This window comes from Triturus cristatus, chromosome 12 (genome assembly GCF_964204655.1).
Source record: "Triturus cristatus chromosome 12, aTriCri1.1, whole genome shotgun sequence".
Lineage (NCBI taxonomy): Eukaryota > Metazoa > Chordata > Amphibia > Caudata > Salamandridae > Triturus > Triturus cristatus.
This window is the reverse complement of record NC_140595.1, coordinates 401,575,814-401,683,977: the sequence shown is the minus strand read 5'-3', so window position 1 is coordinate 401,683,977 and position 108,164 is coordinate 401,575,814. Positions and strand designations below refer to the sequence as shown.

General features: G+C 39.6%; 1 protein-coding gene and 1 long non-coding RNA gene across 2 annotated transcripts; both read left to right on the top strand.

The window, feature by feature from the left end:
- Nucleotides 1-6,381: 6,381 nt before the first annotated feature.
- On the top strand, nt 6,382-22,584 carry LOC146776019 (uncharacterized). The gene is made up of 13 exons (XR_014972015.1): nt 6,382-6,473; nt 7,658-7,773; nt 9,033-9,154; nt 10,341-10,461; nt 11,646-11,767; nt 13,027-13,146; nt 14,331-14,446; nt 15,706-15,827; nt 17,087-17,207; nt 18,467-18,588; nt 19,775-19,896; nt 21,156-21,276; nt 22,463-22,584. It is a non-coding gene; the product is annotated as an uncharacterized LOC146776019 (long non-coding RNA).
- A 2,554-nt stretch (nt 22,585-25,138) lies between these two features.
- On the top strand, nt 25,139-98,091 carry LOC146776018 (uncharacterized). The gene is made up of 54 exons (XM_085637751.1): nt 25,139-25,260; nt 26,520-26,641; nt 27,828-27,949; nt 29,210-29,331; nt 30,518-30,639; nt 31,891-32,011; nt 33,194-33,315; nt 34,575-34,696; nt 35,883-36,005; nt 37,265-37,385; nt 38,646-38,766; nt 39,953-40,074; nt 41,334-41,455; nt 42,653-42,774; nt 44,034-44,155; nt 45,342-45,463; nt 46,723-46,844; nt 48,031-48,152; nt 49,339-49,461; nt 50,720-50,841; nt 52,102-52,222; nt 53,409-53,530; nt 54,790-54,911; nt 56,109-56,230; nt 57,417-57,538; nt 58,798-58,913; nt 60,173-60,293; nt 61,480-61,601; nt 62,799-62,920; nt 64,107-64,228; nt 65,488-65,603; nt 66,863-66,983; nt 68,170-68,292; nt 69,552-69,672; nt 70,933-71,053; nt 72,240-72,361; nt 73,621-73,742; nt 74,929-75,044; nt 76,304-76,425; nt 77,622-77,743; nt 79,004-79,125; nt 80,312-80,427; nt 81,687-81,808; nt 83,005-83,126; nt 84,387-84,508; nt 85,695-85,816; nt 87,077-87,197; nt 88,385-88,506; nt 89,694-89,815; nt 91,075-91,190; nt 92,449-92,570; nt 93,830-93,950; nt 96,591-96,711; nt 97,971-98,091. The coding sequence occupies exons 32-35, from the start codon at nt 66,873-66,875 to the stop codon at nt 70,944-70,946; spliced, it is 369 nt and encodes a 122-aa protein (XP_085493877.1). The 5' UTR covers nt 25,139-25,260; nt 26,520-26,641; nt 27,828-27,949; nt 29,210-29,331; nt 30,518-30,639; nt 31,891-32,011; nt 33,194-33,315; nt 34,575-34,696; nt 35,883-36,005; nt 37,265-37,385; nt 38,646-38,766; nt 39,953-40,074; nt 41,334-41,455; nt 42,653-42,774; nt 44,034-44,155; nt 45,342-45,463; nt 46,723-46,844; nt 48,031-48,152; nt 49,339-49,461; nt 50,720-50,841; nt 52,102-52,222; nt 53,409-53,530; nt 54,790-54,911; nt 56,109-56,230; nt 57,417-57,538; nt 58,798-58,913; nt 60,173-60,293; nt 61,480-61,601; nt 62,799-62,920; nt 64,107-64,228; nt 65,488-65,603; nt 66,863-66,872; the 3' UTR covers nt 70,947-71,053; nt 72,240-72,361; nt 73,621-73,742; nt 74,929-75,044; nt 76,304-76,425; nt 77,622-77,743; nt 79,004-79,125; nt 80,312-80,427; nt 81,687-81,808; nt 83,005-83,126; nt 84,387-84,508; nt 85,695-85,816; nt 87,077-87,197; nt 88,385-88,506; nt 89,694-89,815; nt 91,075-91,190; nt 92,449-92,570; nt 93,830-93,950; nt 96,591-96,711; nt 97,971-98,091.
- The last annotated feature ends 10,073 nt before the right edge of the window (nt 98,092-108,164 follow it).

Genomic DNA, 108,164 nt, shown 5'->3' with positions numbered 1-108,164 from the left:
CAATGTTCCATTTGAGGAAATTGCTGCCTTTGAGGCTGAAATGCACTATCTCACTTTAGAACGATAGTGCTACGTTCTGAAGGAAGGAAGCTTATGTAGCCTCTTCCCCTGCACTCTGTGTGTTGGACTCTGATACTCAAGATGGATTGTTGTTAATGATAATCTCCTTTTTTGTATCCATCTCCATCCCACTTTCAAAAAGGCTCCAGTGCATTGAGTGGTTCATAGTCTTTTACCATTCCCCGTCCTATTTGGCTTGTAGTCATGAATACAGATGTCTGATCTCTCATCCTCCTGTGTGGTCAGCTTCCACAAGGACAATTGGTCCAGTGCCGCTCTGACATCATAAAGCTAAAGCAAGATGTTGTCTGACATGAGGGACACTTTGTTGCCTAGCAAGCTTACATCATAAAGCGAAAGCAAGATGTTGTCTGACATGAAGGCCACTCGGTTACCTAGCAAGCAGTAGGATACATTTTTCTTGGTAATGAAATGAGTAGCAGGATAGACAGGATGCCCAACTGAAAACTAAGAATGGTAAGATGTAAGAAAGTATGGCATTTATTGAGACTTCTAAATGTGTATAAACGCAAGTTTGAGCACAGGAGTCTGACCTTCACTATTGCTGAACTGGTAGCAATTGGCTAAAATGAAGATGGTAATTATGCTATTCATAGTTTTTATTATTCCCATTAAGTGTAGCAAACCCCCCCTCTCAACTTATCAGCTGGCTTACTTGCTACTGGCATAACATATCCTAAACCAAATGAAGTGAGAAGGGTACGCTGCCACTTGGATGGCAAACAGATCTATTTACCTACGTCCTAATGTACGTGCTACAGTTGTTTAGAGACTGTTAGCAAATGAGACATGGGTGCAGAGAAGTATAGGAGGTTAAAAACACAAATTGAGATTTTATTTTCTAATGAGCTGTTGATTTTCACAATAATACAGTCTCCACAGTATTGATCTGTTTACCCTTTATAAAAATCAAGATTTTTTTTCTATTGCTTAATGTAAATGTGCTAACAGTGAACTTTTCCATCTGCAGATTATACTGAATGACCACCAGTGGCAGTGTTTGCCACCCGAGTTTCTCTGCATTGCCGAGACTGAAGAAAAAAAAAAAAAAGAAGTCTTCCGGCAAACGGCATCATTTTACCAATTTATATGGTAAGCAAAACTCACAATCATTCCTTTAAGCTTTAAAAAGACGTTCACAGCATCAGAATGTCCTCACTACCTTATAGTCGGAGTCTGTGCCTGAATACAATTTGTCAAGATGGAAGTAATATGAATCACGTTGTGTTGGTCATGATAGTTAATAAAAGACTGACTGCCTCCAACGCTACTAAAGCCTGCTTTTATATTCTGGTGCTAGCAATGTTCCATTTGAGGAAATTGCTGCCTTTGAGGCTGAAATGCACTATCTCACTTTAGAACGATAGTGCTACGTTCTGAAGGAAGGAAGCTTATGTAGCCTCTTCCCCTGCACTCTGTGTGTTGGACTCTGATACTCAAGATGGATTGTTGTTAATGATAATCTCCTTTTTTGTATCCATCTCCATCCCACTTTCAAAAAGGCTCCAGTGCATTGAGTGGTTCATAGTCTTTTACCATTCCCCCTCCTATTTGCCTTGTAGTCATGAATACAGATGTCTGATCTCTCATCCTCCTGTGTGGTCAGCTTCCACAAGGACAATAGGTCCAGTGCCGCTCTGACATCATAAAGCTAAAGCAAGATGTTGTCTGACATGAAGGCCACTCGGTTACCTAGCAAGCAGTAGGATACATTTTCTTGGTAATGAAATGAGTAGCAGGATAGACAGGATGCCCAACTGAAAACTAAGATGAAAGAAAGTATGGCATTTATTGAGACTTCTAAATGTGTATAAACGCAAGTTTGAGCACAGGAGTCTGACCTTCACTATTGCTGAACTGGTAGCAATTGGCTAAAATGAAGATGGTAATTATGCTATTCATAGTTTTTATTATTCCCATTAAGTGTAGCAAACCCCCCCTCTCAACTTATCAGCTGGCTTACTTGCTACTGGCATAACATATCCTAAACCAAATGAAGTGAGAAGGGTACGCTGCCACTTGGATGGCAAACAGATCTATTTACCTACGTCCTAATGTACGTGCTACAGTTGTTTAGAGACTGTTAGCAAATGAGACATGGGTGCAGAGAAGTATAGGAGGTTAAAAACACAAATTGAGATTTTATTTTCTAATGAGCTGTTGATTTTCACAATAATACAGTCTCCACAGTATTGATCTGTTTACCCTTTATAAAAATAAAGATTTTTTTTCTATTGCCTAATGTAAATGTGCTAACAGTGGACTTTTCCATCTGCAGATTATACTGAATGACCACCAGTGGCAGTGTTTGCCACCCGAGTTTCTCTGCATTGCCGAGACTGAAGAAAAAAAAAAAAAAGAAGTCTTCCGGCAAACGGCATCATTTTACCAATTTATATGGTAAGCAAAACTCACAATCATTCCTTTAAGCTTTAAAAAGACGTTCACAGCATCAGAATGTCCTCACTACCTTATAGTCGGAGTCTGTGCCTGAATACAATTTGTCAAGATGGAAGTAATATGAATCACGTTGTGTTGGTCATGATAGTTAATAAAAGACTGACTGCCTCCAATGCTACTAAAGCCTGCTTTTATATTCTGGTGCTAGCAATGTTCCATTTGAGGAAATTGCTGCCTTTGAGGCTGAAATGCACTATCTCACTTTAGAACGATAGTGCTACGTTCTGAAGGAAGGAAGCTTATGTAGCCTCTTCCCCTGCACTCTGTGTGTTGGACTCTGATACTCAAGATGGATTGTTGTTAATGATAATCTCCTTTTTTGTATCCATCTCCATCCCACTTTCAAAAAGGCTCCAGTGCATTGAGTGGTTCATAGTCTTTTACCATTCCCCGTCCTATTTGGCTTGTAGTCATGAATACAGATGTCTGATCTCTCATCCTCCTGTGTGGTCAGCTTCCACAAGGACAATAGGTCCAGTGCCGCTCTGACATCATAAAGCTAAAGCAAGATGTTGTCTGACATGAAGGCCACTCGGTTACCTAGCAAGCAGTAGGATACATTTTCTTGGTAATGAAATGAGTAGCAGGATAGACAGGATGCCCAACTGAAAACTAAGATGAAAGAAAGTATGGCATTTATTGAGACTTCTAAATGTGTATAAACGCAAGTTTGAGCACAGGAGTCTGACCTTCACTATTGCTGAACTGGTAGCAATTGGCTAAAATGAAGATGGTAATTATGCTATTCATAGTTTTTATTATTCCCATTAAGTGTAGCAAACCCCCCCTCTCAACTTATCAGCTGGCTTACTTGCTACTGGCATAACATATCCTAAACCAAATGAAGTGAGAAGGGTACGCTGCCACTTGGATGGCAAACAGATCTATTTACCTACGTCCTAATGTACGTGCTACAGTTGTTTAGAGACTGTTAGCAAATGAGACATGGGTGCAGAGAAGTATAGGAGGTTAAAAACACAAATTGAGATTTTATTTTCTAATGAGCTGTTGATTTTCACAATAATACAGTCTCCACAGTATTGATCTGTTTACCCTTTATAAAAATCAAGATTTTTTTTCTATTGCTTAATGTAAATGTGCTAACAGTGGACTTTTCCATCTGCAGATTATACTGTATGACCACCAGTGGCAGTGTTTGCCAACCGAGTTTCTCTGCATTGCCGAGACTGAAGAAAAAAAAAAAAAGAAGTCTTCCGGCAAACGGCATCATTTTACCAATTTATATGGTAAGCAAAACTCACAATCATTCCTTTAAGCTTTAAAAAGACGTTCACAGCATCAGAATGTCCTCACTACCTTATAGTCGGAGTCTGTGCCTGAATACAATTTGTCAAGATGGAAGTAATATGAATCACGTTGTGTTGGTCATGATAGTTCATAAAAGACTGACTGCCTCCAACGCTACTAAAGCCTGCTTTTATATTCTGGTGCTAGCAATGTTCCATTTGAGGAAATTGCTGCCTTTGAGGCTGAAATGCACTATCTCACTTTAGAACGATAGTGCTATGTTATGAAGGAAGGAAGCTTATGTAGCCTCTTCCCCTGCACTCTGTGTTGGACTCTGATACTCAAGATGGATTGTTGTTAATGATAATCTCCTTTTTTGTATCCATCTCCATCCCACTTTCAAAAAGGCTCCAGTGCATTGAGTGGTTCATAGTCTTTTACCATTCCCCGTCCTATTTGGCTTGTAGTCATGAATACAGATGTCTGATCTCTCATCCTCCTGTGTGGTCAGCTTCCACAAGGACAATAGGTCCAGTGCCGCTCTGACATCATAAAGCTAAAGCAAGATGTTGTCTGACATGAAGGCCACTCGGTTACCTAGCAAGCAGTAGGATACATTTTCTTGGTAATGAAATGAGTAGCAGGATAGACAGGATGCCCAACTGAAAACTAAGATGAAAGAAAGTATGGCATTTATTGAGACTTCTAAATGTGTATAAACGCAAGTTTGAGCACAGGAGTCTGACCTTCACTATTGCTGAACTGGTAGCAATTGGCTAAAATGAAGATGGTAATTATGCTATTCATAGTTTTTATTATTCCCATTAAGTGTAGCAAACCCCCCCTCTCAACTTATCAGCTGGCTTACTTGCTACTGGCATAACATATCCTAAACCAAATGAAGTGAGAAGGGTACGCTGCCACTTGGATGGCAAACAGATCTATTTACCTACGTCCTAATGTACGTGCTACAGTTGTTTAGAGACTGTTAGCAAATGAGACATGGGTGCAGAGAAGTATAGGAGGTTAAAAACACAAATTGAGATTTTATTTTCTAATGAGCTGTTGATTTTCACAATAATACAGTCTCCACAGTATTGATCTGTTTACCCTTTATAAAAATCAAGATTTTTTTTCTATTGCTTAATGTAAATGTGCTAACAGTGGACTTTTCCATCTGCAGATTATACTGTATGACCACCAGTGGCAGTGTTTGCCAACCGAGTTTCTCTGCATTGCCGAGACTGAAGAAAAAAAAAAAAAAGAAGTCTTCCGGCAAACGGCATCATTTTACCAATTTATATGGTAAGCAAAACTCACAATCATTCCTTTAAGCTTTAAAAAGACGTTCACAGCATCAGAATGTCCTCACTACCTTATAGTCGGAGTCTGTGCCTGAATACAATTTGTCAAGATGGAAGTAATATGAATCACGTTGTGTTGGTCATGATAGTTAATAAAAGACTGACTGCATCCAACGCTACTAAAGCCTGCTTTTATATTCTGGTGCTAGCAATGTTCCATTTGAGGAAATTGCTGCCTTTGAGGCTGAAATGCACTATCTCACTTTAGAACGATAGTGCTACGTTCTGAAGGAAGGAAGCTTATGTAGCCTCTTCCCCTGCACTCTGTGTGTTGGACTCTGATACTCAAGATGGATTGTTGTTAATGATAATCTCCTTTTTTGTATCCATCTCCATCCCACTTTCAAAAAGGCTCCAGTGCATTGAGTGGTTCATAGTCTTTTACCATTCCCCGTCCTATTTGGCTTGTAGTCATGAATACAGATGTCTGATCTCTCATCCTCCTGTGTGGTCAGCTTCCACAAGGACAATTGGTCCAGTGCCGCTCTGACATCATAAAGCTAAAGCAAGATGTTGTCTGACATGAGGGACACTTTGTTGCCTAGCAAGCTTACATCATAAAGCGAAAGCAAGATGTTGTCTGACATGAAGGCCACTCGGTTACCTAGCAAGCAGTAGGATACATTTTTCTTGGTAATGAAATGAGTAGCAGGATAGACAGGATGCCCAACTGAAAACTAAGAATGGTAAGATGTAAGAAAGTATGGCATTTATTGAGACTTCTAAATGTGTATAAACGCAAGTTTGAGCACAGGAGTCTGACCTTCACTATTGCTGAACTGGTAGCAATTGGCTAAAATGAAGATGGTAATTATGCTATTCATAGTTTTTATTATTCCCATTAAGTGTAGCAAACCCCCCCTCTCAACTTATCAGCTGGCTTACTTGCTACTGGCATAACATATCCTAAACCAAATGAAGTGAGAAGGGTACGCTGCCACTTGGATGGCAAACAGATCTATTTACCTACGTCCTAATGTACGTGCTACAGTTGTTTAGAGACTGTTAGCAAATGAGACATGGGTGCAGAGAAGTATAGGAGGTTAAAAACACAAATTGAGATTTTATTTTCTAATGAGCTGTTGATTTTCACAATAATACAGTCTCCACAGTATTGATCTGTTTACCCTTTATAAAAATCAAGATTTTTTTTCTATTGCCTAATGTAAATGTGCTAACAGTGGACTTTTCCATCTGCAGATTATACTGAATGACTACCAGTGGCAGTGTTTGCCAACCGAGTTTCTCTGCATTGCCGAGACTGAAGAAAAAAAAAAAAGAAGTCTTCCGGCAAACGGCATCATTTTACCAATTTATATGGTAAGCAAAACTCACAATCATTCCTTTAAGCTTTAAAAAGACGTTCACAGCATCAGAATGTCCTCACTACCTTATAGTCGGAGTCTGTGCCTGAATACAATTTGTCAAGATGGAAGTAATATGAATCACGTTGTGTTGGTCATGATAGTTAATAAAAGACTGACTGCCTCCAACGCTACTAAAGCCTGCTTTTATATTCTGGTGCTAGCAATGTTCCATTTGAGGAAATTGCTGCCTTTGAGGCTGAAATGCACTATCTCACTTTAGAACGATAGTGCTATGTTCTGAAGGAAGGAAGCTTATGTAGCCTCTTCCCCTGCACTCTGTGTTGGACTCTGATACTCAAGATGGATTGTTGTTAATGATAATCTCCTTTTTTGTATCCATCTCCATCCCACTTTCAAAAAGGCTCCAGTGCATTGAGTGGTTCATAGTCTTTTACCATTCCCCGTCCTATTTGGCTTGTAGTCATGAATACAGATGTCTGATCTCTCATCCTCCTGTGTGGTCAGCTTCCACAAGGACAATAGGTCCAGTGCCGCTCTGACATCATAAAGCTAAAGCAAGATGTTGTCTGACATGAAGGCCACTCGGTTACCTAGCAAGCAGTAGGATACATTTTCTTGGTAATGAAATGAGTAGCAGGATAGACAGGATGCCCAACTGAAAACTAAGATGAAAGAAAGTATGGCATTTATTGAGACTTCTAAATGTGTATAAACGCAAGTTTGAGCACAGGAGTCTGACCTTCACTATTGCTGAACTGGTAGCAATTGGCTAAAATGAAGATGGTAATTATGCTATTCATAGTTTTTATTATTCCCATTAAGTGTAGCAAACCCCCCCTCTCAACTTATCAGCTGTCTTACTTGCTACTGGCATAACATATCCTAAACCAAATGAAGTGAGAAGGGTACGCTGCCACTTGGATGGCAAACAGATCTATTTACCTACGTCCTAATGTACGTGCTACAGTTGTTTAGAGACTGTTAGCAAATGAGACATGGGTGCAGAGAAGTATAGGAGGTTAAAAACACAAATTGAGATTTTATTTTCTAATGAGCTGTTGATTTTCACAATAATACAGTCTCCACAGTATTGATCTGTTTACCCTTTATAAAAATAAAGATTTTTTTTCTATTGCCTAATGTAAATGTGCTAACAGTGGACTTTTCCATCTGCAGATTATACTGAATGACCACCAGTGGCAGTGTTTGCCAACCGAGTTTCTCTGCATTGCCGAGACTGAAGAAAAAAAAGAAGTCTTCCGGCAAACGGCATCATTTTACCAATTTATATGGTAAGCAAAACTCACAATCATTCCTTTAAGCTTTAAAAAGACGTTCACAGCATCAGAATGTCCTCACTACCTTATAGTCGGAGTCTGTGCCTGAATACAATTTGTCAAGATGGAAGTAATATGAATCACGTTGTGTTGGTCATGATAGTTAATAAAAGACTGACTGCCTCCAACGCTACTAAAGCCTGCTTTTATATTCTGGTGCTAGCAATGTTCCATTTGAGGAAATTGCTGCCTTTGAGGCTGAAATGCACTATCTCACTTTAGAACGATAGTGCTACGTTCTGAAGGAAGGAAGCTTATGTAGCCTCTTCCCCTGCACTCTGTGTGTTGGACTCTGATACTCAAGATGGATTGTTGTTAATGATGATCTCCTTTTTTGTATCCATCTCCATCCCACTTTCAAAAAGGCTCCAGTGCATTGAGTGGTTCATAGTCTTTTACCATTCCCCTTCCTATTTGCCTTGTAGTCATGAATACAGATGTCTGATCTCTCATCCTCCTGTGTGGTCAGCTTCCACAAGGACAATTGGTCCAGTGCCGCTCTGACCTCATAAAGCTAAAGCAAGATGTTGTCTGACATGAGGGACACTCTGTTGCCTAGCAAGCTTACATCATAAAGCGAAAGCAAGATGTTGTCTGAGATGAAGGCCACTCGGTTACCTAGCATGCAGTAGGATACATTTTTCTTGGTAATGAAATGAGTAGCAGGCTAGACAGGATGCCCAACTGAAAACTAAGAATGGTAAGATGTAAGAAAGTATGGCATTTATTGAGACTTCTAAATGTGTATAAACGCAAGTTTGAGCACAGGAGTCTGACCTTCACTATTGCTGAACTGGTAGCAATTGGCTAAAATGAAGATGGTAATTATGCTATTCATAGTTTTTATTATTCCCATTAAGTGTAGCAAACCCCCCCTCTCAACTTATCAGCTGTCTTACTTGCTACTGGCATAACATATCCTAAACCAAATGAAGTGAGAAGGGTACGCTGCCACTTGGATGGCAAACAGATCTATTTACCTACGTCCTAATGTACGTGCTACAGTTGTTTAGAGACTGTTAGCAAATGAGACATGGGTGCAGAGAAGTATAGGAGGTTAAAAACACAAATTGAGATTTTATTTTCTAATGAGCTGTTGATTTTCACAATAATACAGTCTCCACAGTATTGATCTGTTTACCCTTTATAAAAATCAAGATTTTTTTTCTATTGCTTAATGTAAATGTGCTAACAGTGGACTTTTCCATCTGCAGATTATACTGTATGACCACCAGTGGCAGTGTTTGCCAACCGAGTTTCTCTGCATTGCCGAGACTGAAGAAAAAAAAAAAAAAGAAGACTTCCGGCAAACGGCATCATTTTACCAATTTATATGGTAAGCAAAACTCACAATCATTCCTTTAAGCTTTAAAAAGACGTTCACAGCATCAGAATGTCCTCACTACCTTATAGTCGGAGTCTGTGCCTGAATACAATTTGTCAAGATGGAAGTAATATGAATCACGTTGTGTTGGTCATGATAGTTAATAAAAGACTGACTGCCTCCAATGCTACTAAAGCCTGCTTTTATATTCTGGTGCTAGCAATGTTCCATTTGAGGAAATTGCTGCCTTTGAGGCTGAAATGCACTATCTCACTTTAGAACGATAGTGCTACGTTCTGAAGGAAGGAAGCTTATGTAGCCTCTTCCCCTGCACTCTGTGTGTTGGACTCTGATACTCAAGATGGATTGTTGTTAATGATAATCTCCTTTTTTGTATCCATCTCCATCCCACTTTCAAAAAGGCTCCAGTGCATTGAGTGGTTCATAGTCTTTTACCATTCCCCGTCCTATTTGGCTTGTAGTCATGAATACAGATGTCTGATCTCTCATCCTCCTGTGTGGTCAGCTTCCACAAGGACAATAGGTCCAGTGCCGCTCTGACATCATAAAGCTAAAGCAAGATGTTGTCTGACATGAAGGCCACTCGGTTACCTAGCAAGCAGTAGGATACATTTTCTTGGTAATGAAATGAGTAGCAGGATAGACAGGATGCCCAACTGAAAACTAAGATGAAAGAAAGTATGGCATTTATTGAGACTTCTAAATGTGTATAAACGCAAGTTTGAGCACAGGAGTCTGACCTTCACTATTGCTGAACTGGTAGCAATTGGCTAAAATGAAGATGGTAATTATGCTATTCATAGTTTTTATTATTCCCATTAAGTGTAGCAAACCCCCCCTCTCAACTTATCAGCTGGCTTACTTGCTACTGGCATAACATATCCTAAACCAAATGAAGTGAGAAGGGTACGCTGCCACTTGGATGGCAAACAGATCTATTTACCTACGTCCTAATGTACGTGCTACAGTTGTTTAGAGACTGTTAGCAAATGAGACATGGGTGCAGAGAAGTATAGGAGGTTAAAAACACAAATTGAGATTTTATTTTCTAATGAGCTGTTGATTTTCACAATAATACAGTCTCCACAGTATTGATCTGTTTACCCTTTATAAAAATCAAGATTTTTTTTCTATTGCTTAATGTAAATGTGCTAACAGTGGACTTTTCCATCTGCAGATTATACTGTATGACCACCAGTGGCAGTGTTTGCCAACCGAGTTTCTCTGCATTGCCGAGACTGAAGAAAAAAAAAAAAAGAAGTCTTCCGGCAAACGGCATCATTTTACCAATTTATATGGTAAGCAAAACTCACAATCATTCCTTTAAGCTTTAAAAAGACGTTCACAGCATCAGAATGTCCTCACTACCTTATAGTCGGAGTCTGTGCCTGAATACAATTTGTCAAGATGGAAGTAATATGAATCACGTTGTGTTGGTCATGATAGTTCATAAAAGACTGACTGCCTCCAACGCTACTAAAGCCTGCTTTTATATTCTGGTGCTAGCAATGTTCCATTTGAGGAAATTGCTGCCTTTGAGGCTGAAATGCACTATCTCACTTTAGAACGATAGTGCTATGTTATGAAGGAAGGAAGCTTATGTAGCCTCTTCCCCTGCACTCTGTGTTGGACTCTGATACTCAAGATGGATTGTTGTTAATGATAATCTCCTTTTTTGTATCCATCTCCATCCCACTTTCAAAAAGGCTCCAGTGCATTGAGTGGTTCATAGTCTTTTACCATTCCCCGTCCTATTTGGCTTGTAGTCATGAATACAGATGTCTGATCTCTCATCCTCCTGTGTGGTCAGCTTCCACAAGGACAATAGGTCCAGTGCCGCTCTGACATCATAAAGCTAAAGCAAGATGTTGTCTGACATGAAGGCCACTCGGTTACCTAGCAAGCAGTAGGATACATTTTCTTGGTAATGAAATGAGTAGCAGGATAGACAGGATGCCCAACTGAAAACTAAGATGAAAGAAAGTATGGCATTTATTGAGACTTCTAAATGTGTATAAACGCAAGTTTGAGCACAGGAGTCTGACCTTCACTATTGCTGAACTGGTAGCAATTGGCTAAAATGAAGATGGTAATTATGCTATTCATAGTTTTTATTATTCCCATTAAGTGTAGCAAACCCCCCCTCTCAACTTATCAGCTGGCTTACTTGCTACTGGCATAACATATCCTAAACCAAATGAAGTGAGAAGGGTACGCTGCCACTTGGATGGCAAACAGATCTATTTACCTACGTCCTAATGTACGTGCTACAGTTGTTTAGAGACTGTTAGCAAATGAGACATGGGTGCAGAGAAGTATAGGAGGTTAAAAACACAAATTGAGATTTTATTTTCTAATGAGCTGTTGATTTTCACAATAATACAGTCTCCACAGTATTGATCTGTTTACCCTTTATAAAAATCAAGATTTTTTTTCTATTGCTTAATGTAAATGTGCTAACAGTGGACTTTTCCATCTGCAGATTATACTGTATGACCACCAGTGGCAGTGTTTGCCAACCGAGTTTCTCTGCATTGCCGAGACTGAAGAAAAAAAAAAAAAAGAAGTCTTCCGGCAAACGGCATCATTTTACCAATTTATATGGTAAGCAAAACTCACAATCATTCCTTTAAGCTTTAAAAAGACGTTCACAGCATCAGAATGTCCTCACTACCTTATAGTCGGAGTCTGTGCCTGAATACAATTTGTCAAGATGGAAGTAATATGAATCACGTTGTGTTGGTCATGATAGTTAATAAAAGACTGACTGCATCCAACGCTACTAAAGCCTGCTTTTATATTCTGGTGCTAGCAATGTTCCATTTGAGGAAATTGCTGCCTTTGAGGCTGAAATGCACTATCTCACTTTAGAACGATAGTGCTACGTTCTGAAGGAAGGAAGCTTATGTAGCCTCTTCCCCTGCACTCTGTGTGTTGGACTCTGATACTCAAGATGGATTGTTGTTAATGATAATCTCCTTTTTTGTATCCATCTCCATCCCACTTTCAAAAAGGCTCCAGTGCATTGAGTGGTTCATAGTCTTTTACCATTCCCCGTCCTATTTGGCTTGTAGTCATGAATACAGATGTCTGATCTCTCATCCTCCTGTGTGGTCAGCTTCCACAAGGACAATTGGTCCAGTGCCGCTCTGACATCATAAAGCTAAAGCAAGATGTTGTCTGACATGAGGGACACTTTGTTGCCTAGCAAGCTTACATCATAAAGCGAAAGCAAGATGTTGTCTGACATGAAGGCCACTCGGTTACCTAGCAAGCAGTAGGATACATTTTTCTTGGTAATGAAATGAGTAGCAGGATAGACAGGATGCCCAACTGAAAACTAAGAATGGTAAGATGTAAGAAAGTATGGCATTTATTGAGACTTCTAAATGTGTATAAACGCAAGTTTGAGCACAGGAGTCTGACCTTCACTATTGCTGAACTGGTAGCAATTGGCTAAAATGAAGATGGTAATTATGCTATTCATAGTTTTTATTATTCCCATTAAGTGTAGCAAACCCCCCCTCTCAACTTATCAGCTGGCTTACTTGCTACTGGCATAACATATCCTAAACCAAATGAAGTGAGAAGGGTACGCTGCCACTTGGATGGCAAACAGATCTATTTACCTACGTCCTAATGTACGTGCTACAGTTGTTTAGAGACTGTTAGCAAATGAGACATGGGTGCAGAGAAGTATAGGAGGTTAAAAACACAAATTGAGATTTTATTTTCTAATGAGCTGTTGATTTTCACAATAATACAGTCTCCACAGTATTGATCTGTTTACCCTTTATAAAAATCAAGATTTTTTTTCTATTGCCTAATGTAAATGTGCTAACAGTGGACTTTTCCATCTGCAGATTATACTGAATGACTACCAGTGGCAGTGTTTGCCAACCGAGTTTCTCTGCATTGCCGAGACTGAAGAAAAAAAAAAAAGAAGTCTTCCGGCAAACGGCATCATTTTACCAATTTATATGGTAAGCAAAACTCACAATCATTCCTTTAAGCTTTAAAAAGACGTTCACAGCATCAGAATGTCCTCACTACCTTATAGTCGGAGTCTGTGCCTGAATACAATTTGTCAAGATGGAAGTAATATGAATCACGTTGTGTTGGTCATGATAGTTAATAAAAGACTGACTGCCTCCAACGCTACTAAAGCCTGCTTTTATATTCTGGTGCTAGCAATGTTCCATTTGAGGAAATTGCTGCCTTTGAGGCTGAAATGCACTATCTCACTTTAGAACGATAGTGCTATGTTCTGAAGGAAGGAAGCTTATGTAGCCTCTTCCCCTGCACTCTGTGTTGGACTCTGATACTCAAGATGGATTGTTGTTAATGATAATCTCCTTTTTTGTATCCATCTCCATCCCACTTTCAAAAAGGCTCCAGTGCATTGAGTGGTTCATAGTCTTTTACCATTCCCCGTCCTATTTGGCTTGTAGTCATGAATACAGATGTCTGATCTCTCATCCTCCTGTGTGGTCAGCTTCCACAAGGACAATAGGTCCAGTGCCGCTCTGACATCATAAAGCTAAAGCAAGATGTTGTCTGACATGAAGGCCACTCGGTTACCTAGCAAGCAGTAGGATACATTTTCTTGGTAATGAAATGAGTAGCAGGATAGACAGGATGCCCAACTGAAAACTAAGATGAAAGAAAGTATGGCATTTATTGAGACTTCTAAATGTGTATAAACGCAAGTTTGAGCACAGGAGTCTGACCTTCACTATTGCTGAACTGGTAGCAATTGGCTAAAATGAAGATGGTAATTATGCTATTCATAGTTTTTATTATTCCCATTAAGTGTAGCAAACCCCCCCTCTCAACTTATCAGCTGTCTTACTTGCTACTGGCATAACATATCCTAAACCAAATGAAGTGAGAAGGGTACGCTGCCACTTGGATGGCAAACAGATCTATTTACCTACGTCCTAATGTACGTGCTACAGTTGTTTAGAGACTGTTAGCAAATGAGACATGGGTGCAGAGAAGTATAGGAGGTTAAAAACACAAATTGAGATTTTATTTTCTAATGAGCTGTTGATTTTCACAATAATACAGTCTCCACAGTATTGATCTGTTTACCCTTTATAAAAATAAAGATTTTTTTTCTATTGCCTAATGTAAATGTGCTAACAGTGGACTTTTCCATCTGCAGATTATACTGAATGACCACCAGTGGCAGTGTTTGCCAACCGAGTTTCTCTGCATTGCCGAGACTGAAGAAAAAAAAGAAGTCTTCCGGCAAACGGCATCATTTTACCAATTTATATGGTAAGCAAAACTCACAATCATTCCTTTAAGCTTTAAAAAGACGTTCACAGCATCAGAATGTCCTCACTACCTTATAGTCGGAGTCTGTGCCTGAATACAATTTGTCAAGATGGAAGTAATATGAATCACGTTGTGTTGGTCATGATAGTTAATAAAAGACTGACTGCCTCCAACGCTACTAAAGCCTGCTTTTATATTCTGGTGCTAGCAATGTTCCATTTGAGGAAATTGCTGCCTTTGAGGCTGAAATGCACTATCTCACTTTAGAACGATAGTGCTACGTTCTGAAGGAAGGAAGCTTATGTAGCCTCTTCCCCTGCACTCTGTGTGTTGGACTCTGATACTCAAGATGGATTGTTGTTAATGATGATCTCCTTTTTTGTATCCATCTCCATCCCACTTTCAAAAAGGCTCCAGTGCATTGAGTGGTTCATAGTCTTTTACCATTCCCCTTCCTATTTGCCTTGTAGTCATGAATACAGATGTCTGATCTCTCATCCTCCTGTGTGGTCAGCTTCCACAAGGACAATTGGTCCAGTGCCGCTCTGACCTCATAAAGCTAAAGCAAGATGTTGTCTGACATGAGGGACACTCTGTTGCCTAGCAAGCTTACATCATAAAGCGAAAGCAAGATGTTGTCTGAGATGAAGGCCACTCGGTTACCTAGCATGCAGTAGGATACATTTTTCTTGGTAATGAAATGAGTAGCAGGCTAGACAGGATGCCCAACTGAAAACTAAGAATGGTAAGATGTAAGAAAGTATGGCATTTATTGAGACTTCTAAATGTGTATAAACGCAAGTTTGAGCACAGGAGTCTGACCTTCACTATTGCTGAACTGGTAGCAATTGGCTAAAATGAAGATGGTAATTATGCTATTCATAGTTTTTATTATTCCCATTAAGTGTAGCAAACCCCCCCTCTCAACTTATCAGCTGTCTTACTTGCTACTGGCATAACATATCCTAAACCAAATGAAGTGAGAAGGGTACGCTGCCACTTGGATGGCAAACAGATCTATTTACCTACGTCCTAATGTACGTGCTACAGTTGTTTAGAGACTGTTAGCAAATGAGACATGGGTGCAGAGAAGTATAGGAGGTTAAAAACACAAATTGAGATTTTATTTTCTAATGAGCTGTTGATTTTCACAATAATACAGTCTCCACAGTATTGATCTGTTTACCCTTTATAAAAATCAAGATTTTTTTTCTATTGCTTAATGTAAATGTGCTAACAGTGGACTTTTCCATCTGCAGATTATACTGTATGACCACCAGTGGCAGTGTTTGCCAACCGAGTTTCTCTGCATTGCCGAGACTGAAGAAAAAAAAAAAAAAGAAGTCTTCCGGCAAACGGCATCATTTTACCAATTTATATGGTAAGCAAAACTCACAATCATTCCTTTAAGCTTTAAAAAGACGTTCACAGCATCAGAATGTCCTCACTACCTTATAGTCGGAGTCTGTGCCTGAATACAATTTGTCAAGATGGAAGTAATATGAATCACGTTGTGTTGGTCATGATAGTTAATAAAAGACTGACTGCCTCCAACGCTACTAAAGCCTGCTTTTATATTCTGGTGCTAGCAATGTTCCATTTGAGGAAATTGCTGCCTTTGAGGCTGAAATGCACTATCTCACTTTAGAACGATAGTGCTACGTTCTGAAGGAAGGAAGCTTATGTAGCCTCTTCCCCTGCACTCTGTGTGTTGGACTCTGATACTCAAGATGGATTGTTGTTAATGATAATCTCCTTTTTTGTATCCATCTCCATCCCACTTTCAAAAAGGCTCCAGTGCATTGAGTGGTTCATAGTCTTTTACCATTCCCCGTCCTATTTGGCTTGTAGTCATGAATACAGATGTCTGATCTCTCATCCTCCTGTGTGGTCAGCTTCCACAAGGACAATTGGTCCAGTGCCGCTCTGACATCATAAAGCTAAAGCAAGATGTTGTCTGACATGAGGGACACTTTGTTGCCTAGCAAGCTTACATCATAAAGCGAAAGCAAGATGTTGTCTGACATGAAGGCCACTCGGTTACCTAGCAAGCAGTAGGATACATTTTTCTTGGTAATGAAATGAGTAGCAGGATAGACAGGATGCCCAACTGAAAACTAAGAATGGTAAGATGTAAGAAAGTATGGCATTTATTGAGACTTCTAAATGTGTATAAACGCAAGTTTGAGCACAGGAGTCTGACCTTCACTATTGCTGAACTGGTAGCAATTGGCTAAAATGAAGATGGTAATTATGCTATTCATAGTTTTTATTATTCCCATTAAGTGTAGCAAACCCCCCCTCTCAACTTATCAGCTGGCTTACTTGCTACTGGCATAACATATCCTAAACCAAATGAAGTGAGAAGGGTACGCTGCCACTTGGATGGCAAACAGATCTATTTACCTACGTCCTAATGTACGTGCTACAGTTGTTTAGAGACTGTTAGCAAATGAGACATGGGTGCAGAGAAGTATAGGAGGTTAAAAACACAAATTGAGATTTTATTTTCTAATGAGCTGTTGATTTTCACAATAATACAGTCTCCACAGTATTGATCTGTTTACCCTTTATAAAAATCAAGATTTTTTTTCTATTGCTTAATGTAAATGTGCTAACAGTGGACTTTTCCATCTGCAGATTATACTGAATGACCACCAGTGGCAGTGTTTGCCAACCGAGTTTCTCTGCATTGCCGAGACTGAAGAAAAAAAAAAAAAGAAGTCTTCCGGCAAACGGCATCATTTTACCAATTTATATGGTAAGCAAAACTCACAATCATTCCTTTAAGCTTTAAAAAGACGTTCACAGCATCAGAATGTCCTCACTACCTTATAGTCGGAGTCTGTGCCTGAATACAATTTGTCAAGATGGAAGTAATATGAATCACGTTGTGTTGGTCATGATAGTTAATAAAAGACTGACTGCCTCCAATGCTACTAAAGCCTGCTTTTATATTCTGGTGCTAGCAATGTTCCATTTGAGGAAATTGCTGCCTTTGAGGCTGAAATGCACTATCTCACTTTAGAACGATAGTGCTACGTTCTGAAGGAAGGAAGCTTATGTAGCCTCTTCCCCTGCACTCTGTGTGTTGGACTCTGATACTCAAGATGGATTGTTGTTAATGATAATCTCCTTTTTTGTATCCATCTCCATCCCACTTTCAAAAAGGCTCCAGTGCATTGAGTGGTTCATAGTCTTTTACCATTCCCCCTCCTATTTGCCTTGTAGTCATGAATACAGATGTCTGATCTCTCATCCTCCTGTGTGGTCAGCTTCCACAAGGACAATTGGTCCAGTGCCGCTCTGACATCATAAAGCTAAAGCAAGATGTTGTCTGACATGAGGGACACTTTGTTGCCTAGCAAGCTTACATCATAAAGCGAAAGCAAGATGTTGTCTGACATGAAGGCCACTCGGTTACCTAGCAAGCAGTAGGATACATTTTTCTTGGTAATGAAATGAGTAGCAGGATAGACAGGATGCCCAACTGAAAACTAAGAATGGTAAGATGAAAGAAAGTATGGCATTTATTGAGACTTCTAAATGTGTATAAACGCAAGTTTGAGCACAGGAGTCTGACCTTCACTATTGCTGAACTGGTAGCAATTGGCTAAAATGAAGATGGTAATTATGCTATTCATAGTTTTTATTATTCCCATTAAGTGTAGCAAACCCCCCCTCTCAACTTATCAGCTGGCTTACTTGCTACTGGCATAACATATCCTAAACCAAATGAAGTGAGAAGGGTACGCTGCCACTTGGATGGCAAACAGATCTATTTACCTACGTCCTAATGTACGTGCTACAGTTGTTTAGAGACTGTTAGCAAATGAGACATGGGTGCAGAGAAGTATAGGAGGTTAAAAACACAAATTGAGATTTTATTTTCTAATGAGCTGTTGATTTTCACAATAATACAGTCTCCACAGTATTGATCTGTTTACCCTTTATAAAAATCAAGATTTTTTTTCTATTGCTTAATGTAAATGTGCTAACAGTGGACTTTTCCATCTGCAGATTATACTGAATGACCACCAGTGGCAGTGTTTGCCACCCGAGTTTCTCTGCATTGCCGAGACTGAAGAAAAAAAAAAAAAAGAAGTCTTCCGGCAAACGGCATCATTTTACCAATTTATATGGTAAGCAAAACTCACAATCATTCCTTTAAGCTTTAAAAAGACGTTCACAGCATCAGAATGTCCTCACTACCTTATAGTCGGAGTCTGTGCCTGAATACAATTTGTCAAGATGGAAGTAATATGAATCACGTTGTGTTGGTCATGATAGTTAATAAAAGACTGACTGCCTCCAACGCTACTAAAGCCTGCTTTTATATTCTGGTGCTAGCAATGTTCCATTTGAGGAAATTGCTGCCTTTGAGGCTGAAATGCACTATCTCACTTTAGAACGATAGTGCTACGTTCTGAAGGAAGGAAGCTTATGTAGCCTCTTCCCCTGCACTCTGTGTGTTGGACTCTGATACTCAAGATGGATTGTTGTTAATGATAATCTCCTTTTTTGTATCCATCTCCATCCCACTTTCAAAAAGGCTCCAGTGCATTGAGTGGTTCATAGTCTTTTACCATTCCCCCTCCTATTTGCCTTGTAGTCATGAATACAGATGTCTGATCTCTCATCCTCCTGTGTGGTCAGCTTCCACAAGGACAATAGGTCCAGTGCCGCTCTGACATCATAAAGCTAAAGCAAGATGTTGTCTGACATGAAGGCCACTCGGTTACCTAGCAAGCAGTAGGATACATTTTCTTGGTAATGAAATGAGTAGCAGGATAGACAGGATGCCCAACTGAAAACTAAGATGAAAGAAAGTATGGCATTTATTGAGACTTCTAAATGTGTATAAACGCAAGTTTGAGCACAGGAGTCTGACCTTCACTATTGCTGAACTGGTAGCAATTGGCTAAAATGAAGATGGTAATTATGCTATTCATAGTTTTTATTATTCCCATTAAGTGTAGCAAACCCCCCCTCTCAACTTATCAGCTGGCTTACTTGCTACTGGCATAACATATCCTAAACCAAATGAAGTGAGAAGGGTACGCTGCCACTTGGATGGCAAACAGATCTATTTACCTACGTCCTAATGTACGTGCTACAGTTGTTTAGAGACTGTTAGCAAATGAGACATGGGTGCAGAGAAGTATAGGAGGTTAAAAACACAAATTGAGATTTTATTTTCTAATGAGCTGTTGATTTTCACAATAATACAGTCTCCACAGTATTGATCTGTTTACCCTTTATAAAAATAAAGATTTTTTTTCTATTGCCTAATGTAAATGTGCTAACAGTGGACTTTTCCATCTGCAGATTATACTGAATGACCACCAGTGGCAGTGTTTGCCACCCGAGTTTCTCTGCATTGCCGAGACTGAAGAAAAAAAAAAAAAAGAAGTCTTCCGGCAAACGGCATCATTTTACCAATTTATATGGTAAGCAAAACTCACAATCATTCCTTTAAGCTTTAAAAAGACGTTCACAGCATCAGAATGTCCTCACTACCTTATAGTCGGAGTCTGTGCCTGAATACAATTTGTCAAGATGGAAGTAATATGAATCACGTTGTGTTGGTCATGATAGTTAATAAAAGACTGACTGCCTCCAATGCTACTAAAGCCTGCTTTTATATTCTGGTGCTAGCAATGTTCCATTTGAGGAAATTGCTGCCTTTGAGGCTGAAATGCACTATCTCACTTTAGAACGATAGTGCTACGTTCTGAAGGAAGGAAGCTTATGTAGCCTCTTCCCCTGCACTCTGTGTGTTGGACTCTGATACTCAAGATGGATTGTTGTTAATGATAATCTCCTTTTTTGTATCCATCTCCATCCCACTTTCAAAAAGGCTCCAGTGCATTGAGTGGTTCATAGTCTTTTACCATTCCCCGTCCTATTTGGCTTGTAGTCATGAATACAGATGTCTGATCTCTCATCCTCCTGTGTGGTCAGCTTCCACAAGGACAATTGGTCCAGTGCCGCTCTGACATCATAAAGCTAAAGCAAGATGTTGTCTGACATGAGGGACACTTTGTTGCCTAGCAAGCTTACATCATAAAGCGAAAGCAAGATGTTGTCTGACATGAAGGCCACTCGGTTACCTAGCAAGCAGTAGGATACATTTTTCTTGGTAATGAAATGAGTAGCAGGATAGACAGGATGCCCAACTGAAAACTAAGAATGGTAAGATGTAAGAAAGTATGGCATTTATTGAGACTTCTAAATGTGTATAAACGCAAGTTTGAGCACAGGAGTCTGACCTTCACTATTGCTGAACTGGTAGCAATTGGCTAAAATGAAGATGGTAATTATGCTATTCATAGTTTTTATTATTCCCATTAAGTGTAGCAAACCCCCCCTCTCAACTTATCAGCTGGCTTACTTGCTACTGGCATAACATATCCTAAACCAAATGAAGTGAGAAGGGTACGCTGCCACTTGGATGGCAAACAGATCTATTTACCTACGTCCTAATGTACGTGCTACAGTTGTTTAGAGACTGTTAGCAAATGAGACATGGGTGCAGAGAAGTATAGGAGGTTAAAAACACAAATTGAGATTTTATTTTCTAATGAGCTGTTGATTTTCACAATAATACAGTCTCCACAGTATTGATCTGTTTACCCTTTATAAAAATCAAGATTTTTTTTCTATTGCTTAATGTAAATGTGCTAACAGTGGACTTTTCCATCTGCAGATTATACTGAATGACCACCAGTGGCAGTGTTTGCCACCCGAGTTTCTCTGCATTGCCGAGACTGAAGAAAAAAAAAAAAAGAAGTCTTCCGGCAAACGGCATCATTTTACCAATTTATATGGTAAGCAAAACTCACAATCATTCCTTTAAGCTTTAAAAAGACGTTCACAGCATCAGAATGTCCTCACTACCTTATAGTCGGAGTCTGTGCCTGAATACAATTTGTCAAGATGGAAGTAATATGAATCACGTTGTGTTGGTCATGATAGTTAATAAAAGACTGACTGCCTCCAACGCTACTAAAGCCTGCTTTTATATTCTGGTGCTAGCAATGTTCCATTTGAGGAAATTGCTGCCTTTGAGGCTGAAATGCACTATCTCACTTTAGAACGATAGTGCTACGTTCTGAAGGAAGGAAGCTTATGTAGCCTCTTCCCCTGCACTCTGTGTGTTGGACTCTGATACTCAAGATGGATTGTTGTTAATGATAATCTCCTTTTTTGTATCCATCTCCATCCCACTTTCAAAAAGGCTCCAGTGCATTGAGTGGTTCATAGTCTTTTACCATTCCCCCTCCTATTTGCCTTGTAGTCATGAATACAGATGTCTGATCTCTCATCCTCCTGTGTGGTCAGCTTCCACAAGGACAATAGGTCCAGTGCCGCTCTGACATCATAAAGCTAAAGCAAGATGTTGTCTGACATGAAGGCCACTCGGTTACCTAGCAAGCAGTAGGATACATTTTCTTGGTAATGAAATGAGTAGCAGGATAGACAGGATGCCCAACTGAAAACTAAGATGAAAGAAAGTATGGCATTTATTGAGACTTCTAAATGTGTATAAACGCAAGTTTGAGCACAGGAGTCTGACCTTCACTATTGCTGAACTGGTAGCAATTGGCTAAAATGAAGATGGTAATTATGCTATTCATAGTTTTTATTATTCCCATTAAGTGTAGCAAACCCCCCCTCTCAACTTATCAGCTGGCTTACTTGCTACTGGCATAACATATCCTAAACCAAATGAAGTGAGAAGGGTACGCTGCCACTTGGATGGCAAACAGATCTATTTACCTACGTCCTAATGTACGTGCTACAGTTGTTTAGAGACTGTTAGCAAATGAGACATGGGTGCAGAGAAGTATAGGAGGTTAAAAACACAAATTGAGATTTTATTTTCTAATGAGCTGTTGATTTTCACAATAATACAGTCTCCACAGTATTGATCTGTTTACCCTTTATAAAAATAAAGATTTTTTTTCTATTGCCTAATGTAAATGTGCTAACAGTGGACTTTTCCATCTGCAGATTATACTGAATGACCACCAGTGGCAGTGTTTGCCACCCGAGTTTCTCTGCATTGCCGAGACTGAAGAAAAAAAAAAAAAAGAAGTCTTCCGGCAAACGGCATCATTTTACCAATTTATATGGTAAGCAAAACTCACAATCATTCCTTTAAGCTTTAAAAAGACGTTCACAGCATCAGAATGTCCTCACTACCTTATAGTCGGAGTCTGTGCCTGAATACAATTTGTCAAGATGGAAGTAATATGAATCACGTTGTGTTGGTCATGATAGTTAATAAAAGACTGACTGCCTCCAATGCTACTAAAGCCTGCTTTTATATTCTGGTGCTAGCAATGTTCCATTTGAGGAAATTGCTGCCTTTGAGGCTGAAATGCACTATCTCACTTTAGAACGATAGTGCTACGTTCTGAAGGAAGGAAGCTTATGTAGCCTCTTCCCCTGCACTCTGTGTGTTGGACTCTGATACTCAAGATGGATTGTTGTTAATGATAATCTCCTTTTTTGTATCCATCTCCATCCCACTTTCAAAAAGGCTCCAGTGCATTGAGTGGTTGATAGTCTTTTACCATTCCCCGTCCTATTTGGCTTGTAGTCATGAATACAGATGTCTGATCTCTCATCCTCCTGTGTGGTCAGCTTCCACAAGGACAATTGGTCCAGTGCCGCTCTGACATCATAAAGCTAAAGCAAGATGTTGTCTGACATGAGGGACACTTTGTTGCCTAGCAAGCTTACATCATAAAGCGAAAGCAAGATGTTGTCTGACATGAAGGCCACTCGGTTACCTAGCAAGCAGTAGGATACATTTTTCTTGGTAATGAAATGAGTAGCAGGATAGACAGGATGCCCAACTGAAAACTAAGATGAAAGAAAGTATGGCATTTATTGAGACTTCTAAATGTGTATAAACGCAACTTTGAGCACAGGAGTCTGACCTTCACTATTGCTGAACTGGTAGCAATTGGCTAAAATGAAGATGGTAATTATGCTATTCATAGTTTTTATTATTCCCATTAAGTGTAGCAAACCCCCCCCTCTCAACTTATCAGCTGGCTTACTTGCTACTGGCATAACATATCCTAAACCAAATGAAGTGAGAAGGGTACGCTGCCACTTGGATGGCAAACAGATCTATTTACCTACGTCCTAATGTACGTGCTACAGTTGTTTAGAGACTGTTAGCAAATGAGACATGGGTGCAGAGAAGTATAGGAGGTTAAAAACACAAATTGAGATTTTATTTTCTAATGAGCTGTTGATTTTCACAATAATACAATCTCCACAGTATTGATCTGTTTACCCTTTATAAAAATCAAGATTTTTTTTCTATTGCTTAATGTAAATGTGCTAACAGTGGACTTTTCCATCTGCAGATTATACTGAATGACCACCAGTGGCAGTGTTTGCCAACCGAGTTTCTCTGCATTGCCGAGACTGGAGAAAAAAAAAAAAAGAAGTCTTCCGGCAAACGGCAAAATTTTACCAATTTATATGGTAAGCAAAACTCACAATCATTCCTTTAAGCTTTAAAAAGACGTTCACAGCATCAGAATGTCCTCACTACCTTATAGTCGGAGTCTGTGCCTGAATACAATTTGTCAAGATGGAAGTAATATGAATCACGTTGTGTTGGTCATGATAGTTAATAAAAGACTGCCTCCAACGCTACTAAAGCCTGCTTTTATATTCTGGTGCTAGCAATGTTCCATTTGAGGAAATTGCTGCCTTTGAGGCTGAAATGCACTATCTCACTTTAGAACGATAGTGCTACGTTCTGAAGGAAGGAAGCTTATGTAGCCTCTTCCCCTGCACTCTGTGTGTTGGACTCTGATACTCAAGATGGATTGTTGTTAATGATAATCTCCTTTTTTGTATCCATCTCCATCCCACTTTCAAAAAGGCTCCAGTGCATTGAGTGGTTCATAGTCTTTTACCATTCCCCCTCCTATTTGCCTTGTAGTCATGAATACAGATGTCTGATCTCTCATCCTCCTGTGTGGTCAGCTTCCACAAGGACAATAGGTCCAGTGCCGCTCTGACATCATAAAGCTAAAGCAAGATGTTGTCTGACATGAAGGCCACTCGGTTACCTAGCAAGCAGTAGGATACATTTTCTTGGTAATGAAATGAGTAGCAGGATAGACAGGATGCCCAACTGAAAACTAAGATGAAAGAAAGTATGGCATTTATTGAGACTTCTAAATGTGTATAAACGCAAGTTTGAGCACAGGAGTCTGACCTTCACTATTGCTGAACTGGTAGCAATTGGCTAAAATGAAGATGGTAATTATGCTATTCATAGTTTTTATTATTCCCATTAAGTGTAGCAAACCCCCCCTCTCAACTTATCAGCTGGCTTACTTGCTACTGGCATAACATATCCTAAACCAAATGAAGTGAGAAGGGTACGCTGCCACTTGGATGGCAAACAGATCTATTTACCTACGTCCTAATGTACGTGCTACAGTTGTTTAGAGACTGTTAGCAAATGAGACATGGGTGCAGAGAAGTATAGGAGGTTAAAAACACAAATTTAGATTTTATTTTCTAATGAGCTGTTGCTTTTCACAATAATACAGTCTCCACAGTATTGATCTGTTTACCCTTTATAAAAATCAAGATTTTTTTTCTATTGCTTAATGTAAATGTGCTAACAGTGGACTTTTCCATCTGCAGATTATACTGTATGACCACCAGTGGCAGTGTTTGCCAACCGAGTTTCTCTGCATTGCCGAGACTGAAGAAAAAAAAAAAAAAGAAGTCTTCCGGCAAACGGCATCATTTTACCAATTTATATGGTAAGCAAAACTCACAATCATTCCTTTAAGCTTTAAAAAGACGTTCACAGCATCAGAATGTCCTCACTACCTTATAGTCGGAGTCTGTGCCTGAATACAATTTGTCAAGATGGAAGTAATATGAATCACGTTGTGTTGGTCATGATAGTTAATAAAAGACTGACTGCCTCCAATGCTACTAAAGCCTGCTTTTATATTCTGGTGCTAGCAATGTTCCATTTGAGGAAATTGCTGCCTTTGAGGCTGAAATGCACTATCTCACTTTAGAACGATAGTGCTACGTTCTGAAGGAAGGAAGCTTATGTAGCCTCTTCCCCTGCACTCTGTGTGTTGGACTCTGATACTCAAGATGGATTGTTGTTAATGATAATCTCCTTTTTTGTATCCATCTCCATCCCACTTTCAAAAAGGCTCCAGTGCATTGAGTGGTTCATAGTCTTTTACCATTCCCCGTCCTATTTGGCTTGTAGTCATGAATACAGATGTCTGATCTCTCATCCTCCTGTGTGGTCAGCTTCCACAAGGACAATTGGTCCAGTGCCGCTCTGACATCATAAAGCTAAAGCAAGATGTTGTCTGACATGAGGGACACTTTGTTGCCTAGCAAGCTTACATCATAAAGCGAAAGCAAGATGTTGTCTGACATGAAGGCCACTCGGTTACCTAGCAAGCAGTAGGATACATTTTTCTTGGTAATGAAATGAGTAGCAGGATAGACAGGATGCCCAACTGAAAACTAAGAATGGTAAGATGTAAGAAAGTATGGCATTTATTGAGACTTCTAAATGTGTATAAACGCAAGTTTGAGCACAGGAGTCTGACCTTCACTATTGCTGAACTGGTAGCAATTGGCTAAAATGAAGATGGTAATTATGCTATTCATAGTTTTTATTATTCCCATTAAGTGTAGCAAACCCCCCCTCTCAACTTATCAGCTGGCTTACTTGCTACTGGCATAACATATCCTAAACCAAATGAAGTGAGAAGGGTACGCTGCCACTTGGATGGCAAACAGATCTATTTACCTACGTCCTAATGTACGTGCTACAGTTGTTTAGAGACTGTTAGCAAATGAGACATGGGTGCAGAGAAGTATAGGAGGTTAAAAACACAAATTGAGATTTTATTTTCTAATGAGCTGTTGATTTTCACAATAATACAGTCTCCACAGTATTGATCTGTTTACCCTTTATAAAAATCAAGATTTTTTTTCTATTGCTTAATGTAAATGTGCTAACAGTGGACTTTTCCATCTGCAGATTATACTGAATGACCACCAGTGGCAGTGTTTGCCACCCGAGTTTCTCTGCATTGCCGAGACTGAAGAAAAAAAAAAAAAAGAAGTCTTCCGGCAAACGGCATCATTTTACCAATTTATATGGTAAGCAAAACTCACAATCATTCCTTTAAGCTTTAAAAAGACGTTCACAGCATCAGAATGTCCTCACTACCTTATAGTCGGAGTCTGTGCCTGAATACAATTTGTCAAGATGGAAGTAATATGAATCACGTTGTGTTGGTCATGATAGTTAATAAAAGACTGACTGCCTCCAACGCTACTAAAGCCTGCTTTTATATTCTGGTGCTAGCAATGTTCCATTTGAGGAAATTGCTGCCTTTGAGGCTGAAATGCACTATCTCACTTTAGAACGATAGTGCTACGTTCTGAAGGAAGGAAGCTTATGTAGCCTCTTCCCCTGCACTCTGTGTGTTGGACTCTGATACTCAAGATGGATTGTTGTTAATGATAATCTCCTTTTTTGTATCCATCTCCATCCCACTTTCAAAAAGGCTCCAGTGCATTGAGTGGTTCATAGTCTTTTACCATTCCCCCTCCTATTTGCCTTGTAGTCATGAATACAGATGTCTGATCTCTCATCCTCCTGTGTGGTCAGCTTCCACAAGGACAATAGGTCCAGTGCCGCTCTGACATCATAAAGCTAAAGCAAGATGTTGTCTGACATGAAGGCCACTCGGTTACCTAGCAAGCAGTAGGATACATTTTCTTGGTAATGAAATGAGTAGCAGGATAGACAGGATGCCCAACTGAAAACTAAGATGAAAGAAAGTATGGCATTTATTGAGACTTCTAAATGTGTATAAACGCAAGTTTGAGCACAGGAGTCTGACCTTCACTATTGCTGAACTGGTAGCAATTGGCTAAAATGAAGATGGTAATTATGCTATTCATAGTTTTTATTATTCCCATTAAGTGTAGCAAACCCCCCCTCTCAACTTATCAGCTGGCTTACTTGCTACTGGCATAACATATCCTAAACCAAATGAAGTGAGAAGGGTACGCTGCCACTTGGATGGCAAACAGATCTATTTACCTACGTCCTAATGTACGTGCTACAGTTGTTTAGAGACTGTTAGCAAATGAGACATGGGTGCAGAGAAGTATAGGAGGTTAAAAACACAAATTGAGATTTTATTTTCTAATGAGCTGTTGATTTTCACAATAATACAGTCTCCACAGTATTGATCTGTTTACCCTTTATAAAAATAAAGATTTTTTTTCTATTGCCTAATGTAAATGTGCTAACAGTGGACTTTTCCATCTGCAGATTATACTGAATGACCACCAGTGGCAGTGTTTGCCACCCGAGTTTCTCTGCATTGCCGAGACTGAAGAAAAAAAAAAAAAAGAAGTCTTCCGGCAAACGGCATCATTTTACCAATTTATATGGTAAGCAAAACTCACAATCATTCCTTTAAGCTTTAAAAAGACGTTCACAGCATCAGAATGTCCTCACTACCTTATAGTCGGAGTCTGTGCCTGAATACAATTTGTCAAGATGGAAGTAATATGAATCACGTTGTGTTGGTCATGATAGTTAATAAAAGACTGACTGCCTCCAATGCTACTAAAGCCTGCTTTTATATTCTGGTGCTAGCAATGTTCCATTTGAGGAAATTGCTGCCTTTGAGGCTGAAATGCACTATCTCACTTTAGAACGATAGTGCTACGTTCTGAAGGAAGGAAGCTTATGTAGCCTCTTCCCCTGCACTCTGTGTGTTGGACTCTGATACTCAAGATGGATTGTTGTTAATGATAATCTCCTTTTTTGTATCCATCTCCATCCCACTTTCAAAAAGGCTCCAGTGCATTGAGTGGTTCATAGTCTTTTACCATTCCCCGTCCTATTTGGCTTGTAGTCATGAATACAGATGTCTGATCTCTCATCCTCCTGTGTGGTCAGCTTCCACAAGGACAATTGGTCCAGTGCCGCTCTGACATCATAAAGCTAAAGCAAGATGTTGTCTGACATGAGGGACACTTTGTTGCCTAGCAAGCTTACATCATAAAGCGAAAGCAAGATGTTGTCTGACATGAAGGCCACTCGGTTACCTAGCAAGCAGTAGGATACATTTTTCTTGGTAATGAAATGAGTAGCAGGATAGACAGGATGCCCAACTGAAAACTAAGAATGGTAAGATGTAAGAAAGTATGGCATTTATTGAGACTTCTAAATGTGTATAAACGCAAGTTTGAGCACAGGAGTCTGACCTTCACTATTGCTGAACTGGTAGCAATTGGCTAAAATGAAGATGGTAATTATGCTATTCATAGTTTTTATTATTCCCATTAAGTGTAGCAAACCCCCCCCTCTCAACTTATCAGCTGGCTTACTTGCTACTGGCATAACATATCCTAAACCAAATGAAGTGAGAAGGGTACGCTGCCACTTGGATGGCAAACAGATCTATTTACCTACGTCCTAATGTACGTGCTACAGTTGTTTAGAGACTGTTAGCAAATGAGACATGGGTGCAGAGAAGTATAGGAGGTTAAAAACACAAATTGAGATTTTATTTTCTAATGAGCTGTTGATTTTCACAATAATACAGTCTCCACAGTATTGATCTGTTTACCCTTTATAAAAATCAAGATTTTTTTTCTATTGCTTAATGTAAATGTGCTAACAGTGGACTTTTCCATCTGCAGATTATACTGAATGACCACCAGTGGCAGTGTTTGCCACCCGAGTTTCTCTGCATTGCCGAGACTGAAGAAAAAAAAAAAAAAGAAGTCTTCCGGCAAACGGCATCATTTTACCAATTTATATGGTAAGCAAAACTCACAATCATTCCTTTAAGCTTTAAAAAGACGTTCACAGCATCAGAATGTCCTCACTACCTTATAGTCGGAGTCTGTGCCTGAATACAATTTGTCAAGATGGAAGTAATATGAATCACGTTGTGTTGGTCATGATAGTTAATAAAAGACTGACTGCCTCCAACGCTACTAAAGCCTGCTTTTATATTCTGGTGCTAGCAATGTTCCATTTGAGGAAATTGCTGCCTTTGAGGCTGAAATGCACTATCTCACTTTAGAACGATAGTGCTACGTTCTGAAGGAAGGAAGCTTATGTAGCCTCTTCCCCTGCACTCTGTGTGTTGGACTCTGATACTCAAGATGGATTGTTGTTAATGATAATCTCCTTTTTTGTATCCATCTCCATCCCACTTTCAAAAAGGCTCCAGTGCATTGAGTGGTTCATAGTCTTTTACCATTCCCCCTCCTATTTGCCTTGTAGTCATGAATACAGATGTCTGATCTCTCATCCTCCTGTGTGGTCAGCTTCCACAAGGACAATAGGTCCAGTGCCGCTCTGACATCATAAAGCTAAAGCAAGATGTTGTCTGACATGAAGGCCACTCGGTTACCTAGCAAGCAGTAGGATACATTTTCTTGGTAATGAAATGAGTAGCAGGATAGACAGGATGCCCAACTGAAAACTAAGATGAAAGAAAGTATGGCATTTATTGAGACTTCTAAATGTGTATAAACGCAAGTTTGAGCACAGGAGTCTGACCTTCACTATTGCTGAACTGGTAGCAATTGGCTAAAATGAAGATGGTAATTATGCTATTCATAGTTTTTATTATTCCCATTAAGTGTAGCAAACCCCCCCTCTCAACTTATCAGCTGGCTTACTTGCTACTGGCATAACATATCCTAAACCAAATGAAGTGAGAAGGGTACGCTGCCACTTGGATGGCAAACAGATCTATTTACCTACGTCCTAATGTACGTGCTACAGTTGTTTAGAGACTGTTAGCAAATGAGACATGGGTGCAGAGAAGTATAGGAGGTTAAAAACACAAATTGAGATTTTATTTTCTAATGAGCTGTTGATTTTCACAATAATACAGTCTCCACAGTATTGATCTGTTTACCCTTTATAAAAATAAAGATTTTTTTTCTATTGCCTAATGTAAATGTGCTAACAGTGGACTTTTCCATCTGCAGATTATACTGAATGACCACCAGTGGCAGTGTTTGCCACCCGAGTTTCTCTGCATTGCCGAGACTGAAGAAAAAAAAAAAAAAGAAGTCTTCCGGCAAACGGCATCATTTTACCAATTTATATGGTAAGCAAAACTCACAATCATTCCTTTAAGCTTTAAAAAGACGTTCACAGCATCAGAATGTCCTCACTACCTTATAGTCGGAGTCTGTGCCTGAATACAATTTGTCAAGATGGAAGTAATATGAATCACGTTGTGTTGGTCATGATAGTTAATAAAAGACTGACTGCCTCCAATGCTACTAAAGCCTGCTTTTATATTCTGGTGCTAGCAATGTTCCATTTGAGGAAATTGCTGCCTTTGAGGCTGAAATGCACTATCTCACTTTAGAACGATAGTGCTACGTTCTGAAGGAAGGAAGCTTATGTAGCCTCTTCCCCTGCACTCTGTGTGTTGGACTCTGATACTCAAGATGGATTGTTGTTAATGATAATCTCCTTTTTTGTATCCATCTCCATCCCACTTTCAAAAAGGCTCCAGTGCATTGAGTGGTTGATAGTCTTTTACCATTCCCCGTCCTATTTGGCTTGTAGTCATGAATACAGATGTCTGATCTCTCATCCTCCTGTGTGGTCAGCTTCCACAAGGACAATTGGTCCAGTGCCGCTCTGACATCATAAAGCTAAAGCAAGATGTTGTCTGACATGAGGGACACTTTGTTGCCTAGCAAGCTTACATCATAAAGCGAAAGCAAGATGTTGTCTGACATGAAGGCCACTCGGTTACCTAGCAAGCAGTAGGATACATTTTTCTTGGTAATGAAATGAGTAGCAGGATAGACAGGATGCCCAACTGAAAACTAAGATGAAAGAAAGTATGGCATTTATTGAGACTTCTAAATGTGTATAAACGCAACTTTGAGCACAGGAGTCTGACCTTCACTATTGCTGAACTGGTAGCAATTGGCTAAAATGAAGATGGTAATTATGCTATTCATAGTTTTTATTATTCCCATTAAGTGTAGCAAACCCCCCCCTCTCAACTTATCAGCTGGCTTACTTGCTACTGGCATAACATATCCTAAACCAAATGAAGTGAGAAGGGTACGCTGCCACTTGGATGGCAAACAGATCTATTTACCTACGTCCTAATGTACGTGCTACAGTTGTTTAGAGACTGTTAGCAAATGAGACATGGGTGCAGAGAAGTATAGGAGGTTAAAAACACAAATTGAGATTTTATTTTCTAATGAGCTGTTGATTTTCACAATAATACAATCTCCACAGTATTGATCTGTTTACCCTTTATAAAAATCAAGATTTTTTTTCTATTGCTTAATGTAAATGTGCTAACAGTGGACTTTTCCATCTGCAGATTATACTGAATGACCACCAGTGGCAGTGTTTGCCAACCGAGTTTCTCTGCATTGCCGAGACTGAAGAAAAAAAAAAAAAGAAGTCTTCCGGCAAACGGCATAATTTTACCAATTTATATGGTAAGCAAAACTCACAATCATTCCTTTAAGCTTTAAAAAGACGTTCACAGCATCAGAATGTCCTCACTACCTTATAGTCGGAGTCTGTGCCTGAATACAATTTGTCAAGATGGAAGTAATATGAATCACGTTGTGTTGGTCATGATAGTTAATAAAAGACTGCCTCCAACGCTACTAAAGCCTGCTTTTATATTCTGGTGCTAGCAATGTTCCATTTGAGGAAATTGCTGCCTTTGAGGCTGAAATGCACTATCTCACTTTAGAACGATAGTGCTACGTTCTGAAGGAAGGAAGCTTATGTAGCCTCTTCCCCTGCACTCTGTGTGTTGGACTCTGATACTCAAGATGGATTGTTGTTAATGATAATCTCCTTTTTTGTATCCATCTCCATCCCACTTTCAAAAAGGCTCCAGTGCATTGAGTGGTTCATAGTCTTTTACCATTCCCCCTCCTATTTGCCTTGTAGTCATGAATACAGATGTCTGATCTCTCATCCTCCTGTGTGGTCAGCTTCCACAAGGACAATAGGTCCAGTGCCGCTCTGACATCATAAAGCTAAAGCAAGATGTTGTCTGACATGAAGGCCACTCGGTTACCTAGCAAGCAGTAGGATACATTTTCTTGGTAATGAAATGAGTAGCAGGATAGACAGGATGCCCAACTGAAAACTAAGATGAAAGAAAGTATGGCATTTATTGAGACTTCTAAATGTGTATAAACGCAAGTTTGAGCACAGGAGTCTGACCTTCACTATTGCTGAACTGGTAGCAATTGGCTAAAATGAAGATGGTAATTATGCTATTCATAGTTTTTATTATTCCCATTAAGTGTAGCAAACCCCCCCTCTCAACTTATCAGCTGGCTTACTTGCTACTGGCATAACATATCCTAAACCAAATGAAGTGAGAAGGGTACGCTGCCACTTGGATGGCAAACAGATCTATTTACCTACGTCCTAATGTACGTGCTACAGTTGTTTAGAGACTGTTAGCAAATGAGACATGGGTGCAGAGAAGTATAGGAGGTTAAAAACACAAATTGAGATTTTATTTTCTAATGAGCTGTTGCTTTTCACAATAATACAGTCTCCACAGTATTGATCTGTTTACCCTTTATAAAAATCAAGATTTTTTTTCTATTGCTTAATGTAAATGTGCTAACAGTGGACTTTTCCATCTGCAGATTATACTGTATGACCACCAGTGGCAGTGTTTGCCAACCGAGTTTCTCTGCATTGCCGAGACTGAAGAAAAAAAAAAAAAAGAAGTCTTCCGGCAAACGGCATCATTTTACCAATTTATATGGTAAGCAAAACTCACAATCATTCCTTTAAGCTTTAAAAAGACGTTCACAGCATCAGAATGTCCTCACTACCTTATAGTCGGAGTCTGTGCCTGAATACAATTTGTCAAGATGGAAGTAATATGAATCACGTTGTGTTGGTCATGATAGTTAATAAAAGACTGACTGCCTCCAACGCTACTAAAGCCTGCTTTTATATTCTGGTGCTAGCAATGTTCCATTTGAGGAAATTGCTGCCTTTGAGGCTGAAATGCACTATCTCACTTTAGAACGATAGTGCTACGTTCTGAAGGAAGGAAGCTTATGTAGCCTCTTCCCCTGCACTCTGTGTGTTGGACTCTGATACTCAAGATGGATTGTTGTTAATGATAATCTCCTTTTTTGTATCCATCTCCATCCCACTTTCAAAAAGGCTCCAGTGCATTGAGTGGTTCATAGTCTTTTACCATTCCCCGTCCTATTTGGCTTGTAGTCATGAATACAGATGTCTGATCTCTCATCCTCCTGTGTGGTCAGCTTCCACAAGGACAATTGGTCCAGTGCCGCTCTGACATCATAAAGCTAAAGCAAGATGTTGTCTGACATGAGGGACACTTTGTTGCCTAGCAAGCTTACATCATAAAGCGAAAGCAAGATGTTGTCTGACATGAAGGCCACTCGGTTACCTAGCAAGCAGTAGGATACATTTTTCTTGGTAATGAAATGAGTAGCAGGATAGACAGGATGCCCAACTGAAAACTAAGAATGGTAAGATGTAAGAAAGTATGGCATTTATTGAGACTTCTAAATGTGTATAAACGCAAGTTTGAGCACAGGAGTCTGACCTTCACTATTGCTGAACTGGTAGCAATTGGCTAAAATGAAGATGGTAATTATGCTATTCATAGTTTTTATTATTCCCATTAAGTGTAGCAAACCCCCCCTCTCAACTTATCAGCTGGCTTACTTGCTACTGGCATAACATATCCTAAACCAAATGAAGTGAGAAGGGTACGCTGCCACTTGGATGGCAAACAGATCTATTTACCTACGTCCTAATGTACGTGCTACAGTTGTTTAGAGACTGTTAGCAAATGAGACATGGGTGCAGAGAAGTATAGGAGGTTAAAAACACAAATTGAGATTTTATTTTCTAATGAGCTGTTGATTTTCACAATAATACAGTCTCCACAGTATTGATCTGTTTACCCTTTATAAAAATCAAGATTTTTTTTCTATTGCTTAATGTAAATGTGCTAACAGTGGACTTTTCCATCTGCAGATTATACTGTATGACCACCAGTGGCAGTGTTTGCCAACCGAGTTTCTCTGCATTGCCGAGACTGAAGAAAAAAAAAAAAAAGAAGTCTTCCGGCAAACGGCATCATTTTACCAATTTATATGGTAAGCAAAACTCACAATCATTCCTTTAAGCTTTAAAAAGACGTTCACAGCATCAGAATGTCCTCACTACCTTATAGTCGGAGTCTGTGCCTGAATACAATTTGTCAAGATGGAAGTAATATGAATCACGTTGTGTTGGTCATGATAGTTAATAAAAGACTGACTGCCTCCAACGCTACTAAAGCCTGCTTTTATATTCTGGTGCTAGCAATGTTCCATTTGAGGAAATTGCTGCCTTTGAGGCTGAAATGCACTATCTCACTTTAGAACGATAGTGCTACGTTCTGAAGGAAGGAAGCTTATGTAGCCTCTTCCCCTGCACTCTGTGTGTTGGACTCTGATACTCAAGATGGATTGTTGTTAATGATAATCTCCTTTTTTGTATCCATCTCCATCCCACTTTCAAAAAGGCTCCAGTGCATTGAGTGGTTCATAGTCTTTTACCATTCCCCGTCCTATTTGGCTTGTAGTCATGAATACAGATGTCTGATCTCTCATCCTCCTGTGTGGTCAGCTTCCACAAGGACAATTGGTCCAGTGCCGCTCTGACATCATAAAGCTAAAGCAAGATGTTGTCTGACATGAAGGCCACTCGGTTACCTAGCAAGCAGTAGGATACATTTTCTTGGTAATGAAATGAGTAGCAGGATAGACAGGATGCCCAACTGAAAACTAAGATGAAAGAAAGTATGGCATTTATTGAGACTTCTAAATGTGTATAAACGCAAGTTTGAGCACAGGAGTCTGACCTTCACTATTGCTGAACTGGTAGCAATTGGCTAAAATGAAGATGGTAATTATGCTATTCATAGTTTTTATTATTCCCATTAAGTGTAGCAAACCCCCCCTCTCAACTTATCAGCTGGCTTACTTGCTACTGGCATAACATATCCTAAACCAAATGAAGTGAGAAGGGTACGCTGCCACTTGGATGGCAAACAGATCTATTTACCTACGTCCTAATGTACGTGCTACAGTTGTTTAGATACTGTTAGCAAATGAGACATGGGTGCAGAGAAGTATAGGAGGTTAAAAACACAAATTGAGATTTTATGTTCTAATGAGCTGTTGATTTTCACAATAATACAGTCTCCACAGTATTGATCTGTTTACCCTTTATAAAAATCAAGATTTTTTTTCTATTGCTTAATGTAAATGTGCTAACAGTGGACTTTTCCATCTGCAGATTATACTGAATGACCACCAGTGGCAGTGTTTGCCAACCGAGTTTCTCTGCATTGCCGAGACTGAAGAAAAAACAACAAAAAGAAGTCTTCCGGCAAACGGCATCATTTTACCAATTTATATGGTAAGCAAAACTCACAATCATTCCTTTAAGCTTTAAAAAGACGTTCACAGCATCAGAATGTCCTCACTACCTTATAGTCGGAGTCTGTGCCTGAATACAATTTGTCAAGATGGAAGTAATATGAATCACGTTGTGTTGGTCATGATAGTTAATAAAAGACTGACTGCCTCCAACGCTACTAAAGCCTGCTTTTATATTCTGGTGCTAGCAATGTTCCATTTGAGGAAATTGCTGCCTTTGAGGCTGAAATGCACTATCTCACTTTAGAACGATAGTGCTACGTTCTGAAGGAAGGAAGCTTATGTAGCCTCTTCCCCTGCACTCTGTGTGTTGGACTCTGATACTCAAGATGGATTGTTGTTAATGATAATCTCCTTTTTTGTATCCATCTCCATCCCACTTTCAAAAAGGCTCCAGTGCATTGAGTGGTTCATAGTCTTTTACCATTCCCCGTCCTATTTGGCTTGTAGTCATGAATACAGATGTCTGATCTCTCATCCTCCTGTGTGGTCAGCTTCCACAAGGACAATTGGTCCAGTGCCGCTCTGACATCATAAAGCTAAAGCAAGATGTTGTCTGACATGAGGGACACTTTGTTGCCTAGCAAGCTTACATCATAAAGCGAAAGCAAGATGTTGTCTGACATGAAGGCCACTCGGTTACCTAGCAAGCAGTAGGATACATTTTTCTTGGTAATGAAATGAGTAGCAGGATAGACAGGATGCCCAACTGAAAACTAAGAATGGTAAGATGTAAGAAAGTATGGCATTTATTGAGACTTCTAAATGTGTATAAACGCAAGTTTGAGCACAGGAGTCTGACCTTCACTATTGCTGAACTGGTAGCAATTGGCTAAAATGAAGATGGTAATTATGCTATTCATAGTTTTTATTATTCCCATTAAGTGTAGCAAACCCCCCCCTCTCAACTTATCAGCTGGCTTACTTGCTACTGGCATAACATATCCTAACCAAATGAAGTGAGAAGGGTACGCTGCCACTTGGATGGCAAACAGATCTATTTACCTACGTCCTAATGTACGTGCTACAGTTGTTTAGAGACTGTTAGCAAATGAGACATGGGTGCAGAGAAGTATAGGAGGTTAAAAACACAAATTGAGATTTTATTTTCTAATGAGCTGTTGATTTTCACAATAATACAGTCTCCACAGTATTGATCTGTTTACCCTTTATAAAAATCAAGATTGTTTTTCTATTGCTTAATGTAAATGTGCTAACAGTGGACTTTTCCATCTGCAGATTATACTGTATGACCACCAGTGGCAGTGTTTGCCAACCGAGTTTCTCTGCATTGCCGAGACTGAAGAAAAAAAAAAAAAGAAGTCTTCCGGCAAACGGCATCATTTTACCAATTTATATGGTAAGCAAAACTCACAATCATTCCTTTAAGCTTTAAAAAGACGTTCACAGCATCAGAATGTCCTCACTACCTTATAGTCGGAGTCTGTGCCTGAATACAATTTGTCAAGATGGAAGTAATATGAATCACGTTGTGTTGGTCATGATAGTTAATAAAAGACTGACTGCCTCCAATGCTACTAAAGCCTGCTTTTATATTCTGGTGCTAGCAATGTTCCATTTGAGGAAATTGCTGCCTTTGAGGCTGAAATGCACTATCTCACTTTAGAACGATAGTGCTACGTTCTGAAGGAAGGAAGCTTATGTAGCCTCTTCCCCTGCACTCTGTGTGTTGGACTCTGATACTCAAGATGGATTGTTGTTAATGATAATCTCCTTTTTTGTATCCATCTCCATCCCACTTTCAAAAAGGCTCCAGTGCATTGAGTGGTTCATAGTCTTTTACCATTCCCCGTCCTATTTGGCTTGTAGTCATGAATACAGATGTCTGATCTCTCATCCTCCTGTGTGGTCAGCTTCCACAAGGACAATTGGTCCAGTGCCGCTCTGACATCATAAAGCTAAAGCAAGATGTTGTCTGACATGAGGGACACTTTGTTGCCTAGCAAGCTTACATCATAAAGCGAAAGCAAGATGTTGTCTGACATGAAGGCCACTCGGTTACCTAGCAAGCAGTAGGATACATTTTTCTTGGTAATGAAATGAGTAGCAGGATAGACAGGATGCCCAACTGAAAACTAAGAATGGTAAGATGTAAGAAAGTATGGCATTTATTGAGACTTCTAAATGTGTATAAACGCAAGTTTGAGCACAGGAGTCTGACCTTCACTATTGCTGAACTGGTAGCAATTGGCTAAAATGAAGATGGTAATTATGCTATTCATAGTTTTTATTATTCCCATTAAGTGTAGCAAACCCCCCCCTCTCAACTTATCAGCTGGCTTACTTGCTACTGGCATAACATATCCTAAACCAAATGAAGTGAGAAGGGTACGCTGCCACTTGGATGGCAAACAGATCTATTTACCTACGTCCTAATGTACGTGCTACAGTTGTTTAGAGACTGTTAGCAAATGAGACATGGGTGCAGAGAAGTATAGGAGATTAAAAACACAAATTGAGATTTTATTTTCTAATGAGCTGTTGATTTTCACAATAATACAGTCTCCACAGTATTGATCTGTTTACCCTTTATAAAAATCAAGATTTTTTTTCTATTGCTTAATGTAAATGTGCTAACAGTGGACTTTTCCATCTGCAGATTATACTGAATGACCACCAGTGGCAGTGTTTGCCACCCGAGTTTCTCTGCATTGCCGAGACTGAAGAAAAAAAAAAAAAGAAGTCTTCCGGCAAACGGCATCATTTTACCAATTTATATGGTAAGCAAAACTCACAATCATTCCTTTAAGCTTTAAAAAGACGTTCACAGCATCAGAATGTCCTCACTACCTTATAGTCGGAGTCTGTGCCTGAATACAATTTGTCAAGATGGAAGTAATATGAATCACGTTGTGTTGGTCATGATAGTTAATAAAAGACTGACTGCCTCCAACGCTACTAAAGCCTGCTTTTATATTCTGGTGCTAGCAATGTTCCATTTGAGGAAATTGCTGCCTTTGAGGCTGAAATGCACTATCTCACTTTAGAACGATAGTGCTACGTTCTGAAGGAAGGAAGCTTATGTAGCCTCTTCCCCTGCACTCTGTGTGTTGGACTCTGATACTCAAGATGGATTGTTGTTAATAATAATCTCCTTTTTTGTATCCATCTCCATCCCACTTTCAAAAAGGCTCCAGTGCATTGAGTGGTTCATAGTCTTTTACCATTCCCCCTCCTATTTGCCTTGTAGTCATGAATACAGATGTCTGATCTCTCATCCTCCTGTGTGGTCAGCTTCCACAAGGACAATAGGTCCAGTGCCGCTCTGACATCATAAAGCTAAAGCAAGATGTTGTCTGACATGAAGGCCACTCGGTTACCTAGCAAGCAGTAGGATACATTTTCTTGGTAATTAAATGAGTAGCAGGATAGACAGGATGCCCAACTGAAAACTAAGATGAAAGAAAGTATGGCATTTATTGAGACTTCTAAATGTGTATAAACGCAAGTTTGAGCACAGGAGTCTGACCTTCACTATTGCTGAACTGGTAGCAATTGGCTAAAATGAAGATGGTAATTATGCTATTCATAGTTTTTATTATTCCCATTAAGTGTAGCAAACCCCCCCTCTCAACTTATCAGCTGGCTTACTTGCTACTGGCATAACATATCCTAAACCAAATGAAGTGAGATGGGTACGCTGCCACTTGGATGGCAAACAGATCTATTTACCTACGTCCTAATGTACGTGCTACAGTTGTTTAGAGACTGTTAGCAAATGAGACATGGGTGCAGAGAAGTATAGGAGGTTAAAAACACAAATTGAGATTTTATTTTCTAATGAGCTGTTGATTTTCACAATAATACAGTCTCCACAGTATTGATCTGTTTACCCTTTATAAAAATCAAGATTTTTTTTCTATTGCTTAATGTAAATGTGCTAACAGTGGACTTTTCCATCTGCAGATTATACTGAATGACCACCAGTGGCAGTGTTTGCCAACCGAGTTTCTCTGCATTGCCGAGACTGAAGAAAAAAAAAGAAAAGAAGTCTTCCGGCAAACGGCATCATTTTACCAATTTATATGGTAAGCAAAACTCACAATCATTCCTTTAAGCTTTAAAAAGACGTTCACAGCATCAGAATGTCCTCACTACCTTATAGTCGGAGTCTGTGCCTGAATACAATTTGTCAAGATGGAAGTAATATGAATCACGTTGTGTTGGTCATGATAGTTAATAAAAGACTGACTGCCTCCAACGCTACTAAAGCCTGCTTTTATATTCTGGTGCTAGCAATGTTCCATTTGAGGAAATTGCTGCCTTTGAGGCTGAAATGCACTATCTCACTTTAGAACGATAGTGCTACGTTCTGAAGGAAGGAAGCTTATGTAGCCTCTTCCCCTGCACTCTGTGTGTTGGACTCTGATACTCAAGATGGATTGTTGTTAAAGATAATCTCCTTTTTTGTATCCATCTCCATCCCACTTTCAAAAAGGCTCCAGTGCATTGAGTGGTTCATAGTCTTTTACCATTCCACCTCCTATTTGCCCTGTAGTCATGAATAGAGATGTCTGATCTCTCATCCTCCTGTGTGGTCAGCTTCCACAAGGACAATTGGTCCAGTGCCGCTCTGACCTCATAAAGCTAAAGCAAGATGTTGTCTGACATGAGGGACACTCTGTTGCCTAGCAAGCTTACATCATAAAGCGAAAGCAAGATGTTGTCTGACATGAAGGCCACTCGGTTACCTAGCAAGCAGTAGGATACATTTTTCTTGGTAATGAAATGAGTAGCAGGATAGACAGGATGCCCAACTGAAAACTAAGAATGGTAAGATGTAAGAAAGTATGGCATTTATTGAGACTTCTAAATGTGTATAAACGCAAGTTTGAGCACAGGAGTCTGACCTTCACTATTGCTGAACTGGTAGCAATTGGCTAAAATGAAGATGGTAATTATGCTATTCATAGTTTTTATTATTCCCATTAAGTGTAGCAAACCCCCCCTCTCAACTTATCAGCTGGCTTACTTGCTACTGGCATAACATATCCTAAACCAAATGAAGTGAGAAGAGTACGCTGCCACTTGGATGGCAAACAGATCTATTTACCTACGTCCTAATGTACGTGCTACAGTTGTTTAGAGACTGTTAGCAAATGAGACATGGGTGCAGAGAAGTATAGGAGGTTAAAAACACAAATTGAGATTTTATTTTCTAATGAGCTGTTGATTTTCACAATAATACAGTCTCCACAGTATTGATCTGTTTACCCTTTATAAAAATCAAGATTTTTTTTCTATTGCTTAATGTAAATGTGCTAACAGTGGACTTTTCCATCTGCAGATTATACTGAATGACCACCAGTGGCAGTGTTTGCCACCCGAGTTTCTCTGCATTGCCGAGACTGAAGAAAAAAAAAAAAAAGAAGTCTTCCGGCAAACGGCATCATTTTACCAATTTATATGGTAAGCAAAACTCACAATCATTCCTTTAAGCTTTAAAAAGACGTTCACAGCATCAGAATGTCCTCACTACCTTATAGTCGGAGTCTGTGCCTGAATACAATTTGTCAAGATGGAAGTAATATGAATCACGTTGTGTTGGTCATGATAGTTAATAAAAGACTGACTGCCTCCAACGCTACTAAAGCCTGCTTTTATATTCTGGTGCTAGCAATGTTCCATTTGAGGAAATTGCTGCCTTTGAGGCTGAAATGCACTATCTCACTTTAGAACGATAGTGCTACGTTCTGAAGGAAGGAAGCTTATGTAGCCTCTTCCCCTGCACTCTGTATGTTGGACTCTGATACTCAAGATGGATTGTTGTTAATGATAATCTCCTTTTTTGTATCCATCTCCATCCCACTTTCAAAAAGGCTCCAGTGCATTGAGTGGTTCATAGTCTTTTACCATTCCCCCTCCTATTTGCCTTGTAGTCATGAATACAGATGTCTGATCTCTCATCCTCCTGTGTGGTCAGCTTCCACAAGGACAATAGGTCCAGTGCCGCTCTGACATCATAAAGCGAAAGCAAGATGTTGTCTGACATGAAGGCCACTCGGTTACCTAGCAAGCAGTAGGATACATTTTTCTTGGTAATGAAATGAGTAGCAGGATAGACAGGATGCCCAACTGAAAACTAAGAATGGTAAGATGTAAGAAAGTATGGCATTTATTGAGACTTCTAAATGTGTATAAACGCAAGTTTGAGCACAGGAGTCTGACCTTCACTATTGCTGAACTGGTAGCAATTGGCTAAAATGAAGATGGTAATTATGCTATTCATAGTTTTTATTATTCCCATTAAGTGTAGCAAACCCCCCCCTCTCAACTTATCAGCTGGCTTACTTGCTACTGGCATAACATATCCTAAACCAAATGAAGTGAGAAGGGTACGCTGCCACTTGGATGGCAAACAGATCTATTTACCTACGTCCTAATGTACGTGCTACAGTTGTTTAGAGACTGTTAGCAAATGAGACATGGGTGCAGAGAAGTATAGGAGGTTAAAAACACAAATTGAGATTTTATTTTCTAATGAGCTGTTGATTTTCACAATAATACAGTCTCCACAGTATTGATCTGTTTACCCTTTATAAAAATCAAGATTTTTTTTCTATTGCTTAATGTAAATGTGCTAACAGTGGACTTTTCCATCTGCAGATTATACTGAATGACCACCAGTGGCAGTGGTTGCCACCCGAGTTTCTCTGCATTGCCGAGACTGAAGAAAAAAAAAAAAAAGAAGTCTTCCGGCAAACGGCATCATTTTACCAATTTATATGGTAAGCAAAACTCACAATCATTCCTTTAAGCTTTAAAAAGACGTTCACAGCATCAGAATGTCCTCACTACCTTATAGTCGGAGTCTGTGCCTGAATACAATTTGTCAAGATGGAAGTAATATGAATCACGTTGTGTTGGTCATGATAGTTAATAAAAGACTGACTGCCTCCAACGCTACTAAAGCCTGCTTTTATATTCTGGTGCTAGCAATGTTCCATTTGAGGAAATTGCTGCCTTTGAGGCTGAAATGCACTATCTCACTTTAGAACGATAGTGCTACGTTCTGAAGGAAGGAAGCTTATGTAGCCTCTTCCCCTGCACTCTGTGTGTTGGACTCTGATACTCAAGATGGATTGTTGTTAATGATAATCTCCTTTTTTGTATCCATCTCCATCCCACTTTCAAAAAGGCTCCAGTGCATTGAGTGGTTCATAGTCTTTTACCATTCCCCCTCCTATTTGCCTTGTAGTCATGAATACAGATGTCTGATCTCTCATCCTCCTGTGTGGTCAGCTTCCACAAGGACAATTGGTCCAGTGCCGCTCTGACATCATAAAGCTAAAGCAAGATGTTGTCTGACATGAGGGACACTTTGTTGCCTAGCAAGCTTACATCATAAAGCGAAAGCAAGATGTTGTCTGACATGAAGGCCACTCGGTTACCTAGCAAGCAGTAGGATACATTTTTCTTGGTAATGAAATGAGTAGCAGGATAGACAGGATGCCCAACTGAAAACTAAGAATGGTAAGATGTAAGAAAGTATGGCATTTATTGAGACTTCTAAATGTGTATAAACGCAAGTTTGAGCACAGGAGTCTGACCTTCACTATTGCTGAACTGGTAGCAATTGGCTAAAATGAAGATGGTAATTATGCTATTCATAGTTTTTATTATTCCCATTAAGTGTAGCAAACCCCCCCTCTCAACTTATCAGCTGGCTTACTTGCTACTGGCATAACATATCCTAAACCAAATGAAGTGAGAAGGGTACGCTGCCACTTGGATGGCAAACAGATCTATTTACCTACGTCCTAATGTACGTGCTACAGTTGTTTAGAGACTGTTAGCAAATGAGACATGGGTGCAGAGAAGTATAGGAGGTTAAAAACACAAATTGAGATTTTATTTTCTAATGAGCTGTTGATTTTCACAATAATACAGTCTCCACAGTATTGATCTGTTTACCCTTTATAAAAATCAAGATTTTTTTTCTATTGCTTAATGTAAATGTGCTAACAGTGGACTTTTCCATCTGCAGATTATACTGTATGACCACCAGTGGCAGTGTTTGCCAACCGAGTTTCTCTGCATTGCCGAGACTGAAGAAAAAAAAAAAAAAGAAGTCTTCCGGCAAACGGCATCATTTTACCAATTTATATGGTAAGCAAAACTCACAATCATTCCTTTAAGCTTTAAAAAGACGTTCACAGCATCAGAATGTCCTCACTACCTTATAGTCGGAGTCTGTGCCTGAATACAATTTGTCAAGATGGAAGTAATATGAATCACGTTGTGTTGGTCATGATAGTTAATAAAAGACTGACTGCCTCCAACGCTACTAAAGCCTGCTTTTATATTCTGGTGCTAGCAATGTTCCATTTGAGGAAATTGCTGCCTTTGAGGCTGAAATGCACTATCTCACTTTAGAACGATAGTGCTACGTTCTGAAGGAAGGAAGCTTATGTAGCCTCTTCCCCTGCACTCTGTGTGTTGGACTCTGATACTCAAGATGGATTGTTGTTAATGATAATCTCCTTTTTTGTATCCATCTCCATCCCACTTTCAAAAAGGCTCCAGTGCATTGAGTGGTTCATAGTCTTTTACCATTCCCCGTCCTATTTGGCTTGTAGTCATGAATACAGATGTCTGATCTCTCATCCTCCTGTGTGGTCAGCTTCCACAAGGACAATTGGTCCAGTGCCGCTCTGACATCATAAAGCTAAAGCAAGATGTTGTCTGACATGAAGGCCACTCGGTTACCTAGCAAGCAGTAGGATACATTTTCTTGGTAATGAAATGAGTAGCAGGATAGACAGGATGCCCAACTGAAAACTAAGATGAAAGAAAGTATGGCATTTATTGAGACTTCTAAATGTGTATAAACGCAAGTTTGAGCACAGGAGTCTGACCTTCACTATTGCTGAACTGGTAGCAATTGGCTAAAATGAAGATGGTAATTATGCTATTCATAGTTTTTATTATTCCCATTAAGTGTAGCAAACCCCCCCTCTCAACTTATCAGCTGGCTTACTTGCTACTGGCATAACATATCCTAAACCAAATGAAGTGAGAAGGGTACGCTGCCACTTGGATGGCAAACAGATCTATTTACCTACGTCCTAATGTACGTGCTACAGTTGTTTAGATACTGTTAGCAAATGAGACATGGGTGCAGAGAAGTATAGGAGGTTAAAAACACAAATTGAGATTTTATGTTCTAATGAGCTGTTGATTTTCACAATAATACAGTCTCCACAGTATTGATCTGTTTACCCTTTATAAAAATCAAGATTTTTTTTCTATTGCTTAATGTAAATGTGCTAACAGTGGACTTTTCCATCTGCAGATTATACTGAATGACCACCAGTGGCAGTGGTTGCCACCCGAGTTTCTCTGCATTGCCGAGACTGAAGAAAAAAAAAAAAAAGAAGTCTTCCGGCAAACGGCATCATTTTACCAATTTATATGGTAAGCAAAACTCACAATCATTCCTTTAAGCTTTAAAAAGACGTTCACAGCATCAGAATGTCCTCACTACCTTATAGTCGGAGTCTGTGCCTGAATACAATTTGTCAAGATGGAAGTAATATGAATCACGTTGTGTTGGTCATGATAGTTAATAAAAGACTGACTGCCTCCAACGCTACTAAAGCCTGCTTTTATATTCTGGTGCTAGCAATGTTCCATTTGAGGAAATTGCTGCCTTTGAGGCTGAAATGCACTATCTCACTTTAGAACGATAGTGCTACGTTCTGAAGGAAGGAAGCTTATGTAGCCTCTTCCCCTGCACTCTGTGTGTTGGACTCTGATACTCAAGATGGATTGTTGTTAATGATAATCTCCTTTTTTGTATCCATCTCCATCCCACTTTCAAAAAGGCTCCAGTGCATTGAGTGGTTCATAGTCTTTTACCATTCCCCCTCCTATTTGCCTTGTAGTCATGAATACAGATGTCTGATCTCTCATCCTCCTGTGTGGTCAGCTTCCACAAGGACAATTGGTCCAGTGCCGCTCTGACATCATAAAGCTAAAGCAAGATGTTGTCTGACATGAGGGACACTTTGTTGCCTAGCAAGCTTACATCATAAAGCGAAAGCAAGATGTTGTCTGACATGAAGGCCACTCGGTTACCTAGCAAGCAGTAGGATACATTTTTCTTGGTAATGAAATGAGTAGCAGGATAGACAGGATGCCCAACTGAAAACTAAGAATGGTAAGATGTAAGAAAGTATGGCATTTATTGAGACTTCTAAATGTGTATAAACGCAAGTTTGAGCACAGGAGTCTGACCTTCACTATTGCTGAACTGGTAGCAATTGGCTAAAATGAAGATGGTAATTATGCTATTCATAGTTTTTATTATTCCCATTAAGTGTAGCAAACCCCCCCTCTCAACTTATCAGCTGGCTTACTTGCTACTGGCATAACATATCCTAAACCAAATGAAGTGAGAAGGGTACGCTGCCACTTGGATGGCAAACAGATCTATTTACCTACGTCCTAATGTACGTGCTACAGTTGTTTAGAGACTGTTAGCAAATGAGACATGGGTGCAGAGAAGTATAGGAGGTTAAAAACACAAATTGAGATTTTATTTTCTAATGAGCTGTTGATTTTCACAATAATACAGTCTCCACAGTATTGATCTGTTTACCCTTTATAAAAATCAAGATTTTTTTTCTATTGCTTAATGTAAATGTGCTAACAGTGGACTTTTCCATCTGCAGATTATACTGTATGACCACCAGTGGCAGTGTTTGCCAACCGAGTTTCTCTGCATTGCCGAGACTGAAGAAAAAAAAAAAAAAGAAGTCTTCCGGCAAACGGCATCATTTTACCAATTTATATGGTAAGCAAAACTCACAATCATTCCTTTAAGCTTTAAAAAGACGTTCACAGCATCAGAATGTCCTCACTACCTTATAGTCGGAGTCTGTGCCTGAATACAATTTGTCAAGATGGAAGTAATATGAATCACGTTGTGTTGGTCATGATAGTTAATAAAAGACTGACTGCCTCCAACGCTACTAAAGCCTGCTTTTATATTCTGGTGCTAGCAATGTTCCATTTGAGGAAATTGCTGCCTTTGAGGCTGAAATGCACTATCTCACTTTAGAACGATAGTGCTACGTTCTGAAGGAAGGAAGCTTATGTAGCCTCTTCCCCTGCACTCTGTGTGTTGGACTCTGATACTCAAGATGGATTGTTGTTAATGATAATCTCCTTTTTTGTATCCATCTCCATCCCACTTTCAAAAAGGCTCCAGTGCATTGAGTGGTTCATAGTCTTTTACCATTCCCCGTCCTATTTGGCTTGTAGTCATGAATACAGATGTCTGATCTCTCATCCTCCTGTGTGGTCAGCTTCCACAAGGACAATTGGTCCAGTGCCGCTCTGACATCATAAAGCTAAAGCAAGATGTTGTCTGACATGAAGGCCACTCGGTTACCTAGCAAGCAGTAGGATACATTTTCTTGGTAATGAAATGAGTAGCAGGATAGACAGGATGCCCAACTGAAAACTAAGATGAAAGAAAGTATGGCATTTATTGAGACTTCTAAATGTGTATAAACGCAAGTTTGAGCACAGGAGTCTGACCTTCACTATTGCTGAACTGGTAGCAATTGGCTAAAATGAAGATGGTAATTATGCTATTCATAGTTTTTATTATTCCCATTAAGTGTAGCAAACCCCCCCTCTCAACTTATCAGCTGGCTTACTTGCTACTGGCATAACATATCCTAAACCAAATGAAGTGAGAAGGGTACGCTGCCACTTGGATGGCAAACAGATCTATTTACCTACGTCCTAATGTACGTGCTACAGTTGTTTAGAGACTGTTAGCAAATGAGACATGGGTGCAGAGAAGTATAGGAGGTTAAAAACACAAATTGAGATTTTATTTTCTAATGAGCTGTTGATTTTCACAATAATACAGTCTCCACAGTATTGATCTGTTTACCCTTTATAAAAATCAAGATTTTTTTTCTATTGCTTAATGTAAATGTGCTAACAGTGGACTTTTCCATCTGCAGATTATACTGTATGACCACCAGTGGCAGTGTTTGCCAACCGAGTTTCTCTGCATTGCCGAGACTGAAGAAAAAAAAAAAAAAGAAGTCTTCCGGCAAACGGCATCATTTTACCAATTTATATGGTAAGCAAAACTCACAATCATTCCTTTAAGCTTTAAAAAGACGTTCACAGCATCAGAATGTCCTCACTACCTTATAGTCGGAGTCTGTGCCTGAATACAATTTGTCAAGATGGAAGTAATATGAATCACGTTGTGTTGGTCATGATAGTTAATAAAAGACTGACTGCCTCCAACGCTACTAAAGCCTGCTTTTATATTCTGGTGCTAGCAATGTTCCATTTGAGGAAATTGCTGCCTTTGAGGCTGAAATGCACTATCTCACTTTAGAACGATAGTGCTACGTTCTGAAGGAAGGAAGCTTATGTAGCCTCTTCCCCTGCACTCTGTGTGTTGGACTCTGATACTCAAGATGGATTGTTGTTAATGATAATCTCCTTTTTTGTATCCATCTCCATCCCACTTTCAAAAAGGCTCCAGTGCATTGAGTGGTTCATAGTCTTTTACCATTCCCCGTCCTATTTGGCTTGTAGTCATGAATACAGATGTCTGATCTCTCATCCTCCTGTGTGGTCAGCTTCCACAAGGACAATTGGTCCAGTGCCGCTCTGACATCATAAAGCTAAAGCAAGATGTTGTCTGACATGAAGGCCACTCGGTTACCTAGCAAGCAGTAGGATACATTTTCTTGGTAATGAAATGAGTAGCAGGATAGACAGGATGCCCAACTGAAAACTAAGATGAAAGAAAGTATGGCATTTATTGAGACTTCTAAATGTGTATAAACGCAAGTTTGAGCACAGGAGTCTGACCTTCACTATTGCTGAACTGGTAGCAATTGGCTAAAATGAAGATGGTAATTATGCTATTCATAGTTTTTATTATTCCCATTAAGTGTAGCAAACCCCCCCTCTCAACTTATCAGCTGGCTTACTTGCTACTGGCATAACATATCCTAAACCAAATGAAGTGAGAAGGGTACGCTGCCACTTGGATGGCAAACAGATCTATTTACCTACGTCCTAATGTACGTGCTACAGTTGTTTAGATACTGTTAGCAAATGAGACATGGGTGCAGAGAAGTATAGGAGGTTAAAAACACAAATTGAGATTTTATGTTCTAATGAGCTGTTGATTTTCACAATAATACAGTCTCCACAGTATTGATCTGTTTACCCTTTATAAAAATCAAGATTTTTTTTCTATTGCTTAATGTAAATGTGCTAACAGTGGACTTTTCCATCTGCAGATTATACTGAATGACCACCAGTGGCAGTGTTTGCCAACCGAGTTTCTCTGCATTGCCGAGACTGAAGAAAAAACAACAAAAAGAAGTCTTCCGGCAAACGGCATCATTTTACCAATTTATATGGTAAGCAAAACTCACAATCATTCCTTTAAGCTTTAAAAAGACGTTCACAGCATCAGAATGTCCTCACTACCTTATAGTCGGAGTCTGTGCCTGAATACAATTTGTCAAGATGGAAGTAATATGAATCACGTTGTGTTGGTCATGATAGTTAATAAAAGACTGACTGCCTCCAACGCTACTAAAGCCTGCTTTTATATTCTGGTGCTAGCAATGTTCCATTTGAGGAAATTGCTGCCTTTGAGGCTGAAATGCACTATCTCACTTTAGAACGATAGTGCTACGTTCTGAAGGAAGGAAGCTTATGTAGCCTCTTCCCCTGCACTCTGTGTGTTGGACTCTGATACTCAAGATGGATTGTTGTTAATGATAATCTCCTTTTTTGTATCCATCTCCATCCCACTTTCAAAAAGGCTCCAGTGCATTGAGTGGTTCATAGTCTTTTACCATTCCCCGTCCTATTTGGCTTGTAGTCATGAATACAGATGTCTGATCTCTCATCCTCCTGTGTGGTCAGCTTCCACAAGGACAATTGGTCCAGTGCCGCTCTGACATCATAAAGCTAAAGCAAGATGTTGTCTGACATGAGGGACACTTTGTTGCCTAGCAAGCTTACATCATAAAGCGAAAGCAAGATGTTGTCTGACATGAAGGCCACTCGGTTACCTAGCAAGCAGTAGGATACATTTTTCTTGGTAATGAAATGAGTAGCAGGATAGACAGGATGCCCAACTGAAAACTAAGAATGGTAAGATGTAAGAAAGTATGGCATTTATTGAGACTTCTAAATGTGTATAAACGCAAGTTTGAGCACAGGAGTCTGACCTTCACTATTGCTGAACTGGTAGCAATTGGCTAAAATGAAGATGGTAATTATGCTATTCATAGTTTTTATTATTCCCATTAAGTGTAGCAAACCCCCCTCTCAACTTATCAGCTGGCTTACTTGCTACTGGCATAACATATCCTAAACCAAATGAAGTGAGAAGGGTACGCTGCCACTTGGATGGCAAACAGATCTATTTACCTACGTCCTAATGTACGTGCTACAGTTGTTTAGAGACTGTTAGCAAATGAGACATGGGTGCAGAGAAGTATAGGAGGTTAAAAACACAAATTGAGATTTTATTTTCTAATGAGCTGTTGATTTTCACAATAATACAGTCTCCACAGTATTGATCTGTTTACCCTTTATAAAAATCAAGATTTTTTTTCTATTGCTTAATGTAAATGTGCTAACAGTGGACTTTTCCATCTGCAGATTATACTGAATGACCACCAGTGGCAGTGGTTGCCACCCGAGTTTCTCTGCATTGCCGAGACTGAAGAAAAAAAAAAAAAAGAAGTCTTCCGGCAAACGGCATCATTTTACCAATTTATATGGTAAGCAAAACTCACAATCATTCCTTTAAGCTTTAAAAAGACGTTCACAGCATCAGAATGTCCTCACTACCTTATAGTCGGAGTCTGTGCCTGAATACAATTTGTCAAGATGGAAGTAATATGAATCACGTTGTGTTGGTCATGATAGTTAATAAAAGACTGACTGCCTCCAACGCTACTAAAGCCTGCTTTTATATTCTGGTGCTAGCAATGTTCCATTTGAGGAAATTGCTGCCTTTGAGGCTGAAATGCACTATCTCACTTTAGAACGATAGTGCTACGTTCTGAAGGAAGGAAGCTTATGTAGCCTCTTCCCCTGCACTCTGTGTGTTGGACTCTGATACTCAAGATGGATTGTTGTTAATGATAATCTCCTTTTTTGTATCCATCTCCATCCCACTTTCAAAAAGGCTCCAGTGCATTGAGTGGTTCATAGTCTTTTACCATTCCCCGTCCTATTTGGCTTGTAGTCATGAATACAGATGTCTGATCTCTCATCCTCCTGTGTGGTCAGCTTCCACAAGGACAATTGGTCCAGTGCCGCTCTGACATCATAAAGCTAAAGCAAGATGTTGTCTGACATGAGGGACACTTTGTTGCCTAGCAAGCTTACATCATAAAGCGAAAGCAAGATGTTGTCTGACATGAAGGCCACTCGGTTACCTAGCAAGCAGTAGGATACATTTTTCTTGGTAATGAAATGAGTAGCAGGATAGACAGGATGCCCAACTGAAAACTAAGAATGGTAAGATGTAAGAAAGTATGGCATTTATTGAGACTTCTAAATGTGTATAAACGCAAGTTTGAGCACAGGAGTCTGACCTTCACTATTGCTGAACTGGTAGCAATTGGCTAAAATGAAGATGGTAATTATGCTATTCATAGTTTTTATTATTCCCATTAAGTGTAGCAAACCCCCCCCTCTCAACTTATCAGCTGGCTTACTTGCTACTGGCATAACATATCCTAAACCAAATGAAGTGAGAAGGGTACGCTGCCACTTGGATGGCAAACAGATCTATTTACCTACGTCCTAATGTACGTGCTACAGTTGTTTAGAGACTGTTAGCAAATGAGACATGGGTGCAGAGAAGTATAGGAGGTTAAAAACACAAATTGAGATTTTATTTTCTAATGAGCTGTTGATTTTCACAATAATACAGTCTCCACAGTATTGATCTGTTTACCCTTTATAAAAATCAAGATTTTTTTTCTATTGCTTAATGTAAATGTGCTAACAGTGGACTTTTCCATCTGCAGATTATACTGAATGACCACCAGTGGCAGTGTTTGCCACCCGAGTTTCTCTGCATTGCCGAGACTGAAGAAAAAAAAAAAAAGAAGTCTTCCGGCAAACGGCATCATTTTACCAATTTATATGGTAAGCAAAACTCACAATCATTCCTTTAAGCTTTAAAAAGACGTTCACAGCATCAGAATGTCCTCACTACCTTATAGTCGGAGTCTGTGCCTGAATACAATTTGTCAAGATGGAAGTAATATGAATCACGTTGTGTTGGTCATGATAGTTAATAAAAGACTGACTGCCTCCAACGCTACTAAAGCCTGCTTTTATATTCTGGTGCTAGCAATGTTCCATTTGAGGAAATTGCTGCCTTTGAGGCTGAAATGCACTATCTCACTTTAGAACGATAGTGCTACGTTCTGAAGGAAGGAAGCTTATGTAGCCTCTTCCCCTGCACTCTGTGTGTTGGACTCTGATACTCAAGATGGATTGTTGTTAATAATAATCTCCTTTTTTGTATCCATCTCCATCCCACTTTCAAAAAGGCTCCAGTGCATTGAGTGGTTCATAGTCTTTTACCATTCCCCCTCCTATTTGCCTTGTAGTCATGAATACAGATGTCTGATCTCTCATCCTCCTGTGTGGTCAGCTTCCACAAGGACAATAGGTCCAGTGCCGCTCTGACATCATAAAGCTAAAGCAAGATGTTGTCTGACATGAAGGCCACTCGGTTACCTAGCAAGCAGTAGGATACATTTTCTTGGTAATTAAATGAGTAGCAGGATAGACAGGATGCCCAACTGAAAACTAAGATGAAAGAAAGTATGGCATTTATTGAGACTTCTAAATGTGTATAAACGCAAGTTTGAGCACAGGAGTCTGACCTTCACTATTGCTGAACTGGTAGCAATTGGCTAAAATGAAGATGGTAATTATGCTATTCATAGTTTTTATTATTCCCATTAAGTGTAGCAAACCCCCCCTCTCAACTTATCAGCTGGCTTACTTGCTACTGGCATAACATATCCTAAACCAAATGAAGTGAGATGGGTACGCTGCCACTTGGATGGCAAACAGATCTATTTACCTACGTCCTAATGTACGTGCTACAGTTGTTTAGAGACTGTTAGCAAATGAGACATGGGTGCAGAGAAGTATAGGAGGTTAAAAACACAAATTGAGATTTTATTTTCTAATGAGCTGTTGATTTTCACAATAATACAGTCTCCACAGTATTGATCTGTTTACCCTTTATAAAAATCAAGATTTTTTTTCTATTGCTTAATGTAAATGTGCTAACAGTGGACTTTTCCATCTGCAGATTATACTGAATGACCACCAGTGGCAGTGTTTGCCAACCGAGTTTCTCTGCATTGCCGAGACTGAAGAAAAAAAAAGAAAAGAAGTCTTCCGGCAAACGGCATCATTTTACCAATTTATATGGTAAGCAAAACTCACAATCATTCCTTTAAGCTTTAAAAAGACGTTCACAGCATCAGAATGTCCTCACTACCTTATAGTCGGAGTCTGTGCCTGAATACAATTTGTCAAGATGGAAGTAATATGAATCACGTTGTGTTGGTCATGATAGTTAATAAAAGACTGACTGCCTCCAACGCTACTAAAGCCTGCTTTTATATTCTGGTGCTAGCAATGTTCCATTTGAGGAAATTGCTGCCTTTGAGGCTGAAATGCACTATCTCACTTTAGAACGATAGTGCTACGTTCTGAAGGAAGGAAGCTTATGTAGCCTCTTCCCCTGCACTCTGTGTGTTGGACTCTGATACTCAAGATGGATTGTTGTTAAAGATAATCTCCTTTTTTGTATCCATCTCCATCCCACTTTCAAAAAGGCTCCAGTGCATTGAGTGGTTCATAGTCTTTTACCATTCCACCTCCTATTTGCCCTGTAGTCATGAATAGAGATGTCTGATCTCTCATCCTCCTGTGTGGTCAGCTTCCACAAGGACAATTGGTCCAGTGCCGCTCTGACCTCATAAAGCTAAAGCAAGATGTTGTCTGACATGAGGGACACTCTGTTGCCTAGCAAGCTTACATCATAAAGCGAAAGCAAGATGTTGTCTGACATGAAGGCCACTCGGTTACCTAGCAAGCAGTAGGATACATTTTTCTTGGTAATGAAATGAGTAGCAGGATAGACAGGATGCCCAACTGAAAACTAAGAATGGTAAGATGTAAGAAAGTATGGCATTTATTGAGACTTCTAAATGTGTATAAACGCAAGTTTGAGCACAGGAGTCTGACCTTCACTATTGCTGAACTGGTAGCAATTGGCTAAAATGAAGATGGTAATTATGCTATTCATAGTTTTTATTATTCCCATTAAGTGTAGCAAACCCCCCCTCTCAACTTATCAGCTGGCTTACTTGCTACTGGCATAACATATCCTAAACCAAATGAAGTGAGAAGAGTACGCTGCCACTTGGATGGCAAACAGATCTATTTACCTACGTCCTAATGTACGTGCTACAGTTGTTTAGAGACTGTTAGCAAATGAGACATGGGTGCAGAGAAGTATAGGAGGTTAAAAACACAAATTGAGATTTTATTTTCTAATGAGCTGTTGATTTTCACAATAATACAGTCTCCACAGTATTGATCTGTTTACCCTTTATAAAAATCAAGATTTTTTTTCTATTGCTTAATGTAAATGTGCTAACAGTGGACTTTTCCATCTGCAGATTATACTGAATGACCACCAGTGGCAGTGTTTGCCACCCGAGTTTCTCTGCATTGCCGAGACTGAAGAAAAAAAAAAAAAAGAAGTCTTCCGGCAAACGGCATCATTTTACCAATTTATATGGTAAGCAAAACTCACAATCATTCCTTTAAGCTTTAAAAAGACGTTCACAGCATCAGAATGTCCTCACTACCTTATAGTCGGAGTCTGTGCCTGAATACAATTTGTCAAGATGGAAGTAATATGAATCACGTTGTGTTGGTCATGATAGTTAATAAAAGACTGACTGCCTCCAACGCTACTAAAGCCTGCTTTTATATTCTGGTGCTAGCAATGTTCCATTTGAGGAAATTGCTGCCTTTGAGGCTGAAATGCACTATCTCACTTTACAACGATAGTGCTACGTTCTGAAGGAAGGAAGCTTATGTAGCCTCTTCCCCTGCACTCTGTATGTTGGACTCTGATACTCAAGATGGATTGTTGTTAATGATAATCTCCTTTTTTGTATCCATCTCCATCCCACTTTCAAAAAGGCTCCAGTGCATTGAGTGGTTCATAGTCTTTTACCATTCCCCCTCCTATTTGCCTTGTAGTCATGAATACAGATGTCTGATCTCTCATCCTCCTGTGTGGTCAGCTTCCACAAGGACAATAGGTCCAGTGCCGCTCTGACATCATAAAGCGAAAGCAAGATGTTGTCTGACATGAAGGCCACTCGGTTACCTAGCAAGCAGTAGGATACATTTTTCTTGGTAATGAAATGAGTAGCAGGATAGACAGGATGCCCAACTGAAAACTAAGAATGGTAAGATGTAAGAAAGTATGGCATTTATTGAGACTTCTAAATGTGTATAAACGCAAGTTTGAGCACAGGAGTCTGACCTTCACTATTGCTGAACTGGTAGCAATTGGCTAAAATGAAGATGGTAATTATGCTATTCATAGTTTTTATTATTCCCATTAAGTGTAGCAAACCCCCCCCTCTCAACTTATCAGCTGGCTTACTTGCTACTGGCATAACATATCCTAAACCAAATGAAGTGAGAAGGGTACGCTGCCACTTGGATGGCAAACAGATCTATTTACCTACGTCCTAATGTACGTGCTACAGTTGTTTAGAGACTGTTAGCAAATGAGACATGGGTGCAGAGAAGTATAGGAGGTTAAAAACACAAATTGAGATTTTATTTTCTAATGAGCTGTTGATTTTCACAATAATACAGTCTCCACAGTATTGATCTGTTTACCCTTTATAAAAATCAAGATTTTTTTTCTATTGCTTAATGTAAATGTGCTAACAGTGGACTTTTCCATCTGCAGATTATACTGAATGACCACCAGTGGCAGTGGTTGCCACCCGAGTTTCTCTGCATTGCCGAGACTGAAGAAAAAAAAAAAAAAGAAGTCTTCCGGCAAACGGCATCATTTTACCAATTTATATGGTAAGCAAAACTCACAATCATTCCTTTAAGCTTTAAAAAGACGTTCACAGCATCAGAATGTCCTCACTACCTTATAGTCGGAGTCTGTGCCTGAATACAATTTGTCAAGATGGAAGTAATATGAATCACGTTGTGTTGGTCATGATAGTTAATAAAAGACTGACTGCCTCCAACGCTACTAAAGCCTGCTTTTATATTCTGGTGCTAGCAATGTTCCATTTGAGGAAATTGCTGCCTTTGAGGCTGAAATGCACTATCTCACTTTAGAACGATAGTGCTACGTTCTGAAGGAAGGAAGCTTATGTAGCCTCTTCCCCTGCACTCTGTGTGTTGGACTCTGATACTCAAGATGGATTGTTGTTAATGATAATCTCCTTTTTTGTATCCATCTCCATCCCACTTTCAAAAAGGCTCCAGTGCATTGAGTGGTTCATAGTCTTTTACCATTCCCCCTCCTATTTGCCTTGTAGTCATGAATACAGATGTCTGATCTCTCATCCTCCTGTGTGGTCAGCTTCCACAAGGACAGTAGGTCCAGTGCCGCTCTGACATCATAAAGCTAAAGCAAGATGTTGTCTGACATGAAGGCCACTCGGTTACCTAGCAAGCAGTAGGATACATTTTCTTGGTAATTAAATGAGTAGCAGGATAGACAGGATGCCCAACTGAAAACTAAGATGAAAGAAAGTATGGCATTTATTGAGACTTCTAAATGTGTATAAACGCAAGTTTGAGCACAGGAGTCTGACCTTCACTATTGCTGAACTGGTAGCAATTGGCTAAAATGAAGATGGTAATTATGCTATTCATAGTTTTTATTATTCCCATTAAGTGTAGCAAACCCCCCCTCTCAACTTATCAGCTGTCTTACTTGCTACTGGCATAACATATCCTAAACCAAATGAAGTGAGATGGGTACGCTGCCACTTGGATGGCAAACAGATCTATTTACCTACGTCCTAATGTACGTGCTACAGTTGTTTAGAGACTGTTAGCAAATGAGACATGGGTGCAGAGAAGTATAGGAGGTTAAAAACACAAATTGAGATTTTATTTTCTAATGAGCTGTTGATTTTCACAATAATACAGTCTCCACAGTATTGATCTGTTTACCCTTTATAAAAATCAAGATTTTTTTTCTATTGCTTAATGTAAATGTGCTAACAGTGGACTTTTCCATCTGCAGATTATACTGAATGACCACCAGTGGCAGTGTTTGCCAACCGAGTTTCTCTGCATTGCCGAGACTGAAGAAAAAAAAAGAAAAGAAGTCTTCCGGCAAACGGCATCATTTTACCAATTTATATGGTAAGCAAAACTCACAATCATTCCTTTAAGCTTTAAAAAGACGTTCACAGCATCAGAATGTCCTCACTACCTTATAGTCGGAGTCTGTGCCTGAATACAATTTGTCAAGATGGAAGTAATATGAATCACGTTGTGTTGGTCATGATAGTTAATAAAAGACTGACTGCCTCCAACGCTACTAAAGCCTGCTTTTATATTCTGGTGCTAGCAATGTTCCATTTGAGGAAATTGCTGCCTTTGAGGCTGAAATGCACTATCTCACTTTAGAACGATAGTGCTACGTTCTGAAGGAAGGAAGCTTATGTAGCCTCTTCCCCTGCACTCTGTGTGTTGGACTCTGATACTCAAGATGGATTGTTGTTAAAGATAATCTCCTTTTTTGTATCCATCTCCATCCCACTTTCAAAAAGGCTCCAGTGCATTGAGTGGTTCATAGTCTTTTACCATTCCACCTCCTATTTGCCCTGTAGTCATGAATAGAGATGTCTGATCTCTCATCCTCCTGTGTGGTCAGCTTCCACAAGGACAATTGGTCCAGTGCCGCTCTGACCTCATAAAGCTAAAGCAAGATGTTGTCTGACATGAGGGACACTCTGTTGCCTAGCAAGCTTACATCATAAAGCGAAAGCAAGATGTTGTCTGACATGAAGGCCACTCGGTTACCTAGCAAGCAGTAGGATACATTTTTCTTGGTAATGAAATGAGTAGCAGGATAGACAGGATGCCCAACTGAAAACTAAGAATGGTAAGATGTAAGAAAGTATGGCATTTATTGAGACTTCTAAATGTGTATAAACGCAAGTTTGAGCACAGGAGTCTGACCTTCACTATTGCTGAACTGGTAGCAATTGGCTAAAATGAAGATGGTAATTATGCTATTCATAGTTTTTATTATTCCCATTAAGTGTAGCAAACCCCCCCTCTCAACTTATCAGCTGGCTTACTTGCTACTGGCATAACATATCCTAAACCAAATGAAGTGAGAAGGGTACGCTGCCACTTGGATGGCAAACAGATCTATTTACCTACGTCCTAATGTACGTGCTACAGTTGTTTAGAGACTGTTAGCAAATGAGACATGGGTGCAGAGAAGTATAGGAGGTTAAAAACACAAATTGAGATTTTATTTTCTAATGAGCTGTTGATTTTCACAATAATACAGTCTCCACAGTATTGATCTGTTTACCCTTTATAAAAATAAAGATTTTTTTTCTATTGCCTAATGTAAATGTGCTAACAGTGGACTTTTCCATCTGCAGATTATACTGAATGACCACCAGTGGCAGTGTTTGCCAACCGAGTTTCTCTGCATTGCCGAGACTGAAGAAAAAAAAGAAGTCTTCCGGCAAACGGCATCATTTTACCAATTTATATGGTAAGCAAAACTCACAATCATTCCTTTAAGCTTTAAAAAGACGTTCACAGCATCAGAATGTCCTCACTACCTTATAGTCGGAGTCTGTGCCTGAATACAATTTGTCAAGATGGAAGTAATATGAATCACGTTGTGTTGGTCATGATAGTTAATAAAAGACTGACTGCCTCCAACGCTACTAAAGCCTGCTTTTATATTCTGGTGCTAGCAATGTTCCATTTGAGGAAATTGCTGCCTTTGAGGCTGAAATGCACTATCTCACTTTAGAACGATAGTGCTACGTTCTGAAGGAAGGAAGCTTATGTAGCCTCTTCCCCTGCACTCTGTGTGTTGGACTCTGATACTCAAGATGGATTGTTGTTAAAGATAATCTCCTTTTTTGTATCCATCTCCATCCCACTTTCAAAAAGGCTCCAGTGCATTGAGTGGTTCATAGTCTTTTACCATTCCCCATCCTATTTGGCTTGTAGTCATGAATACAGATGTCTGATCTCTCATCCTCCTGTGTGGTCAGCTTCCACAAGGACAATTGGTCCAGTGCCGCTCTGACATCATAAAGCTAAAGCAAGATGTTGTCTGACATGAGGGACACTTTGTTGCCTAGCAAGCTTACATCATAAAGCGAAAGCAAGATGTTGTCTGACATGAAGGCCACTCGGTTACCTAGCAAGCAGTAGGATACATTTTTCTTGGTAATGAAATGAGTAGCAGGATAGACAGGATGCCCAACTGAAAACTAAGAATGGTAAGATGTAAGAAAGTATGGCATTTATTGAGACTTCTAAATGTGTATAAACGCAAGTTTGAGCACAGGAGTCTGACCTTCACTATTGCTGAACTGGTAGCAATTGGCTAAAATGAAGATGGTAATTATGCTATTCATAGTTTTTATTATTCCCATTAAGTGTAGCAAACCCCCCCTCTCAACTTATCAGCTGGCTTACTTGCTACTGGCATAACATATCCTAAACCAAATGAAGTGAGAAGGGTACGCTGCCACTTGGATGGCAAACAGATCTATTTACCTACGTCCTAATGTACGTGCTACAGTTGTTTAGAGACTGTTAGCAAATGAGACATGGGTGCAGAGAAGTATAGGAGGTTAAAAACACAAATTGAGATTTTATTTTCTAATGAGCTGTTGATTTTCACAATAATACAGTCTCCACAGTATTGATCTGTTTACCCTTTATAAAAATCAAGATTTTTTTTCTATTGCTTAATGGAAATGTGCTAACAGTGGACTTTTCCATCTGCAGATTATACTGAATGACCACCAGTGGCAGTGTTTGCCACCCGAGTTTCTCTGCATTGCCGAGACTGAAGAAAAAAAAAAAAAGAAGTCTTCCGGCAAACGGCATCATTTTACCAATTTATATGGTAAGCAAAACTCACAATCATTCCTTTAAGCTTTAAAAAGACGTTCACAGCATCAGAATGTCCTCACTACCTTATAGTCGGAGTCTGTGCCTGAATACAATTTGTCAAGATGGAAGTAATATGAATCACGTTGTGTTGGTCATGATAGTTAATAAAAGACTGACTGCCTCCAACGCTACTAAAGCCTGCTTTTATATTCTGGTGCTAGCAATGTTCCATTTGAGGAAATTGCTGCCTTTGAGGCTGAAATGCACTATCTCACTTTAGAACGATAGTGCTACGTTCTGAAGGAAGGAAGCTTATGTAGCCTCTTCCCCTGCACTCTGTGTGTTGGACTCTGATACTCAAGATGGATTGTTGTTAATGATAATCTCCTTTTTTGTATCCATCTCCATCCCACTTTCAAAAAGGCTCCAGTGCATTGAGTGGTTCATAGTCTTTTACCATTCCCCCTCCTATTTGCCTTGTAGTCATGAATACAGATGTCTGATCTCTCATCCTCCTGTGTGGTCAGCTTCCACAAGGACAATAGGTCCAGTGCCGCTCTGACATCATAAAGCTAAAGCAAGATGTTGTCTGACATGAAGGCCACTCGGTTACCTAGCAAGCAGTAGGATACATTTTCTTGGTAATGAAATGAGTAGCAGGATAGACAGGATGCCCAACTGAAAACTAAGATGAAAGAAAGTATGGCATTTATTGAGACTTCTAAATGTGTATAAACGCAAGTTTGAGCACAGGAGTCTGACCTTCACTATTGCTGAACTGGTAGCAATTGGCTAAAATGAAGATGGTAATTATGCTATTCATAGTTTTTATTATTCCCATTAAGTGTAGCAAACCCCCCCTCTCAACTTATCAGCTGGCTTACTTGCTACTGGCATAACATATCCTAAACCAAATGAAGTGAGAAGGGTACGCTGCCACTTGGATGGCAAACAGATCTATTTACCTACGTCCTAATGTACGTGCTACAGTTGTTTAGAGACTGTTAGCAAATGAGACATGGGTGCAGAGAAGTATAGGAGGTTAAAAACACAAATTGAGATTTTATTTTCTAATGAGCTGTTGATTTTCACAATAATACAGTCTCCACAGTATTGATCTGTTTACCCTTTATAAAAATCAAGATTTTTTTTCTATTGCTTAATGTAAATGTGCTAACAGTGGACTTTTCCATCTGCAGATTATACTGAATGACCACCAGTGGCAGTGTTTGCCACCCGAGTTTCTCTGCATTGCCGAGACTGAAGAAAAAAAAAAAAAAGAAGTCTTCCGGCAAACGGCATCATTTTACCAATTTATATGGTAAGCAAAACTCACAATCATTCCTTTAAGCTTTAAAAAGACGTTCACAGCATCAGAATGTCCTCACTACCTTATAGTCGGAGTCTGTGCCTGAATACAATTTGTCAAGATGGAAGTAATATGAATCACGTTGTGTTGGTCATGATAGTTAATAAAAGACTGACTGCCTCCAACGCTACTAAAGCCTGCTTTTATATTCTGGTGCTAGCAATGTTCCATTTGAGGAAATTGCTGCCTTTGAGGCTGAAATGCACTATCTCACTTTACAACGATAGTGCTACGTTCTGAAGGAAGGAAGCTTATGTAGCCTCTTCCCCTGCACTCTGTATGTTGGACTCTGATACTCAAGATGGATTGTTGTTAATGATAATCTCCTTTTTTGTATCCATCTCCATCCCACTTTCAAAAAGGCTCCAGTGCATTGAGTGGTTCATAGTCTTTTACCATTCCCCCTCCTATTTGCCTTGTAGTCATGAATACAGATGTCTGATCTCTCATCCTCCTGTGTGGTCAGCTTCCACAAGGACAATAGGTCCAGTGCCGCTCTGACATCATAAAGCGAAAGCAAGATGTTGTCTGACATGAAGGCCACTCGGTTACCTAGCAAGCAGTAGGATACATTTTTCTTGGTAATGAAATGAGTAGCAGGATAGACAGGATGCCCAACTGAAAACTAAGAATGGTAAGATGTAAGAAAGTATGGCATTTATTGAGACTTCTAAATGTGTATAAACGCAAGTTTGAGCACAGGAGTCTGACCTTCACTATTGCTGAACTGGTAGCAATTGGCTAAAATGAAGATGGTAATTATGCTATTCATAGTTTTTATTATTCCCATTAAGTGTAGCAAACCCCCCCCTCTCAACTTATCAGCTGGCTTACTTGCTACTGGCATAACATATCCTAAACCAAATGAAGTGAGAAGGGTACGCTGCCACTTGGATGGCAAACAGATCTATTTACCTACGTCCTAATGTACGTGCTACAGTTGTTTAGAGACTGTTAGCAAATGAGACATGGGTGCAGAGAAGTATAGGAGGTTAAAAACACAAATTGAGATTTTATTTTCTAATGAGCTGTTGATTTTCACAATAATACAGTCTCCACAGTATTGATCTGTTTACCCTTTATAAAAATCAAGATTTTTTTTCTATTGCTTAATGTAAATGTGCTAACAGTGGACTTTTCCATCTGCAGATTATACTGAATGACCACCAGTGGCAGTGGTTGCCACCCGAGTTTCTCTGCATTGCCGAGACTGAAGAAAAAAAAAAAAAAGAAGTCTTCCGGCAAACGGCATCATTTTACCAATTTATATGGTAAGCAAAACTCACAATCATTCCTTTAAGCTTTAAAAAGACGTTCACAGCATCAGAATGTCCTCACTACCTTATAGTCGGAGTCTGTGCCTGAATACAATTTGTCAAGATGGAAGTAATATGAATCACGTTGTGTTGGTCATGATAGTTAATAAAAGACTGACTGCCTCCAACGCTACTAAAGCCTGCTTTTATATTCTGGTGCTAGCAATGTTCCATTTGAGGAAATTGCTGCCTTTGAGGCTGAAATGCACTATCTCACTTTAGAACGATAGTGCTACGTTCTGAAGGAAGGAAGCTTATGTAGCCTCTTCCCCTGCACTCTGTGTGTTGGACTCTGATACTCAAGATGGATTGTTGTTAATGATAATCTCCTTTTTTGTATCCATCTCCATCCCACTTTCAAAAAGGCTCCAGTGCATTGAGTGGTTCATAGTCTTTTACCATTCCCCCTCCTATTTGCCTTGTAGTCATGAATACAGATGTCTGATCTCTCATCCTCCTGTGTGGTCAGCTTCCACAAGGACAGTAGGTCCAGTGCCGCTCTGACATCATAAAGCTAAAGCAAGATGTTGTCTGACATGAAGGCCACTCGGTTACCTAGCAAGCAGTAGGATACATTTTCTTGGTAATTAAATGAGTAGCAGGATAGACAGGATGCCCAACTGAAAACTAAGATGAAAGAAAGTATGGCATTTATTGAGACTTCTAAATGTGTATAAACGCAAGTTTGAGCACAGGAGTCTGACCTTCACTATTGCTGAACTGGTAGCAATTGGCTAAAATGAAGATGGTAATTATGCTATTCATAGTTTTTATTATTCCCATTAAGTGTAGCAAACCCCCCCTCTCAACTTATCAGCTGTCTTACTTGCTACTGGCATAACATATCCTAAACCAAATGAAGTGAGATGGGTACGCTGCCACTTGGATGGCAAACAGATCTATTTACCTACGTCCTAATGTACGTGCTACAGTTGTTTAGAGACTGTTAGCAAATGAGACATGGGTGCAGAGAAGTATAGGAGGTTAAAAACACAAATTGAGATTTTATTTTCTAATGAGCTGTTGATTTTCACAATAATACAGTCTCCACAGTATTGATCTGTTTACCCTTTATAAAAATCAAGATTTTTTTTCTATTGCTTAATGTAAATGTGCTAACAGTGGACTTTTCCATCTGCAGATTATACTGAATGACCACCAGTGGCAGTGTTTGCCAACCGAGTTTCTCTGCATTGCCGAGACTGAAGAAAAAAAAAGAAAAGAAGTCTTCCGGCAAACGGCATCATTTTACCAATTTATATGGTAAGCAAAACTCACAATCATTCCTTTAAGCTTTAAAAAGACGTTCACAGCATCAGAATGTCCTCACTACCTTATAGTCGGAGTCTGTGCCTGAATACAATTTGTCAAGATGGAAGTAATATGAATCACGTTGTGTTGGTCATGATAGTTAATAAAAGACTGACTGCCTCCAACGCTACTAAAGCCTGCTTTTATATTCTGGTGCTAGCAATGTTCCATTTGAGGAAATTGCTGCCTTTGAGGCTGAAATGCACTATCTCACTTTAGAACGATAGTGCTACGTTCTGAAGGAAGGAAGCTTATGTAGCCTCTTCCCCTGCACTCTGTGTGTTGGACTCTGATACTCAAGATGGATTGTTGTTAAAGATAATCTCCTTTTTTGTATCCATCTCCATCCCACTTTCAAAAAGGCTCCAGTGCATTGAGTGGTTCATAGTCTTTTACCATTCCACCTCCTATTTGCCCTGTAGTCATGAATAGAGATGTCTGATCTCTCATCCTCCTGTGTGGTCAGCTTCCACAAGGACAATTGGTCCAGTGCCGCTCTGACCTCATAAAGCTAAAGCAAGATGTTGTCTGACATGAGGGACACTCTGTTGCCTAGCAAGCTTACATCATAAAGCGAAAGCAAGATGTTGTCTGACATGAAGGCCACTCGGTTACCTAGCAAGCAGTAGGATACATTTTTCTTGGTAATGAAATGAGTAGCAGGATAGACAGGATGCCCAACTGAAAACTAAGAATGGTAAGATGTAAGAAAGTATGGCATTTATTGAGACTTCTAAATGTGTATAAACGCAAGTTTGAGCACAGGAGTCTGACCTTCACTATTGCTGAACTGGTAGCAATTGGCTAAAATGAAGATGGTAATTATGCTATTCATAGTTTTTATTATTCCCATTAAGTGTAGCAAACCCCCCCTCTCAACTTATCAGCTGGCTTACTTGCTACTGGCATAACATATCCTAAACCAAATGAAGTGAGAAGGGTACGCTGCCACTTGGATGGCAAACAGATCTATTTACCTACGTCCTAATGTACGTGCTACAGTTGTTTAGAGACTGTTAGCAAATGAGACATGGGTGCAGAGAAGTATAGGAGGTTAAAAACACAAATTGAGATTTTATTTTCTAATGAGCTGTTGATTTTCACAATAATACAGTCTCCACAGTATTGATCTGTTTACCCTTTATAAAAATAAAGATTTTTTTTCTATTGCCTAATGTAAATGTGCTAACAGTGGACTTTTCCATCTGCAGATTATACTGAATGACCACCAGTGGCAGTGTTTGCCAACCGAGTTTCTCTGCATTGCCGAGACTGAAGAAAAAAAAGAAGTCTTCCGGCAAACGGCATCATTTTACCAATTTATATGGTAAGCAAAACTCACAATCATTCCTTTAAGCTTTAAAAAGACGTTCACAGCATCAGAATGTCCTCACTACCTTATAGTCGGAGTCTGTGCCTGAATACAATTTGTCAAGATGGAAGTAATATGAATCACGTTGTGTTGGTCATGATAGTTAATAAAAGACTGACTGCCTCCAACGCTACTAAAGCCTGCTTTTATATTCTGGTGCTAGCAATGTTCCATTTGAGGAAATTGCTGCCTTTGAGGCTGAAATGCACTATCTCACTTTAGAACGATAGTGCTACGTTCTGAAGGAAGGAAGCTTATGTAGCCTCTTCCCCTGCACTCTGTGTGTTGGACTCTGATACTCAAGATGGATTGTTGTTAAAGATAATCTCCTTTTTTGTATCCATCTCCATCCCACTTTCAAAAAGGCTCCAGTGCATTGAGTGGTTCATAGTCTTTTACCATTCCCCATCCTATTTGGCTTGTAGTCATGAATACAGATGTCTGATCTCTCATCCTCCTGTGTGGTCAGCTTCCACAAGGACAATTGGTCCAGTGCCGCTCTGACATCATAAAGCTAAAGCAAGATGTTGTCTGACATGAGGGACACTTTGTTGCCTAGCAAGCTTACATCATAAAGCGAAAGCAAGATGTTGTCTGACATGAAGGCCACTCGGTTACCTAGCAAGCAGTAGGATACATTTTTCTTGGTAATGAAATGAGTAGCAGGATAGACAGGATGCCCAACTGAAAACTAAGAATGGTAAGATGTAAGAAAGTATGGCATTTATTGAGACTTCTAAATGTGTATAAACGCAAGTTTGAGCACAGGAGTCTGACCTTCACTATTGCTGAACTGGTAGCAATTGGCTAAAATGAAGATGGTAATTATGCTATTCATAGTTTTTATTATTCCCATTAAGTGTAGCAAACCCCCCCTCTCAACTTATCAGCTGGCTTACTTGCTACTGGCATAACATATCCTAAACCAAATGAAGTGAGAAGGGTACGCTGCCACTTGGATGGCAAACAGATCTATTTACCTACGTCCTAATGTACGTGCTACAGTTGTTTAGAGACTGTTAGCAAATGAGACATGGGTGCAGAGAAGTATAGGAGGTTAAAAACACAAATTGAGATTTTATTTTCTAATGAGCTGTTGATTTTCACAATAATACAGTCTCCACAGTATTGATCTGTTTACCCTTTATAAAAATCAAGATTTTTTTTCTATTGCTTAATGGAAATGTGCTAACAGTGGACTTTTCCATCTGCAGATTATACTGAATGACCACCAGTGGCAGTGTTTGCCACCCGAGTTTCTCTGCATTGCCGAGACTGAAGAAAAAAAAAAAAAGAAGTCTTCCGGCAAACGGCATCATTTTACCAATTTATATGGTAAGCAAAACTCACAATCATTCCTTTAAGCTTTAAAAAGACGTTCACAGCATCAGAATGTCCTCACTACCTTATAGTCGGAGTCTGTGCCTGAATACAATTTGTCAAGATGGAAGTAATATGAATCACGTTGTGTTGGTCATGATAGTTAATAAAAGACTGACTGCCTCCAACGCTACTAAAGCCTGCTTTTATATTCTGGTGCTAGCAATGTTCCATTTGAGGAAATTGCTGCCTTTGAGGCTGAAATGCACTATCTCACTTTAGAACGATAGTGCTACGTTCTGAAGGAAGGAAGCTTATGTAGCCTCTTCCCCTGCACTCTGTGTGTTGGACTCTGATACTCAAGATGGATTGTTGTTAATGATAATCTCCTTTTTTGTATCCATCTCCATCCCACTTTCAAAAAGGCTCCAGTGCATTGAGTGGTTCATAGTCTTTTACCATTCCCCCTCCTATTTGCCTTGTAGTCATGAATACAGATGTCTGATCTCTCATCCTCCTGTGTGGTCAGCTTCCACAAGGACAATAGGTCCAGTGCCGCTCTGACATCATAAAGCTAAAGCAAGATGTTGTCTGACATGAAGGCCACTCGGTTACCTAGCAAGCAGTAGGATACATTTTCTTGGTAATGAAATGAGTAGCAGGATAGACAGGATGCCCAACTGAAAACTAAGATGAAAGAAAGTATGGCATTTATTGAGACTTCTAAATGTGTATAAACGCAAGTTTGAGCACAGGAGTCTGACCTTCACTATTGCTGAACTGGTAGCAATTGGCTAAAATGAAGATGGTAATTATGCTATTCATAGTTTTTATTATTCCCATTAAGTGTAGCAAACCCCCCCTCTCAACTTATCAGCTGGCTTACTTGCTACTGGCATAACATATCCTAAACCAAATGAAGTGAGAAGGGTACGCTGCCACTTGGATGGCAAACAGATCTATTTACCTACGTCCTAATGTACGTGCTACAGTTGTTTAGAGACTGTTAGCAAATGAGACATGGGTGCAGAGAAGTATAGGAGGTTAAAAACACAAATTGAGATTTTATTTTCTAATGAGCTGTTGATTTTCACAATAATACAGTCTCCACAGTATTGATCTGTTTACCCTTTATAAAAATCAAGATTTTTTTTCTATTGCTTAATGTAAATGTGCTAACAGTGGACTTTTCCATCTGCAGATTATACTGAATGACCACCAGTGGCAGTGTTTGCCAACCGAGTTTCTCTGCATTGCCGAGACTGAAGAAAAAACAACAAAAAGAAGTCTTCCGGCAAACGGCATCATTTTACCAATTTATATGGTAAGCAAAACTCACAATCATTCCTTTAAGCTTTAAAAAGACGTTCACAGCATCAGAATGTCCTCACTACCTTATAGTCGGAGTCTGTGCCTGAATACAATTTGTCAAGATGGAAGTAATATGAATCACGTTGTGTTGGTCATGATAGTTAATAAAAGACTGACTGCCTCCAACGCTACTAAAGCCTGCTTTTATATTCTGGTGCTAGCAATGTTCCATTTGAGGAAATTGCTGCCTTTGAGGCTGAAATGCACTATCTCACTTTAGAACGATAGTGCTACGTTCTGAAGGAAGGAAGCTTATGTAGCCTCTTCCCCTGCACTCTGTGTGTTGGACTCTGATACTCAAGATGGATTGTTGTTAATGATAATCTCCTTTTTTGTATCCATCTCCATCCCACTTTCAAAAAGGCTCCAGTGCATTGAGTGGTTCATAGTCTTTTACCATTCCCCGTCCTATTTGGCTTGTAGTCATGAATACAGATGTCTGATCTCTCATCCTCCTGTGTGGTCAGCTTCCACAAGGACAATTGGTCCAGTGCCGCTCTGACATCATAAAGCTAAAGCAAGATGTTGTCTGACATGAGGGACACTTTGTTGCCTAGCAAGCTTACATCATAAAGCGAAAGCAAGATGTTGTCTGACATGAAGGCCACTCGGTTACCTAGCAAGCAGTAGGATACATTTTTCTTGGTAATGAAATGAGTAGCAGGATAGACAGGATGCCCAACTGAAAACTAAGAATGGTAAGATGTAAGAAAGTATGGCATTTATTGAGACTTCTAAATGTGTATAAACGCAAGTTTGAGCACAGGAGTCTGACCTTCACTATTGCTGAACTGGTAGCAATTGGCTAAAATGAAGATGGTAATTATGCTATTCATAGTTTTTATTATTCCCATTAAGTGTAGCAAACCCCCCCCTCTCAACTTATCAGCTGGCTTACTTGCTACTGGCATAACATATCCTAACCAAATGAAGTGAGAAGGGTACGCTGCCACTTGGATGGCAAACAGATCTATTTACCTACGTCCTAATGTACGTGCTACAGTTGTTTAGAGACTGTTAGCAAATGAGACATGGGTGCAGAGAAGTATAGGAGGTTAAAAACACAAATTGAGATTTTATTTTCTAATGAGCTGTTGATTTTCACAATAATACAGTCTCCACAGTATTGATCTGTTTACCCTTTATAAAAATCAAGATTGTTTTTCTATTGCTTAATGTAAATGTGCTAACAGTGGACTTTTCCATCTGCAGATTATACTGTATGACCACCAGTGGCAGTGTTTGCCAACCGAGTTTCTCTGCATTGCCGAGACTGAAGAAAAAAAAAAAAAGAAGTCTTCCGGCAAACGGCATCATTTTACCAATTTATATGGTAAGCAAAACTCACAATCATTCCTTTAAGCTTTAAAAAGACGTTCACAGCATCAGAATGTCCTCACTACCTTATAGTCGGAGTCTGTGCCTGAATACAATTTGTCAAGATGGAAGTAATATGAATCACGTTGTGTTGGTCATGATAGTTAATAAAAGACTGACTGCCTCCAATGCTACTAAAGCCTGCTTTTATATTCTGGTGCTAGCAATGTTCCATTTGAGGAAATTGCTGCCTTTGAGGCTGAAATGCACTATCTCACTTTAGAACGATAGTGCTACGTTCTGAAGGAAGGAAGCTTATGTAGCCTCTTCCCCTGCACTCTGTGTGTTGGACTCTGATACTCAAGATGGATTGTTGTTAATGATAATCTCCTTTTTTGTATCCATCTCCATCCCACTTTCAAAAAGGCTCCAGTGCATTGAGTGGTTCATAGTCTTTTACCATTCCCCGTCCTATTTGGCTTGTAGTCATGAATACAGATGTCTGATCTCTCATCCTCCTGTGTGGTCAGCTTCCACAAGGACAATTGGTCCAGTGCCGCTCTGACATCATAAAGCTAAAGCAAGATGTTGTCTGACATGAGGGACACTTTGTTGCCTAGCAAGCTTACATCATAAAGCGAAAGCAAGATGTTGTCTGACATGAAGGCCACTCGGTTACCTAGCAAGCAGTAGGATACATTTTTCTTGGTAATGAAATGAGTAGCAGGATAGACAGGATGCCCAACTGAAAACTAAGAATGGTAAGATGTAAGAAAGTATGGCATTTATTGAGACTTCTAAATGTGTATAAACGCAAGTTTGAGCACAGGAGTCTGACCTTCACTATTGCTGAACTGGTAGCAATTGGCTAAAATGAAGATGGTAATTATGCTATTCATAGTTTTTATTATACCCATTAAGTGTAGCAAACCCCCCCCTCTCAACTTATCAGCTGGCTTACTTGCTACTGGCATAACATATCCTAAACCAAATGAAGTGAGAAGGGTACGCTGCCACTTGGATGGCAAACAGATCTATTTACCTACGTCCTAATGTACGTGCTACAGTTGTTTAGAGACTGTTAGCAAATGAGACATGGGTGCAGAGAAGTATAGGAGGTTAAAAACACAAATTGAGATTTTATTTTCTAATGAGCTGTTGATTTTCACAATAATACAGTCTCCACAGTATTGATCTGTTTACCCTTTATAAAAATCAAGATTTTTTTTCTATTGCTTAATGTAAATGTGCTAACAGTGGACTTTTCCATCTGCAGATTATACTGAATGACCACCAGTGGCAGTGTTTGCCACCCGAGTTTCTCTGCATTGCCGAGACTGAAGAAAAAAAAAAAAAGAAGTCTTCCGGCAAACGGCATCATTTTACCAATTTATATGGTAAGCAAAACTCACAATCATTCCTTTAAGCTTTAAAAAGACGTTCACAGCATCAGAATGTCCTCACTACCTTATAGTCGGAGTCTGTGCCTGAATACAATTTGTCAAGATGGAAGTAATATGAATCACGTTGTGTTGGTCATGATAGTTAATAAAAGACTGACTGCCTCCAACGCTACTAAAGCCTGCTTTTATATTCTGGTGCTAGCAATGTTCCATTTGAGGAAATTGCTGCCTTTGAGGCTGAAATGCACTATCTCACTTTAGAACGATAGTGCTACGTTCTGAAGGAAGGAAGCTTATGTAGCCTCTTCCCCTGCACTCTGTGTGTTGGACTCTGATACTCAAGATGGATTGTTGTTAATAATAATCTCCTTTTTTGTATCCATCTCCATCCCACTTTCAAAAAGGCTCCAGTGCATTGAGTGGTTCATAGTCTTTTACCATTCCCCCTCCTATTTGCCTTGTAGTCATGAATACAGATGTCTGATCTCTCATCCTCCTGTGTGGTCAGCTTCCACAAGGACAATAGGTCCAGTGCCGCTCTGACATCATAAAGCTAAAGCAAGATGTTGTCTGACATGAAGGCCACTCGGTTACCTAGCAAGCAGTAGGATACATTTTCTTGGTAATTAAATGAGTAGCAGGATAGACAGGATGCCCAACTGAAAACTAAGATGAAAGAAAGTATGGCATTTATTGAGACTTCTAAATGTGTATAAACGCAAGTTTGAGCACAGGAGTCTGACCTTCACTATTGCTGAACTGGTAGCAATTGGCTAAAATGAAGATGGTAATTATGCTATTCATAGTTTTTATTATTCCCATTAAGTGTAGCAAACCCCCCCTCTCAACTTATCAGCTGGCTTACTTGCTACTGGCATAACATATCCTAAACCAAATGAAGTGAGATGGGTACGCTGCCACTTGGATGGCAAACAGATCTATTTACCTACGTCCTAATGTACGTGCTACAGTTGTTTAGAGACTGTTAGCAAATGAGACATGGGTGCAGAGAAGTTTAGGAGGTTAAAAACACAAATTGAGATTTTATTTTCTAATGAGCTGTTGATTTTCACAATAATACAGTCTCCACAGTATTGATCTGTTTACCCTTTATAAAAATCAAGATTTTTTTTCTATTGCTTAATGTAAATGTGCTAACAGTGGACTTTTCCATCTGCAGATTATACTGAATGACCACCAGTGGCAGTGTTTGCCAACCGAGTTTCTCTGCATTGCCGAGACTGAAGAAAAAAAAAGAAAAGAAGTCTTCCGGCAAACGGCATCATTTTACCAATTTATATGGTAAGCAAAACTCACAATCATTCCTTTAAGCTTTAAAAAGACGTTCACAGCATCAGAATGTCCTCACTACCTTATAGTCGGAGTCTGTGCCTGAATACAATTTGTCAAGATGGAAGTAATATGAATCACGTTGTGTTGGTCATGATAGTTAATAAAAGACTGACTGCCTCCAACGCTACTAAAGCCTGCTTTTATATTCTGGTGCTAGCAATGTTCCATTTGAGGAAATTGCTGCCTTTGAGGCTGAAATGCACTATCTCACTTTAGAACGATAGTGCTACGTTCTGAAGGAAGGAAGCTTATGTAGCCTCTTCCCCTGCACTCTGTGTGTTGGACTCTGATACTCAAGATGGATTGTTGTTAAAGATAATCTCCTTTTTTGTATCCATCTCCATCCCACTTTCAAAAAGGCTCCAGTGCATTGAGTGGTTCATAGTCTTTTACCATTCCACCTCCTATTTGCCCTGTAGTCATGAATAGAGATGTCTGATCTCTCATCCTCCTATGTGGTCAGCTTCCACAAGGACAATTGGTCCAGTGCCGCTCTGACCTCATAAAGCTAAAGCAAGATGTTGTCTGACATGAGGGACACTCTGTTGCCTAGCAAGCTTACATCATAAAGCGAAAGCAAGATGTTGTCTGACATGAAGGCCACTCGGTTACCTAGCAAGCAGTAGGATACATTTTTCTTGGTAATGAAATGAGTAGCAGGATAGACAGGATGCCCAACTGAAAACTAAGAATGGTAAGATGTAAGAAAGTATGGCATTTATTGAGACTTCTAAATGTGTATAAACGCAAGTTTGAGCACAGGAGTCTGACCTTCACTATTGCTGAACTGGTAGCAATTGGCTAAAATGAAGATGGTAATTATGCTATTCATAGTTTTTATTATTCCCATTAAGTGTAGCAAACCCCCCCTCTCAACTTATCAGCTGGCTTACTTGCTACTGGCATAACATATCCTAAACCAAATGAAGTGAGAAGGGTACGCTGCCACTTGGATGGCAAACAGATCTATTTACCTACGTCCTAATGTACGTGCTACAGTTGTTTAGAGACTGTTAGCAAATGAGACATGGGTGCAGAGAAGTATAGGAGGTTAAAAACACAAATCGAGATTTTATTTTCTAATGAGCTGTTGATTTTCACAATAATACAGTCTCCACAGTATTGATCTGTTTACCCTTTATAAAAATCAAGATTTTTTTTCTATTGCTTAATGTAAATGTGCTAACAGTGGACTTTTCCATCTGCAGATTATACTGTATGACCACCAGTGGCAGTGTTTGCCAACCGAGTTTCTCTGCATTGCCGAGACTGAAGAAAAAAAAAAAAAAGAAGTCTTCCGGCAAACGGCATCATTTTACCAATTTATATGGTAAGCAAAACTCACAATCATTCCTTTAAGCTTTAAAAAGACGTTCACAGCATCAGAATGTCCTCACTACCTTATAGTCGGAGTCTGTGCCTGAATACAATTTGTCAAGATGGAAGTAATATGAATCACGTTGTGTTGGTCATGATAGTTAATAAAAGACTGACTGCCTCCAATGCTACTAAAGCCTGCTTTTATATTCTGGTGCTAGCAATGTTCCATTTGAGGAAATTGCTGCCTTTGAGGCTGAAATGCACTATCTCACTTTAGAACGATAGTGCTACGTTCTGAAGGAAGGAAGCTTATGTAGCCTCTTCCCCTGCACTCTGTGTGTTGGACTCTGATACTCAAGATGGATTGTTGTTAATGATAATCTCCTTTTTTGTATCCATCTCCATCCCACTTTCAAAAAGGCTCCAGTGCATTGAGTGGTTCATAGTCTTTTACCATTCCCCGTCCTATTTGGCTTGTAGTCATGAATACAGATGTCTGATCTCTCATCCTCCTGTGTGGTCAGCTTCCACAAGGACAATTGGTCCAGTGCCGCTCTGACATCATAAAGCTAAAGCAAGATGTTGTCTGACATGAAGGCCACTCGGTTACCTAGCAAGCAGTAGGATACATTTTCTTGGTAATGCAATGAGTAGCAGGATAGACAGGATGCCCAACTGAAAACTAAGATGAAAGAAAGTATGGCATTTATTGAGACTTCTAAATGTGTATAAACGCAAGTTTGAGCACAGGAGTCTGACCTTCACTATTGCTGAACTGGTAGCAATTGGCTAAAATGAAGATGGTAATTATGCTATTCATAGTTTTTATTATTCCCATTAAGTGTAGCAAACCCCCCCTCTCAACTTATCAGCTGGCTTACTTGCTACTGGCATAACATATCCTAAACCAAATGAAGTGAGAAGGGTACGCTGCCACTTGGATGGCAAACAGATCTATTTACCTACGTCCTAATGTACGTGCTACAGTTGTTTAGAGACTGTTAGCAAATGAGACATGGGTGCAGAGAAGTATAGGAGGTTAAAAACACAAATTGAGATTTTATTTTCTAATGAGCTGTTGATTTTCACAATAATACAGTCTCCACAGTATTGATCTGTTTACCCTTTATAAAAATAAAGATTTTTTTTCTATTGCCTAATGTAAATGTGCTAACAGTGGACTTTTCCATCTGCAGATTATACTGAATGACCACCAGTGGCAGTGTTTGCCAACCGAGTTTCTCTGCATTGCCGAGACTGAAGAAAAAAAAGAAGTCTTCCGGCAAACGGCATCATTTTACCAATTTATATGGTAAGCAAAACTCACAATCATTCCTTTAAGCTTTAAAAAGACGTTCACAGCATCAGAATGTCCTCACTACCTTATAGTCGGAGTCTGTGCCTGAATACAATTTGTCAAGATGGAAGTAATATGAATCACGTTGTGTTGGTCATGATAGTTAATAAAAGACTGACTGCCTCCAATGCTACTAAAGCCTGCTTTTATATTCTGGTGCTAGCAATGTTCCATTTGAGGAAATTGCTGCCTTTGAGGCTGAAATGCACTATCTCACTTTAGAACGATAGTGCTACGTTCTGAAGGAAGGAAGCTTATGTAGCCTCTTCCCCTGCACTCTGTGTGTTGGACTCTGATACTCAAGATGGATTGTTGTTAATGATAATCTCCTTTTTTGTATCCATCTCCATCCCACTTTCAAAAAGGCTCCAGTGCATTGAGTGGTTCATAGTCTTTTACCATTCCCCGTCCTATTTGGCTTGTAGTCATGAATACAGATGTCTGATCTCTCATCCTCCTGTGTGGTCAGCTTCCACAAGGACAATTGGTCCAGTGCCGCTCTGACATCATAAAGCTAAAGCAAGATGTTGTCTGACATGAGGGACACTTTGTTGCCTAGCAAGCTTACATCATAAAGCGAAAGCAAGATGTTGTCTGACATGAAGGCCACTCGGTTACCTAGCAAGCAGTAGGATACATTTTTCTTGGTAATGAAATGAGTAGCAGGATAGACAGGATGCCCAACTGAAAACTAAGAATGGTAAGATGTAAGAAAGTATGGCATTTATTGAGACTTCTAAATGTGTATAAACGCAAGTTTGAGCACAGGAGTCTGACCTTCACTATTGCTTAACTGGTAGCAATTGGCTAAAATGAAGATGGTAATTATGCTATTCATAGTTTTTATTATTCCCATTAAGTGTAGCAAACCCCCCCTCTCAACTTATCAGCTGGCTTACTTGCTACTGGCATAACATATCCTAAACCAAATGAAGTGAGAAGAGTACGCTGCCACTTGGATGGCAAACAGATCTATTTACCTACGTCCTAATGTACGTGCTACAGTTGTTTAGAGACTGTTAGCAAATGAGACATGGGTGCAGAGAAGTATAGGAGGTTAAAAACACAAATTGAGATTTTATTTTCTAATGAGCTGTTGATTTTCACAATAATACAGTCTCCACAGTATTGATCTGTTTACCCTTTATAAAAATCAAGATTTTTTTTCTATTGCTTAATGTAAATGTGCTAACAGTGGACTTTTCCATCTGCAGATTATACTGAATGACCACCAGTGGCAGTGTTTGCCACCCGAGTTTCTCTGCATTGCCGAGACTGAAGAAAAAAAAAAAAAAGAAGTCTTCCGGCAAACGGCATCATTTTACCAATTTATATGGTAAGCAAAACTCACAATCATTCCTTTAAGCTTTAAAAAGACGTTCACAGCATCAGAATGTCCTCACTACCTTATAGTCGGAGTCTGTGCCTGAATACAATTTGTCAAGATGGAAGTAATATGAATCACGTTGTGTTGGTCATGATAGTTAATAAAAGACTGACTGCCTCCAACGCTACTAAAGCCTGCTTTTATATTCTGGTGCTAGCAATGTTCCATTTGAGGAAATTGCTGCCTTTGAGGCTGAAATGCACTATCTCACTTTAGAACGATAGTGCTACGTTCTGAAGGAAGGAAGCTTATGTAGCCTCTTCCCCTGCACTCTGTATGTTGGACTCTGATACTCAAGATGGATTGTTGTTAATGATAATCTCCTTTTTTGTATCCATCTCCATCCCACTTTCAAAAAGGCTCCAGTGCATTGAGTGGTTCATAGTCTTTTACCATTCCCCCTCCTATTTGCCTTGTAGTCATGAATACAGATGTCTGATCTCTCATCCTCCTGTGTGGTCAGCTTCCACAAGGACAATAGGTCCAGTGCCGCTCTGACATCATAAAGCGAAAGCAAGATGTTGTCTGACATGAAGGCCACTCGGTTACCTAGCAAGCAGTAGGATACATTTTCTTGGTAATGAAATGAGTAGCAGGATAGACAGGATGCCCAACTGAAAACTAAGAATGGTAAGATGTAAGAAAGTATGGCATTTATTGAGACTTCTAAATGTGTATAAACGCAAGTTTGAGCACAGGAGTCTGACCTTCACTATTGCTGAACTGGTAGCAATTGGCTAAAATGAAGATGGTAATTATGCTATTCATAGTTTTTATTATTCCCATTAAGTGTAGCAAACCCCCCCCTCTCAACTTATCAGCTGGCTTACTTGCTACTGGCATAACATATCCTAACCAAATGAAGTGAGAAGGGTACGCTGCCACTTGGATGGCAAACAGATCTATTTACCTACGTCCTAATGTACGTGCTACAGTTGTTTAGAGACTGTTAGCAAATGAGACATGGGTGCAGAGAAGTATAGGAGGTTAAAAACACAAATTGAGATTTTATTTTCTAATGAGCTGTTGATTTTCACAATAATACAGTCTCCACAGTATTGATCTGTTTACCCTTTATAAAAAATCAAGATTGTTTTTCTATTGCTTAATGTAAATGTGCTAACAGTGGACTTTTCCATCTGCAGATTATACTGTATGACCACCAGTGGCAGTGTTTGCCAACCGAGTTTCTCTGCATTGCCGAGACTGAAGAAAAAAAAAAAAAAGAAGTCTTCCGGCAAACGGCATCATTTTACCAATTTATATGGTAAGCACAACTCACAATCATTCCTTTAAGCTTTAAAAAGACGTTCACAGCATCAGAATGTCCTCACTACCTTATAGTCGGAGTCTGTGCCTGAATACAATTTGTCAAGATGGAAGTAATATGAATCACGTTGTGTTGGTCATGATAGTTAATAAAAGACTGACTGCCTCCAATGCTACTAAAGCCTGCTTTTATATTCTGGTGCTAGCAATGTTCCATTTGAGGAAATTGCTGCCTTTGAGGCTGAAATGCACTATCTCACTTTAGAACGATAGTGCTACGTTCTGAAGGAAGGAAGCTTATGTAGCCTCTTCCCCTGCACTCTGTGTGTTGGACTCTGATACTCAAGATGGATTGTTGTTAATGATAATCTCCTTTTTTGTATCCATCTCCATCCCACTTTCAAAAAGGCTCCAGTGCATTGAGTGGTTCATAGTCTTTTACCATTCCCCGTCCTATTTGGCTTGTAGTCATGAATACAGATGTCTGATCTCTCATCCTCCTGTGTGGTCAGCTTCCACAAGGACAATTGGTCCAGTGCCGCTCTGACATCATAAAGCTAAAGCAAGATGTTGTCTGACATGAGGGACACTTTGTTGCCTAGCAAGCTTACATCATAAAGCGAAAGCAAGATGTTGTCTGACATGAAGGCCACTCGGTTACCTAGCAAGCAGTAGGATACATTTTTCTTGGTAATGAAATGAGTAGCAGGATAGACAGGATGCCCAACTGAAAACTAAGAATGGTAAGATGTAAGAAAGTATGGCATTTATTGAGACTTCTAAATGTGTATAAACGCAAGTTTGAGCACAGGAGTCTGACCTTCACTATTGCTGAACTGGTAGCAATTGGCTAAAATGAAGATGGTAATTATGCTATTCATAGTTTTTATTATTCCCATTAAGTGTAGCAAACCCCCCCCTCTCAACTTATCAGCTGGCTTACTTGCTACTGGCATAACATATCCTAAACCAAATGAAGTGAGAAGGGTACGCTGCCACTTGGATGGCAAACAGATCTATTTACCTACGTCCTAATGTACGTGCTACAGTTGTTTAGAGACTGTTAGCAAATGAGACATGGGTGCAGAGAAGTATAGGAGGTTAAAAACACAAATTGAGATTTTATTTTCTAATGAGCTGTTGATTTTCACAATAATACAGTCTCCACAGTATTGATCTGTTTACCCTTTATAAAAATCAAGATTTTTTTTCTATTGCTTAATGTAAATGTGCTAACAGTGGACTTTTCCATCTGCAGATTATACTGAATGACCACCAGTGGCAGTGGTTGCCACCCGAGTTTCTCTGCATTGCCGAGACTGAAGAAAAAAAAAAAAAAGAAGTCTTCCGGCAAACGGCATCATTTTACCAATTTATATGGTAAGCAAAACTCACAATCATTCCTTTAAGCTTTAAAAAGACGTTCACAGCATCAGAATGTCCTCACTACCTTATAGTCGGAGTCTGTGCCTGAATACAATTTGTCAAGATGGAAGTAATATGAATCACGTTGTGTTGGTCATGATAGTTAATAAAAGACTGACTGCCTCCAACGCTACTAAAGCCTGCTTTTATATTCTGGTGCTAGCAATGTTCCATTTGAGGAAATTGCTGCCTTTGAGGCTGAAATGCACTATCTCACTTTAGAACGATAGTGCTACGTTCTGAAGGAAGGAAGCTTATGTAGCCTCTTCCCCTGCACTCTGTGTGTTGGACTCTGATACTCAAGATGGATTGTTGTTAATGATAATCTCCTTTTTTGTATCCATCTCCATCCCACTTTCAAAAAGGCTCCAGTGCATTGAGTGGTTCATAGTCTTTTACCATTCCCCCTCCTATTTGCCTTGTAGTCATGAATACAGATGTCTGATCTCTCATCCTCCTGTGTGGTCAGCTTCCACAAGGACAGTAGGTCCAGTGCCGCTCTGACATCATAAAGCTAAAGCAAGATGTTGTCTGACATGAAGGCCACTCGGTTACCTAGCAAGCAGTAGGATACATTTTCTTGGTAATTAAATGAGTAGCAGGATAGACAGGATGCCCAACTGAAAACTAAGATGAAAGAAAGTATGGCATTTATTGAGACTTCTAAATGTGTATAAACGCAAGTTTGAGCACAGGAGTCTGACCTTCACTATTGCTGAACTGGTAGCAATTGGCTAAAATGAAGATGGTAATTATGCTATTCATAGTTTTTATTATTCCCATTAAGTGTAGCAAACCCCCCCTCTCAACTTATCAGCTGTCTTACTTGCTACTGGCATAACATATCCTAAACCAAATGAAGTGAGAAGGGTACGCTGCCACTTGGATGGCAAACAGATCTATTTACCTACGTCCTAATGTACGTGCTACAGTTGTTTAGAGACTGTTAGCAAATGAGACATGGGTGCAGAGAAGTATAGGAGGTTAAAAACACAAATTGAGATTTTATTTTCTAATGAGCTGTTGATTTTCACAATAATACAGTCTCCACAGTATTGATCTGTTTACCCTTTATAAAAATAAAGATTTTTTTTCTATTGCCTAATGTAAATGTGCTAACAGTGGACTTTTCCATCTGCAGATTATACTGAATGACCACCAGTGGCAGTGTTTGCCAACCGAGTTTCTCTGCATTGCCGAGACTGAAGAAAAAAAAGAAGTCTTCCGGCAAACGGCATCATTTTACCAATTTATATGGTAAGCAAAACTCACAATCATTCCTTTAAGCTTTAAAAAGACGTTCACAGCATCAGAATGTCCTCACTACCTTATAGTCGGAGTCTGTGCCTGAATACAATTTGTCAAGATGGAAGTAATATGAATCACGTTGTGTTGGTCATGATAGTTAATAAAAGACTGACTGCCTCCAATGCTACTAAAGCCTGCTTTTATATTCTGGTGCTAGCAATGTTCCATTTGAGGAAATTGCTGCCTTTGAGGCTGAAATGCACTATCTCACTTTAGAACGATAGTGCTACGTTCTGAAGGAAGGAAGCTTATGTAGCCTCTTCCCCTGCACTCTGTGTGTTGGACTCTGATACTCAAGATGGATTGTTGTTAATGATAATCTCCTTTTTTGTATCCATCTCCATCCCACTTTCAAAAAGGCTCCAGTGCATTGAGTGGTTCATAGTCTTTTACCATTCCCCGTCCTATTTGGCTTGTAGTCATGAATACAGATGTCTGATCTCTCATCCTCCTGTGTGGTCAGCTTCCACAAGGACAATTGGTCCAGTGCCGCTCTGACATCATAAAGCTAAAGCAAGATGTTGTCTGACATGAGGGACACTTTGTTGCCTAGCAAGCTTACATCATAAAGCGAAAGCAAGATGTTGTCTGACATGAAGGCCACTCGGTTACCTAGCAAGCAGTAGGATACATTTTTCTTGGTAATGAAATGAGTAGCAGGATAGACAGGATGCCCAACTGAAAACTAAGAATGGTAAGATGTAAGAAAGTATGGCATTTATTGAGACTTCTAAATGTGTATAAACGCAAGTTTGAGCACAGGAGTCTGACCTTCACTATTGCTTAACTGGTAGCAATTGGCTAAAATGAAGATGGTAATTATGCTATTCATAGTTTTTATTATTCCCATTAAGTGTAGCAAACCCCCCCTCTCAACTTATCAGCTGGCTTACTTGCTACTGGCATAACATATCCTAAACCAAATGAAGTGAGAAGAGTACGCTGCCACTTGGATGGCAAACAGATCTATTTACCTACGTCCTAATGTACGTGCTACAGTTGTTTAGAGACTGTTAGCAAATGAGACATGGGTGCAGAGAAGTATAGGAGGTTAAAAACACAAATTGAGATTTTATTTTCTAATGAGCTGTTGATTTTCACAATAATACAGTCTCCACAGTATTGATCTGTTTACCCTTTATAAAAATCAAGATTTTTTTTCTATTGCTTAATGTAAATGTGCTAACAGTGGACTTTTCCATCTGCAGATTATACTGAATGACCACCAGTGGCAGTGTTTGCCACCCGAGTTTCTCTGCATTGCCGAGACTGAAGAAAAAAAAAAAAAAGAAGTCTTCCGGCAAACGGCATCATTTTACCAATTTATATGGTAAGCAAAACTCACAATCATTCCTTTAAGCTTTAAAAAGACGTTCACAGCATCAGAATGTCCTCACTACCTTATAGTCGGAGTCTGTGCCTGAATACAATTTGTCAAGATGGAAGTAATATGAATCACGTTGTGTTGGTCATGATAGTTAATAAAAGACTGACTGCCTCCAACGCTACTAAAGCCTGCTTTTATATTCTGGTGCTAGCAATGTTCCATTTGAGGAAATTGCTGCCTTTGAGGCTGAAATGCACTATCTCACTTTAGAACGATAGTGCTACGTTCTGAAGGAAGGAAGCTTATGTAGCCTCTTCCCCTGCACTCTGTATGTTGGACTCTGATACTCAAGATGGATTGTTGTTAATGATAATCTCCTTTTTTGTATCCATCTCCATCCCACTTTCAAAAAGGCTCCAGTGCATTGAGTGGTTCATAGTCTTTTACCATTCCCCCTCCTATTTGCCTTGTAGTCATGAATACAGATGTCTGATCTCTCATCCTCCTGTGTGGTCAGCTTCCACAAGGACAATAGGTCCAGTGCCGCTCTGACATCATAAAGCGAAAGCAAGATGTTGTCTGACATGAAGGCCACTCGGTTACCTAGCAAGCAGTAGGATACATTTTCTTGGTAATGAAATGAGTAGCAGGATAGACAGGATGCCCAACTGAAAACTAAGAATGGTAAGATGTAAGAAAGTATGGCATTTATTGAGACTTCTAAATGTGTATAAACGCAAGTTTGAGCACAGGAGTCTGACCTTCACTATTGCTGAACTGGTAGCAATTGGCTAAAATGAAGATGGTAATTATGCTATTCATAGTTTTTATTATTCCCATTAAGTGTAGCAAACCCCCCCCTCTCAACTTATCAGCTGGCTTACTTGCTACTGGCATAACATATCCTAACCAAATGAAGTGAGAAGGGTACGCTGCCACTTGGATGGCAAACAGATCTATTTACCTACGTCCTAATGTACGTGCTACAGTTGTTTAGAGACTGTTAGCAAATGAGACATGGGTGCAGAGAAGTATAGGAGGTTAAAAACACAAATTGAGATTTTATTTTCTAATGAGCTGTTGATTTTCACAATAATACAGTCTCCACAGTATTGATCTGTTTACCCTTTATAAAAAATCAAGATTGTTTTTCTATTGCTTAATGTAAATGTGCTAACAGTGGACTTTTCCATCTGCAGATTATACTGTATGACCACCAGTGGCAGTGTTTGCCAACCGAGTTTCTCTGCATTGCCGAGACTGAAGAAAAAAAAAAAAAAGAAGTCTTCCGGCAAACGGCATCATTTTACCAATTTATATGGTAAGCACAACTCACAATCATTCCTTTAAGCTTTAAAAAGACGTTCACAGCATCAGAATGTCCTCACTACCTTATAGTCGGAGTCTGTGCCTGAATACAATTTGTCAAGATGGAAGTAATATGAATCACGTTGTGTTGGTCATGATAGTTAATAAAAGACTGACTGCCTCCAATGCTACTAAAGCCTGCTTTTATATTCTGGTGCTAGCAATGTTCCATTTGAGGAAATTGCTGCCTTTGAGGCTGAAATGCACTATCTCACTTTAGAACGATAGTGCTACGTTCTGAAGGAAGGAAGCTTATGTAGCCTCTTCCCCTGCACTCTGTGTGTTGGACTCTGATACTCAAGATGGATTGTTGTTAATGATAATCTCCTTTTTTGTATCCATCTCCATCCCACTTTCAAAAAGGCTCCAGTGCATTGAGTGGTTCATAGTCTTTTACCATTCCCCGTCCTATTTGGCTTGTAGTCATGAATACAGATGTCTGATCTCTCATCCTCCTGTGTGGTCAGCTTCCACAAGGACAATTGGTCCAGTGCCGCTCTGACATCATAAAGCTAAAGCAAGATGTTGTCTGACATGAGGGACACTTTGTTGCCTAGCAAGCTTACATCATAAAGCGAAAGCAAGATGTTGTCTGACATGAAGGCCACTCGGTTACCTAGCAAGCAGTAGGATACATTTTTCTTGGTAATGAAATGAGTAGCAGGATAGACAGGATGCCCAACTGAAAACTAAGAATGGTAAGATGTAAGAAAGTATGGCATTTATTGAGACTTCTAAATGTGTATAAACGCAAGTTTGAGCACAGGAGTCTGACCTTCACTATTGCTGAACTGGTAGCAATTGGCTAAAATGAAGATGGTAATTATGCTATTCATAGTTTTTATTATTCCCATTAAGTGTAGCAAACCCCCCCCTCTCAACTTATCAGCTGGCTTACTTGCTACTGGCATAACATATCCTAAACCAAATGAAGTGAGAAGGGTACGCTGCCACTTGGATGGCAAACAGATCTATTTACCTACGTCCTAATGTACGTGCTACAGTTGTTTAGAGACTGTTAGCAAATGAGACATGGGTGCAGAGAAGTATAGGAGGTTAAAAACACAAATTGAGATTTTATTTTCTAATGAGCTGTTGATTTTCACAATAATACAGTCTCCACAGTATTGATCTGTTTACCCTTTATAAAAATCAAGATTTTTTTTCTATTGCTTAATGTAAATGTGCTAACAGTGGACTTTTCCATCTGCAGATTATACTGAATGACCACCAGTGGCAGTGGTTGCCACCCGAGTTTCTCTGCATTGCCGAGACTGAAGAAAAAAAAAAAAAAGAAGTCTTCCGGCAAACGGCATCATTTTACCAATTTATATGGTAAGCAAAACTCACAATCATTCCTTTAAGCTTTAAAAAGACGTTCACAGCATCAGAATGTCCTCACTACCTTATAGTCGGAGTCTGTGCCTGAATACAATTTGTCAAGATGGAAGTAATATGAATCACGTTGTGTTGGTCATGATAGTTAATAAAAGACTGACTGCCTCCAACGCTACTAAAGCCTGCTTTTATATTCTGGTGCTAGCAATGTTCCATTTGAGGAAATTGCTGCCTTTGAGGCTGAAATGCACTATCTCACTTTAGAACGATAGTGCTACGTTCTGAAGGAAGGAAGCTTATGTAGCCTCTTCCCCTGCACTCTGTGTGTTGGACTCTGATACTCAAGATGGATTGTTGTTAATGATAATCTCCTTTTTTGTATCCATCTCCATCCCACTTTCAAAAAGGCTCCAGTGCATTGAGTGGTTCATAGTCTTTTACCATTCCCCCTCCTATTTGCCTTGTAGTCATGAATACAGATGTCTGATCTCTCATCCTCCTGTGTGGTCAGCTTCCACAAGGACAGTAGGTCCAGTGCCGCTCTGACATCATAAAGCTAAAGCAAGATGTTGTCTGACATGAAGGCCACTCGGTTACCTAGCAAGCAGTAGGATACATTTTCTTGGTAATTAAATGAGTAGCAGGATAGACAGGATGCCCAACTGAAAACTAAGATGAAAGAAAGTATGGCATTTATTGAGACTTCTAAATGTGTATAAACGCAAGTTTGAGCACAGGAGTCTGACCTTCACTATTGCTGAACTGGTAGCAATTGGCTAAAATGAAGATGGTAATTATGCTATTCATAGTTTTTATTATTCCCATTAAGTGTAGCAAACCCCCCCTCTCAACTTATCAGCTGTCTTACTTGCTACTGGCATAACATATCCTAAACCAAATGAAGTGAGATGGGTACGCTGCCACTTGGATGGCAAACAGATCTATTTACCTACGTCCTAATGTACGTGCTACAGTTGTTTAGAGACTGTTAGCAAATGAGACATGGGTGCAGAGAAGTATAGGAGGTTAAAAACACAAATTGAGATTTTATTTTCTAATGAGCTGTTGATTTTCACAATAATACAGTCTCCACAGTATTGATCTGTTTACCCTTTATAAAAATCAAGATTTTTTTTCTATTGCTTAATGTAAATGTGCTAACAGTGGACTTTTCCATCTGCAGATTATACTGAATGACCACCAGTGGCAGTGTTTGCCAACCGAGTTTCTCTGCATTGCCGAGACTGAAGAAAAAAAAAGAAAAGAAGTCTTCCGGCAAACGGCATCATTTTACCAATTTATATGGTAAGCAAAACTCACAATCATTCCTTTAAGCTTTAAAAAGACGTTCACAGCATCAGAATGTCCTCACTACCTTATAGTCGGAGTCTGTGCCTGAATACAATTTGTCAAGATGGAAGTAATATGAATCACGTTGTGTTGGTCATGATAGTTAATAAAAGACTGACTGCCTCCAACGCTACTAAAGCCTGCTTTTATATTCTGGTGCTAGCAATGTTCCATTTGAGGAAATTGCTGCCTTTGAGGCTGAAATGCACTATCTCACTTTAGAACGATAGTGCTACGTTCTGAAGGAAGGAAGCTTATGTAGCCTCTTCCCCTGCACTCTGTGTGTTGGACTCTGATACTCAAGATGGATTGTTGTTAAAGATAATCTCCTTTTTTGTATCCATCTCCATCCCACTTTCAAAAAGGCTCCAGTGCATTGAGTGGTTCATAGTCTTTTACCATTCCACCTCCTATTTGCCCTGTAGTCATGAATAGAGATGTCTGATCTCTCATCCTCCTGTGTGGTCAGCTTCCACAAGGACAATTGGTCCAGTGCCGCTCTGACCTCATAAAGCTAAAGCAAGATGTTGTCTGACATGAGGGACACTCTGTTGCCTAGCAAGCTTACATCATAAAGCGAAAGCAAGATGTTGTCTGACATGAAGGCCACTCGGTTACCTAGCAAGCAGTAGGATACATTTTTCTTGGTAATGAAATGAGTAGCAGGATAGACAGGATGCCCAACTGAAAACTAAGAATGGTAAGATGTAAGAAAGTATGGCATTTATTGAGACTTCTAAATGTGTATAAACGCAAGTTTGAGCACAGGAGTCTGACCTTCACTATTGCTGAACTGGTAGCAATTGGCTAAAATGAAGATGGTAATTATGCTATTCATAGTTTTTATTATTCCCATTAAGTGTAGCAAACCCCCCCTCTCAACTTATCAGCTGGCTTACTTGCTACTGGCATAACATATCCTAAACCAAATGAAGTGAGAAGGGTACGCTGCCACTTGGATGGCAAACAGATCTATTTACCTACGTCCTAATGTACGTGCTACAGTTGTTTAGAGACTGTTAGCAAATGAGACATGGGTGCAGAGAAGTATAGGAGGTTAAAAACACAAATTGAGATTTTATTTTCTAATGAGCTGTTGATTTTCACAATAATACAGTCTCCACAGTATTGATCTGTTTACCCTTTATAAAAATCAAGATTTTTTTTTCTATTGCTTAATGTAAATGTGCTAACAGTGGACTTTTCCATCTGCAGATTATACTGAATGACCACCAGTGGCAGTGTTTGCCACCCGAGTTTCTCTGCATTGCCGAGACTGAAGAAAAAAAAAAAAAGAAGTCTTCCGGCAAACGGCATCATTTTACCAATTTATATGGTAAGCAAAACTCACAATCATTCCTTTAAGCTTTAAAAAGACGTTCACAGCATCAGAATGTCCTCACTACCTTATAGTCGGAGTCTGTGCCTGAATACAATTTGTCAAGATGGAAGTAATATGAATCACGTTGTGTTGGTCATGATAGTTAATAAAAGACTGACTGCCTCCAACGCTACTAAAGCCTGCTTTTATATTCTGGTGCTAGCAATGTTCCATTTGAGGAAATTGCTGCCTTTGAGGCTGAAATGCACTATCTCACTTTAGAACGATAGTGCTACGTTCTGAAGGAAGGAAGCTTATGTAGCCTCTTCCCCTGCACTCTGTGTGTTGGACTCTGATACTCAAGATGGATTGTTGTTAATGATAATCTCCTTTTTTGTATCCATCTCCATCCCACTTTCAAAAAGGCTCCAGTGCATTGAGTGGTTCATAGTCTTTTACCATTCCCCCTCCTATTTGGCTTGTAGTCATGAATACAGATGTCTGATCTCTCATCCTCCTGTGTGGTCAGCTTCCACAAGGACAATAGGTCCAGTGCCGCTCTGACATCATAAAGCTAAAGCAAGATGTTGTCTGACATGAAGGCCACTCGGTTACCTAGCAAGCAGTAGGATACATTTTCTTGGTAATGAAATGAGTAGCAGGATAGACAGGATGCCCAACTGAAAACTAAGATGAAAGAAAGTATGGCATTTATTGAGACTTCTAAATGTGTATAAACGCAAGTTTGAGCACAGGAGTCTGACCTTCACTATTGCTGAACTGGTAGCAATTGGCTAAAATGAAGATGGTAATTATGCTATTCATAGTTTTTATTATTCCCATTAAGTGTAGCAAACCCCCCCTCTCAACTTATCAGCTGGCTTACTTGCTACTGGCATAACATATCCTAAACCAAATGAAGTGAGAAGGGTACGCTGCCACTTGGATGGCAAACAGATCTATTTACCTACGTCCTAATGTACGTGCTACAGTTGTTTAGAGACTGTTAGCAAATGAGACATGGGTGCAGAGAAGTATAGGAGGTTAAAAACACAAATTGAGATTTTATTTTCTAATGAGCTGTTGATTTTCACAATAATACAGTCTCCACAGTATTGATCTGTTTACCCTTTATAAAAATCAAGATTTTTTTTTCTATTGCTTAATGTAAATGTGCTAACAGTGGACTTTTCCATCTGCAGATTATACTGTATGACCACCAGTGGCAGTGTTTGCCAACCGAGTTTCTCTGCATTGCCGAGACTGAAGAAAAAAAAAAAAAAGAAGTCTTCCGGCAAACGGCATCATTTTACCAATTTATATGGTAAGCAAAACTCACAATCATTCCTTTAAGCTTTAAAAAGACGTTCACAGCATCAGAATGTCCTCACTACCTTATAGTCGGAGTCTGTGCCTGAATACAATTTGTCAAGATGGAAGTAATATGAATCACGTTGTGTTGGTCATGATAGTTAATAAAAGACTGACTGCCTCCAACGCTACTAAAGCCTGCTTTTATATTCTGGTGCTAGCAATGTTCCATTTGAGGAAATTGCTGCCTTTGAGGCTGAAATGCACTATCTCACTTTAGAACGATAGTGCTACGTTCTGAAGGAAGGAAGCTTATGTAGCCTCTTCCCCTGCACTCTGTGTGTTGGACTCTGATACTCAAGATGGATTGTTGTTAATGATAATCTCCTTTTTTGTATCCATCTCCATCCCACTTTCAAAAAGGCTCCAGTGCATTGAGTGGTTCATAGTCTTTTACCATTCCCCGTCCTATTTGGCTTGTAGTCATGAATACAGATGTCTGATCTCTCATCCTCCTGTGTGGTCAGCTTCCACAAGGACAATAGGTCCAGTGCCGCTCTGACATCATAAAGCTAAAGCAAGATGTTGTCTGACATGAAGGCCACTCGGTTACCTAGCAAGCAGTAGGATACATTTTCTTGGTAATGAAATGAGTAGCAGGATAGACAGGATGCCCAACTGAAAACTAAGATGAAAGAAAGTATGGCATTTATTGAGACTTCTAAATGTGTATAAACGCAAGTTTGAGCACAGGAGTCTGACCTTCACTATTGCTGAACTGGTAGCAATTGGCTAAAATGAAGATGGTCATTATGCTATTCATAGTTTTTATTATTCCCATTAAGTGTAGCAAACCCCCCCTCTCAACTTATCAGCTGGCTTACTTGCTACTGGCATAACATATCCTAAACCAAATGAAGTGAGAAGGGTACGCTGCCACTTGGATGGCAAACAGATCTATTTACCTACGTCCTAATGTACGTGCTACAGTTGTTTAGAGACTGTTAGCAAATGAGACATGGGTGCAGAGAAGTATAGGAGGTTAAAAACACAAATTGAGATTTTATTTTCTAATGAGCTGTTGATTTTCACAATAATACAGTCTCCACAGTATTGATCTGTTTACCCTTTATAAAAATCAAGATTTTTTTTTCTATTGCTTAATGTAAATGTGCTAACAGTGGACTTTTCCATCTGCAGATTATACTGTATGACCACCAGTGGCAGTGTTTGCCAACCGAGTTTCTCTGCATTGCCGAGACTGAAGAAAAAAAAAAAAAAGAAGTCTTCCGGCAAACGGCATCATTTTACCAATTTATATGGTAAGCAAAACTCACAATCATTCCTTTAAGCTTTAAAAAGACGTTCACAGCATCAGAATGTCCTCACTACCTTATAGTCGGAGTCTGTGCCTGAATACAATTTGTCAAGATGGAAGTAATATGAATCACGTTGTGTTGGTCATGATAGTTAATAAAAGACTGACTGCCTCCAATGCTACTAAAGCCTGCTTTTATATTCTGGTGCTAGCAATGTTCCATTTGAGGAAATTGCTGCCTTTGAGGCTGAAATGCACTATCTCACTTTAGAACGATAGTGCTACGTTCTGAAGGAAGGAAGCTTATGTAGCCTCTTCCCCTGCACTCTGTGTGTTGGACTCTGATACTCAAGATGGATTGTTGTTAATGATAATCTCCTTTTTTGTATCCATCTCCATCCCACTTTCAAAAAGGCTCCAGTGCATTGAGTGGTTCATAGTCTTTTACCATTCCCCGTCCTATTTGGCTTGTAGTCATGAATACAGATGTCTGATCTCTCATCCTCCTGTGTGGTCAGCTTCCACAAGGACAATTGGTCCAGTGCCGCTCTGACATCATAAAGCTAAAGCAAGATGTTGTCTGACATGAGGGACACTTTGTTGCCTAGCAAGCTTACATCATAAAGCGAAAGCAAGATGTTGTCTGACATGAAGGCCACTCGGTTACCTAGCAAGCAGTAGGATACATTTTTCTTGGTAATGAAATGAGTAGCAGGATAGACAGGATGCCCAACTGAAAACTAAGAATGGTAAGATGTAAGAAAGTATGGCATTTATTGAGACTTCTAAATGTGTATAAACGCAAGTTTGAGCACAGGAGTCTGACCTTCACTATTGCTGAACTGGTAGCAATTGGCTAAAATGAAGATGGTAATTATGCTATTCATAGTTTTTATTATTCCCATTAAGTGTAGCAAACCCCCCCTCTCAACTTATCAGCTGGCTTACTTGCTACTGGCATAACATATCCTAAACCAAATGAAGTGAGAAGGGTACGCTGCCACTTGGATGGCAAACAGATCTATTTACCTACGTCCTAATGTACGTGCTACAGTTGTTTAGAGACTGTTAGCAAATGAGACATGGGTGCAGAGAAGTATAGGAGGTTAAAAACACAAATTGAGATTTTATTTTCTAATGAGCTGTTGATTTTCACAATAATACAGTCTCCACAGTATTGATCTGTTTACCCTTTATAAAAATAAAGATTTTTTTTCTATTGCCTAATGTAAATGTGCTAACAGTGGACTTTTCCATCTGCAGATTATACTGAATGACCACCAGTGGCAGTGTTTGCCAACCGAGTTTCTCTGCATTGCCGAGACTGAAGAAAAAAAAGAAGTCTTCCGGCAAACTGCATCATTTTACCAATTTATATGGTAAGCAAAACTCACAATCATTCCTTTAAGCTTTAAAAAGACGTTCACAGCATCAGAATGTCCTCACTACCTTATAGTCGGAGTCTGTGCCTGAATACAATTTGTCAAGATGGAAGTAATATGAATCACGTTGTGTTGGTCATGATAGTTAATAAAAGACTGACTGCCTCCAATGCTACTAAAGCCTGCTTTTATATTCTGGTGCTAGCAATGTTCCATTTGAGGAAATTGCTGCCTTTGAGGCTGAAATGCACTATCTCACTTTAGAACGATAGTGCTACGTTCTGAAGGAAGGAAGCTTATGTAGCCTCTTCCCCTGCACTCTGTGTGTTGGACTCTGATACTCAAGATGGATTGTTGTTAAAGATAATCTCCTTTTTTGTATCCATCTCCATCCCACTTTCAAAAAGGCTCCAGTGCATTGAGTGGTTCATAGTCTTTTACCATTCCCCATCCTATTTGGCTTGTAGTCATGAATACAGATGTCTGATCTCTCATCCTCCTGTGTGGTCAGCTTCCACAAGGACAATTGGTCCAGTGCCGCTCTGACATCATAAAGCTAAAGCAAGATGTTGTCTGACATGAGGGACACTTTGTTGCCTAGCAAGCTTACATCATAAAGCGAAAGCAAGATGTTGTCTGACATGAAGGCCACTCGGTTACCTAGCAAGCAGTAGGATACATTTTTCTTGGTAATGAAATGAGTAGCAGGATAGACAGGATGCCCAACTGAAAACTAAGAATGGTAAGATGTAAGAAAGTATGGCATTTATTGAGACTTCTAAATGTGTATAAACGCAAGTTTGAGCACAGGAGTCTGACCTTCACTATTGCTGAACTGGTAGCAATTGGCTAAAATGAAGATGGTAATTATGCTATTCATAGTTTTTATTATTCCCATTAAGTGTAGCAAACCCCCCCTCAACTTATCAGCTGGCTTACTTGCTACTGGCATAACATATCCTAAACCAAATGAAGTGAGAAGGGTACGCTGCCACTTGGATGGCAAACAGATCTATTTACCTACGTCCTAATGTACGTGCTACAGTTGTTTAGAGACTGTTAGCAAATGAGACATGGGTGCAGAGAAGTATAGGAGGTTAAAAACACAAATTGAGATTTTATTTTCTAATGAGCTGTTGATTTTCACAATAATACAGTCTCCACAGTATTGATCTGTTTACCCTTTATAAAAATCAAGATTTTTTTTTCTATTGCTTAATGTAAATGTGCTAACAGTGGACTTTTCCATCTGCAGATTATACTGAATGACCACCAGTGGCAGTGTTTGCCACCCGAGTTTCTCTGCATTGCCGAGACTGAAGAAAAAAAAAAAAAAGAAGTCTTCCGGCAAACGGCATCATTTTACCAATTTATATGGTAAGCAAAACTCACAATCATTCCTTTAAGCTTTAAAAAGACGTTCACAGCATCAGAATGTCCTCACTACCTTATAGTCGGAGTCTGTGCCTGAATACAATTTGTCAAGATGGAAGTAATATGAATCACGTTGTGTTGGTCATGATAGTTAATAAAAGACTGACTGCCTCCAACGCTACTAAAGCCTGCTTTTATATTCTGGTGCTAGCAATGTTCCATTTGAGGAAATTGCTGCCTTTGAGGCTGAAATGCACTATCTCACTTTAGAACGATAGTGCTACGTTCTGAAGGAAGGAAGCTTATGTAGCCTCTTCCCCTGCACTCTGTGTGTTGGACTCTGATACTCCAGATGGATTGTTGTTAAAGATAATCCCCTTTTTTGTATCCATCTCCATCCCACTTTCAAAAAGGCTCCAGTGCATTGAGTGGTTCATAGTCTTTTACCATTCCCCGTCCTATTTGGCTTGTAGTCATGAATACAGATGTCTGATCTCTCATCCTCCTGTGTGGTCAGCTTCCACAAGGACAATTGGTCCAGTGCCGCTCTGACATCATAAAGCTAAAGCAAGATGTTGTCTGACATGAGGGACACTCTGTTGCCTAGCAAGCTTACATCATAAAGCGAAAGCAAGATGTTGTCTGACATGAAGGCCACTCGGTTACCTAGCAAGCAGTAGGATACATTTTTCTTGGTAATGAAATGAGTAGCAGGATAGACAGGATGCCCAACTGAAAACTAAGAATGGTAAGATGTAAGAAAGTATGGCATTTATTGAGACTTCTAAATGTGTATAAACGCAAGTTTGAGCACAGGAGTCTGACCTTCACTATTGCTGAACTGGTAGCAATTGGCTAAAATGAAGATGGTAATTATGCTATTCATAGTTTTTATTATTCCCATTAAGTGTAGCAAACCCCCCCTCTCAACTTATCAGCTGGCTTACTTGCTACTGGCATAACATATCCTAAACCAAATGAAGTGAGAAGGGTACGCTGCCACTTGGATGGCAAACAGATCTATTTACCTACGTCCTAATGTACGTGCTACAGTTGTTTAGAGACTGTTAGCAAATGAGACATGGGTGCAGAGAAGTATAGGAGGTTAAAAACACAAATTGAGATTTTATTTTCTAATGAGCTGTTGATTTTCACAATAATACAGTCTCCACAGTATTGATCTGTTTACCCTTTATAAAAATCAAGATTTTTTTTCTATTGCTTAATGTAAATGTGCTAACAGTGGACTTTTCCATCTGCAGATTATACTGAATGACCACCAGTGGCAGTGTTTGCCACCCGAGTTTCTCTGCATTGCCGAGACTGAAGAAAAAAAAAAAAAGAAGTCTTCCGGCAAACGGCATCATTTTACCAATTTATATGGTAAGCAAAACTCACAATCATTCCTTTAAGCTTTAAAAAGACGTTCACAGCATCAGAATGTCCTCACTACCTTATAGTCGGAGTCTGTGCCTGAATACAATTTGTCAAGATGGAAGTAATATGAATCAGGTTGTGTTGGTCATGATAGTTAATAAAAGACTGACTGCCTCCAACGCTACTAAAGCCTGCTTTTATATTCTGGTGCTAGCAATGTTCCATTTGAGGAAATTGCTGCCTTTGAGGCTGAAATGCACTATCTCACTTTAGAACGATAGTGCTACGTTCTGAAGGAAGGAAGCTTATGTAGCCTCTTCCCCTGCACTCTGTGTGTTGGACTCTGATACTCAAGATGGATTGTTGTTTAAGATAATCTCCTTTTTTGTATCCATCTCCATCCCACTTTCAAAAAGGCTCCAGTGCATTGAGTGGTTCATAGTCTTTTACCATTCCCCGTCCTATTTGGCTTGTAGTCATGAATACAGATGTCTGATCTCTCATCCTCCTGTGTGGTCAGCTTCCACAAGGACAATTGGTCCAGTGCCGCTCCGACATCATAAAGCTAAACCAAGATGTTGTCTGACATGAGGGACACTTTGTTGCCTAGCAAGCTTACATCATAAAGCGAAAGCAAGATGTTGTCTGACATGAAGGCCACTCGGTTACCTAGCAAGCAGTAGGATACATTTTTCTTGGTAATGAAATGAGTAGCAGGATAGACAGGATGCCCAACTGAAAACTAAGAATGGTAAGATGTAAGAAAGTATGGCATTTATTGAGACTTCTAAATGTGTATAAACGCAAGTTTGAGCACAGGAGTCTGACCTTCACTATTGCTGAACTGGTAGCAATTGGCTAAAATGAAGATGGTAATTATGCTATTCATAGTTTTTATTATTCCCATTAAGTGTAGCAAACCCCCCCTCTCAACTTATCAGCTGGCTTACTTGCTACTGGCATAACATATCCTAAACCAAATGAAGTGAGAAGGGTACGCTGCCACTTGGATGGCAAACAGATCTATTTACCTACGTCCTAATGTACGTGCTACAGTTGTTTAGATACTGTTAGCAAATGAGACATGGGTGCAGAGAAGTATAGGAGGTTAAAAACACAAATTGAGATTTTATTTTCTAATGAGCTGTTGATTTTCACAATAATACAGTCTCCACAGTATTGATCTGTTTACCCTTTATAAAAATCAAGATTTTTTTTCTATTGCCTAATGTAAATGTGCTAACAGTGGACTTTTCCATCTGCAGATTATACTGAATGACCACCAGTGGCAGTGTTTGCCAACCGAGTTTCTCTGCATTGCCGAGACTGATCTAAAAAAAAGAAAAGAAGTCTTCCGGCAAACGGCATCATTTTACCAATTTATATGGTAAGCAAAACTCACAATCATTCCTTTAAGCTTTAAAAAGACGTTCACAGCATCAGAATGTCCTCACTACCTTATAGTCGGAGTCTGTGCCTGAATACAATTTGTCAAGATGGAAGTAATATGAATCACGTTGTGTTGGTCATGATAGTTAATAAAAGACTGACTGCCTCCAACGCTACTAAAGCCTGCTTTTATATTCTGGTGCTAGCAATGTTCCATTTGAGGAAATTGCTGCCTTTGAGGCTGAAATGCACTATCTCACTTTAGAACGATAGTGCTACGTTCTGAAGGAAGGAAGCTTATGTAGCCTCTTCCCCTGCACTCTGTGTGTTGGACTCTGATACTCCAGATGGATTGTTGTTAAAGATAATCCCCTTTTTTGTATCCATCTCCATCCCACTTTCAAAAAGGCTCCAGTGCATTGAGTGGTTCATAGTCTTTTACCATTCCCCGTCCTATTTGGCTTGTAGTCATGAATACAGATGTCTGATCTCTCATCCTCCTGTGTGGTCAGCTTCCACAAGGACAATTGGTCCAGTGCCGCTCCGACATCATAAAGCTAAAGCAAGATGTTGTCTGACATGAGGGACACTTTGTTGCCTAGCAAGCTTACATCATAAAGCGAAAGCAAGATGTTGTCTGACATGAAGGCCACTCGGTTACCTAGCAAGCAGTAGGATACATTTTTCTTGGTAATGAAATGAGTAGCAGGATAGACAGGATGCCCAACTGAAAACTAAGAATGGTAAGATGTAAGAAAGTATGGCATTTATTGAGACTTCTAAATGTGTATAAACGCAAGTTTGAGCACAGGAGTCTGACCTTCACTATTGCTGAACTGGTAGCAATTGGCTAAAATGAAGATGGTAATTATGCTATTCATAGTTTTTATTATTCCCATTAAGTGTAGCGAACCCCCCCTCTCAACTTATCAGCTGGCTTACTTGCTACTGGCATAACATATCCTAAACCAAATGAAGTGAGAAGGGTACGCTGCCACTTGGATGGCAAACAGATCTATTTACCTACGTCCTAATGTACGTGCTACAGTTGTTTAGAGACTGTTAGCAAATGAGACATGGGTGCAGAGAAGTATAGGAGGTTAAAAACACAAATTGAGATTTTATTTTCTAATGAGCTGTTGATTTTCACAATAATACAGTCTCCACAGTATTGATCTGTTTACCCTTTATAAAAATCAAGATTTTTTTTCTATTGCTTAATGTAAATGTGCTAACAGTGGACTTTTCCATCTGCAGATTATACTGAATGACCACCAGTGGCAGTGTTTGCCACCCGAGTTTCTCTGCATTGCCGAGACTGAAGAAAAAAAAAAAAAGAAGTCTTCCGGCAAACGGCATCATTTTACCAATTTATATGGTAAGCAAAACTCACAATCATTCCTTTAAGCTTTAAAAAGACGTTCACAGCATCAGAATGTCCTCACTACCTTATAGTCGGAGTCTGTGCCTGAATACAATTTGTCAAGATGGAAGTAATATGAATCAGGTTGTGTTGGTCATGATAGTTAATAAAAGACTGACTGCCTCCAACGCTACTAAAGCCTGCTTTTATATTCTGGTGCTAGCAATGTTCCATTTGAGGAAATTGCTGCCTTTGAGGCTGAAATGCACTATCTCACTTTAGAACGATAGTGCTACGTTCTGAAGGAAGGAAGCTTATGTAGCCTCTTCCCCTGCACTCTGTGTGTTGGACTCTGATACTCAAGATGGATTGTTGTTAAAGATAATCTCCTTTTTTGTATCCATCTCCATCCCACTTTCAAAAAGGCTCCAGTGCATTGAGTGGTTCATAGTCTTTTACCATTCCCCGTCCTATTTGGCTTGTAGTCATGAATACAGATGTCTGATCTCTCATCCTCCTGTGTGGTCAGCTTCCACAAGGACAATTGGTCCAGTGCCGCTCCGACATCATAAAGCTAAAGCAAGATGTTGTCTGACATGAGGGACACTTTGTTGCCTAGCAAGCTTACATCATAAAGCGAAAGCAAGATGTTGTCTGACATGAAGGCCACTCGGTTACCTAGCAAGCAGTAGGATACATTTTTCTTGGTAATGAAATGAGTAGCAGGATAGACAGGATGCCCAACTGAAAACTAAGAATGGTAAGATGTAAGAAAGTATGGCATTTATTGAGACTTCTAAATGTGTATAAACGCAACTTTGAGCACAGGAGTCTGACCTTCACTATTGCTGAACTGGTAGCAATTGGCTAAAATGAAGATGGTAATTATGCTATTCATAGTTTTTATTATTCCCATTAAGTGTAGCAAACCCCCCCTCTCAACTTATCAGCTGGCTTACTTGCTACTGGCATAACATATCCTAAACCAAATGAAGTGAGAAGGGTACGCTGCCACTTGGATGGCAAACAGATCTATTTACCTACGTCCTAATGTACGTGCTACAGTTGTTTAGATACTGTTAGCAAATGAGACATGGGTGCAGAGAAGTATAGGAGGTTAAAAACACAAATTGAGATTTTATTTTCTAATGAGCTGTTGATTTTCACAATAATACAGTCTCCACAGTATTGATCTGTTTACCCTTTATAAAAATCAAGATTTTTTTTCTATTGCCTAATGTAAATGTGCTAACAGTGGACTTTTCCATCTGCAGATTATACTGAATGACCACCAGTGGCAGTGTTTGCCACCCGAGTTTCTCTGCATTGCCGAGACTGAAGAAAAAAAAAAAAAGAAGTCTTCCGGCAAACGGCATCATTTTACCAATTTATATGGTAAGCAAAACTCACAATCATTCCTTTAAGCTTTAAAAAGACGTTCACAGCATCAGAATGTCCTCACTACCTTATAGTCGGAGTCTGTGCCTGAATACAATTTGTCAAGATGGAAGTAATATGAATCAGGTTGTGTTGGTCATGATAGTTAATAAAAGACTGACTGCCTCCAACGCTACTAAAGCCTGCTTTTATATTCTGGTGCTAGCAATGTTCCATTTGAGGAAATTGCTGCCTTTGAGGCTGAAATGCACTATCTCACTTTAGAACGATAGTGCTACGTTCTGAAGGAAGGAAGCTTATGTAGCCTCTTCCCCTGCACTCTGTGTGTTGGACTCTGATACTCAAGATGGATTGTTGTTAATGATAATCTCCTTTTTTGTATCCATCTCCATCCCACTTTCAAAAAGGCTCCAGTGCATTGAGTCGTTCATAGTCTTTTACCATTCCACCTCCTATTTGCCCTGTAGTCATGAATAGAGATGTCTGATCTCTCATCTTCCTGTGTGGTCAGCTTCCACAAGGACAATTGGTCCAGTGCCGCTCTGACATCATAAAGCTAAAGCAAGATGTTGTCTGACATGAGGGACACTCTGTTGCCTAGCAAGCTTACATCATAAAGCGAAAGCAAGATGTTGTCTGACATGAAGGCCACTCGGTTACCTAGCAAGCAGTAGGATACATTTTTCTTGGTAATGAAATGAGTAGCAGGATAGACAGGATGCCCAACTGAAAACTAAGAATGGTAAGATGTAAGAAAGTATGGCATTTATTGAGACTTCTAAATGTGTATAAACGCAAGTTTGAGCACAGGAGTCTGACCTTCACTATTGCTGAACTGGTAGCAATTGGCTAAAATGAAGATGGTAATTATGCTATTCATAGTTTTTATTATTCCCATTAAGTGTAGCAAACCCCCCCTCTCAACTTATCAGCTGGCTTACTTGCTACTGGCATAACATATCCTAAACCAAATGAAGTGAGAAGGGTACGCTGCCACTTGGATGGCAAACAGATCTATTTACCTACGTCCTAATGTACGTGCTACAGTTGTTTAGAGACTGTTAGCAAATGAGACATGGGTGCAGAGAAGTATAGGAGGTTAAAAACACAAATTGAGATTTTATTTTCTAATGAGCTGTTGATTTTCACAATAATACAGTCTCCACAGTATTGATCTGTTTACCCTTTATAAAAATCAAGATTTTTTTTCTATTGCTTAATGTAAATGTGCTAACAGTGGACTTTTCCATCTGCAGATTATACTGAATGACCACCAGTGGCAGTGTTTGCCAACCGAGTTTCTCTGCATTGCCGAGACTGAAGAAAAAAAAAAAAAGAAGTCTTCCGGCAAACGGCATCATTTTACCAATTTATATGGTAAGCAAAACTCACAATCATTCCTTTAAGCTTTAAAAAGACGTTCACAGCATCAGAATGTCCTCACTACCTTATAGTCGGAGTCTGTGCCTGAATACAATTTGTCAAGATGGAAGTAATATGAATCACGTTGTGTTGGTCATGATAGTTAATAAAAGACTGACTGCCTCCAACGCTACTAAAGCCTGCTTTTATATTCTGGTGCTAGCAATGTTCCATTTGAGGAAATTGCTGCCTTTGAGGCTGAAATGCACTATCTCACTTTAGAACGATAGTGCTACGTTCTGAAGGAAGGAAGCTTATGTAGCCTCTTCCCCTGCACTCTGTGTGTTGGACTCTGATACTCCAGATGGATTGTTGTTAATGATAATCTCCTTTTTTGTATCCATCTCCATCCCACTTTCAAAAAGGCTCCAGTGCATTGAGTGGTTCATAGTCTTTTACCATTCCCCCTCCTATTTGCCTTGTAGTCATGAATACAGATGTCTGATCTCTCATCCTCCTGTGTGGTCAGCTTCCACAAGGACAATTGGTCCAGTGCCGCTCTGACATCATAAAGCTAAAGCAAGATGTTGTCTGACATGAAGGCCACTCGGTTACCTAGCAAGCAGTAGGATACATTTTCTTGGTAATGAAATGAGTAGCAGGATAGACAGGATGCCCAACTGAAAACTAAGATGAAAGAAAGTATGGCATTTATTGAGACTTCTAAATGTGTATAAACGCAAGTTTGAGCACAGGAGTCTGACCTTCACTATTGCTGAACTGGTAGCAATTGGCTAAAATGAAGATGGTAATTATGCTATTCATAGTTTTTATTATTCCCATTAAGTGTAGCAAACCCCCCCTCTCAACTTATCAGCTGGCTTACTTGCTACTGGCATAACATATCCTAAACCAAATGAAGTGAGAAGGGTACGCTGCCACTTGGATGGCAAACAGATCTATTTACCTACGTCCTAATGTACGTGCTACAGTTGTTTAGAGACTGTTAGCAAATGAGACATGGGTGCAGAGAAGTATAGGAGGTTAAAAACACAAATTGAGATTTTATTTTCTAATGAGCTGTTGATTTTCACAATAATACAGTCTCCACAGTATTGATCTGTTTACCCTTTATAAAAATCAAGATTTTTTTTTCTATTGCTTAATGTAAATGTGCTAACAGTGGACTTTTCCATCTGCAGATTATACTGAATGACCACCAGTGGCAGTGTTTGCCACCCGAGTTTCTCTGCATTGCCGAGACTGAAGAAAAAAAAAAAAAAGAAGTCTTCCGGCAAACGGCATCATTTTACCAATTTATATGGTAAGCAAAACTCACAATCATTCCTTTAAGCTTTAAAAAGACGTTCACAGCATCAGAATGTCCTCACTACCTTATAGTCGGAGTCTGTGCCTGAATACAATTTGTCAAGATGGAAGTAATATGAATCACGTTGTGTTGGTCATGATAGTTAATAAAAGACTGACTGCCTCCAACGCTACTAAAGCCTGCTTTTATATTCTGGTGCTAGCAATGTTCCATTTGAGGAAATTGCTGCCTTTGAGGCTGAAATGCACTATCTCACTTTAGAACGATAGTGCTACGTTCTGAAGGAAGGAAGCTTATGTAGCCTCTTCCCCTGCACTCTGTGTGTTGGACTCTGATACTCCAGATGGATTGTTGTTAAAGATAATCCCCTTTTTTGTATCCATCTCCATCCCACTTTCAAAAAGGCTCCAGTGCATTGAGTGGTTCATAGTCTTTTACCATTCCCCGTCCTATTTGGCTTGTAGTCATGAATACAGATGTCTGATCTCTCATCCTCCTGTGTGGTCAGCTTCCACAAGGACAATTGGTCCAGTGCCGCTCTGACATCATAAAGCTAAAGCAAGATGTTGTCTGACATGAGGGACACTCTGTTGCCTAGCAAGCTTACATCATAAAGCGAAAGCAAGATGTTGTCTGACATGAAGGCCACTCGGTTACCTAGCAAGCAGTAGGATACATTTTTCTTGGTAATGAAATGAGTAGCAGGATAGACAGGATGCCCAACTGAAAACTAAGAATGGTAAGATGTAAGAAAGTATGGCATTTATTGAGACTTCTAAATGTGTATAAACGCAAGTTTGAGCACAGGAGTCTGACCTTCACTATTGCTGAACTGGTAGCAATTGGCTAAAATGAAGATGGTAATTATGCTATTCATAGTTTTTATTATTCCCATTAAGTGTAGCAAACCCCCCCTCTCAACTTATCAGCTGGCTTACTTGCTACTGGCATAACATATCCTAAACCAAATGAAGTGAGAAGGGTACGCTGCCACTTGGATGGCAAACAGATCTATTTACCTACGTCCTAATGTACGTGCTACAGTTGTTTAGAGACTGTTAGCAAATGAGACATGGGTGCAGAGAAGTATAGGAGGTTAAAAACACAAATTGAGATTTTATTTTCTAATGAGCTGTTGATTTTCACAATAATACAGTCTCCACAGTATTGATCTGTTTACCCTTTATAAAAATCAAGATTTTTTTTCTATTGCTTAATGTAAATGTGCTAACAGTGGACTTTTCCATCTGCAGATTATACTGAATGACCACCAGTGGCAGTGTTTGCCACCCGAGTTTCTCTGCATTGCCGAGACTGAAGAAAAAAAAAAAAAGAAGTCTTCCGGCAAACGGCATCATTTTACCAATTTATATGGTAAGCAAAACTCACAATCATTCCTTTAAGCTTTAAAAAGACGTTCACAGCATCAGAATGTCCTCACTACCTTATAGTCGGAGTCTGTGCCTGAATACAATTTGTCAAGATGGAAGTAATATGAATCAGGTTGTGTTGGTCATGATAGTTAATAAAAGACTGACTGCCTCCAACGCTACTAAAGCCTGCTTTTATATTCTGGTGCTAGCAATGTTCCATTTGAGGAAATTGCTGCCTTTGAGGCTGAAATGCACTATCTCACTTTAGAACGATAGTGCTACGTTCTGAAGGAAGGAAGCTTATGTAGCCTCTTCCCCTGCACTCTGTGTGTTGGACTCTGATACTCAAGATGGATTGTTGTTTAAGATAATCTCCTTTTTTGTATCCATCTCCATCCCACTTTCAAAAAGGCTCCAGTGCATTGAGTGGTTCATAGTCTTTTACCATTCCCCGTCCTATTTGGCTTGTAGTCATGAATACAGATGTCTGATCTCTCATCCTCCTGTGTGGTCAGCTTCCACAAGGACAATTGGTCCAGTGCCGCTCCGACATCATAAAGCTAAACCAAGATGTTGTCTGACATGAGGGACACTTTGTTGCCTAGCAAGCTTACATCATAAAGCGAAAGCAAGATGTTGTCTGACATGAAGGCCACTCGGTTACCTAGCAAGCAGTAGGATACATTTTTCTTGGTAATGAAATGAGTAGCAGGATAGACAGGATGCCCAACTGAAAACTAAGAATGGTAAGATGTAAGAAAGTATGGCATTTATTGAGACTTCTAAATGTGTATAAACGCAAGTTTGAGCACAGGAGTCTGACCTTCACTATTGCTGAACTGGTAGCAATTGGCTAAAATGAAGATGGTAATTATGCTATTCATAGTTTTTATTATTCCCATTAAGTGTAGCAAACCCCCCCTCTCAACTTATCAGCTGGCTTACTTGCTACTGGCATAACATATCCTAAACCAAATGAAGTGAGAAGGGTACGCTGCCACTTGGATGGCAAACAGATCTATTTACCTACGTCCTAATGTACGTGCTACAGTTGTTTAGATACTGTTAGCAAATGAGACATGGGTGCAGAGAAGTATAGGAGGTTAAAAACACAAATTGAGATTTTATTTTCTAATGAGCTGTTGATTTTCACAATAATACAGTCTCCACAGTATTGATCTGTTTACCCTTTATAAAAATCAAGATTTTTTTTCTATTGCCTAATGTAAATGTGCTAACAGTGGACTTTTCCATCTGCAGATTATACTGAATGACCACCAGTGGCAGTGTTTGCCAACCGAGTTTCTCTGCATTGCCGAGACTGATCTAAAAAAAAGAAAAGAAGTCTTCCGGCAAACGGCATCATTTTACCAATTTATATGGTAAGCAAAACTCACAATCATTCCTTTAAGCTTTAAAAAGACGTTCACAGCATCAGAATGTCCTCACTACCTTATAGTCGGAGTCTGTGCCTGAATACAATTTGTCAAGATGGAAGTAATATGAATCACGTTGTGTTGGTCATGATAGTTAATAAAAGACTGACTGCCTCCAACGCTACTAAAGCCTGCTTTTATATTCTGGTGCTAGCAATGTTCCATTTGAGGAAATTGCTGCCTTTGAGGCTGAAATGCACTATCTCACTTTAGAACGATAGTGCTACGTTCTGAAGGAAGGAAGCTTATGTAGCCTCTTCCCCTGCACTCTGTGTGTTGGACTCTGATACTCCAGATGGATTGTTGTTAAAGATAATCCCCTTTTTTGTATCCATCTCCATCCCACTTTCAAAAAGGCTCCAGTGCATTGAGTGGTTCATAGTCTTTTACCATTCCCCGTCCTATTTGGCTTGTAGTCATGAATACAGATGTCTGATCTCTCATCCTCCTGTGTGGTCAGCTTCCACAAGGACAATTGGTCCAGTGCCGCTCCGACATCATAAAGCTAAAGCAAGATGTTGTCTGACATGAGGGACACTTTGTTGCCTAGCAAGCTTACATCATAAAGCGAAAGCAAGATGTTGTCTGACATGAAGGCCACTCGGTTACCTAGCAAGCAGTAGGATACATTTTTCTTGGTAATGAAATGAGTAGCAGGATAGACAGGATGCCCAACTGAAAACTAAGAATGGTAAGATGTAAGAAAGTATGGCATTTATTGAGACTTCTAAATGTGTATAAACGCAAGTTTGAGCACAGGAGTCTGACCTTCACTATTGCTGAACTGGTAGCAATTGGCTAAAATGAAGATGGTAATTATGCTATTCATAGTTTTTATTATTCCCATTAAGTGTAGCGAACCCCCCCTCTCAACTTATCAGCTGGCTTACTTGCTACTGGCATAACATATCCTAAACCAAATGAAGTGAGAAGGGTACGCTGCCACTTGGATGGCAAACAGATCTATTTACCTACGTCCTAATGTACGTGCTACAGTTGTTTAGAGACTGTTAGCAAATGAGACATGGGTGCAGAGAAGTATAGGAGGTTAAAAACACAAATTGAGATTTTATTTTCTAATGAGCTGTTGATTTTCACAATAATACAGTCTCCACAGTATTGATCTGTTTACCCTTTATAAAAATCAAGATTTTTTTTCTATTGCTTAATGTAAATGTGCTAACAGTGGACTTTTCCATCTGCAGATTATACTGAATGACCACCAGTGGCAGTGTTTGCCACCCGAGTTTCTCTGCATTGCCGAGACTGAAGAAAAAAAAAAAAAGAAGTCTTCCGGCAAACGGCATCATTTTACCAATTTATATGGTAAGCAAAACTCACAATCATTCCTTTAAGCTTTAAAAAGACGTTCACAGCATCAGAATGTCCTCACTACCTTATAGTCGGAGTCTGTGCCTGAATACAATTTGTCAAGATGGAAGTAATATGAATCAGGTTGTGTTGGTCATGATAGTTAATAAAAGACTGACTGCCTCCAACGCTACTAAAGCCTGCTTTTATATTCTGGTGCTAGCAATGTTCCATTTGAGGAAATTGCTGCCTTTGAGGCTGAAATGCACTATCTCACTTTAGAACGATAGTGCTACGTTCTGAAGGAAGGAAGCTTATGTAGCCTCTTCCCCTGCACTCTGTGTGTTGGACTCTGATACTCAAGATGGATTGTTGTTAAAGATAATCTCCTTTTTTGTATCCATCTCCATCCCACTTTCAAAAAGGCTCCAGTGCATTGAGTGGTTCATAGTCTTTTACCATTCCCCGTCCTATTTGGCTTGTAGTCATGAATACAGATGTCTGATCTCTCATCCTCCTGTGTGGTCAGCTTCCACAAGGACAATTGGTCCAGTGCCGCTCCGACATCATAAAGCTAAAGCAAGATGTTGTCTGACATGAGGGACACTTTGTTGCCTAGCAAGCTTACATCATAAAGCGAAAGCAAGATGTTGTCTGACATGAAGGCCACTCGGTTACCTAGCAAGCAGTAGGATACATTTTTCTTGGTAATGAAATGAGTAGCAGGATAGACAGGATGCCCAACTGAAAACTAAGAATGGTAAGATGTAAGAAAGTATGGCATTTATTGAGACTTCTAAATGTGTATAAACGCAACTTTGAGCACAGGAGTCTGACCTTCACTATTGCTGAACTGGTAGCAATTGGCTAAAATGAAGATGGTAATTATGCTATTCATAGTTTTTATTATTCCCATTAAGTGTAGCAAACCCCCCCTCTCAACTTATCAGCTGGCTTACTTGCTACTGGCATAACATATCCTAAACCAAATGAAGTGAGAAGGGTACGCTGCCACTTGGATGGCAAACAGATCTATTTACCTACGTCCTAATGTACGTGCTACAGTTGTTTAGATACTGTTAGCAAATGAGACATGGGTGCAGAGAAGTATAGGAGGTTAAAAACACAAATTGAGATTTTATTTTCTAATGAGCTGTTGATTTTCACAATAATACAGTCTCCACAGTATTGATCTGTTTACCCTTTATAAAAATCAAGATTTTTTTTCTATTGCCTAATGTAAATGTGCTAACAGTGGACTTTTCCATCTGCAGATTATACTGAATGACCACCAGTGGCAGTGTTTGCCACCCGAGTTTCTCTGCATTGCCGAGACTGAAGAAAAAAAAAAAAAGAAGTCTTCCGGCAAACGGCATCATTTTACCAATTTATATGGTAAGCAAAACTCACAATCATTCCTTTAAGCTTTAAAAAGACGTTCACAGCATCAGAATGTCCTCACTACCTTATAGTCGGAGTCTGTGCCTGAATACAATTTGTCAAGATGGAAGTAATATGAATCAGGTTGTGTTGGTCATGATAGTTAATAAAAGACTGACTGCCTCCAACGCTACTAAAGCCTGCTTTTATATTCTGGTGCTAGCAATGTTCCATTTGAGGAAATTGCTGCCTTTGAGGCTGAAATGCACTATCTCACTTTAGAACGATAGTGCTACGTTCTGAAGGAAGGAAGCTTATGTAGCCTCTTCCCCTGCACTCTGTGTGTTGGACTCTGATACTCAAGATGGATTGTTGTTAAAGATAATCTCCTTTTTTGTATCCATCTCCATCCCACTTTCAAAAAGGCTCCAGTGCATTGAGTCGTTCATAGTCTTTTACCATTCCACCTCCTATTTGCCCTGTAGTCATGAATAGAGATGTCTGATCTCTCATCTTCCTGTGTGGTCAGCTTCCACAAGGACAATTGGTCCAGTGCCGCTCTGACATCATAAAGCTAAAGCAAGATGTTGTCTGACATGAGGGACACTCTGTTGCCTAGCAAGCTTACATCATAAAGCGAAAGCAAGATGTTGTCTGACATGAAGGCCACTCGGTTACCTAGCAAGCAGTAGGATACATTTTTCTTGGTAATGAAATGAGTAGCAGGATAGACAGGATGCCCAACTGAAAACTAAGAATGGTAAGATGTAAGAAAGTATGGCATTTATTGAGACTTCTAAATGTGTATAAACGCAAGTTTGAGCACAGGAGTCTGACCTTCACTATTGCTGAACTGGTAGCAATTGGCTAAAATGAAGATGGTAATTATGCTATTCATAGTTTTTATTATTCCCATTAAGTGTAGCAAACCCCCCCTCTCAACTTATCAGCTGGCTTACTTGCTACTGGCATAACATATCCTAAACCAAATGAAGTGAGAAGGGTACGCTGCCACTTGGATGGCAAACAGATCTATTTACCTACGTCCTAATGTACGTGCTACAGTTGTTTAGAGACTGTTAGCAAATGAGACATGGGTGCAGAGAAGTATAGGAGGTTAAAAACACAAATTGAGATTTTATTTTCTAATGAGCTGTTGATTTTCACAATAATACAGTCTCCACAGTATTGATCTGTTTACCCTTTATAAAAATCAAGATTTTTTTTCTATTGCTTAATGTAAATGTGCTAACAGTGGACTTTTCCATCTGCAGATTATACTGAATGACCACCAGTGGCAGTGTTTGCCAACCGAGTTTCTCTGCATTGCCGAGACTGAAGAAAAAAAAAAAAAGAAGTCTTCCGGCAAACGGCATCATTTTACCAATTTATATGGTAAGCAAAACTCACAATCATTCCTTTAAGCTTTAAAAAGACGTTCACAGCATCAGAATGTCCTCACTACCTTATAGTCGGAGTCTGTGCCTGAATACAATTTGTCAAGATGGAAGTAATATGAATCACGTTGTGTTGGTCATGATAGTTAATAAAAGACTGACTGCCTCCAACGCTACTAAAGCCTGCTTTTATATTCTGGTGCTAGCAATGTTCCATTTGAGGAAATTGCTGCCTTTGAGGCTGAAATGCACTATCTCACTTTAGAACGATAGTGCTACGTTCTGAAGGAAGGAAGCTTATGTAGCCTCTTCCCCTGCACTCTGTGTGTTGGACTCTGATACTCCAGATGGATTGTTGTTAATGATAATCTCCTTTTTTGTATCCATCTCCATCCCACTTTCAAAAAGGCTCCAGTGCATTGAGTGGTTCATAGTCTTTTACCATTCCCCCTCCTATTTGCCTTGTAGTCATGAATACAGA

Coding starts and splice junctions, on each gene's coding strand:
- LOC146776018 (XM_085637751.1), top strand. CDS start 66,873: ATGACCACCAGTGGCAGTGTTTGCCACCCGAGTTTCTCTGCATTGCCG. Junction 66,984..68,169: donor TCATTTTACCAATTTATATG/GTAAGCAAAACT, acceptor TTCCATCTGCAG/ATTATACTGAATGACCACCA. Junction 68,293..69,551: donor TCATTTTACCAATTTATATG/GTAAGCAAAACT, acceptor TTCCATCTGCAG/ATTATACTGTATGACCACCA.